This window comes from Lynx rufus, unplaced genomic scaffold (genome assembly GCF_022079265.1).
Source record: "Lynx rufus isolate CCGP_SWC_20201006 ecotype Redwood Valley unplaced genomic scaffold, mLynRuf1.p SCAF_7, whole genome shotgun sequence".
NCBI lineage: Eukaryota > Metazoa > Chordata > Mammalia > Carnivora > Felidae > Lynx > Lynx rufus.
Window position 1 is genome coordinate 50,639,125 of NW_025814889.1, and position 144,179 is coordinate 50,783,303.

Sequence of the window (144,179 nt, forward strand, 5' to 3'; positions counted from 1 at the left end):
ATCAAGGGAGATTCATTCCTGGGCTGCAGGGCTGGTTCAACATTTTCAAATCAATCAATGTGATACATCACATTAATAAAAGAAAAGATAAGAAGCATATGATTCTGTCAATTGATGCAGAAAAAGCATTTGAAAAAATTCAGCATCCTTTCTTAATAAAAACCCTGGAGAAAGTCAGGATAGAAGGAACATACTTAAACATCATAAAAGCCATTTATGAAAAGCCTACAGCTAATATCATCCTCAATGGGGAAAAACTGAGAGCTTTCCCCCTGAAATCAGGAACACGACAGAGAGGTCCCCTCTCACTGCTGTTGTTTAATATAGTGTTGGAAGTTCTAGCATCAGCAATCAGAAAACAAAAGGAAATCAATGGCATCAAAACTGGCAAAGATGAAGTCAAGCTTTCACTTTTTGCACATGACATGATATTATACATGGAAAATCTGATAGACTCCACCAAAAGTCTGCTAGAACTGATACATGAATTCAGCAAAGATTCAGGATACAAAATTAATGTACAGAAATCAGCTGGATTCTTATACACTAATAATGAAGCAACAGAAAGACAAATAAATTGATCCCATTCACAATTACACCAAGAATCATAAAATACCTAGGAATCAACCTAACCAAAGATGTAAAAGATCTGTATGCTGAAAACTATAGAACACTTATGAAGGAAATTGAAGAAGATATAAATAAATGGAAAAACATTCCATGCTCATGGATTGGAAGAATAAATATTGTTAAAATGTCAATACTACCCAAAGCAATCTACACATTCAATGCAGTCCCAATCAAAATTGCACCAGCATTCTTCTCAAAGCTAGAACAAGCAATCCTAAATTCTGTATGGAACCACAAAAGACCCCGAATAGCCAAAGTAATATTGAAGAAGAAGACCAAAGCCGGAGGCATCACAATCCCAGACTTTAGCCTCTACTACAAAGCTGTAATCATCAAGACAGCATGGTATTGGCACAAAAACAGACACACAGACCAATGGAATAGAATAGAGACTCCAGATTTGGACCCACAAAAGAATGGCCAACTCATCTTTGACAAAGCAGGAAAGAATATCCAATGGAAAAAAGACAGTCTCTTTAACAAATGGTGCTGGGAGAACTGGACAGCAACATGCAGAAGAATGAAACTAGACCACTTTCCTACACCATTCACAAAAATCAACTCAAAATGGTTAAAGGACCTGAATGTGAGACAGGAAACCATCAAAACCGTAGAGGAGAAAGCAGGAAAAACCTCTCTGACCTCAGCCACAGCAATTTCTTACTTGACACATCCCCAAAGGCAAGGGAATTAAAAGCAAAAATGAACTATTGGGACCTCATGAAGATATAAAGCTTCTGCACTGTAAAGGAAACAACAAAACTAAAAGGCAACCAACAGAATGGGAAAAAAATATTTGCAAATGACATATCGGACAAAGGGCTAGTATCCAAAATCTATAAAGAACTCACCAAACTCCACACTCAAAAAACAAATAATCCAGTGAAGAAAAGGGCAGAAGACATGAATAGACACTTTTCTAAAGAAGACATCCAGATGGCCAACAGGCACATGAAAAGATGCTCAACGTCGCTCCTCATCTGGGAAATACAAAGCAAAACCACACTCAGATACCACCTCATGCTAGTCAGAGTGGCTAAAATGAACAAATCAGGAGACTATCGATTATGGCGAGGATGTGGAGAAACAGGAACCCTCTTGCACTGTTGGTGGGAATGCAAAGTGGTGCAGCCACTCTGGAAAACAGTGTGGAGGTTCCTCAAAAAATTAAAAATAGATCTACCCTATGACCCAGCAACAGCACTGCTAGGAATTTACCCAAGGGATACAGGAGTGCTGATGCATAGGGGCACTTGTACCCCTAAGTTTTTAGCAGCACTTTCAACAATAGCCAAATTATGGAAAGAGCCTAAATGTCCATCAACTGATGAATGGATAAAGAAATTGTGGTTTATATACACAATGGAGTGCTACGTGGCAATGAGAGAGAATGAAATATGGCCTTTTGTAGCAACGTGGATGGAACTGGAGAGTGTGATGCTAAGTGAAATAAGTCATACAGAGAAAGACAGATACCATATGTTTTCATTCTTATGTGGATCCTGAGAAACTTAAGGATGGACCATGGGGGAGGGGAAGGAAAAAAGATAGGGAGGGAGGCAAACCATAAGAGTCTCTTAAAAACTGAAAATAAACTGAGGGTTGATGAGGGTTGGGAGGGAAGGGAAAGTGGGTGATGGGCAGTGAGGAGGGCACCTGTTGGGATGAACACTGGGTGTTGTATGGAAACCAAATTGACAATAAATTTCATATAAAAAAATAAGGACTTGAAATTATTCATCAGATTGAGGGATAGTGTATTATTTTTGACCCTGTCAGGCATAGGTTGGTGGAGAGGTGATGATGTTTATAGGAAGTTGATAAGTAAGAGAAGAGAATATCAATAATTAGAGTGGATTGAGAAATGAGAGATAAGAAAATGAAAAATGAAACCCATATTCTGATATAAATCATACACATTAAAAATATATACTTTAGGACAAATAATTTAACTAGGCATAACTAAGGTCAAGTTACTGAACTCGTTCTGGTCTTGGCTCAGATAATACCTTCCTTTTGTTGTTCCTATATCTAAAAACATAGCTTATGCTTCTGCCTTCCACGCTAGCCCACACTCTGGAAGTAATGTTAATCATACAAATTACTTCTTTTTCCAATTGCAGTTTTTAGCACTTTACCAGTAGACTTTCTTGCTTTTACCTAATTGCATTGTTAACATATACTTTTCTCTTGTTCTTCTTATGTCTATTTATGTTCCTAATTACTATTGCACAAATCCCAGAAAATGAGAACTGAAAATGGAAGCTGTTCCTTCTTATATGGATTATTTTAAGCACAAACACTCTCTTCTACATGGCGAAAGAAGGTTCCTACAAGGTGGGGAAAGATTCTATAGTTCTGTAAACTTAGGTGAGGAAAATAAAAACAACAACTTCTGTATGGAGTACAATCTGAAAAACTTATTTCTGCCAAACCCAAATGCCCTTTTTTATGGCACTTCTATGAATCACACCCACAAATATTTTCCCTGCAAAGGAATAATCTCTATTTAAGAATATGAAATTTTTCTGAAAACTTTGAATCCTTGCTTTTGTTTTGTTTTAGCTATGGAGAGCAATTACTTTAGTATTTAAAGTTAACTTTTTTTTTTAATGAGATATAAGTGGATATGCATCATATTCATTTCAGGTATACAATATAATAATTTGATATATTTGTATATATTGCAAAAATGTTCACCAGAATAAGTTAACATTCATCACCACACATAGTTAAAAATTATTTTTTTCTTGTGATGAGAATTTTGAAGATCTACACTTTAAGCAACTTTTAAATACACAATGCATGCTATTAACTACAGTCACCATGCTGTACATTATATCCCCATGACTTATCTACTTTATAACTGGAAGACTGTACCTTTTGACTCCCTCTACCCATTTAGCCCTTGCTTTTTAACTATACAATGTCCTTAAAAGATTACATTTATGAGTTTAAATATATTTCTGTTGAGTGGTGGGCTGGCCATCTTGTGGCTAGCATTTAGGACAAAGTGGGAAAGAAACACTATTGGCAGGAAGCAAGTCTCACATGCAATGGTTCAATTCAAAACCAGCACTGAACTTACAAAAGTTGAGATAGAAAGATAGAGTCAGAGGGAATCTCAGTAATTACCATTAATATCCACTATCCCCAAAACAACAAATAGAAATAAAAGGGAATTTTATTAATATAAGAGCTTTTTAAGCCATTCTTTTACACATAAGAAATGACACTGATGAGGGATTCTTTAGTTACAAAAAGATGACATTTTTTAAGCCGACATATTTTTGTGGGGAGGGGGCCTCCACCCCTTATCCTCTGTAGTATATAGTTTAGTAGCATCCCCCTCCTTTTTTTTCTTCTTTTTCTCTCTGCTTTCTTCAGTCCCTCCCTCACCCCTCTTTCTCTCTTTCTCCCTTTATTTTTTTTTTCAACATTATCTTCTTCATTATTGAGATCAACTAATTTCTTAGTATCTTTATATTATTTAAGGTCCCTAACCTGAGCTTCTTTATATACAATCATGACAATTCCTATGGACCTACCAGCCATTGCCTAGCTGAGTAAAGTTGTTTTTTTTTTTTTCCTAAAAACAATGTACTGGCAATAGTGATAAAATCATAATATAGTAATATTATAAAGATAGTGTTTTTTATGCTATCATGACAAATTGAAACAACGTTACAAGTACCATTATAGTCCTGACTTTTCCGACTATTGGGTAGGTAGTAATGTTGATGGAGATCAAAAGCTATTTGGCTATTATCTATTGCTTCATGTAGGAAATAAAGATAAATTTCCCTTTGGTGAAACATATTAAGTATTTTGGGCCAGTACATTGAGAATTTTTTGTTAGTTTATTTTCTTCTTTCTAGAAACAAAATTTGTTACATGATAATAATAATAAAGATTAACATAGTCTACAATTATTAAGCATTTTCTATGTGTCAATGATTATTCTAAAAGTTTTTCTTTTTAAAAAAAATTGTGACGTTTATTTATTTTTGAGACACAAACACAAAGGGGGAAGAGGCAGAGAGGGAGACACAGAATCTGAAGCAGGCTCCAGGTTCTGAGCTTTCAGCACAAAGCCCGATGCGGGGCTTGAACCCATAAACTGTGAGATCATGACCTGAGCCGAAGCCAGCCACCTAACCAACTGAGCCACCCAGGTGCCCCTAAAAGTTTTTTCTTTTTTTAATGTTTATTTATTTTGAGAGAGAGAGAGAGAGAGCACGTGCGCACAAGTAGGGGAGGAGCAGAAAGAGAGGGAGAGAGAAAATTCCAAGCAGGTTCCACACCGTCAGCCCAGAACCTGACTTGGCGCTCAATCTCACAAACTGTGAGATCATGACCTGAGCCGAAATCAAGAGTGAGATGTCTAACTGACTGAGTCACCAGGTGCCTTATTTTTTCATAAATGTTCTTATCAAGTATAAAAACTTCCCACAAATGCTAATTCAAAGATATAGTTTTTCTTAAAATTATAAGCATATATTAAAATTTATTCTAAGTAGAAAATGGGTATGTTTACAGATTTTTAGTATCTATAATCATTATCCAAGAGAGCCTTAAGAGAAAATAAAATTCCTTGATCAGGTTCAAGGCCTTGTTTTTCTATTTTAAAAGGCCCATTATAACTCTACTTAAGTTCCATTGTGGCAGGCTACAGGACTAATTTAAGGATCAGGTGTTTGTGTACTCACTTATTTGATACAACAGAGGAAAGATGACCTTTTATATTGATAGTAGGGACCGATCCATTAACTCTATTCTTGTATTTAACTCTGGAACTATATGTAACCCAAGTTAATCTGATGTGATCATCTTTAGGACAGAAATATTTCTAGGAATGAGTTTCACAGAACACTGTTAGGAAGTAACACAAAGATTGCTTAAATAGTAATATGAAAGTTAAGGATTTCAACCATGTTTTGTTTGGACTACATGTTACTATGAGATTATTTATCTCTGGCATATGAAAGTATAAGTCTTCTAAAAGAATAAAATGAAATAAAATAAACTTTAGTTTTCTTAGTGCTTTAGCATAAAATATTCCCATTTCTTGTGTACTGTATTTTAAATTATTTTAAAAAATAATTATTTTATTATATTTAAATTATTGTCTTAAAAAGACTGAATGAATAGTTATTTTCAAGGAACAGTTACCAGTGACCACTATAGCAACATTAAAATTAAGCTTTAGAAACATAGAGATTCTTTCAAAGATCACCCAGGTAAAAGCAGATTTTGACATCTTCAGGTAGAAAATATTAGTCTGAGTATCTAGTACCTGCTGATCTGGTTTCTGTATCCATTACCTCTTGTTCTAACACCAGAACCAAAGTTTTCTTTTGGGAAACAATTTTTCTCTACTCTGTAGAGAAATATATTTTGGAGAGGATTTACTTATTTATTCACTCATTGAAAAATTATTGAACGACATATATGAGCCAGGCACTATTCTACAATCACAAAATATGGAAATAAACATCAGACCAAAAAAAAAAAAAAGCCAATCCCTTAACCTACGGATGATAAAAGTTGACAAAGTAAAAAGGTACTGCTTATCGGGATTTATGGGTTAAGAGAAACTCTTCATTGAATTTGAAAGTATGAAGATGTGGACTCTGGATCTTGTAGCAGCCATCTCCCCACCATGTAGGAGGTCAGCTTAGTAATAAAGCCAACGTAGAAGAAGACAGAGCTAAAGATTCAGATGAAAACAGAGAAACAAACAAACAAAAAATGTTATGGCATTTTTGAGATTTGGGATTAACCCATACTTGAAGTTAAAACTATTCCTGAAGTAATGTGAGCCAATAAATTTCACTTTTAGAACATTATAAATTAGGTTTTCTAATAGTTGCAATGGAAAGAATCTTAACCGATGCACTGAAATTTTCAAAATTCTAAGATAAAGATGAAAATATTGGTCACTATTTCCTGATTAATGTTTAAGAGTTCCTGATGAAAACCAATCCACATTAACATTATTTACATTAGCGTCATTGATAATTTTAAAAATTTTATGCACATAACAATGACCTATTCAAAAGTCTACTATATTTCCTTTCCATTTTTCACATGTCAAATTGTGTGAAAAGCATTCTTCTTGACTCTTTATAAGCAACAGGAATAGTTAGTAAAACTAGAACTTAACCTCTCAAAATTATAATAGACTTGTGTGTTTAAAGTCCTACTGGACTGCACAATTTCTGAGTTTTTATTATAAATCTGTGGTTTGGTCTGGCAAAATTTAAAGCTCTTAGAACTTTAAAAATCATCAATCTTTCCAGGTCTTTATACCTAGAATAGAACTAGATTCAAAGTACACCTCTTATATTGATGTCTAAATTGTTCTCAATAAATGTGAATTTGTTAAACCCTTAATTTAATGTTAATTTCTACAATTCTCTGGATTGTCTATAGTTTAAAGCTCCCTTACACTTTAGTACCTCATCAAATCCTATTCAGATTCAAACCAAATTTACCAAATATTCAAGAGTATAGTCTGTCTGATATACCTAATAAGTTGACTATGACCTACTTAAAATTAAACATTGTACAATCTCTTCAAGCTCTAGCTTTCACTATTTCTTTCCTGCTAAAATGGAATCATGTATTACTTTATATTTAAAACTCTGCTGACCTTCGTGTCTCTAATTGAAAATTGTAGATTTTGGAAACTGAATTACACATAAAATGGGACCAGTGGTGAAATCGTGGTTACGAAATTTTCTGACATACTGTTGTTTCCATTTACAACATAAGGTTCATTGAATAAACGTTCTGAATGCTTACCATAATATTTGCATCTTGCTTATAACAAATTGCTAACCGGTAAGTTTATGGGGTAACATATGGGTCTCAGTTCTTTAGTTGGCGGCAGTTAAACAAATCCTACATTTTTGCACACAAATAAATGCTTGAGAAAGAAACTACCCATTTTATGTAATCATATGTCCATTTGGATGTAGGTCAGGAAGGACTTGCTAGTATGCTAGCAGCCATAAAAAACCTGCCCCATGCTAATTACTATTTAGTTGCAGGGGTTGGTTCAGCTAGCTATGCATATGTTATGGCCCATATGTACAAACCTTTCCATTTGTAGAGAGGCCAGATGGGCCCTCCCTAAGTATGAACCTTCCCTGCTACATGGATTAACTATGAAAGGTTTAAATTGCTTGCTTTTGTTTTTTATGAAATGATTCACTCTAGTGTCCATATTTTTTACAGTTATTAGGGACTTTTTAATTCAGAAAGAGTAGCACACCCTATTTGTTCGTGCATATTTCTGCAAATGGCCCATCACTTTCATTTTGAAGTATACATGAAACCATCATTCTTATTATTTCACAGATTTTTTTTCTTTTTCACGTGGATTGTAGTTCAGTTTGTTCAAACTGGGTACCGCATAAGGGTGTCATATACACTGATTATTTGTATTTACTGAATCAAACATAATATGTGCATATAGGAGTCTGTCCCCTTCAAAACACAGTAATTTGTAATTGAAGTTAATTTCTGTGGAAGAGCAAAATATCAAAATTTCTATAAAAACAAAATTTATAAACTGTTGTTAGAGGTGACTTATGTGGGAAAACATTTCAGATACTCAAATAATTTTTCTTTGTTTTTTGAAGCAATAATTATGTTCACTATAAATTATTCTGTGGCAAATAAATATGAGGAATATAACTGCTTGACTTAATCCTTGCCATTACATTTGAATATAGTAACTTTTATATAAAATATTCTGATTTAATGTTTTCAAAAATTTGTATCAAACTCTATTATTTTTAATTAGTGTTTAATGAATGCTAAATTTAATATTGTTCTTACAGTCATTTGGCTTATTATTGACAATATCTGAAAGCCTATACTTAAATTTCAAGGGTGTGCTATACTATGTAATTATTGAAATGTCAGTGTCCTTGGAATCTTTCACATTGTATACCCAAGTTTAGTAGAAACTTGATATAATTTAAAACATTTCTATAGGGAGTTAAGCAAGTCAACTATCTTATCCAAAGTATTTCACCAAGCTAAAGAAATACAGCCCTAAATGTAAAACTCTAGTTACAATTTGTATGTTTATCAAAATTCTGCCAGCAGGTTTCTGAATTGTTAGATATGATACCTCACTATTACTTACTATATTTTTTCATATTTGGTTCAAAACATGCAAATCAAAATTCATTAATTTTTATTGTTACAGAAACTTACTGAATATAAGATATATAGATACATGCAGAACAAGAATATAAAATTTATAGATTTTCAAAAAACATGTGAAAATAGGGACACTAGAGAAATTTAAAATAAAAAAGGAGAGGGAGCTACAAAATTAATGAGATAAATTTAGAAACTTTAATAATTGTGTAGCAATTTGTTATGAGAGTGGAAGCGCCTTATCTTTAATGAACCATTTAACTTTTTGACATTATTTTCTATCCTTTAGCCTGTAAGGTTAGTATTTGTATTTTTTTAATTATTATTTTAGAGGATAGGTTAGTGAAATAACCACAAACTTCTGTAACTAAATAAGTTGTGCTGTAAGAAGGGGGAGAAAAAAGCAACAAGTGGTTCATCAATCAGTTATAGAAAATTCTGAGTGTTTAAAAGAACACCTCCTTTTCCTAATATTATGAATGTTCCCTTCTTGAGAATTATATCTATAAATTAGCTAAGCATGATTATGAAATTGTCATTGTAAATTCTATACTTATATATTCTTTTGATGAATAAAATTTTCAGTTTCTTACATAATACATAATAGTTTTAATTGAATAAGTTTAATTTTTAAAAAAATTCTTTTTAACGTTTATTTATTTGTGAGACAGAGAGAGACAGAGCATGAATAGGGGAAGGACAGAGAGAGAGGGAGACACAGAATCTGAAGCAGGCTCCAGGCTCTGAGCTGTCAGAGATCACGACCTGAGCCGAAGTCGGACGCTTAACCGACTGAGACACCCAGGCGCCCCTGAATAAGTTTAATTTTATCAATACTTTAATAACTCGTTATTAAAACTTGAAAAATAATTTAGTTTTCCAATAATTTTATTACCCCATATGAACCAGGAGGGGCATTTTACACAAATAATTTTTGAATCATCATATTATATTATCTTGGAGTTAATAATAGCCAGAATTCATCTAACAAAATGCTTCTCAACCTCAGTACTGTTCACATTTGTTAATCTGTTGTTGTAGGGGGCTGTCCTGCACATTATAGGATGTTTAGTAGTATCCTGGTCTCTAACCACTAGATGCCAGTAGCACTTCCCCAGTTATCACACCTAAACTATCTCCACACATTGCCAAGTATCCCCTGGAGAGCAAAATCATTCCCGGTTAAGGACCACTGACCTACCAATACCTATTGATAAACAAAATTTTGTCTGTTTTATGTTAAAAGAGAGAAGTCAGTAATAGCAACAAAATCTTTAAAAGTTTTCATTTTTTATAAAATATAAATATCCAGTATGCCTTTTATTTTTATAATTACACAGAAAGTAATGTGAGAATTTCTGTTTATAATACTTTCTCAAGTATACAAAGTTCTAAAATCATCAAAAAAGTAAGAATAAGTTGCATTCATCAGACTGTACTAAAACAAAAAAAGAGAAAATTTTAAAAAAGCACAAATTGACAGTGACAGAAATTGAAATTGATGCAGATAATATTCAAATTATAATATATGGGCTCTTTTACCTTAATATTTTACTGTGATTTAAATCACATAAGCTTATCCTATAAAACAAGTAATGGAATGAAGACAGTGAAAACAAGTAAGAAAACATAAAATCTCTCACTTTTTTTTTTTTAAAGTTTTTGATTACAAGCCAGTTTTACTTGGTTGCAGAAATTAGAAAATATGATTACCAAAGAAGTTTTTCCCAAGATCTGGTGCAAGTGCACCCTACCACTGGTAAAAAAGTACAACCTAACTAGAAGAAATATTTACATAAAGTATATGTATCATTCCTATTTACCACCAAGCGTATTTCAAATGATACTATAGCAGTATTTGATTTGCAAGTGTGATTTGGAATATAAAACAAGAGGTAGAGATATTTTCTAATTTTTAAGACTGTTTTGATCCCTCTCAACTTTTCTATTAATTTCTAGAAAACTCCCCATAATAAATTTACAGTACCTTCAAGACAGATACCAAAGCTCAATATAACTTTTACTATTTTGTGTCTTTGGATTGGTGGCCATAGGTTGATAATGTAAAAACCAAATAAATAATTTTATATTAACATTTCCATATTAGAAACTTTTCATATTTTGACTTTTGATTTTCATTATCTAGACAAATATTTTCTTTCAAAACCTCCCTCTTGATTTCCATTTAAAGTAATAACAGAAGTCATTATCAGATGACTAACCTGCAGAGAACTGTGAAATTAGAATATAATATGAAAGCAACTACCAGAAATACTGGAATTAAGTTAGAAATCAATAACAATAATATAAGTATAAAACCAAAATATTTTGAAACTGAACAGCATACTTGTAAATAATCCCACAGTCAAGAAAGAATTAATATGAGGATTTAAAAATATGTGAACACAATAATAATAAAAATACAACGCACAAGAATTTGGGACATGGCTAAAGGAGTGCCAGGAGGGCAAAACATGGCCTTATATTGGGGCAGGTGAGAGGGAGATTTAAATTATTAAGACTTCTAAAGAAATCAGAAAAAGTCCAAATTATGCAGAAGAAAATAATAAAGAACAAAACTCAATTAATATAGAAGATTAAAACAAAATAAAGAGGAAATCAGTGAATCCAAAATAGGTTCTTTGGAAAAAAAATCAAGAAAATTCGTAAGTTTCTAGGTAGATTAGTCAAGAGTAAAAGAGAAAAAAAACAACAAATTACCAACATTAGGAGAAAAAGAATGGCCATCACTACAGATTCTACTAATGTATGTATATATATTATACAGCACAGAGCCCAATGTGGGGCTTGATCCCATGAACTGTGAGATCATGACCTGAGCTAAAACCAAGAGCTGGACACTTAACCAGCTGAACCACCCAGGCATCCGCAGACTCTACTAATATTAAAATCAAAACAAGGAAATATTAAGACCAACTTTAGTTCAATAAATTCAACAGCTAGGATGAAAGGGACAAACTCCCTTAAAGACACAAATTACCAAAAGTGACGAAAGAAAAATTTTAAAAACTTTAAAAACCCTTTCCAATTAAAAAAAATGAAATTATAAATATTTTCCTACAAAGAAAATTCTAGATGGATTAACTGGTGAATTCCCTCAAACATTTAAGAAAGAATTATTACCAACTCAATGCCAACACTTCCAGAAAAACAGAAGAGGAAGAAACCCTTTTCAATTACTTTTTCTGTAAGGCCAGTATTATCCTCATAACAAAATTAGACAGATACTTTATAAGAAAAATATATAAGAATCCCTCACAACCATACATGCAAAATTATATTAAAAATTAGCAAATTTAAACAAATTTAACATATTGCTTAAATGTATATATATATATACACACATACATATGTACATATATGTATGTGTGTGTGTGTATATGTATATATATATATATATATATATATATATATATAAAGAGAATATGTAATATCTACTCTGGTAATGCAAGTTTGCTTTAGTCCAAGAAATCAATGTGATGCATCATATTAATACAAAAAAAAAAAAACTGTAAGAACATTTTTTAAATGCAAACAAAAGCACTTAAAACCTTCTCTACCCATTTTTGGTTAGTAATACAAAGAAAAAGAAAAAGAAGAAGAAAAAAACTCCCAGTGAATAAGGAATATAGGAACAGAAAGAAAACACCTTAATCTGATTAAGAATGGTTATGGAAAAACTCTACCTCCCTTACCTTTTACTGGTTCACGTATTTTAGCAATGCAGTTGGGTCACTGAATGTGGATGTTTCCAAAAATGGATCATCTCCAAGCGGTTGCTTGCTGTGTAAAAATCCAGACAAAATAGAAAGTTTTATGTATTTAGTTTTAAAAGTAGGAATTCTACTCTGATCTGTGCTGGAAATGATGCAGCTTTCTTTCCAGGCCAGCCTAGTTAGTATATGTTCCAAAAGGGAGTGTGGGGGGTTCAAATATAATTCTGGTTCAGCTAAGTTGGTTCTCTTATTGTATTGACAGAATCCTAAATTATAAGGATAATGACCATGTGGTTGAGAACTGCTTACTGGGTCCCACAGTGGCTCTTGTGGGCTGAAGTCAGCGATGTAATGGGTCTCTGCAAGTTTTATAAAAATGCTCTTCTCATTCGTGCATCAGATCTTTTCGGAAGAAAATTCTGGGTGTAAGTAGGAGATGATTAGGAAAATACAACGCTAAATAACAAGCATATCTTGGAGATATTGTTGGTTCAATTCCAGACTACCACAATAAAGTGAAGAATACAATAAAGCGAGTCAATTTTTCAGTTTCCCAGTGTAAAATTTACGTTTACAGTGTATTGTAGTCTATTAAGTGTGCCAAACATTGTCTAAAAAAAAAAAAAAAAACCCACAATGTACATACCTTAATTAAAAAGCATGTTATTGACAAAAAAAAAATGCTATCATCTGAGCTTTCAGTCAATCATAATCACTGATCACCATAACGAATATCATAATGAAAAAGTTTAAAATATTCCAAGAATTACGAAATGTGACACAGAGACATGAAGTGAGCAAATGCCGTTGGAAAAATAGTGCCAACTGACTTGCTTAATGCAGGATTGCCACAAACTTAATTTATAAAATATTGAGGTGTCTGTGAAGCGCAATAAACAAGCTCACTAATATTAGGTATGCCTGTATGCAAATGAGATTCACCAGAAGCTTGCAAGGACCTCGACCAGGGCAAATGTCTGAAGAGGCTGGGTCATAGGAGAGGGCCTTTGCGGGTCCAAAACGACAGGCTAAGGTTGCAGTGCCTACATCCCTTTGTGGAACATTCCTGCCTAATGCAGAGCTGGAGGGTTTTCAACTCTCTTGTGAGGAGGGGCCAGGGTGGCAGGACCGGGTATCCCTGCATTAAGAGACATCTGGGAATTCTGGGTCTTTGTGAAGCCCAGGACCCCAGGAGGCAACTAATCCATGGGGGCTGAATACTGCCCATATTACCTTACTTCACATATTACCTTAGAAGGGGAGCTCCCTTCACGCTGGAAACTCTGCAGGCGGTTGGGGTCTGACACATATTCCACTGGCTTGGAGGGCGGAGTCTTCCGGGAGCCAGTTTACGAGAGCGCGCTGTGCATGCGCACTGTGCACGCAGCGCAGATCAGGGTAACCTAGGACGTGAAAAGCGGAGCCTCTGGAGAAGCCGCGTCTGAGGAGCAAGGCTCCTGGAGTTAAAAGGCATCTCCCCGATTCCAAACCCTAACCTACAAGTATGAACACATTTCTCCTGAAGTCTGGGCTGCCTTGCCAGGTCTGGATTATGTGGACTGGCTGCCGCATCTTCAAGTAAGAGACACCTGGTAGCCTTGATTGCTGCAGAAGCCTGGGACCCCGGCAGACAGTAAGTTCATGTGGGCACTCTCACCCATTTCAGCAAAGCGTCACGGTGATGTCCAGGGGGTGGGCTCCCTCCATCCTGGAGGCTACGCTGGTGGATGGATGGGCTGTTGCTCCACCGGCATGAAGGACCTGGCTGCCCGAGGGTGGCTTATGAATGCAAAGTGCGCATGCCCCGGTTGTCAGTTTAGTGTCGCTAGGGACCTGGGACAGGCCAAGCATGGCTAGAACCTGAATAACAAGAGCAGGTTATTGGAAGTACCTGGTGTCTGCCTAATTCCTTTTTTTTTTTTTAATTTTATTTTTTTTATTTTTGAGAGGGGGGCGTACAGGGCAGAGAGGGAGGGAGACACGGAATCTTAAGCAGGGTTCAGGCGCCGAGCTGCAGCGCAGAACAGGTGTGCGAGAGGGCTCGAACTCACAGACCCAGAGATCATGCCCTGAGCTGAACTCTCTCCAACCAGTAAGGTTGGACTCTCAACCTTACTGAACCACCCAGGTGTACGGTGTCTGCCTAATTCTAAACCTAAACCTCTGCTGAAGGCAGAGCTGGAGGAATCTTGACTGCCTTCCATAGGCAGGTCATATGATTGACCTGGGTATCATTCAGGACCTCAAGACTGGGACCATTCCAAATAGAGACTGACTGCCCACAGTTTGAAGGTGCCACCTCACAAAGAGTTTCTGGTGGTGGGCTGTATTCAAGTGGTTGGGTTCCCACCTGTGCTCCAGAAGTCTGGAGGGCCCCGAAGCCAACAGCTGGCTACAGAGGGCAGACTATGCATGTGCAGGCAGTTCAGGTCAGGATAACCATGACCAGGGACTTGGAGCATGACAATATGGAAAGAGGCACTGGGGCTATGGGGTACCTGGCATCCGCTTGATTCCAAACCTTAATCTACATAAGTGCACGTATTTCCCCTGAAGGCAGAGCTGGAGGAATCTGGACCACCTTACCAGGGCTAGATTGGGTGGACTGGCCACGGTATCTTCCAGTAAGAGACACCTGGGAGCCTTTATCACAGCAGAAAAATAAAGAAAAGAAAGACAAGAAAAGAAAAAGATTTTGTAGAGATGTGCCAACCAGGCACCTAGTGAAGTGAGACTGGTATTTCTGATCTTAGTCATTTAGAATCATCCTGCAGCCTTACTCATGAAGGAAAATCACCTTGGGTAGCACCCCAGCTGTGACAAGCTTAAATTTAACTGATTTATTGGGTTGCTATTCATCACCAGAAAGCTTTGACTAAAACCAGATAACATTCCCGTTAAACTTACTGAGGAATCTGTTGGAAACAAGAGAAATGGTCTCACTCCCACAACTTCCCTAAATTGTAGGAAAATACCAATACATATTTATGGGTATTTTCCTTGTCTACACTGAAGTCTCTTTTTGAGGAGATAAAAGCTACCTGGCTGGTGGTATAGATAAACAGCATGGATTAGACTGACTTCCTCTCTGTCCAGCCTTCAAAGACTATGACCAGACAATTATTTGAACTAAATTGATAATTTTAAGACTTACCAGCCAGCCAGCAGGCCATATCAGAAGTAGGGTCAAGCTGTGCCTTCCAACTCTTATGAGTCTCACTTTGAAGGGCCCCAATAATATTTTCTTATGTCCCTGGGATTAATGTCTCTTACTTAGTATCTAGGCATGAACTTGCTTTCATGTGAAAACACAGTGATTAACCCTAGGAATGGTTATAAAATAGCTTCAGGTGTTTAAGAAATCACCACTAGTAAATCATATAGCTTTCAGATGACTATGGAGCTCTCTCCAAAACTGGGTCAGCCTTATTTACTTGAGATAGGATTGAGGTTGGGAGGAGTTTCTCAGACGATAACAAAAAAGGCTTTATTTATGAATATCTTCTGGGGAGTTTTCCCTACCACTAACAGGAGGCATAGAATTAGAATAGATGGCAGTGCCTAGGTGACTCAGTCGGTTAAGCATCCGACTTTGGTTCAGGCCATGATCTCTCAATCCATGTGTTCGAGCCCTACATTGGGCTCTGTGCTAACAGCCCAGAGCCTGGAGACTGCTTCAGATTCTGTGTCTCCCTCTCTTTCTCCACCTCGCCTGTTCACACTCCTGTCTCTCTCTCAAAAAATAAACATTAAAAAAAAAGATGGTATAAAATTTGTCTCTGATTTTAGTTGAAGTGATTGATGATACCACCTTGATTGTGGAAGGCATGTAGATCATACTTACTAGCAAGAGTTGTAGACTACAGAATGTTCCTAGGTCTCCTGCTTTCAGGCCAAGGCGAAATCTATGCAATCCCTCATACATCGTACTAAACTTGGATTAATGCCTTAAACCGAGTGGAAAGGTCAATGAAGAAACATAGTAGAAAGCCATCTACCTTTCCAAGGTAGACACTGAAATTTTATGGAATATAGGTTGGGTTCAGGATCCTAGGATTGTACTGCAATACTCATCCTCATCCCATTGCTTGTAGTCTGTTTGAAGTAGCCTTAATTAGATGAAACAAATACACTAAGTAGCTTTGGCCCATCTCCTGGGGAAATTTTTCAGAAGCTAAGATGATGTAGAATTGATGGCTGAATATGATTGGTAAGCAATTCTCCACACATCTTTCATGTTTCTGTACCTTTTGTGCATAGAGGCACTGATAACCTTCGTTCTTTTCAACGATGCCTGTATAGTGAATGGCCGCAAAAGATAGTATCTCCCTCCAGAGCAGAGCAGATATGCTTACTTCAGTGGGAAATACAAGAGAGATATCCAGTACAGTAGAGATAATCTCTCTTTGGAGCAACTGTTTGTCAGGTTGGTTATAGCTTCTTGTAAAATATTAGAAATCTTAATCTTGGGGTTCGTTAGCTATGATGCAAATCCATTGTATATGCAACATTCACCTTTACTACCCCTGCATTTGGCTGCATGGGATTGGGGGGGTCATGGGGAATTGATGTGAATAGGAAACTCATGCTGCTTGTTCTGCTTTGAGAACTAAAGTTCTTTGTCTCTGATCCAGGAGTCTCATGATTTCTGCCTTCATTCATAAAATTCTGAAAGCTTGTTAGCTTTCAAGTAGGGTAAAATCTCAGACCTTCAGTTTTTGACATTGAGTTGGATATAAATGCTTCAAGTGAACATTTTTTCTTTGTTACTCATCTTGGGGAAAAGCATTGGTATTTCACCATAAAGTATGATGTTAGCTGTAGTTTTTTTTTTTCCTTAAATGACCTTTTAAAAATTTCCTTTTTATTCTGAATTTGTTGAGTTTTTATGAGGCATGTCTGCTGGATTTTGCCAAATGCTTTTGCTATGTTTATCAAGATGATCACATAATTATAATTTTTTAGTCTTTTAATATGGTGAATTATATTCATTTTTGAATGTTATACAACTTTGCATTTATAATTCTTCACTTATAGTATCCTTTTTATACATTGAGTTTAATTTGTTAAAAGTTGGTTAAGCATTATTTTGCAGCTAGGTTTATGAGGGATATTGCTATGCATTTTGTTTTTGTTTTATTATGGTATTGTCTGATTTTGGTGTCAGGGTAATCATGGCCTTATAGAATTAATTGGGAAATATTTTTTTCTGTCTGAAAGAGTTTGTGTAGAACTGGTATTATTTATTCTTTAAGTATTTGGTAGAGGGGCGCCTGGGTGGCTCAGTCAGTTAAGCTTCCGACTTCGGCTTAGGTCACAATCTCATGGTTTGTGAGTTTGAGCCCCATGTCAGACTCTGTGCTGACAGCTCTGAGCCTGGAGCCTGCTTCAGATTCTGTCTGTCAGTCTGTCTCTCTCTCTCTCTGCCCCTCCCCTGCTTGTGCTCTGTCTCTCTTTCTCTTTATCAAAAATAAATAAATATTTTAAAAAAAGAATATTAAATATTTGGTAGAAAATTCATTGATTTTTTTTAAAGCTTTTTAAGTTCTCTCACATATCAAATCAAAGCCATGAATTTCTCCTAACTTGCTTTAGCCACATCCTATGTCTAAAGTTGTGTCTATGTTTTCTTTATCATTTAATACAAAATATTTTTTACTTTCCCTTGTGATTTCTTCTTTCACCATGGATTATTTAGATTGTGTATATTGTGAAATGTCCATAAATTTGTTATTTTCTACATATGTTCTTATTGTTTTCTCATTTAACTCTATTGTGGTCAGTAAATACACCCTAGAGTGTTTCAGTTTTTCTAAGTTGTTTGAGACTTGTTTTACGGCCTATTGTATACTCTGTTTTAGTGAATATATCCTGCGCGTTTGAAAAAAATGTGTATTCAACTCCTTATACATGTATTCTTTTTTAAAATTTTAGATTTTTTTTAAAGTTTATTTATTTTGAGAGAGAGAGAAAGTGTGCACTCACGAGTAGGGGGAGGGACAGAGAGAATGCCAAGCAGGCTCCACACTGTCAGCACAGAGCCCTACTCAGGACTCAATTTCATGAACCATGAGATCATGACCTGAGTGAGAATCAAAAATTGGAGGATTAACCTATTGAGCCACCCGGGTGCCCTTGTAGTATTCTTTATGTATCTATTAGATTATGTGATAGTGTTGTTCAGGGTTTCTACAACCTTACTGATTTTCTTTCTACTCTCTTATATTAATTCCTAAGAGAGAAATGTTTCAAATCTCCCACTCAAATTGTGGATTTCTCTATTTCTCCTTTCATTTCTCTGTTTTTTCTTTCTTTTTTTGTTTTTGTTTTAAAGCTCACCTGTTGGGTGTATATATGTTTAGAACTGTTCTATCTTTTAAAGCATTGACGTTTTATCATTACAAAATGTTTTTCTTATCCCTTACAGTATCCCTTTCCTTCAAGTATATTTTGATATTAATATAATCATTTCTGCTTTCTTAAGAGTAAGAGTTACATAGTAGAATATTTTCCATTCTTTTAACCTACTCATATCCTTAATATGCAAAGTTTCTTGTAGACAGTATATTAGATCTTGACTTTATTCAGTCCAATATTTGTCCTTTAATTTACATATCTAGACCTTTATTTAATGTAATTATCAATACTTTTCATTTCAGTATATCATCTTATTAACTATTCATCTTATCTATTTTTTGTACCCTTTTTTTGCTTTTTTATTACTTCCTGTAGATTTTTATTATTTTTAAGTATATCTTTTGTCTCTATTGACTAATTTGCTGTATCTCTGTTGTATTTTTGTTTACTTTATAAACAATAAATAAATATTTAATTATATTACAAATACTTTTTAAGTGAATTAAAATATGCTATATTCATCCCATCTTTAAGATTTCTAATATTCATTTTTTTTGTAGAGATTAAAGTTTTTACTAGTATTATTTTCCTGGTGCTTTCTACTCTACCATCCTCCCAGAATCTTTTCTCATTCTCATTTTCAACTGGATATTGTATATCATAAATGTTATATTCAGATTTTATTGTCTTCCTTTCAAGAATATTGAAGTTTGCTTTAGAAAAGAGTTAAGTTACTTTTTTGGCCAACTTACTCCTTTAGATATTTGTTTTTAAGCAGTATTAGCTTATGTTTATAATAGTATTTACTCTAGTTCTACCACTAAGACATGGCTCTTCATTGAGCTCTCCAAATTTTCCTGTTAACTCAAAGACATTTCTTCACTTGGCTGTCAGATAAAGGACATGGAAGACATAATTTTACCAATATATTTTCATAAGGATTACTGGAGACATTGTGGTAAAGATACTCTTGAAAAAAATTGTCTACACAACAGTGAAAGTGTATTACACTAAAAGGAAACAAAATCTTAAAAGTTAATTTCCTATCTTTTAGCAACTTCTTTTCATATTGTCTATGTCTTATCCTCTTGTGATGTACTGTTGATGACTTATTCAGATTTATCTTTTAAGTCATAAATCCTTTGAATATGTTTGTTTTTAATTTTAAGAACTGTTATCAACTGAAGGGCGTTTGGGTGGCTCAGCTGGTTAAGTGTCTGACTTCAGCTCAGGTCATGATCTCACAGCTTGTGGGTTCAAGCCCTGCGTCAGGCTCTGTGCTGAAGGCTCAGAGCCTGGAGCCTGCCTGGATTCTGCTCCCTCTCTCTGCCCCTCCCCTCCTCATGCTCTGTCTCTTTCTCTCTCTCTCTCTCTGTCAAAAATAAATAAACATTAAAAAAAAAAAAACCTGTTATGAACTGAATAGTGTTTCTCCAAAATTCATACACTGAAGCCTTAACCTCCAATGTCACTATATTTGGAGATATGGCCTTTAAGGAGGTAATTAAGGTTAAATGAGGTGATGAGGGTGGAGCCTTTATCTGATGTGACTCGTGTCCTTTTAAGAACAAGAGAAACCAAAGCACCTATCTTCATGTGTACACACAGAGAAAAGGCCATGTGAGAACATAGTAACAAGGCTCTGTTAGCAATTTGGGGAGAGAAATTTCACCAGAAATCAACCCTACTGACACCTTAATCTTGGACTTCCAACTTCTAGAGCTGTGAGAAAACATTTTTTTGATGTTTAAGCCTCCTAGTCTGTGGAATTTTGTTATGATAGCCCACGGAGACTAATAAAATATGTCTTTAGATTTTTACAGAAAAAAAATTTGGTACTTTTTCAAACCATTGTATTCTGATTTGACATTGTCCTATCTTTCACTCATAATTTCCAATTTAAAAAGATTTCTATGAATATACTAATCATTGTCTTAGCTCAGGCCATTATGACAAAAACCGTAGACTGGGTAGCCTGATAACAAATACTTATTTCTCACAGTTTTGGAGGCTGGAAAGTCCAAGATGAGGGCTCTGGGTGAAAGCCCACTTCCTGGCTTTCAGACAACCACCTTCCTTTTGTGTTCTCATGTGGGAGGGGAGAGGACACTAATCCCTTCATGGGTTCTCATCCTTATGACCTCATTTAAACTTAATTACCTCCCCAAGGTCCCATTTCCAAATGTCATAATATTGAAAGTTAGGGCTTCAACACATGAATTTTTAAGTGACACAAACATTCAGTCCATAATAACCACCCTCATTTTTATGGCCATTAGGATTTTTCCATTATTTCTGTTTCTTGATGTGAGATACGGTTCCTTTATCATCTTACTTTCTCTGATAATGTTTCTTTTCTTTGTTTAGTTTATTTTTATGAGTTAAACCTGTGAAAGTTCAGGGTTTTTTTTGGGGGGGGTTGGTTAGGGAAGTTGTGTCTTGGGTTAGGAAGCATCTGTCCTGGGAGGTTTCACATTTCATTTTGTTTTGTGTCTGGGCAGTATATGTCTATTGTGAATTTGGATCCCACAGAAGGATATATAGACAAACCATGAGGATTCTCTCTTTTTTCTCATGTCTGTTTATATTCTTATGGAGACAAGAAGTTGAAAGGTATTTTTGTTTTTAATTGTTCTAGTTTTTGTCTCATGGATATGGTAGTTTTTCATAACTACCTGCTTGATATAACTAAATTGAAGCTCCTATAGTTTGTTAGACATTTGGAATAAACCTCTCAGGTCTATATCTGGCTCTAGTACTCCATTGAACCATTTTGACTTCAGCTTTGAGTCACTACATTATTAAGATTTTGAGTTCAGTTTCTGAAAATTTGGGATTTACCTTTCTTTTGTGGTTGGTTACTTATTTAAATAGCTTTTGCTCTATTTTTTCCAATATTTCTAACTGTTTATTGGAGAGAATAGCCTTCCGTGTTAGCTCAGTCTCTGGCTCATAAATCTATTTAACCTCTTTAGGTCTATGGTTCTAGATCTGTAAAATGGAGATAATTACTCTTAACTTACTGGGTGTTTGTGAAAACAAATTAAATTAATGCATGTTAATGAGTTAGCATATTGCCTAGTAAATCATAAATATTCAGTATATATACTTCATTAGTATTATAATTCTAAGCAACATGCATTTAAATTATGACATAAGAAGGTACCAAAACTCAGCATTTGAAGCAATTTGAAACTGCTCATTTCTTAAATTTTTCTAGTGAAAGATTGCTTAAGTAATTTTTCTTCATATCCAAAATGTAGAGAAAATTATGAGATAGATTAGTCTCTCTATTATTTATTTTTGATGAATTTCCTAATATATGTTAAATTTCCTACAAGTGCTATTATGTTTTGGGGTTACTGTTTGAGCTTTGCAATTTTTTTTTTTTTTAAATTTTTTTTTTCAACGTTTATTTATTTTTGGGACAGAGAGAGGCAGAGCATGAACGGGGGAGGGGCAGAGAGAGAAGGAGTCACAGAGTCGGAAACAGGCTCCAGGCTCTGAGCCATCAGCCCAGAGCCCGACGCGGGGCTCGAACTCACGGACCGCGAGATCGTGACCTGGCTGAAGTCGGACGCTTAACCGACTGCGCCACCCAGGCGCCCCGAGCTTTGCAATTTTGTACAAAGATTTCATGCATAAAAGACTTTGGTATTCTGTATTCTGCTAGAAGACTTTTTGAGCAGATGTATTTTTCATTCTCTTTATACAACATTGATGTCTAATGAATGGATTTTAAAATCTTATAATTGTAAAAGAGAGGTTGTTAGGACTGAGGGCAGAGGATTTGTAATTCAGAACTTCTGATATTTTTTAATGATCCAGTTTAATGGTTCTAAAAATCTATATATACATATTATATTTCTTTTATTGATTAAAACAGTTCCAAATCATTTGAAGGATGAACACGGAAGCTCTGTGGAATCTTTATCCTTAGGGAAGTGTGGTCGGGTGCGAGAAGGTGAATGTATTGAGTTAAATTAGTAAATAATTAAGAGTGGTTAAAACAACAATGTTCACACATTTTTAATTTAAACCCTGTTCAATCCTTTTAAAATGTATTTGAATCTGCAATTATTTAAGCGGTGAGGTATGCACTGAAGAGAAAGTAAAACTATAGATTTTAAGAATGTAGCTGGAGGTAATATATAAATCCAATTGATCAGTCTGGCAGAGAATTGATGCCACAATTTGTACCCACTGGCATTTTCTCTCTCTTACTCAACTGGCTTGAGAACATTATCAGAAAGTCAATATAATACGCCAATATAGTGATATACTTTCAGTCATAAGTCCCTTGTTCAGATTAAAACTTAGTTGCTCACATTGTGGATAATAATGGACAGAGAGCCTGACTCCATCTCACTATGTGTCATCTAGAAAGGACTTGACTCAACTTCACTACAAGTTTCCATGTAGTTATCAATGATCTTAAGAGCCAGCCAAACCAGTAACAGAGGATGTCTGTCTCTTCAGAACAACAACAACAACAAAAAAAGACAGAGAGGGAAAGATCTTATGTACCCAGCACTGAAGTCTGGCTTCAGACCTCTCTCAAGCAGCCTTCTGTCTCCGACTGCCTTTCCTGATGTTCTGATTAAGTTACCTTTAAAATTCACTCTTGATTTCAATGCTTGATTCTTTTTCTCTTTTAATTTATTAATGTGTTTACCACCTCAGCATTATCTTTACAGCTCATTCCTTTCCAAGCTTGCTCATTCCTGAAAAACTATTAGGAGACTTTTACTTTCTTTCATTTGTTGTAGAAGAATTTAATTTTGAAAGTTTTTATGTCACATAGCTTTCTATTCTCTAACAGCACAAAACTATGAGAAGGCCTCTACAGCATATTTTTTGTCCTCAGTAAATGTGTTCGAGTTATTGGCAGCTTTAACAGAGTAAGCATATGTTGATCATTATATCATCAGAACTTTTGATTCCATATATTGTTGTACAGCACATTCCATGTCCCATCTAAGCTTGGCTAAGACAATATCCTACAATCTGTACTGCTTACCATATCTGCCTAAAGTGAGGATGACGATCATTTCTGCAATAGACTGTTACTGTTGAGGCACAACTAGTCCAGATATTTATCAGTAATCATTCTTACAAGATTTCTTTAATTTGGGGCATGAGAAAGGCCAGACAGCTTAATTATAGAATGGAAATTCTATACTGCATATTTTGCAGTTAAGTCATTTGCATAGTCATTCATTCATTTGTACACTTCATTTGAAAATATGTGCTGAATGTCTACTATGGACCTAGGCACTACACTAGGTGCTGGCATATAGTTGGGGGTTGGATACAAAGTTGGTATTCCAACATGAGATCTATATCCTAGCATGGAATACAATCAATTAGCAAGCATACATCAGTATATGTCAGATGAAGGTGAATGCTGGGGAGAATAAGATGGTAAGGGGGAAAGATCTTGTATGTTCTGAGAAGGGCTAAGGATATGGGATGGTCATGAAAGGCTTCCCTAATTAGGTGATATTTGAGCAAAGACCTGAAGGAAGTAAAAAAGCAAACTGTGTTAACATGTGGGAAAACAGCATTAACAGCAGAAAGAAAAGCAGCTACAAGTCTCTGACACTGAGGCATGCTGGCAAGAAGCATGGACATTAGCATGCCTGGAGCAGAGTGAACAAAGGGAAAGGTCTTAGGTTGCATTCCTCCGAGCTGCAGATTGATGTGCCAGTGATTTGTAAAGAAATTGATGAGGGAGGGGAAAGTAAAAAAGCTAAAGATGAATGCAATCTCAAGTGAAATCCTCACCTCAACAAATTCCTCTGGGTGTTCTGGAGTATAAGTTACCTTCACAGAATTGTACCACCTTGAGGTAAGAGAACTGGGCTTTTATGTGTCTACACTAGTCAGTTGTTGGCTGTGGGCAGCCCTCGGCAGACTTATCAGTGCCGCTGGGCAAGACAGGTTCTACTGCTCAAGATAGTCTCCTGAAAAAGGCTGCAGGTGCCAGGCATGCAGAAGTTATGGGAATGGGTACATAGAACCAGAAATATTATCCCAGGACATCAAAGAGAACATGGGATCAGAACACTTACCAATATTCAGCCTCCCCTGCATTGTGATACAGCCCTGTAACTGAAATGTAGCAAATGAAATACAGAACTCGAGTCCTTAAATGACCGTGGGAAGAATTCAACCTATATATTTTCAAAACCAGTTTTCACTGTGACATTAATGATAAATAACATAATATTTATATATTTATAATATAGAATTATAATTTATAATATTTATAAATAATTCTTTATAAAACTTTTATTATTTTGGACGTTATACCTATTGGCAAGGGTTAGTCTGCCATATCAGTTAGCAAGTTTTTCTTTAAGATATTTATGTTTTAAATAGATTTTTCTGCCTGTGATGAAAATAAAAGACCTTAGGGGGATAAGTGATAAGTCAGTGACACCAGTTAGGAGGGTACTGCAATGGTTTTGGAAAGCCAGCAGGCCTTGCTTAGTATGGATTTCAAAATTCTCTATTTTTGTTCAGTCTAAGTGTGCCTCTCTTTGTCTCTCTCCCTCTTCCTCTCTTTCCCTCTCTCCCTCTCTCTCCCTTCCCTGAGTGCCTCTTCCCATCTTTGTTAATCCTCTTATGAAACATAATTATTCAAATTAGGTAATTTTTTATTATCTGTCTACATCTTAATGTCCATATCTTATATGAGTATTTATTAACTGTTGAAAGACATTGTTTCTGGTTACTGTGCCTTTTTTCCCTCATCTCTCCCCTTGTTAATATTTTCCACATATGCAAGATGGTGGGATACATTTTGGGTTGCTCCTTTTTGGGGAAAGTTGACTTCTGTCTTTGGTCCAAGCAAAAGATCTTTTTTTTTTTTTTCTAATTTATTGATTTATTTTGAGAGAGATGGAGAGAGAGATGAAGAGGGAGAGATAGAGAGAGATGGAGAGGGAGAGATGGGGAGAGAGAGAGAGACAGAGAGAAAGAGAGAAAGAAGGAGAGAATGAGAATCTCAAGTAGTTTCTGCACTGTCAGTGCAGTGCCTGATGTGGGGCTTGAACTCACAAACCACGAGATTATGACCTGAGCCAAAATCAAGAGGTGAATGCTTAACTGACTGAGCCACCCGGGTGCCCCCAAAAGATTTCTTCCTTAGCAGCACATGTTCACTACAGTCCAAAATAAAAAAGCACTGACTTGGATAAACAAGAAAAACATGTACCCATACACATCAATATAAACATAGAATAAATAGAAAAAATATGTTTAGAAAATATTTATTTTGCCTGTCTATATCAAGAATAAAAAATCAAGATAACTTTTATCATTATGATTTCTGCTGATTCCTTACTGAAGCAATGTACTATATCTTTTTTTACTACCTTTGTGTAAATTATCTTACTGAAAGAGTAGAAGACAAACATTCCTTTTTTATTTTGGTTTTCCATTTTTTTCTTCTCTGATTTTCTATTGGAAAGTAAATGTAAGAGTGAAATACATGTATGCCTCTGAGTATATATGTGAGATGTTTAGCCATTAAATCTGTAGCAAATGGTGTGTAACCTCTAGCGGTGAATATGCTGTGTGTAATTGTCAGTGTATCAGATTTATTTCTTATGGAATAAGCAAACTTCATACTTTGCCTTTATAAATTTTAAGGAAGAAAAAACAGATTTTGTGTAAAAATCCAAGAGTATAAACTGAACATACATCTGCAGGTTTGTACATAAGTATTTAAATATTTGTATTTGAGGGGCGCCTGGGTGGCGCAGTCGGTTAAGCGTCCGACTTCAGCCAGGTCGCGATCTCGCGGTCCGTGAGTTCGAGCCCCGCGTCAGGCTCTGGGCTGATGGCTCGGAGCCTGGAGCCTGTTTCCGATTCTGTGTCTCCCTCTCTCTCTGCCCCTCTCCCGTTCATGCTCTGTCTCTCTCTGTCCCAAAAAATAAATAAAAAATGTTGAAAAAAAATTAAAAAAAAATTTGTATTTGTGTTTGTACATAAGGTTTTGTACATAAGTTTGTACATAAGTATTTAATAAGGATCTTTCTAGATATTCCTGTTGAAACCCAGTCTCTCTGCACAAAGAGATATGCTACATTATTAGAGATGTATATTCCTGTTTACTTTATTGGGTTTTGAGTGACATGATGTATGCAGAGTTGACTCAATACCTTATACATGGAAAAGGAAAATAGTTATAAAGAGCTGCCAATATTTCAGTGGGTTGTAGTGGTACGTACAATATTTTTCAAAAAGTGAACACATGTGTAAGAAAGCATCAATGAGAGAGAACATACTTCTAGGTCACAAGAAAATTAATTCTGCCAGTGTTTCTATAGAAAAGCAAATGGATTACCACTAAAAAATATTTTGTAGCTTTCTACAGTTATATTATATCTCAGTTCTGCTTCTGGGATCATTTTAGTTTCCAGAGTAAACGACTGGGTAAATTTTACTAGATTTATATTATAGTTTCCACTATGAGGATTGTTGCTCTGTGTTTGACGTTAAGAAAGGGGCATTGCTCTCAGAAAGGGGCACCTGGGTGGCTCAGTCAGTTGAGTGTCTGACTCTTGATCTCAGCTCAGGTCATGATCTCACGGTTCATGAGTTTGAGCCCCAAGTCAGGCTCTGTGCTGACAGTGTGGAGTCTCCTTGGGATTTTCTGTCTCTCCCTCTCTCCCTCTGCCCCTCACCTGCTCATAAGCACACACTCTCTCAAAATAAAGAAATGAACTTAAAAAAAAAAAGTAACTCTAAACATACACTATGACTGTACCAGTGGTTCAGTTTTCTCTCCCATTGTCCTACCACTTTATCTAGATTCTATCCTACACAAAGAACATTTCTAGGACCAGGACTCAGACTTGGAAAACTTGAATGGGGAGAGTAGTCAGAAAAGCCCTGAAAGATGAGTGTATCTTTAACAGGGCACTTTGAGATGGCTGCATGTATGGAGGAATGGGCAGACTGAGGACAGTATAATGGCAGCTAAAGTCTATGTAGTTAGTGAAAAAGAGAAATGGAGCATAGTAATAAAATGAGTGTTTTTTTTTTATGCCCCTGTTGGAGAGGGAGTATACAAAAAGAAATTTTGTTATAGAGAAACCTGGTTTAACAAATACCTGTGTGATGATTTGATTGTGTTTTAGCTTAAGTTCTCTGTAAGCAGAGTATGATTTATTTCCAGGTAGTATTTGGAAGGTAATTACAAACAACAGGGTAGATGTAAGAAGAGAGAAAGGGAAGAAAAGATGGGCCATTGAGACCTTGCTAAGAAGATTATAGAATATCTTTTAGAATTGTCCGTCCAAAAGCCAGAATGGAGAGATGATTATTAATCAACTTAAGTTTGCCATTCTTTTAAGAGTCATCTTTTAATACTCCTTCCACTTCTAAGCTACTCATGTGTAGATAAAGAGACTTGGGTGCAGAAAGCTAAGATGCCAACAGTTGAGGCAAAACATTGTCAGTGAAAAGTGAATTAAAAACTGCACAGGAATGTCCAGGCTTAGCTGGAATCAGAGGTGAAACCAAGATGTGGGCCAGAGCACTAGATACATCTAATACAGATGCTGATGACAGTGACTTATTGGTGATGGGTGCCTAGGGTTCAAGAAACTTGAGGCTGTTATTCAACTTCTCAGAACCTGTGGCAAATTTCTTATATATCTTCTGGGACTTTACACAAGGTAACTCTTTGGTGGCAGATGAATGAATCTGACCACGAATTTGCTTCTGTATAAATTCTATCAGGGGTTAGAAATAGGCAAATGATTGCTTTGTGAAAATGACTCACTTAATGTTTTCTTTCAAGTTAATCTTGAAGGGAAGTTTGTTTATTTTTGAAGGATGTTTTCTTAAATACTCCTATCTCAAGTTTCCTAAGTTTAAGGCCTGTGAATAAAGCTGCTGACATTTTGTGAGAATGAAATGACTGACTTCTGAACATTTTATAAAGCAACTATTTTCACCATCTTTTTGATATATTGCTATTTAACTATAAGATTGAAAATCTCAGAATAATCTCACGCCTGGGAGATTCCCATAAGAAGTTACATATTCGCTATGTTTTCAGTAGGCTACCTTGACCTTTCATGTTTCAAACTGCAGCCCTTTTCTATCATTAGATTTTACAGTTTTCGAAAATCTAGAGAGAAGGGGTTTCCTTTCCCATCCTCCCTTATGTTGCCTCTGGGCTGAGGAAGAAAGTAAGTAAAACAAAAGATTTTTGTCTGCCTTGAACCCAAAAGAAGTTCAAATGAAAGCCTCAAGTGCAATGACCTTAATGACTGTTGCTCTTTTAAAATAACTGTATGTTTAATAGTTCATAGAATATTTAGTTCACCTGGGAAAATTGGAAACTTCAGACAGAAGACCTATGTCTGTAGGGAAGCAGCATTCCAGAGGGGATCACTCTTTTGTGCCTAAGGTTTAAGTAGATAGCAAGGGTGAAACGCAGTGTTCAACAATAAAGTCTACTTCCTCTTACTTGTCCATGTCAACCTGAAGAAAACGAATAACTGACAATGAATAGTTTTCTCATGAATTAGTATGTCCAAGTTATTGCAAACATAGTTAGCAAATATATTAAAACTAATAAAAGATGGTTATTTATACAACATTTTAGACAAACTGAGACAATGAATATTGACCATGTTATTATATTAGCACAATGTTCTGTGTGTGTGTTTGTGTGTATACACATGTAGGAGTCAACTAATGCCAGCTCCAAAAGCCTATGGGTAAATTCTCAGGAATTTTGTGAACTGATTGTTAAGCACAGTCATAATTAAAAATTAAATTATATCAGGTTATAATTAAATGAATTATATTAAAAACAGAGGTGATTACAAATATTCAAAACTCATGCCTCCTAATTATTTTTCTACATTTTACTATAATCTATGCTCTGAAAGTTATTTTATTTTATCTGTATGTAGGGAAAACTGTGTACATAATGGTATCTCCCCTCCTAATTCCACTGTCAGTAATGTCAAGTTGGTGGCTTAAACTGTACATGGTGAGTGTACCTTTACATGAAAATGGACAAATGTTGCAAATCAAAGCTCGTTTCTGTTTTATTGATGGATTAATCTGAAGAAAGTGTCAGAGAAAATGTTAATAATGCAGATTAAACTTAAAAATGTTTTGTGTCTGTTGCCATTACTTTGTCAACAACACAAAAATTTGAGGAAGTAATCTTCCAGCAGTTGAAACTATTATTTGGTTTAACAAACAAGTTGTTCCAACCATTGACAAAAAGTTGAGTTCTCCTTATGTCTTTGTTGTTTCATTTTTGTCTTGTTCACTATTGTAAATGATGAAATCAACCAACATTCATCAATCCAACTATAGGTTAGTTGGGGACACAGAAATTTAAAAAAAAATTGATGAAAGCATTCTTTGAGGATCAATTGGCTGTATGGAATTTAATATAAAATATTGTATATTTTATTGCTATTTATAATTGCTTAATACCAGTAAAATTTATAATAAACATACCACATATATGTACATATAGATATATAGGGATAGATACAGGTAGGTATATAGATGTAAATGCATTTATTTTTTTCTGGAAAGTTGGTTGTTAAACATTCACCAGAACAGTTTTGTATAAATGTATGGTTTTAATAACCAAATACATTTTACATAATTCTTAAAAATAACCAGTTTCTTCAGAACCTTGGGAAAAATTTTTTTCTTTATACATTAAAACTAGGACATAAAAAAAAGTTTACAAATATTTATTGAGATGAAGCTCATAATTTGAACAGTGACAGAATAATACTATGTGCAAGATTTGTAGCGCCCACACCAGCATAGCTACATAGATCTTTACCTGAAAAGATCTCCTTTTATTAAATTTATAGATAATATGGGATTGATGTTTATTTTCTTTCTTTTTAAGTATTGTAATGTTACAAAGTGTTACAATATAAAGGAAAAAAATGCCACAAACAGAATATAAAGTTATAAATGAATAACTACATAGTAATTCATAGTACCAAAGAAGAGTGTATTTTCATACTGAGATATGCTAATTACATATAAGCAAGTTCTTTAATTTATTCTACAGTATACAGAATAACAAATACTTTTCAATATTAGTTTCCTTGGCAATAGGATTTGAACTGTTTAAAATTTTCTAGTAAAGAGGAAAATAGAGTTGACCACTGAATGGCATGTGGGTAAGGGGTGCCAACTTCCCCACATAGTCAAAAATCCACCTGTAGCTTTTGATTCCCCCGAACTTAACTACTCATAGCCTACTGTTGACCAGAAGCCTTACCAATAACACAAAAAGTCAATTAACACATATTTTGTGTATATATGTATATATATATATATATATATATATATATACTGTATTCTTACAAGTAAATGCGCATCAGAAAAAAAGTTATTGAGCATATTATAAGAGATGAACAGATAAAGAATATGTGGTATATATACAAAACATAATATTATTCAGACATAAAAAGGAATGAAATCTTGCGATTTGCAACAACATGGATGGAGCTAGAGAACATAATGCTAAGCAAAATAAGTCAGTCAGAGAAAGTCAAATTCCATATGATTTCATTCATGTGGAGTTTAAGAAACAAAACAAATGACCAAAGGGAAAAAAAGACAGAAAGGGAGGTAAATCAAGAAACAGACTCTTGATTATAGAGAATAAACAGATAGTTACCAGAAGGGAGGCGGATGGGGTGATGCGTGGAATAAGTGAAGGAGATTAAGGGTATATTTATCATGATGAGCACTGAGTAATCTATAAATAACGGTTGAATCACTCACTATATTGTATACCTGAAACTAATATAATACCATATTAAAATAAAAAGACTTAATAAAAAAGGAAATACTTAAAGAATATCATAAGAGAAAATGCATAAACAGTACTGTTCTGTATTTATATAAAAAAAAAATCTATGTGTAATTGGACCCATGCAGTTCAAACCTGTGTTGTTCAAGGGTCAACTATATCTGAATATTTTCTAAGTTACATTTTCTGGCACATTTTATTTATCAATACTTATAAATTATAATAAAATTAAGGCCCTATTTATAATGAGTGTCAGTTCATTTATAATCGCTTTTCCAAGCTAGACATTTTGACCAGAATATTCACTGGACACTCATTTCTTTCCACACCAACTTCAGTTTTCTCACTTCTTTAAAAGCTAGAGAAAAGCCTATGCTTTCCTTGCTCTTTCCTGGATGATCCTGAACCACTCTCCAGGCCTCCAATATAAATCCTCATCCTTTGAAGACTTGTGGGTTATTAAATATACTTCCACATGTATCTATTATTTATTGTACCATTGATTTCACACTCTTAGTATTTGAACATGGTGAAGACAGGATTTACATATAATACTTTTAAGCTAATGATATACTTCAAAAGTGTAGAAAATACTACATCCATTTTTGTGTCTACAACACAAATCCTTTTCTTTCACTTCGTTTTTCTCGCCCATTGTCCTTTTTCCACCTTACCAAACGAAACACAATAGGTAAGATTAAACCATATATTTATCCCCACCCCATCCTATTTTCCAATACTTCTTTTTTCTCCCTCTCTTTTGAGTAGAAGCCACTACCTTAGTTTCATATTGTTACCACCTGTGTTTTAAAATTATGTAAATAGTACATAGTTCTGCATCTGATTTTTTTTTTTTTTTAATTTTTTTTCAACGTTTATTTATTTTTGGGACAGAGAGAGACAGAGCATGAACGGGGGAGGGGCAGAGAGAGAGGGAGACACAGAATCCGAAACAGGCTCCAGGCTCTGAGCCATCAGCCCAGAGCCTGACGCGGGGCTCGAACTCACGCACCGCAAGATCGTGACCTGGCTGAAGTCGGACGCTTAACCGACTGCGCCACCCAGGCGCCCCTGCATCTGATTTTTTACTCATCATTTTGTCTTCAAAATTCATCTTGTTAACTAAAGTATACCTAATTCATTCATTTTTTGCTGAATACATTGTACTCAATCATATGATATAGTATTCCTCTATGTTTCTACATTGTCAGTTTTATTTTTTCACTCTTAAAAACAGTGAATATTCTTACACATGATAAGATTTTTTAATAGACTACATATCTAGCAACGTGCTTTCTGAGGTTTAGGTTTTTTATGTGTTCTTAATTTTAATAAATATCACAATAAAAAGATCTCCAGGACATATCAACTCACTTTAGTAAGAGGTTTCCAGTTTTCTCTCATCTCTACAGTCACTTGATAACAAGAAACTTTTAAATTTGCCAATCAAATGTATGTTTAGTCTTTATTGTTTCAATTTGCATTTTCTTGATAAATAGTAAATCTGCCAATATCTTCATATTTTTATGAACCACTCATGTTCACCCACAATAACGAATTGCCACACCAAACCTATTGATCGTGAGGCAATTGTGTACTTTTTCCTTTCTTACTAGTTCACACTGGGTACTAGTCTTTTGCGAATTATGTGCTTTATAAATACATCCAGGGTGTGGTTATATACTGTGGTTCACAGTATCTTTTGTTATATAGAAATTTTAAATTTTATATATTGACTCTTCCCTTTGTGAATTAACCAACAAAAACAGAGGATGAGCAATCCCAATGCCAAAAATATATTTTTCTTTAAAATTTTTTCTATTCTTTGTTTTGCATTCCACATTCAGATCTCTAATATATTTGCAATTTATTTTTCAATTGCTTGAATTAGGAAATCTAATTTATTTGTTTATTTTTCATAGAGACAGCAATTTGTTCAAGAGTCTTTTTCTCTTTCTTGATAGCACCCTCTAAATTACACCAGTTTCTATATATTTATGTAACTATCTTTAAGGACTCTCTTAGTTTTCATGAGTCTGTCTATTCTTTCCCCTTATTCTGGTCATTATTTTAAATTTCTTTAGAATTATAATAACTTTTGATATCAACTAAAGTTATTTTTCACTTCTTTTTCTTATTTTTCAAGATGCTCTTTACTATTCACTCAGGTGAATTTCATAAGTTTTCATGTTATGGAAATCCTTGCTGGAATTTTGACTGTATTTTTATTTGAGTTTAAAGATAAATTTTGTGAGAATTGATATTTTCTGATATCAAACCCTCTTTATACATTATACTGTAGTGTAGTATAACTCCTCATTTATTTAGCTATTGTTGTTATAATAGCTGTCTATAATATTGAATAACATTTGTGTTTTTCTTCATACAATTCTTGAACTTCATTTGTCAGATTTATTCTTTGATAACATTTAAATTCTTTGGATGGGACCGTTTTTTAAATTATGATTGCATTCACTACTTTATCAATGCTTTCTGTGTAATGGTGTTATTGATTCATTCATTTCCATTTCACATCTTGCAGTCTTGCTGAACTCTCTTACTAGTTCTAATTATGTCTTTAACTTTTCTTTAATTTTCTACAGAAACAACTTTATTTGACAAATAACTGTTTTTCTTCCTTTTCAAGTCTTATGCCTCATTTTATTTTCTTGTCTTATGGCATTGAATAAATCTTCCATTGAACATCAGAAGTAAAGGTCTTTCATTTTTTTCATATATTTATTCTTCACATTTCATACATCACTGAATACAAAATTAACTTTTTCCGTGTACAAGGGCTATGGGTATGTCATAACAGCTTTGAAAGGAAGCAGGTATGAAAAACTTTTCTTTCTCTGCAATCTTTCTACAAAGGAAAGCATTTAGTATATTTAGATTAGATTGTTTAAAACTGTAAATTATTGATTCATGTCTTTATTTTACATCATTCTGAGTTTTCTGGTAGAAGGAATTTTAAAACTTTTCTTTGTTATATTCTTTCTGGGCAATCCCACTGTAGTAGTTGACTTCCTTTCATGTATCATGTATGTTTGAATAGCCGTAGCCTGATCATCAAGTTCGTGCTGTCCCTCCAAAGGTACTTAATAGGAAATACCACTCTTTGTGGTAACTGCACTGTAACATAGGCATCAGTGAAAGTAGCAACTATTGCTTCTGCCAACTTATTTCTTTTGTTGTATTTAGTGATGGGTTTAATTGAGCCTACTCAGTGACCTATGTCTGCAATGCCCACTACATGCAGTTTATTAACAAATCATGCAATCATAATAAAATGATGTTATTTTTACTTAGCATGTTTGCATTTTAATCTGGAATTAATTTAATTCAAGTAAGAGTAAGTATATTTAAATAATGTAGAGATATTATCTAGAGTTACAGAAATAGCCCATAGATTTTTGCAGTTTACCTGAAATATTAGATAAAAAACCAAAGATCACATGCTTTTATTATATTAATAGAGATTTGAAGATACACAATTTGACTTGGTTTGAGATTGGGGTTATTTCAGAAGAAAGGAAAACCATTATTCCGTTTCTTTATGTGGTGATGTAGACTCCTCTATAGTACTTTTTCCTTCTTCTTCATCCTCACTTCTTCTGCCTTTGTTGTCTGAAAAACAATTCTCTTTTGGACTCTCCTTGATAGAGTATAAGTTTGAATATAGTAGCTGAGTACAGGAGCCCACAAAGGTAAAAGTGCCTAGAGTCCACAAGTTGTATTGTGGCCCTAGTTATGGATGAGTACATTGCTATGGGTGAGATATTTTCATTTCTGCTACTAAGCACACTAAATTTGGTGCTGCTGATTAGGAAAAACTGATTAAGCTGCAGACATTTCATAGAATCTGTTTCTCAAGATCAATAGACGCCTTCCTCTTAAGTTTTTTTTTAATTGAAATGAATGTACTCCTGCCATCAGGTGCATAGTAACAGTATTTAATACCTCTGAATCAGGATTTGGCAAACTATGGTCTGTAGGCCAAATCTGTTTTTTATTTGTTTGATTGTTTTTATTAAAGTATAATTAACGTACAGTGTTATATTAGTTTTCAGCTGTATAACATTGATTCAACAATTCCACGCATTACCCAGTACTCACCATGGTAAGTGTAATCACCATCTGTCATATGTTACTGCAGTATTATTAACTATATTCCTTATGCTGTACTTTTCATCTCCATGACTTGTCTATTTTATAACTGGAAGTTTGTACCTTTTAACCTCCTTCACCTATTTAACTATCTCCCCACCACCACCTCTCTGGCAACTACTAATGTGTTCTCTGTATTTAAGAGTCTATTTTCTGTTTGGTTGTTTTGTGTTTTAGATTCCACATATGAGTGATATTACATGGTATTTGTCTTTCTCAGTGTGACTTATTTCACCTAGCATGATACCCTCTAGGTCTACCTAGCATAATACCCTCTAAGTCCATCTGTGTTGTTGCAAATGGTAAGATCTTATGCTTTTTTATGGCAGAGTAATATTCTCCTGTGTGTGTGTGTGTGTGTGTGTGTGTGTGTGTGTGTGTGTGTGTATACATGCCGCATCTTTTTCTAAAAAAAATGTTTATTTATTTTGAGAGAGGGAGAGAGGAACAGAGTGCAGGCACATGGGCAGGGAAGGGGCAGAGAAACGGGGAGAGAGAGAATCCAAAACACGCTCTGCACTGTCAGCGTGAAGCCTGATGGGGGCTCAAGGTCATGAACTGTGAGATCATGACCTGAGCCCAAATCAAGAGTTGGCTGCTTAACTGACTGAGCCACCCAGGTGCCCCCATATCGCATCCTTTGTTATCCATCCATCATTGGAACTTGGGTTGTTTCCATGGCTTGACTATTGTAAATAACACTGCAATACACATAGGGACGCATGTATCTTTTCAACTTAAGTGTTTTTATTTTCTTTGGGTAAATACCCACCAGTGGAATTATTGGATCATATGGTGTTTCTATTTTTAATTTTTTGACGATCCTCCATACTATAGAAAACAGTGACTGTACCAATTTGCATTCCCATCAAGATTGTACAAGTATTTCTTTTTCTCTACATCCTTGCCAACACTTGTTATTTCTTGTGTTTTTGATTGTAGGCATTCTAGCAGCTGTTAGGTGATATCTCATTGTGGTTTTGATTTTATTTCCCTGATGATTAGTGAGGTTGAGCATTTTTTCAGGTGTCTGTTGGCCATTTATATGTCTTCTTTGGAAAAATGCCTATTCAGGTCCTCTGCCCATTTTTTAATTAGATCTTTTTTTGGGTGTTGAGCTGTATAAGTTCTTTATATATTTTGAATATAAGCCCCTTATTGCATGTATCATTTACAGTATCTTCCTTTATTCTGTAGGTTGCTTTGCCATTTTGTTGATGGATTCCTTCACTGTGCAAAAGCTTTTTTTTGGTTTAGTCCCAGTAGTTTATTTTTGCTTTTATTTCCCTTGCCTCAGGAGACATCTAGACAAAATGGTGCTGTGGCTGATGTCACAGAAATTATTGCCTATGCTGTCTTCTAGAATATTTATGGTTTCAGGTCTCACATTAGGTCTTTAATCCATTTTGAGTTTATTTACATGTATATTGTATGAAAATGGCCAAATTTCATTCTTTTGCATGTTCCTGTCTAGTTTTCCCAGCCACATTTATTGAAAAGATTGTCTCTTCTCCATTATATAATCTTATATCCTTATTGTATATTAATTGACCATATACATCAATACATGTCATATATGGCTTTATTTCTAGGCTTGCTGTTCTCTTCTTTTGATCTTTATGTCTGTTTTTTTGTGACAGTACCATACTGTTTTGATTACTACAGCTTTGTAGTGTATCTTGAAATCTGGGATTGTAATACCATCACCTTTGTTTTTCTTTCTCAAGATTACTTTGGCTATATGGGATCTTTTGTGGTTTCTTACAAATTGTGGTATTATTTGTTCTATTTCTGTTAAAAGTGCTATGGGTATTTTGATAGGGATTATATTAAATCCGTAGTAGCTTTTGGTGGTGTGGACATTTGAACAATATAATTTTTTCAAATTTATGAGCATGGAATATACATTTATTTATGGTTTCTTAATTTTCTTTCATCGTGTTTATAGTTTTCAGAGTACTGGTCTTTTCACTTCCCTTGGTTAAATTTATTCCTATATATTTTATTCTTTTTGCAATTATAAGTAGATTTATTTTAAATTTATCTTTCTGCTTTGTTGTTAATGTATAGAAATGCAATAGATTGCTACATGTTAATTTTGAAGACTGCAACTTCACTGAATTCATTTATTAGTTCTAACAGGTTTTTCATGGAGTCTATGGTGTTCTGTATACAGTATCATGTCATTTGCAAGTAGTGATAGTTTTACTTCTTCCTTACCAACTTAGGTGCCTTTTATTTCTTTTTGTTATCTAATTGCTGAATCTAGGACTTCCAGTACTATGTTGAATAAAAGTGGTGAGAGTAGAAATCCTTGTCTTCTTCTTGATCTTAGAAGAAAAACTCTCATTTTTTTCCCCTTTGAGTATGACATTAGCTGTGGGTTTTTCATATATGGCCTTTATTATGTTGACGTATGGTCCTTCTAAACCCACTGTGGTGAGAGTTTTTACCATGAATGGATGTTGTATCTTGTCAAATGCTTTTTTGCATCTATTGAGATGATCATATGGTTTTTATTCTTTCTCTTGTTAATGTGATGTGTCCAAATCTGTTTTAGTAAATGAGTTTTATTGGAATAGAGTGGCAATTACCCTTTTATATGTTGTCTATGGCCGCTTTGGAGCTACAACAGCCGAGCTGAGTAGATGAAACAGAGATCTTATGGTCTACGATGCCCAAAATACCTACTGTCTGACTCTTTAGAGAAATTGTTTACTGACAGCTGGTCCAAAGCAGGGATGACAAGCTAACAAAAAATCAATTGACTATCTCTAATACAGTGAGTAATTATTAATGTCTGTGATGGGTGAAACACTAGGAAGTAGGTACATTTATACAGATATTTGTCACGTTTAGCCTAAAAAAACAAACAAAAAAACCAAAAAAACAAACAACAAAAAAATAGCCTTTCCTTAATAATCATTAATGGAATCAATGAGGCTAAATTATTTTTCATTTCTTTAAATCTTTTTAAATAGCGAGGCATAATCACAAATTTTAATATAATATGATCAAAACAAAAATTGTCACCATAAACAGATTCAATTTGTTGCCTTTCTCATGATTTTTCAACTATAATGAGGCATAGAATTTTTCTTTTTTATTCTTCTAAACTTTAAGGAAAACATCTTTCTAGTTAATCTTTATAAAGATAGGGCTTTATGAGTTGAAAAGTGAAATGTTTCTTTCCCTATTGTGTCTGTTAGCTATCTTAATCTCTTTACCTCCTCCTCCCATCCCAGAGGTAGACCTCAGTAGAAAAGTGACAAACATGAAACAGTGAGATCTATAATACATTTAAACATCTTACTTTGACTCTTTAAAAGCAGCTAGCACACCCAGATAATCCTGTACTCAGAATGTACACAAAAACCTGGCAGCATTAGACCAGAACAGAAACCCTCATTCCTCTGTTAAAGATCTCCTGATAGTTTCTTTCAACTTTTTTTTTCCCTCCATGTCATTGGTTCTATAGGTCTCCTTTAGCATTTCTTACCTATTGACTTATGGGAGGTAGGTACCCTATCTTAGTACAGTTTTGATACTTGCTTTCTAGTCCCCTAAAGGTAGACTACAGTTGAAAGGCACTTCTGTTCCTTTTCTAACCCAATAAACTAACCTGGACAGATTTCCATTTGTTCTTCCCATCTGTAAACTGTTCATAAACAGACTGGCAGTCAGGAAACCTGGATTTGAGAACAGGCTGTAGCTGTATTATTAATTCTTCATGTGATCCTGACAGTTCTCTGAAATTAAGTTTTCTTTCTTTAACAATGAGATTGCTTAGGTAATGCAGTTCTTTTAGCCCTAAGTCTACCCTTGCTTTGAATAATTCTCTTTAGACCTCTGTTTTTATAAACAAGCAGCTCTTGATGGAGATGCCAACCCACAGAAGTGTGTGCTGTTGCCAAAGGCACACACTTCATGTCTTTAGGGCTCACCGCCCCTGTCAACCTTGGTTTTCACTTTAACCTCACTTCCATCTCCCTCCCTCCCTTCCTTCTTTTTTCCCTTTCTTACTTATGTCCTTCTTCCTATGAAACACACTTTCCATCAGATGTTACTTGAGAGCTGCATCTCACTGGATACTTTATTAATCACTTCTAACTCAGATTCGTAAACCTTGCATTTTAAGGGGTTTAGATTATAGAACTGACAAGCTATATAAGGACATAACTTTTGACAATACTCTTAAACAAAAGAATAAAAAATATTTTTGAATAAAATTGAAACATTTGTTAGATTACTTATTCATTATAAAAAGCATTATATTGCCAGATATGTCTGCATAAATGGAGGCTTTGTATTTTTAGAGACACTCTGTTTTTTTCTATTTACTGGTCAGTTATTAGAGTAGGGTTAGTACATGGGTTTAGGTGTGATTCCACACCGCTTTGCAGTCTATCAGAAAAGGCTTTGTGGTACATTGGAAATATGTTCAAGGAATGTCATCTCAACACTTCAAGGGGTTTTTCTTTAATAAAAAGGGCAATAGGGATCAAACCAATCCACTGAATTTGCATGTTTTCCCCTCACACTGCTGAAAACATCTTTTCAAACCAGCTTCAAACTAGAGCAATTAGGTGGGTAATTGCCCTAGTGTGAACTTAGCCTTAAAAGCTTATTCTATGAAACTAGAGTAATTAGACTTACTTCTTCAGTCTTTTTTTCTTCACCTCATTGTTCTCATGCATTAGGCTAATGTTGCTGTGCTTGGGTTCACTTCAATGCAAAGGAATGGAGGCTGGGGATGGAGAAATAGAAAAGCTTAAATGGATAGGAAACCCAGCAAACAAAACCAAAACCCAGCCTGTGACAGCAATCATGAAAAACGTTTGCATTCTAATAAGGCTTGTTAAACAGCATTTTAATTAATCTGAAATTTGCAACATACCTGCTTGTCACTATCCTTTGTAATGACTAGTTTATGTTCCTAAAATAGATATACAAAATACCTCATGTTTTGCCAGATTATTTAGCAATGCTTTGCTATATCAAATTAATCTTAGTTGCTAACAGGATAACAGTTTTAGTTGTTTTTTCTTCGCTTTATCATGTTACAATCATTATCCAAAGGGAACATACCAGGTCAAGTGTTAACAATATGTGCATTGCAAAAATAAAAGTTAAGATTTGCCATCTGTTCAAACTGATACTGTTACATTAGATATACTTTTTAAAAAGTCCCTTTAATCCTAATACATTTTGATTTGTTTCAATTTTTAAAAGCTACAGATACATTTTTGTGAAACAAAAGTAAAATACACAATTAAGTGGTGATCAGAATTAAAATATTATAGGGCAGTACAGTGTACCTTTATGTCAGTATTTGAAATACGTACATTTAAGTGTAATTTCTTTTGATGTGTTTCATGGATGTAAATTTAGAATTGTGGTTTGCATGTGTAATGTAATACTTACTAAATATTTGTTTAGTTCAGTAGATTGTAAGATTAAATCCTGCAATATTGTTTTCACATTTATATTCAAAGTGTTGATTAGAAATGCAGATTGGGCTCCAAGTCTCAGGCAATTACCCCATAGCCTTCCACCCTCTTCCATATTCTAGGTGACATGTAGTGACTTCTTGAGATTTTGTGATTTGCTGCCCCAATTGCCTAACGTATGGGTAAATGTAACTAGGTCATCTACCTAGTATATGTATAACTGGGCTCACCTTTTCTGCTCAGGTCTACACATTGCCCTTTGGTTGTCCACTCCTTTTGCAGTATTGCCTTTGTTGTTCACCTGCATAAATTTTCCCCTTAGCAACTGTAGTGATCATGTCGCGTGGGTAATTTCAGGTTCTACTCCTTCAAACAATGACCATGACATGCAAACAAAATGCCAAACAAATATAACATTAACCTCTATTTTCAGAGGTGACTTTTTAGCTTCTTAAAAATTGGTAAGGAAAGTTTTGAGAGGAGACCATACTCAATTTATAATTAGAGTGAAAGAGAATGTTTCAGTTCCTTTACTTTCAGCTCTATGTCCTGAACTAAATCGGCTATACTGTCAGGGGAGACCACTCCCATGCCTGCATGTGCAGGGTTAGCATTCACAGGATGAACATATGCATTATCTGTAACAAAATTTTCCTATTTAATAAGTAAAGCTAGGAGGTAGATACATACTAAATTTTAGACCTCTTTTTTACCAGTCCCCAATGGGAGATGGCATGGGAAAGAGAAAGAGTTTGAACTATGAGGTACGACAGATTCAAAATTTCCTCTACCACTTATTGGCTAAACAGGTTTAAATCTCATTTTTCTCATTTACATAATGTGGTCAATAATTCCTGTTCCATAAGATTGCAGTGGAGATTAAATGAGATGTTATACAAAGCCTGATATATAGCATTATCATAAAGGGAGGTAAGTAATCACCCCCTCCCCACAATATACTAGGACCAATCTCTAGTTGTGAAATCTCTGAAGGCAGGGACACAGCAGTTCAAAATTTTGGGGGCTCACCACTGTTCCTGGAATACAGCAAGAGCTCATACATTTTACTGAGAAAATGCATAAATGGATGAGAAAATGGTTGCATGAATATGTGCTTAGAAAGCAGAAGTATGTAGAAACAGTACTGTAGAGCAATAAGTATATAAACAGTTTACAGTCTTCAATGTCCATTATCTACCTGATGTTTGGTAAGATAGCTACTGTCATATGGAGGAAGAGTACAAGTCAAAGATTCTTGGAACAGAACCCAAGAAACCTGACTCTGTACCTCTAACTAGCTGAGAGAACTTGGAACAAACCCAAGTCGGTCTAGGATTTAAATACCTCATCTATAAAATGAGTACTTTGCATGAAATGATATCTAGCATGCCACCTACCCTTTCTCTCTAGAGTTTCATGAAGTCCATCCCTTGCAACGTGTCATAGTTTTCAGTGAGGGAAGGGTATCAGGGACTTCGGGGGGAAATTAGTCCTGATTCTCCTCCTTCTGACTCTTGGATCTCCAGTCTCAACCTCTCTCATGAACAGATTTCAGCAAACAGGTTCACAAGATAAATAAACAAACATGTAGGAAGATAGAGACATTTTGCATATGGATTCAGTTTTAAAAGAAACTGGAAAAAATATAGTGGAATACTCTTAATTAGCACAGATCCTGAAAAAAAAATAAATGTGTTAATTAATCTCTCATCTTGATTATCAAAAGATTATACCCATATATACAACAACATGTAAACCAGAAATTAGAAAGAGATATTTTGCCACCTAGCTCCTCTTCTGAAAAACTATTCCAAGTTTCTGATATAATTTGAAGATGTATCCACTGGGATATAAGTGCCCTGGTGTTCTTTCCTTATTAGAAGCCTGAGAATTACTATGATATTGTTGTGTTTTGAGCTTTTTAAAAAAAGATGTCGACTGCATTTCATTTCTCTCTTTCAGCATTTTAATTACTCAATTACTCTTTCCCCAAATACTTACTTTTTGCTTTTAGTATTGGTGTATTGCTCATGCACACATGTTACTGAGGAATCAGAGCTTCAAGGACTTTAACTTTCTCATCTGAAGTAAGATAACCTAATTTAGCAGCTGTGGTAGAACAGGAAAGCAGCATGATGCCAAAAAAAGGTTACACAGTGGGAAGTTCGTGCTGGCAAATACCAATTCACACCTGTTTTAGGCCTACAGACAACATCAGGGGTGCTATTTAAATGGACTCTGTGTGCAATTTATCCATTGTTTGGAGTCATTGAAATGAACTACATTGATTCTTCTCCTTGGCAATTATTCCAATTAAGTGGATGCACCATTTATCAGGGTGCTGATTAAGTGCATTTTGTAGCAGGCACCAAAGAAAGACTGTGAGGAAATCTATGAAAGTGATATTCACACTTCGTAAGGTTCCCCTCATACTCACGAATGACTTACGTTATATGGTTAGCAATACAAAACATTATGCAGAAAAATACTACTGAAACCAGGGTTAAGGAGATGATTATGTTCCACATGAGTACAGAGATTTCAAATACCAACATGAAGAGAAAGAATTTTAGGTTGAAACTACCTGCTGCCTTTGGAACTGGATATATAAATTTGTAATTTTTTTTTATTTAAAAAAAATTTTTTAATGTTTATTTATTTTTGAGACAGAGAGAGACAGAGCATGAACAGGGGAGGGGCAGAGAGAGAGGGAGACACAGAATGGGAAGCAGGCTCCAGGCTCTGAGCTCTCAGCACAGAGCCTGACGCAGGGCTCGAACTCACAGACCGTGAGATCATGACCTGAGCCGAAGTCAGACGCTTAACTGACCGAGCCACCCAGGCACCCCTGTAATTTTTTTTTTAATTCTAACAAGCATTTTCTTTGAAAAAGGGGTCAACTTTTCTCCAGACAACTAAATTTATTTAGAAAGTGCATAAAGACAGCCTACCACAGATCAATTAACATCATATGTTAATGATTTAAAGAAAGACAATGCATTTGTTGCTACCCAATCTGACATTCTAGATTATTAGACTACCTATTTGATTCTGTTCCATGTTAATAAAGTTTTAAATAATGCAAATTCAATTTGTATTACAAATTATATTTTATAGGCTAATAATATTCCATTGTATATCTGATTTCCCAGGACATTTCTATTGAAAATTGAGTGTGTAATGACACAGTTTTATAAATAAACCAATGAATATTTAAAAACAACTGAGAAAAAAATAGTGAATTCAAATACATGGAAAGTGAACTGAATTGTGAAATATATAATGATGAGAATATTATCAGATAAGGAGTTTATTTTTACTAACTATTGAAAAGGAGTTTAATTTTTTTACTAAATATTTAAAAGGAGTTTTAATTTATTTTTTACTAAATAATGATTTATAATACTGATTTTGACAAAAATTCTGAATTTTTATTGCCTTCTACTGGACATGAGATATAGTCTTCGGTAAACAGATTAAAAAAACTAATAAAGGGGCGCCTGGGTGGCGCAGTCGGTTAAGCGTCCGACTTCAGCCAGGTCACGATCTCGCGCTCCGTGAGTTCGAGCCCCGCGTCAGGCTCTGGGCTGATGGCTCAGAGCCTGGAGCCTGTTTCCGATTCTGTGTCTCCCTCTCTCTCTGCCCCTCCCCCGTTCATGCTCTGTCTCTCTCTGTCCCAAAAATAAAAAAAAAAAAAAAAAAACATTGAAAAAAAAGAAAAAAAAAAACTAATAAAAATTTAGTAAAATAAAACATACTGAAGGAACATTTTTTAAAAAGAAATTAGGCTTACTCGCAAAATTTACCTCTAAAATAGTAAACAAAAAGAGGATTGAAGTACAAATAACAGAATGTTAAAAAATGAATCGCTTTTATGTCAACCTTTAGACCAAGTAAGTTGAAATAAGTTTAGGTTCAGAGAGATCTAAACCTAAGCAATCCTATAAAAAGATTTTAAGCTTATCCCTTTTCCAAACTGCTTCCACTGTCAAGTGCCCACTGCTATTTTCTAGAATTATTTTAGTAGTGGTTTTTCTGTGTACTGTCTATAGCTGTCAAGTGACAAGTGTTTACCCTACTTACAAACTAGCATGTTCGACTTCCACGGTTTCATGGATGTTGGCTCTCTTGAGTCAGTCAGAGGACTGCTTACTATTCGTAGTAATAACAATAGCCAGATGACCATATTTTCATTCTGGTTCTCTGAGTTTTAATTCCTACAGGGGAACATGAAGAGGGCCAGGTAATACATGCAGTCACCAATGAGGTTCCAGAGAGTGGGACCCTGTTTCTATACTAGACAGAAAACATGCTTATCTTTTGCTCCTGAGGGAGATGCTGTTTCAGTCTTCCATGGCTGTTCACTATACAGGTATACCTGAAAGATAGTTAAGAAAAAAAGGCAATTCAGTGTCCACTCATAACATGTGCAGAAACCTAAGAAACTCAAAGAATTGTCTCTCAACATTCACTAGTACAAATGAAAGCAAATGACTCTGTTACAGGCATAGTATTTAAACTTCTATAATATGTTACTTTTAAAAAAAACATAGACAGTTTCTAGGATTCTCATTGTCTGCATTATTTGTTGTATATCTTAGAATAAATGCTCACATAGAGTGTGTCAGAGTCTAAGGATCTGAAATTGCTGTCTTTGGACATGTGCACCTTTTTTTAAGTGAACTGTTTTGCATGCAAAGTTGACTCCCATACCTGGAGATTGAGTAAATTGTAACACGTAAGAATCCTTAAGCTTGATACCATATTTAGATAGCAATCATTTCCTTTTTAACAAGAATTGATTTCATTAGTTTTATCACAACTGCCTATCAGTTCCAACCACTAGCCAATTAGGTAGCAACCAGTATACCCAAATCAAAAGAAAATAATGATCAACTTGATTTGACTAACTTGATTTTATTCTCTTCACTTTCATTGAAAATGTTTTGGGTATCATAATTAGCAAGTAACTAACTTCATCATATTTCCTTCTATGGAAATGATTAGGGGCCACTGTGAAAGGGTGATGAACTAAAAAGAACATGAAATTTTAGAGAGAGACAGATCTGAATTTCATTCCCAGCTTAACAAGTACTTGTATGATATTTGATACTATATTGTGGACTTTTATGAAATCATTTTTCCTCAATAATGACTGCTTGAAAGTGCTATAAAAATATGTAATTAAAATAATATTTGCAAAGTGCCCAATACAGTAGTTAACAGCTAAGATTCTCTATTTTCTACTTCTTTTTTTTTTTTGTCCATGAGATGTTCTATACTATTAGCTGACATGCGATCTTCCTGTTTTCTAGCTAATTTTTTAAGTATCCAGTTTGTTTAGTTTTATTTTTAACTTTCTGTAAAGCTGGCTAATGCTACTTTGGTATTTCATATGCATGGAACCAATTTGCTTCTTAATAGTCTTTAAGTGTATTTGTCATACAACAAGCATGGGACTGTGAATAAATGTAATTGATGACTGGAAAAGTCAAGAAGGAAAAGGAAAAAGATCTTTGGAGCCAGGGAATAGAACTAGAATTACATAGGAGGAACAAAGAAAGAGCAAAAAGGTGAGAATAGAAATTAGAACAATGAGGGGTGCCGGAGTGGTTCAGTTAGTTAAGCACCTGACTCTTTTTTTTTTTTTTTTTTTTTTTTTTTATGAAGTTTATTGACAAATTGGTTTCCATACAACACCCAGTGCTCATCCCAAAAGGTGCCCTCCTCAATACCCATCACCCACCCGCCCCTCCCTCCCACCCCCCATCAACCCTCAGTTTGTTCTCAGTTTTTAACAGTCTCTTATGCTTTGGCTCTCTCCCACTCTAACGTCTTTTTTTTTTTTTTTCTCCCTTCCCCTCCCCCATGGGTTCCTGTTGAGTTTCTCAGGATCCACATAAGAGTGAAACCATATGGTATCTGTCTTTCTCTGTATGGCTTATTTCACTTAGCATCACACTCTCCAGTTCCATCCACGTTGCTACAAAAGGCCATATTTCATTTTTTCTCATTGCCACGTAGTATTCCATTGTGTATATAAACCACAATTTCTTTATCCATTCGTCAGTTGATGGACATTTAGGCTCTTTCCATAATTTGGCTATTGTTGAGAGTGCTGCTATGAACATTGGGGTACAAGTGCCCCTATGCATCAGTACTCCTGTATCCCTTGGGTAGATTCCTAGCAGTGCTATTGCTGGGTCATAGGGTAGGTCTATTTTTAATTTTCTGAGGAACCTCCACACTGCTTTCCAGAGCGGCTGCACCAATTTGCATTCCCACCAACAGTGCAAGAGGGTTCCCGTTTCTCCACATCCTCTCCAGCATCTATAGTCTCCTGATTTGTTCATTTTGGCCACTCTGACTGGCGTGAGGTGATACCTGAGTGTGGTTTTGATTTGTATTTCCCTGATAAGGAGCGACGCTGAACATCTTTTCATGTGCCTGTTGGCCATCTGGATGTCTTCTTTAGAGAAGTGTCTATTCATGTTTTCTGCCCATTTCTTCACTGGGTTATTTGTTTTTCGGGTGTGGAGTTTGGTGAGCTCTTTATAGATTTTAGATACTAGCCCTTTGTCCGATATGTCATTTGCAAATATCTTTTCCCATTCCGTTGGTTGTCTTTTAGTTTTGTTGGTTGTTTCCTTTGCTGTGCAGAAGCTTTTTATCTTCATAAGGTCCCAGTAATTCACTTTTGCTTTTAATTCCCTTGCCTTTGGGGATGTGTCGAGTAAGAGATTGCTACGGCTGAGGTCAGAGAGGTCTTTTCCTGCTTTCTCCTCTAAGGTTCTGATGGTTTCCTGTCTCACATTTAGGTCCTTTATCCATTTTGAGTTTATTTTTGTAAATGGTGTGAGAAAGTGGTCTAGTTTCAACCTTCTGCATGTTGCTGTCCAGTTCTCCCAGCACCATTTGTTAAAGAGGCTGTCTTTTTTCCATTGGATGTTCTTTCCTGCTTTGTCAAAGATGAGTTGGCCATATGTTTGTGGGTCTAGTTCTGGGGTTTCTATTCTATTCCATTGGTCTGTGTGTCTGTTTTTGTGCCAATACCATGCTGTCTTGATGATGACAGCTTTGTAGTAGAGGCTGAAGTCTGGGATTGTGATGCCTCCTGCTTTGGTCTTCTTCTTCAAAATTCCTTTGGCTATTCGGGGCCTTTTGTGGTTCCATATGAATTTTAGGATTGCTTGTTCTAGTTTCGAGAAGAATGCTGGTGCAATTTTGATTGGGATTGCATTGAATGTGTAGATAGCTTTGGGTAGTATTGACATTTTGACAATATTTATTTTTCCAATCCATGAGCAGGGAATGTCTTTCCATTTCTTTAAATCTTCTTCAATTACCTTCATAAGCTTTCTATAGTTTTCAGCATACAGATCCTTTACATCTTTGGTTAGATTTATTCCTAGGTATTTTATGCTTTTTGGTGCAATTGTGAATGGGATCAGTTTCTTTATTTGTCTTTCTGTTGCTTCATTGTTAGTGTATAAGAATGCAACTGATTTCTGTACATTGATTTTGTATCCTGCAACTTTGCTGAATTCATGTATCAGTTCTAGCAGACTTTTGGTGGAGTCTATCGGATTTTCCATGTATAATATCATGTCATCTGCAAAAAGCGAAAGCTTGACTTCCTCTTTGCCAATTTTGATGCCTTTGATTTCCTTTTGTTGTCTGATTGCTGATGCTAGAACTTCCAGCACTATGTTAAATAACAACGGTGAGAGTGGGCATCCCTGTCGTGTTCCTGATCTCAGGGAAAAAGCTCTCAGTTTTTCCCCGTTGAGGATGATGTTAGCTGTGGGCTTTTCATAAATGGCTTTTATGATCTTTAAGTATGTTCCTTCTATCCCGACTTTCTCAAGGGTTTTTATTAAGAAAGGGTGCTGGATTTTATCAAAGGCCTTTTCTGCATCGATTGACAGGATCATATGGTTCTTCTCTTTTTTTTTGTTAATGTGATGTATCACGTTGATTGATTTGCGAATGTTGAACCAGCCCTGCATCCCAGGAATGAATCCCACTTGATCATGGTGAATAATTCTTTTTATATGCTGTTGAATTCGATTTGCTAGTATCTTATTGAGAATTTTGGCATCCATATTCATCAGGGATATTGGCCTGTAGTTCTCTTTTTTGACTGGGTCTCTGTCTGGTTTAGGAATCAAAGTAATACTGGCTTCATAGAATGAGTCTGGAAGTTTTCCTTCCCTTTCTATTTCTTGGAATAGCTTGAGAAGGATAGGTATTATCTCTGCTTTAAACGTCTGGTAGAACTCCCCTGGGAAGCCATCTGGTCCTGGACTCTTATTTGTTGGGAGATTTTTGATAACCGATTCAATTTCTTCGCTGGTTATGGGTCTGTTCAAGCTTTCTATTTCCTCCTGATTGAGTTTTGGAAGAGTGTGGGTGTTCAGGAATTTGTCCATTTCTTCCAGGTTGTCCAATTTGTTGGCATATAATTTTTCATAGTATTCCCTGATAATTGTTTGTATCTCTGAGGGATTGGTTGTAATAATTCCATTTTCATTCATGATTTTATCTATTTGGGTCATCTCCCTTTTCTTTTTGAGAAGCCTGGCTAGAGGTTTGTCGATTTTGTTTATTTTTTCAAAAAACCAACTCTTGGTTTCGTTGATCTGCTCTACAGTTTTTTTAGATTCTATATTGTTTATTTCTGCTCTGATCTTTATTATTTCTCTTCTTCTGCTGGGTTTAGGCTGCCTTTGCTGTTCTGCTTCTATTTCTTTTAGGTGTGCTGTTAGATTTTGTATTTGGGATTTTTCTTGTTTCTTGAGATAGGCCTGGATTGCGATGTATTTTCCTCTCAGGACTGCCTTCGCTGCGTCCCAAAGCGTTTGGATTGTTGTATTTTCATTTTCGTTTGTTTCCATATATTTTTTGATTTCTTCTCTAATTGCCTGGTTGACCCACTCATTCGTTAGTAGGGTGTTCTTTAACCTCCATGCTTTTGGAGGTTTTCCAGACTTTTTCCTGTGGTTGACTTCAAGCTTCATAGCATTGTGGTCTGAAAGTATGCATGGTATAATTTCAATTCTTGTAAACTTATGAAGGGCTGATTTGTGACCCAGTATATGATCTATCTTGGAGAATGTTCCATGTGCACTCGAGAAGAAAGTATATTCTGTTGCTTTGGGATGCAGAGTTCTAAATATATCTGTCAAGTCCATCTGATCCAGTGTCTCATTCAGGGCCCTTGTTTCTTTATTGACCGTGTGTCTAGATGATCTATCCATTTCTGTAAGTGGGGTGTTAAAGTCCCCAGCAATTACCACATTCTTATCAATAAGGTTGCTTCTGTTTATGAGTAATTGTTTTATATATTTGGGGGCTCCGGTATTCGGCGCATAGACATTTATAATTGTTAGCTCTTCCTGATGGATAGACCCTGTAACTATTATATAATGTCCTTCTTCATCTCTTGTTACAGCCTTTAATTTAAAGTCTAGTTTGTCTGATATAAGTATGGCTACTCCAGCTTTCTTCTGGCTTCCAGTAGCATGATAAATAGTTCTCCATCCCCTCACTCTCAATCTAAAGGTGTCCTCAGGTCTAAAATGAGTCTCTTGTAGACAGCAAATAGATGGGTCTTGTTTTTTTATCCATTCTGATACCCTATGTCTTTTGGTTGGCGCATTTAATCCATTTACATTCAGTGTTATTATAGAAAGATACGGGTTTAGAGTCATTGTGATGTCTGTATGTTTTATGCTTGTAGTGATGTCTCTGGTACTTTGTCTCACAGGGTCCCCCTTAGGATCTCTTGTAGGGCTGGTTTAGTGGTAAGCACCTGACTCTTGATCTCAGCTCAAATCTTAATCTCAGGGTCATGAGTTCAAGCCCTGCATTGGGTTCCACACTGGGTGTGAAGCCTACTTTAAAAAAAAATAGAAAAGGGAAAAGTACGAAAAATGTGAATCTCCTCAAAGAACAGAGTACATCCAGCATATAGAGGAAATGACACTTAACTAAAATTACATCTTGGATTCTCGTTATTCCCCAGATGACCTTGCAAGGAGTTTCATCATCCAAAAGAAAAAAGAGAGGGTGAGATTAGAGGACCTCCTAAAATAATTGTGAAAACTAAACAATTGCATTATTTTTAAGAGTGTGTACAACCACTAGAATCTGTAATACTTAGAGCAAAATTTGAAACATAATGGAAGGAAAGGTTTACACCTTTTGAGCACCCATAAACTATATCATTGCTGGAATCAGTACTTTAATTAAGAAGTTTGTCAGTGATGATGCTAATAAGTCTGGCATATTTTCAATTTAAAGTGACGCTACTGAAAGCATATCTAATCAGCTATAATATGAATCATCAGAGCACCTATGAGAACTTAGCAGATAGCTAGAGCAAACATCATGTCAAGTACTTGGTAGAATACATGTGCAAGTCCATTGCAGCCGTTGCAGAAGTTCTTATATCAAAGCATAGCTAAATGGAGATTTATGTTGGATAGTTAGTTGAGAAAGGGATATATGTGATTTTTCAGTAGGTTTACATATATGACTACATACAGAAAAGAAACTTCAAACCCTTTGGAAATGAGGTGGAGAATAAAGAGATCAGTAAGTAAAATCACGTGGTAAAGATCATATACAGTACAGGTTTCTTGTCTGAAGGCTAACAGTTATAGAATTAAAATCAGATCAAGAAATGCTACCTCACTCTTGTAGATTTGCATTTTTCTGACAAATTTCAACAAATAGGGGATTTAATATTTATTACACTAAAAGCGAGATTTAATTTTTTAATTTTTAAAATGCAAATCTGAGTGCTTAGATATATTACCATTACTGGAATACTGAGAAACAGATTTGTGTCTGTTTAACTCTATATTACTAGAATATAATACATGCTACATTCCCAGTGCCTGGAATTATATTAAAATTTGCTAAATGAGTATCTTTATAAAAACCTTATAAAATGTATATCATTACCCTTTTTTATAATAGAGGAAACTGAGAAAATAGAAAGCTTAAGTAATTCGTTGAAGATTATAATGTAAATAATTGAAAATTGGAATTTGGATTTAGCTTTTTCTTGCTCCAAAATATTTTATCTTTCTACTTTATACATGAGAATTTTAATTTAATGTTTATTTATTTATTTTGAGAGACAGAGAAAGCTAGAGCAAGTAGGGAAGGGGCAGACAGCGAAGGAGAGACAGAATCCCAAGCAGGCTCTGCCCTGTCAGCACAGAGCCCAATGCAGTGCTCCATCTTCTGAACTGTGATATCATGACCTGAGCTGAAATCAAGAGTTGGATATTTAACCAGCTGAGCCACCCAGGCACCCCTACATGGGAATTTTTGCTTGTGAAACTTAGCTTGTGAAAGTACTGACAGCAAAAATAAAATTCACATTATTTATTAAATATCTTTTATGCACTGGGTATAACGTTAAATACTTTGTACAGATTATTAAATATGAGATAAAATGTGAGATTATATGTCTTAGTGAGATATAATGTGAGATATAATGTGAGATATAATGTCTTAGTTAAGAATTCAGGATCTGAAAACTGTAAAACACTAGTGAAAGAAATTAAAGATGACACAAAGATATGGAAAAGCATTCCATGCTCATGGATTGAAGAACAAATATTGTTAAAATGTCTATATTTCCCAATGCAATCTGTACATTTAATGCAATCCCTATTAAAATACTGCCAGCATTTCTCATAGAGCTAGAACAAACAACCCTAAAATTTGTATGGAAACACAAAAGACCGAAAATAGTCAAAGAATCCTTGAAAAAGAAAAGCAAACTGGAAGCATCACAATTCTGGACTTCATGTTATTACAGAACTGTAGTGATCATGGCAGTATAGTACTGGCACAAAAATAGACCCATAGATCAGTGAAACAAAATACAAAACCCAGAAATGAGCCCACAATTATATGGTCAATTAATCTTCCACAAAGCAGGAAAGAATATCCAATGGGAAAAAGACAGTCTCTTCAACAAATGGTGCTGGGGAAACTGCACAGCAACATGCAAAAGAATGAAACTGGGCCACTTTCTTACACCATACACAAAAGTAAATTCAAAATTGATGAAAGACCTAAATGTGAGACAGGAAACCATTGAAATCCTAGAGGAGAACACAAGAAGTAACTTCTTTGACATCCACCATAGCAAGGGAAGGGAAACAAAAGTAAAAATAGAGCTTCATCAAGATTAAAAGCTTCTGCACAGTGAAGGAAGCAATCAACAAAACTAAAAGGCAACCTATGGAATGGGAGAATATGGGAGAAGATATTTGAAAGTGACATATTGACAAAGGGTAAATATGCAAAATCTATAAGGAACTTATCAAACTTAACACCCAGAAAAAAAAATAATCTGGTTTAGAGATGGGCAGAAGACATAAATAGATATTTTTCCAAAAAAGACCCACAGATGGCCGACACACCCATGAAAAAATGCTGAACATTACTCATCATCAGAGAAATAGAAATAAAACTACAAGGAGATATCATGTCACACCAGTTAGAATGCTAAAATTAACAACACAGGAAGAAACGGGTGTTGGCGAGGATATGGAGAAAGGAGAAGCTGTTGGTGGGAATGTGAACTGGTGCAGCCACTATGGAAAAGAGTACGGAGGTTCCTCAGAAAGTTAAAAACAGGAATACCCTACAATCCAGCAATTGCACTACTAAGTATTTGCCCAAAGGAGACAAAAATACTCTTTGTAAAGGGATGCATGCTCCACTATGTGTATAGCAGCGCTATCAACAATAGAAAGTATATAAAGAGCCCATATGTCCATTGACAGATGAATGGATAAAGAAGAAGTGGCATATGTGTATACGCACACATACACTGGAATATTACACGACCATAAACAAGAATGAAATCTTGCCATTTGCAACAATGTGGATGGAGCTAGAGAATATTATGCTAAGTGAAATAAGTCAGACAGAGGAAGACAAATTCCATATTATTTCACTGAGAAGTGGAATTGAAGAAACAAAACAAATAATCATATTGGGGGGAAAAGAGAGAGGCAAACCAGAAACAGACTCTTAATTATAGAGAACAAACTGATGGTTACCAGAGGGGAGGTTGATGGGAGGGAATGGGTTAAATAGGTGATGGGGATTAAGGAGTGCACTTGTTACAATGAACACTGGACTTTGGATATAAGTGTTGAATCGCTAAACTGTATACCTGAAACTAATATTACACTGTATGTTGACTAACTAGAATTTAAATGAAAACTTAAAAATAGTTCAGGATCTGGATCCACAGCCTAGATTCAAATATCAGCTTTTCTCCCTACTAGGCATGTGACTTTTGGTAAGTTACTTAAATTCTTCATGCTTTAGTTACCTAATAGTGATGCAATGAAGGATTGTATTAGTCAAAATATGTTGAAAGCATGATACAGTACCTGATACTTGGTAATAATTTTAGTTTATGCATAAGGATATTGAGGTACAGATGAACTACTTACCCTTGGTTAAAGTTTTGGGATATAGCTAATAAAGACCCAATGAATAATGTTTTTCTCTGCTGAAATTTGGATATAATTGAGAAATAACATTAAAGAGTATGGAGTAATTTGGTGGATTTAGATACAAATTAGTATTAAGATTCATGCCAATTTCAGTGATGTTTTCAAGATGGCTGTATAAGTTGTTCCCAACTTCAGTTTCCCTCACAAGAAGACCAGCTAGCATCCATTCATAGACAAGACACCATTGTGTAAATCCCAGAACAAAGGGGTGAGGCTGAAGCCCCTCTCTGGACCACAGAGACTGAGAATGACCTCATAGAAGGAAATGCTGTTACACCTCTAACTACATGGCTCTTGTTTCCTATGCTGGCACAGTGCCTGCACCGAGAAGACCCTCCTGAACCTGTAGTTCTTCATCTGGGGAAAGAAAAGAGCTCAAGATGGACATCCAGCTCCCCCAGCTTTGTAGGATGTTTCCCAGGGGACCCACTGGCATCAGGCCTCACGAAGATCATTGTGGAAATCTGCTAGTCGTGACCACTGAGAATCAAATAGAAACAGAGAAAGCAGGCAGGACTTATAGTAACCAGCGCTTGGGTCTTGGCGGACTGTATTCCTCCTCATAGCTGCATACCAGTGGAGATCCCAGCCAGAAGTTCTTCCCATCAGCTGGTGGCCTTGTCTAGCCAGGGAGCTCATTGGGCAGTTCTGCCTGACATTGGTTCCTCAGCCAAAGAGCTTTAATGACTGAGGAGCCTGATCTACAGCCCTGCCCTGGCATAGAAATAAATTTACAGCCCTGCCCATCTGCTGAGGATAGTGGGCAGACTCGCCCATTCAGGAGGACTGATCTGCCAGTCTGCAGCCACATATCCCATCTTTTAGCTGCACTTGTGCAGAGAACCAAGCCACAGTCCTATCTGTTTGGTATAACCTCTGACCCTGCATTGCTAGGGAGGCTTACGAGTGACCCTAGACAATCTCAGAACCCAGCATATGGTGATTTCCCACAACAGAACCCAGCCTATGGTCTTACCTGATTGCTGAGCCCAGTGTCTAGCCTTGTCTAGCAGAGAGCAGCCAGTGACCCTATCCAATAATATAGCACAGCCTATGGTCCTGTTCCATGAGGGAGACCAGATAATGACCCCACCCAATTGGGGAGCACAGTCTGCAGTCCCACCCAACTGCAAGAAATAGAGGTCCTTCATCACTAAAGAGCCCAGCCAATGACTTTGCCCAACAATGTAGCCATTCCAGTGGTGTACCTGATAACAAAGCCCAGCCTGAAGTTGCATCCCTGTTAAGACCACAGAGTCACCACAATTGATACCACAGAAATGCAAGGGGTCAGAAGAGAGTACTATACACAAATATACAGCAACAAATTGGATAAACTAGAAGACATAGGTAAATATCTAGAAACATATATCTTACAGTAAATCTAAACAGACCAATAATGAATAAAGAGATTTTATCAGTTATCAAAAGCCTTCAAAAACAGAAAAGCCAAGAATTAGATGTGTTCACTAGTGAATCCTATAAAATATTTAAAGAAGAATTAAAACCAATCCTTCTCAAACTCTTCCAAAAATTTGAAGAGAGACCACTTCCAAATGCATTTTATGAGACCATCATAATCTTCATATCAAAGCTTGATAAGGACAATACAAGAAAACTGTATCCCAATATTGCTAATGAATATAGATGCAAAAATTCTCAAAAAAATACAAAACGAACTCAACAGCACATTAAAAGCACATATACCATAATCAAATAGGATTTGTCCCTGGGATGCAAGTATAGTTCAACGTACACAGAGCAATAAATGTGATACATCACATCAACAGAGTGAAGGATAAAAATTATGTGATTTTCTCAATAAATTCAGAAAAAAGCATTTGAAAAATTGAGCATCATTTTATGATAAAACTCTCAACAAATTGGATATAGAAGTATACGTAAACATAGTAAAGGCCATGTATAAGAAGCCCACAGCTAACATCATAGTCAATGGTGAAAGGTTGAATGCTTTCCTCCTAAGATCAGGAACAAGACAGGGGTGCCCAGTCTTACTGTCTTATTCAACATAACACTAAATGCCCTAGCCAGGGCAGTCAAGCAAGAAGAAGAAAAGGGATCTTAACAAAGAAACATGTAAAATTATCTCTGTTTGCAGATGACATGCTCATATATAGAAAATTCTAAGGATGCTTTCCAAAAACTTAGAACTAAAAAATGAATTCAGTAAACTTGTAGGATACAAGATCAACACACAAAAATAAGTTATGTTTCTTTTTTTTAATTACTTTTTTCTCTTTTATTTAAATCCAAGTTAGCTAACATAAGGTGTAATAATGGTTTCAGGAGTAGAATTTAGTGATTCATCACTTACATAGAATGCCCAGTGCTCATCAAAACAAGTGCCCTCCTTAACTGCCCATCATCCATTTCGTCCATCCCCCCACCCACCTCGCATCCAGCAACCCTCCATTTGTTCTCTTCATTTAAGAGTCTCTTATGGTTTGCCTCCTTCTCTGTTTTTATCTTATTTTTCCTTCATTCCCATATGTTCATGTCTTTTGTTTCTTAAATTCCACATATGAGTGAAATCATATATTTGTCTTCCTCTGACTGACTTATTTTGCTTAGCAAATACATTCTAGTTCCATCCATATTATTGCAAATGGAAAGATTTCATTCTTTTTGAATTATGAGCAATATTCCATTGCATGTATATATACCACCTTTTCTTCATCCATTCATCAGTTGATCGGCATTTGGACTCCTTTCATAATTTGTTTTTTTTTTTTATTGTTGATAGTGCTGCTATAAACATTGGGGTGCATTCACCCCTTCAAATCAGCATTTTTGTATCCTTTGCATGAATATCTAGTAGTACAATTCCTGGGTCATAGGGTAGCTCTATTTTTAGTTTTTTTGAGGAACCTCCATTGTGTTTTCCAGAGTAGCTGAACCAGTTTGCATTCCCACTTAACATTGCAAAAGTGTTCCTCTTTTTCCACATCCTCATCAACATCCATTGTTTCCTGAGTTGTTTATTTTAGCCACTCTGGCAGGTATGAGGTATTATCTCAGTGTGGTTTTGATTTGTATCTCCCTGATGATGAGTGATGTTGAGCATCTTTTCTTGTGTCTGTTAGCCATCTGAATGTCTTCTTTGGAAAAGTGCCTGTTCATGTCTTTTGCCGATTTCTTCACTGGATTATTTACTCTTTGGGTGTTGAGTTTTAGAAAATCTTTATAGATTTTGGATACTAACCCTTTATCTGATATGTCATTTGTGAATATCTTCTCCCATTCTGTCAGTTGCCTTTTAGTTTTATTGATTGTTTCCTTCATTGTGCAGAAGCTTTATGTATTTATTTTTTGAAAGACAGAGCATAAGTGGGGGAGGGGCAGAGAGAGAGGGAGTCACAGAATCCAAAGCAGGCTCCAGGCTTGAGCTGTCTGCACAGAGCCTGACACAGGGCTCAAACTCACAAGCCTTGAGATCATGACCTGAGCTGAAGTTGGATGCTTAACTGACTGAGCCACCCAGGCACCCCATGAATATATTTAATATTACTGAACTGTATATTTAAAAATGGTTACAATAGTAATTTCATGTATATTTTACCACAATAAAAAAATGAGAAAAAATGAAAGAAGGAAATGTTGATTTTTCTAGAAATAACAAACAAGTGGTGCAATGAATAACAATTCTTGACAAAATGGCACAATAGATTATTTTTTAAAGTTTATTTGAGAGGGAGAGTGCAAGAATGGAAGGGGCAGAGAGGGAGAAAGAGAGAGGAAGAGAGAATCTCAGGTAGGCTCCGTGCTATCAGAGCATAGAACCTGATGTGGGGCTTGGGCTTTAGCTCATAAACCGTGAGATCAAGACCTGAACTGAGACCAAGAGTCAGATGCTCAACCCACTGAGCCAGTCAGGTGCCCCAGTACAGCAGGTTATTAGCTGGTTATATGTGAATTCTTGAGAAGGAGAGAAGTGACCACTTGCAGCCATTTTGGGTTTCATGAGAACAAATTTTTTACAATCTCCTCTGTGAGCAATATGAAAAATCGTGGTAATTTCCCTTAATCATTCTCATTACTGTCAACACAGTTATCTCCTAGTCAGTAGTACCTCTCTCTCATTCACTGAGAACTTTTTCTCTTGATTCTCAAGATTTTTTCTCAACTCCCATGTAGTGTGTGACTGTGGCAACCATGAAAAAGTATCATGTAGGTCTCCTGATGGGGGAAGAAGAGTGGACTGCAAGCCCCAGATCCTGCCTCTTCGATCCACCACTGCTTTTACACTACAGCCATGCTTTCTCCTGTCTACTTACAAGCAAAGAGTTAATATGTCCAAGTATTAATGAAGGCCCTGTATCTGTGAGGGTTCAGACCTATCCAGGCAACTTTGACTCGAAAACTTCCCATTAGTATTTCCATGACTTTTTTTTAAATGTTTATTCATTTTTGACAGAGAGAGAGAGAGAGAGAGAGAGAGAGAGAGAATGGGGGTGGGGGAGAGAGAGAGAGAGAGAGAGAGAGAGAATGGGGGTGGGGGAGAGAGAAGGGGAGACACAGAATCTTAAGCAGGCTCTAGGCTCTGAGCTGTCAGCACAGAGCCTGACATGGAGCTCGAACCCACAAAATGTGAGGTCATGACCTGAGCTGAAGTCAGAAGCTGAACTGACTGAACTACCCAGGCGCCCCTCCATGACTTCCTTAAAACTACAGTGTAATCTGAGATTCTTTGATTCAGTGCTGCTTCATTTTTCCTCTCCTGCCAAAGGATCAGACCTACACTGTGGTGTGAACATTCTTCTTGCTTGCCCCTGCTTACTTCCTTTTCCCTTGTACAAGAATTTCCTCCAGTCCTTCCATGTCTAACATAGTGATCTTGACAGCATAAGGGTTACACATATGTAATAGAGTGAATCATTATTTGAACATTTAAAAAATGCTTTCCCTAGTAAAATGACACACTCATGTCCTTTTTCTTTTGTCTTTGCAAACTTTCCAATGAAGATAGGATATATTTCTTTATTTCATTAATATTAGAATTTTGTGGGGTGCCTGGGTAGCTCAGTTGGTTGAATGTCTGACTTCGGCTCAGGTCATGATCTCACAGTTCGTGGCTTCGAGCCCTGCATTGGGCTCTGTGCTGACAGCTTAGAGCCTGGAGCCTGTTTCAAATTCTGTGTCTCCCTCTCTTTCTGCTCCTTCCCCCACACCCCACTCATGTTCTGTCTCTCTCTCTTCAAAAATAAATAAAAACATTAAAAAAAATTTTTTTTTAAATATTAGAATTTTGTGTCACTTACTTGGACCAGTGGATTATGGGCAGAAATGATAATGTGCTAGCTTGGGGCAGGGTTCATAAAGCATTGAGATTTTCAGCTTGCTCTATTGTGTTGTCATTCTCCATAAGAATATGCCTTGGAGAGCTATTGGACCAATGAGAACAAAAAGACACATCAGGCACTCCTGATTCAAAATCACAATCTTCAGCCAAATGCAGCCAATGCACAGTCCAAAGCAGAGCCTCATAAATGACCTACAAAGATATGAAAGAGAAAAATAAATGCTTACTGTGCAAGCAACTGAATTTTAGGGTAACTTTTTCTTTATGCAGCATTATCTAATATATCAAATACCCTAGTCAATGAAGTCTCAAATATTACTGCAATTATAAGCATTTATTTCCATTTAATTTTATCAATTCAGTTTCCTGGCCAAACATTGAATGTTGCCATTACCTTGAATTATACCACTTCTGAGATCTTAAATTTCAATATGTTTAAATACAAATTTTCAATAACAAGCTCTTATTGCTCTGGCTTGTGCCCATGTTCTGGAGCTTCAGCTCCAGAAACAAATATCCGCTCTGTTTGGCCTCAATGAGTCCTCCAAGACTGCCTCCTGTCACTTTTTGTCCTAGTTTTTCACCCAGTCTGACTTCAAAACTTCACTTGTTTCCCTACTCAACCTTAATTCAAGTCTCTATCCTTTCAATCCCTATCAGCACACTGACCATCCTAGACCTCCTTAATTTCCAAAAAATATGCTCTTAAAACTCTCAAATTTAGATCAATCTAATTATAAGTATTTTTTCCTTTCACAAAGCTTGATTACTAAGTAAAACAAGTACATAAACTTCAACATTGGAGTATTATAAACTTATTGTCTCCACTATCATGCAGTCATAAAGTGTTGTTAGTTTTCGAGTTCTTTCATTCTCCTCAATCACTATTATATATGAAGGCACTTAGTAATCTGTATTAAACACATTTGAAACATTGTTGATACCACTGTCATTATTATTCTCCTTTGATAATTGGCTTACAATTGCCTTTGAAAATGTTTAGCTCAGTTGCTATAGAGCAGAGAGAACCCAACTTAATTTTAGGTCACGTATTCTCTACTTTGGCATTATTGAAATTTTAGGCCAGATAATTCCTTATTGAGGGTGGAAGGTGGGGTAGTGTCTGTCCTGTGCATTGAAGGAAGTTTAGCTGCCTTCTTAGCCTCTATTCAATAGATGCCAGTAGCAGTTCAAAGTGTCATCATCTCCAGAGAGTGACAAATTTCTCCTGGACAGAAGGGAAAAATCACTCACAGTTGAGAACCACTATTTTAGGCTGTATCCATTGCTAGATATGTTTGTTAATGTTTTATGAAATTACGTAGGGAGTTATTAAAACTTTGTTTTCCTAGTTCTGTGGAGACTCTTACAATAACATTTACCTGAGGAAGAGGGAATAAGAAAGTCAAATCTGATTCAATAATGATGTCTTAATAGTAAGGATACCTAAAAAAAAAAACAATAGCACATTATTCCCTGGTTGTTTACTCTGTGAGTGAATACCTATGGGTATTAGAAAGAAAGCTCCTTTTATTAAAGAGATGATAGTGTCTGAGACAGCATCTCTCTACCAAAGTATAACTCAGAAAAGAATGAGACAAATTCTTCTGCATCTTGTTATATGTCTCCTTAAGAGTTCTCGTACATCAGTGTTTGCTCTTAGTGGTAGCAGCAATGCTACCTAGGAGATGCGATGGTCCCATCAAGAGGGTAACATTCCTGTAGCCCCAGTAGTAGTCATCCTCAAAGGACATAGTAGTACCCAGAAGAGTGAGGGCCATGGGTAGGAATGAAGGTGGAGAGAAAAGAAAACAAAAGAAGAAAAACTATTATATTTGGCTCTATGGAGTAGCATTAATCAGACTAATTCTCTTGTCAAAACCCACTTTAAATCTGGATTTAAAAAAAGCAGTGGAAAAAATTTAGGGCGTTCAGGGTTCAAAAAGCCAACATTCTAATGGAAAACAAAATACATTAAGGCCAGTCAAGTATTTGTCCTTCATTTATCCTCTCTGGATATTTGCTGATTCACAATATGGAGAACAGAGGCCTAACAGAAATGAGTGGACTAGAATTTGTATAGTCTCATTAGTCTGGGTAAGCAAACTGAAATTTAAGATCCTCAAGATACGTAGGATTTGAGACACCGAGATCCCAGAGAGAAAACAGAGAATACATAACAATTTTCAAGGAACAACAGTATGACAGAGAGCAGATGTTTCAAGAGAAATAGAATACAATAAAATTAGAATTTTTAAATTCTGGTAAAATAACTGCTAACAAAAGCCTCCCTTTGGGCTTTTAGCTTCAAAAGAGAAAGGTGAAAAATGCTCTTGTACAAATAAAAACTGGGGAGCACCTGGGTGGTTCAGTTGGTTAAGCTGTCCAACTTTTGGTTTCAGCTTAGGTCATGATCTTGTGGTTTCATGGGTTCAAGCCCCGCATCTAGCTCTGTGCTGGAAATATGGAGCCTGCTAGGGATTCTCCCTCTTTCCCTCTCTCTGCCCGTCCCTCACTCATATTGTCTCTGTCTCAAAATAAATAAATAAACTTTTAAAAAAATAATAAGAAATAAAAACTGGTTGCCAGCAGGCCCGGAGTAAAAGAAATTCTAAAAAAAAAAAAAAAAAAAAAAGAAAAAAGATTCAGGGAAAATGAAAATGCTGGATGGATACATAGAAGTCCAAGAAGGAATGAAGACTACTAGAATCTAAAATCTATTAACTAAACCTTTAAGATACTGTGGTTTTTACAACATATGTAGATTCAAAATACAACAGTAACACAAAAGAGTTTTAAGGACATTATCTAGAAGGTGATACAAGTTCTAGTCTAAGGTAAACACAAATATGTGTTGTGAGGTAGCTATTAAAAGAAAATACTAGAGAAATAGATTTTAACAAATGAAATAATAAAAGGCAGGAGAAGTAAAAAGGAAATTCAGCAAATAGAAAGAAAATAGTAAAACATGAGATTTAAAAACACATATATCAGTAGACAGATTAAATGGAAATAAACTTAATCCAAAAAAACTGAATTATCCAAATAGACATTTGTCAGACAAAACAAAACAAAACAAAACAAAATCCCAAAACCACAATATTTGCTGTTTAAAAAAGATAAAAGCATTGATATAAAGACACAAAGGTTGAACTACATAATGGGGGAAAAACTAATCAAAAGTATGTATGAATTGTCTCTCTTCAACTAGACATGAATTTAGAGAGTATATAAAATATTTCAAAAACATATTAAAATTTCCCTCATGGGCATATACTCAACAAGTTCAGAAATGCTATGAAAAATGTCTAAATAACTTTCAAAGAACTGAAATAATATATAGCATATTTTCTAATCACAATTGTATTTATTTAGAAATCAATAGCAGAAAAAATATATGGATATGTTTCAGATATTTCAAGAAATCACTTACAAATAATTCAAAAGAAACAAAATTATAAAATATTTTAAACTGAATGAAAAAACACAATATATTAAAATGTAGCTAAAATAGCACTGAGAGGCGAAATTAATTACATTAATGTTTCTATTTGAAAAAAATAATATAAAATCAATTATTTCAATTTCTACCTGAAGAATATAGAAAACAAAGTACAAATTAAGCCTAAAGTAAGTTAAATAAAGAAAAATAAAGTAGAAATTGAAGAAACATAAGTTAATACATTTAAGATTTGGTCCTTTGAAGAGATTAATAAAATTGATAAACTGCTAGTAAAACTGAACAAGAAGAGACTGATGATATAAAATAATAATAAAATGGTAGAGAAGACACTACTACAGATCCTATAGATACCACAAGAATAAATGGATACTATGAATAAAATTAGGTCAATACTTTTGATAAATTAGAAAACATAGGTTCTTTTAAAAACACAATTAGCCAAACTAACACCAGAAGAAGTACAAATTTAAAAATATAATTAGTCCTTTATCTATTTATAAAGTTGAAACCATATTAAGAAACCTCAACAAATAGAACTCCAGGTCAAATCACTTTCTTGATGACTTCCATCAGTAAGAAGAAAAAATACTTTCAGAATAAAGAATAAAAGAGAAAAGAAATTAGATCAAATAGGTGACCAGCATCATCCCCATACTAAACTGTCATAAGTATGACAAGAAAATATTTTATATCAATATTATTTATGAACATAGATAGAAATATCCTTACTAAAATATAGCCTATCCTCATTATTCGTAGTTCCCATATTTGTAAATGTACCTACTGACTAAAACTTATTTGTAGCTCCAAATCAATATGCAAGGTGTTTTCTAGGTCATTTGTAGGTATGCATACATACAGAGCAACCAAAAATTTGAGTCACTGGATTTGTGTGTTCCCAACTGATGAAAAAGGTGGCACTGTGATTTCTTGTTTCAGCCTTCATTCTGTAAACAAGTATCTTTTCATATTTCATTAAGTGTCACATTTTTCATATTTCTGTGATTTTTGTTGGTAACTTTGCCATTTAAAATGGCTCCCAAGCATAGTGTCAGTTGTCTAGTGTTTTCAACATATAAGCAGGCTGTGATGTGCCCTCAGGAGAAAAATCAAGTGTTAGATAAGTTTTGTTCAAGCATGAGTTATAGTACTGTTAGCCATGATTTCTGTGTTAATGAATTAATAATGTATACTAAATAAGGTATCTTTGAACAGAAAAATAAACAAAACAAGGTTAAATATTGTTTGGTTGAGGAAAACATTGTAAATAGAGGCTTGCAAGAACCTAACTCTGTACTTCCCTAAATGTAATGGTTTTATATTCAGTAATTGTGTATTTGTGGTGACTTTGTAGAACATAAATATCACAAATAATGAGAATGAGCTGTATTAACAAATCAAAGCCAAAAATGTAATAAAAAGATAGTATGACATGAATAGGAAGAGTTTTTACCAGGAAAGCAAAGTTTGTTTAATGCTGGAAAAATCAATGTGATTTATGACATTAACAGATTGATAAAAAAAAAAATCTATGATCCTCTAAATAAGAATAAGCATTTGAAAAATTTGAAATATAATTAAAACTCAGCAAACTAGGAATAGAAAATATATTTAAAAATAAATACAACAGGGATGCCTGGGTGGCTTAGTCGGCTGAGCATCCGACTCTTTATTTTAGCTCAGATCATGATCCCAGGGTCATGGGATCAAGCCCTACATCTGACTCCATGCTGAGTGTGGGGCCTGTATGGGATTCTCTCTCTGTATCCTTCTGCCCCTCTCCTCCACTCCTGCTCTCTCTCTCTCTCTCTCTCTCTCTCAAATTAAAAAAAAAAAATTAAAGAGAAAAAATGAATATGAGAAACATTTAGAAAAATCAATTTCTTGAAAACTACAAAGCATTTCTGAAGGCAAGTAAAGAAAGTTTATATAGAGCTATACCATGATGATTAACTGACAAGCAATATTCTTCCCATATAGAAATTTAACAACATACCAAACAAAATCCTGACAGGCTCTTTTGTTTGTTTTGTTTTTTTTTTGTAGAAATTCACAAGTTGATTCTAAAATGTATATGGAAATATAAGGGATCTAGATTAGACACAGAATTTTTGAAAAAGAACAAGATTGGAAAATGTGAACTGTATTATTTCAAGCATTTCAAGAGTTGATATTAAGGCATGGTGATTAAAACAATGTGGTACTGGCATAAGTATAAATATGCTATAGAATAAATAGTCCATAAATAGGCCCAAGCATCTATGTTCGATTGATTATTTAAACAAAGGCATTGAGCCACCTTAATAGGGAAAAGAATGTGTTTTGTTGTTGTTGTTGTTTTAATAAATGGATGAGATAACAATCTGAAAACAATAACCAGCCTCAAAATTAAACTTTATACACAAGAATTAACTTGAGATGGCCTACAGACTACAGATCTAAATATAAGTGCTACAATCATAAGCCTTTTAGAATGAAAAAAAGGTCCAAATCTTTCTAACTTTGTGGTAGTCAAAGATTTCTTAGGACAAAGAGCCATGTATGAGTTGCACACCTTCTAGAATTAAAAATTTCTGCTAATCAAAAATATTTTCAATAAGTAGACAAACTACAAAGGAAATGAATACACAAACCACATACTAGGAAATAATATTCATGTTACTCTATTTACCAAAGGATCTATATCTATAATATATAACAGTAAAAGGTCAAGAAACCCAGCAAAATAAGAGGTAAAAACATAACTAAATACTTTCTAAAGGGAGAAACATGGATGGTCAATAAGCACATGGAAGTTGCTTAACATCATAAATCATCACTTAAATTAACTAAAACCATATGTTATAGCATTTCACAAACACAAGAATGCCTAATTAAAGATCTGATGTCAGTTTTAGAGAAGATTTAGTACATGTGGAACCCTCCAAAGTCTCTCTTTCCGCTTCTCAGTTATTACAATCTCCAAAGCTAATTGTCAAAACAGTTAATGTTTGAAAAACTGATAAATATCAAATGTTGGCAAAGATGTGGAACATCTGAAACTCTTGTATGCTGCTGTTGGCCATGAGAATTGCTTAAAGAAATTTGGAAAATTGTCCATATATTCATTCATTCATTCATTTATTTTCATTTCTACATGATTTATTTGATTCTTTAAAAAGTATATTATTTTGTGGGAATGCAAGCTGGTGCAGCCACTCTGGAAAACAGTATGGAGGTTCCTCAAAAAACTAAAAATAGAACTACCCTATGACCTAGCAACTGCGCTACTAGGTATTTATCCAAAGGATACAGGTGTGCTGTTTCGAAGGGACACATGCACCCCCATGTTTATTGCAGCACTATCAACAAAAGCCAAAGTATGGAAAAAGCCCAAATTTCCATCAGTGGATGAATGGGTAAAGAATATGTGGTGTGTGTGTGTGTGTGTGTGTGTGTGTGTGTGTGTGTATACATATACATATATATATATATATATATATATATATATATATATATATATATAATGGAGTATTACTCGGCAATCAAAAAGAATGAAATCTTGCCACTTGCACCTATGTGGATGGAACTGGAGGGTATTATGCTAAGTGAAATTAGTTAGTCAGAGAAAGACAAAAATCATATGACTTCACTCCTATGAGGACTTAAAGAGACAAAACAGATGAACATAAGGGAAGGGAAACAAAAATAATACAAAAACAGGGAGGGGGACAAAACAGAAGAGACTCATAAATATGGAGAACAAACTGAGGGTTACAGGAGGGGTTGTGGGAGGGGGATGGGCTAAATGGGTAAGGGGCACTGAGGAATCTACTCTTGAAATCATTGTTGCACTATATGCTAACTAATGTGGATGTAAATTAAAAAATAAAATGAAAAATAATTTAAAAAAAGTATATTATTTTGATATTATCTTGTTCTCTGTCATGTCTTTGATTCCATGCTGTAGTTCTTTACCATTAAGCATATTTGTTTTTATGACATGGTTAGCCAAGTAATTATTTTATTTATTTATTTATTTATTTTATTTTATTTTATTTTATTTTATTTTATTTTATTTATTTTTTAATATAATTTATTATTGGCTAACATACAGTGTGCTCTTTGTTTTGAGGTTAGATTCCTGTGATTCATCGCTTACATACAATACCCAGTACTCATTCCAGCAAGTGCTCTTCTCAATACCCATCACTCATTTTCCCCTCTCCCCCACCCTGTCAGTATCTTTTGAAGCTGAACATAGGAATATATTTTGACCCAACAGCCCCACCTGTACTCAACAGTACATGCAAATATGCACCAAAATATATTCACAATACTTTTCTTAGCAGCATTATTTATAATAGCCCCAAACTGGAAATAATCCAAATATCCTTCAATATTAGAATGAATAAATGAATTATGTTATATTCACAGAATAGAATAGTATACAAAATTTAAAAGAACTATTTCAACAATGTTGAGAGCAAAATATAGAGAGAGCAAAAGAAGCAGACATAGTATAATGCACTCTATACACTTGTATTTGCATATTTATAGTGATAAAAGTCAGAATAATTAGTTCTGGGGCTGAAAATGACTGAAGTGGATGAGAGGGTATCTTTGCATTGTAGAAATTTATCAAACTGTAATTTAGAACTTATGCAATTTATATGTGCCATAAATCAAAAATACTTACAAAATAGTAAAAAGGAAGAGAGGAAAATGTTAGGTCATAAGTAATAGGTGCTGTTTTGGAACACACAGTCTTGGGACCCACAGATGCCCCAGTCTGTTCCTTTATCTTCCATTACCAATCCATCATCTATCATTTAATCATGCTCAGTTTGATGCACTATTCAGCATGTGCCTGCATCTTTCCTTAAATCTTCTTCGTGCTACTTACTTTATCTATTTTATGTGGTTTGGGGATCCTGCAAATAGCTCTCTAGATCTTTCTCCTCGGATCTTCTATACATTAACAAACCAACAGCCTAGACTCAGGGTCTTAGGGAGGATTCACAAAATTTGGAAGATTAGATAGGTTTTTTTTTAAACATTTTCAATTTTGGCTGGAATTTGATGTTCAACCTGGTATTTGCTGTCATCTCAAAGGATTGAGTCACAGTCATGATTTTTTTGTGTTTCAAATAGCATTTTCAAGAGAAAATCTGATAATTAGTGTATTAGGGTGGGCTAACTACTCTAATAAACATACTTTAAAATGTATATTGACTTAAGGACAAGGAGTTTATATTTCTGTATAAATTTCATATTTATATAAATTTTATACTATTCTTCAAAAATCCAGGATGATTGAGATCTTGACAACTTCTGCGTGCGGTTTACAAGGTCACTTAGAATTGAAATTCATAGGGGCGCCTGGGTGGCGCAGTCGGTTAAGCGTCCGACTTCAGCCAGGTCACGATCTCGCGGTCCGTGAGTTCGAGCCCCGCGTCGGGCTCTGGGCTGATGGCTCGGAGCCTGGAGCCTGTTTCCGATTCTGTGTCTCCCTCTCTCTCTGCCCCTCCCCCGTTCATGCTCTGTCTCTCTCTGTCCCAAAAATAAATAAAAATAAACGTTGAAAACAAAAAAATTAAAAAAAAAAAAAAGAATTGAAATTCATAGAATGAGTTCTATGCAATTCAGAGAGTGGAAAAGTAGATGTGGATGGTTACATAGACAAACCCCAGAAGTGCTGAACATCAATTCTACGGACAGTCCATTGGCAAGAACTCTGTTACATAGCCACCCTGAAGGAAGATGCAGTCAAGGTTGGTGTCCAGGAAGAGGGGAAAGCAAAGATTTTAGTAAATAGTCATTTTCATCAGACCTACATAGCATAATGCTGTTCAGAATTTCAAAATGAGTAGCCAGTAACATTTAATATATGTTACTGTGAACTTTGGTCAGAATGGCATGATCCTTTGGACCTTTTTAGGCTTATCAGTCTATGGTAGAAGCAAAAGCATTTTGTAAAGAAGAGGCCAAAAGCAAGAGAAATTTCAGAGTTGATAGAACCAGTGATTTGTTTCAGAAACTACCAATATAATTAGAATCAAGAGATAACCATTTTCATGAAATCATCAGAGCACAAATTATGGTAACTGGGAGATTGTTTTAGAATTGGTAAGAATTGTAGATATGGGGTTCATTATTTGTAAACCCCTCTATCTGTAGAAATGGATAATGACATATGTGCTATTATAGGCATGGGCAGTGCTGCCACACAGTCAGTTTAACCTCCAGTTATCAGCTGGATTCCCTTTAAAATTGGAGACTGCTGATGCTTCATATAATGACTCTTTACTTTTTTTTACTTGTTTCCATTTCAGCAGTTACCATTTTTGTCCTGGCCCTCATAACTTCACACATGGATTATTTCAACAGACTCCTAGCTGTTCTCCTTCAATTCAGTTTCATGCCAATCCATTCTTCATAGTGCTTACAAAATTAATCTTCCTGAAACACTGTTTCATCACATCTCTTTCCTGTTCCAGAATGATGTGGTTACTGGTTTCTTACTGAATCAAACAGAAGGCTCTCCACTTATCTCCTTTTAAGTCCTGCTCTTATCAGGCTAATGCATCTTTATGGATCCTTAACACACTCACGTAATATGGCTCTCCATCTGATGTGCTCACTTCCATGTCTGTACCTTTCACTTTTCCATTCTCTCTTTCTACAGGGCTCCCTGCTGCTTTTAACCATGTCTCACTTATTTCTCAGGGTCACCACATGTTCGTCTTTCCTAAATCCTCTCTTTACTAACTTCCCATTTGATACCTCCTAGCAGATGTTCATTCTTAATTTATACTTAAATTTTACAAATGGTTTCATATTTGTAAACTAAACCTCACTGTTTCACATGAGGAAGGATGATTAGAAAGATAGATGGATAATACATAGATCTATATATGTAACTATGATTCTTGTGAATAGTAACCTGTATCGCAATTTTCTTGCGTGCCTTCGGTTCATAACACAACTCACCATGTGCAGAAAATATTTGGCCAATGTAATACTTCACTTTTACAAGAATATTTTAATTTTTATTCCACCTTTTTTTAGAAGAATACATAGCTTATATTATGTATATAATATAGTAAAAAGCATAAATTATATGTACCTAAGAAAAATGGAGTGAAGAAAGAAGTTCTGGCCAAAAAAAAATGTACTGCTGAAGTCCTATAGACTTGATGAGAACAGATCCCAGATTTGGCTGCAAGTTTTCTGAGTCATCCAGGAGAAGGAATCCTATACAGAAACAAACTGTTTTCTCAGGATTGGCATACCTAACTAGTATTTCCTGTACTATAACCAGCCATATTCATAAGTTTATAACTAATTTTTAGACCAAGAAACATAGGCATTTTTACTCTTTAACTTCTGAACCATGAAAAGGAAACATCTAGGACAGAGGAATATGAAAAGAATTGGAAAATGTATTGGAACAGAGCTCCCTAATCTTCCAGGCATTCACACTGGAAGCAATCTGACCAATTGCTTGTAATCAAACTGAGCAAAATTGTCCAACATTGAATTTTCTCCAAGGAAGAATAATCCAATAAACACTTGTCTTTGTAATTTTAAAGTTTTTTTTTTTAATTTTTTTTTTCCAACGTTTTTATTTATTTTTGGGACAGAGAGAGACAGAGCATGAATGGGGGAGGGGCAGAGAGAGAGGGAGACACAGAATCGGAAACAGGCTCCAGGCTCCGAGCCATCAGCCCAGAGCCTGACGCGGGGCTCGAACTCCCGGACTGCGAGATCGTGACCTGGCTGAAGTCGGACGCTTAACCGACTGCGCCACCCAGGCACCCCTGTAATTTTAAAGTTTTAAGAGACTTGTACGAAAAGAGGAACTTACTATTAATAACTATTAATACTCATCCAACTTGTGTGACCTTTCTTGTAGCTTATGAAACAAGCCCAGTGTTCTTTGCTAGACATGGCAGAAACAGGCTGTCTACACTTCATGCATTATTCTTTTTCCCTTACCAAGAGAGTCCTGCTTATGTTCAGAGAGCCAATGTAATAGATAAAAATGCTTGCTTCCCAGACTTCCTTGCAGTGGGGATAAGATGTATGCCATAGTTCCAATGAAAGGTAGGATGAGGATTTCTAGGACAGTTTTCATTTTACTGATACAGGTACTGCTCCTTGCATTCCTGTTTTCTTCTTTATGCCTGGAATATCTGGAATATTGCCAGGATATCTGAAGGATAAGCAAACACTCGACAGTCTCAAGACTACAATAATAAAAATAAAGGCTGCATCTAACACTGGAGAATAAAGACAGAAAGGCCATGTCCCTATGACAGTTACTGAGTCACTCATTGCACGAGTCCTGGACTGCCTACTTCTGGACTTTAATTTCTTTAAGAATTAGGTTTGAATTGTGAAAGTCCCTTAGCCAACTATACAAATGGTTGAAAGTGAGGTAAGGTTGAGTAGAAGTCAGATTAAGTAGCATGAGGCCAATGTCTTGACCTAACGGTAGGGCTGACATTTGACATGTAAGCCAGTGATCCAACATCTAATGCCTAAAGTGTCATAGTCAACTCAGATTTAGTTGGTGCCCAAGAAAGCACATGACAAATAAGGCATAAAAATTTGCATCACAACCAGGTATGGGGTTGCAGTGTTTCTGAAATTAGGATTCAAGAAAGAAATCGAATATGTGTGCAGTAGCAGTTCCTATTGCAGGAAAAGATTCATACCGTCAAGTGAACTCTTTAAGTTTATATTCCCACCTCAATCTCCCAAAGCTGGGATTCAGAGCAGGACTTGCTATTGGAGAAATGGACTAGTATAAGTAAGATGAGGCACACATCTTCAACAGAATCTGTCTATACAGTGAATATTGAAAGACAAAACTAATTATATTCTACATATAATTTGAAGATAGAGTCCACTATTCCTGAGAAGTTGGATCTGAGGCATGAGAGAAAGAGAAAAGTCAGGCATGTTCTAAGGCTTTTGGCTGAGCCACTGAAGGATGGAAATACGACCATCAAGTGTGCTGAGGAAGGTCAAGAAGGAGAGGTTTTGAAAGGAAGAAAAGGAGTTCAAATTTGACATATCTAATTTAAAATGTTCATCAGTTATCCATATAGAGATATCAAGTAGATAATTGAATGTGTGAAGATAGCATTTAGGAGACAATTCTAGGCAGGAGATATAGATGAGAGATTGGTCAGCAAATAGATAATAGTTAAAGACGTGGACTAACCAGATACAGCTAATAAATGGTGAAGCCTGGATTAGGATTTGGTTAAATCTAAGCAAAGATATGAAGGCAGTGGATCTGAAAGCACAGCTAATATTTAATAATAAAGCCATTTCAACTTCTTGCCTAGAAGGTGTGTCAGGGATGATGTGTGGATAATTCTGAAGTGAGAAGTTTGCTGCCATAAGGGAAATGGAAGAGTCATTTCTTACTTAAAATGCAGGTTCTCCAGGGCAATGATTGGGGTTAAGTGTGAAGTTAGACTGGCTGAGGACAGTAGATCAGAAAACAATATTTCAGTAGACTTCAGGGACAACAGGACAACAGATGCATAAATACCAAACTAGTGAGTGAGAGCCCAGGAAAGCAGTGTGAATGAGTAAACAACTGAAAAAAAGAGTGTTATCTGAATTCGTTATATTTTTATGTATAGTGAACACAATTACTGTTACGTATCTGATCACTTGGAAATTTTTGTGTGTTTGATTATGTTGCTTGTATTTCTGCTGGTTCTTGCTCAAGGTGCTGTGTTGTCTTGTAAATTCTATTATTTGTGAATGTGACCTATCATCTCTGGACTTTTTTTTTTTAATTTTGGGGTCTGAGTGAAAGGTGAGTTTCTCCCACACAGATATGTATTTACTTCTGCTAGGTACTGGAAGCACTGCCATTCCTAAAACAAGACCAACATATAGCTTAAGGGATCTTTGGAATCACAAAAGAAAGCATGAATTGGTGTTAGAATCTCTTGTGACGGTTGGTGTGTAGTGATGCATTCTCAGGGAAGATTCCCCCTTTCCTCCAGTTGGTTCCAAAGTCAGGACAAGAAAATTTCCTTGTTCTTTCCTGTGAGGGAAAATTCACCCTGTCACTACCCATCATGCCATTTTCAATCTCTATGTTCTGGGACTGCACCCATGTTAGGGGAAGTCTCTAGTCTTTGCTTTGGAAGTTGCATGAATATCTGTATATGCATTTACATTTATATTTATACATACTTATATATATTTATACATATTTATATATACATTATACATTATGTGTTGTTTTATAAAAGACTTGTCAGAAGCCTGTAGACTTTTTATCAGGCCTTTTATTTGTTTTCTAAAGAATACATTGCTGTGCTGTATCTTTATAAGGCTAGACACTGGTCATATAATTAAATTACTTGTCCATACAATTAAAATACGCTTTTAGGGGCGCCTGGGTGGCGCAGTCGGTTAAGCGTCCGACTTCAGCCAGGTCACGATCTCGCGGTCCGTGAGTTCGAGCCCCGCGTCGGGCTCTGGGCTGATGGCTCGGAGCCTGGAGCCTGTTTCCGATTCTGTGTCTCCCTCTCTCTCTGCCCCTCCCCCGTTCATGCTCTGTCTCTCTCTGTCCCAAAAATAAAAATAAAAAACGTTGAAAAAAAAATTAAAAAAAAAAAAATACGCTTTTATAGTACAGACTTCAAAATTCTGACTCATGTAATAGACACTAACTTAAATAATGGATGTGAAATTGTTAAGTTCTAGTGTATTCATTATGGGGTATATTCAGAGTAACTGGGGTTTAATCTTGAGTGTACTATTCATCACATTCCCAAAGTTAAGAGGAGAGTGCTCTATAACTCATCCATGTCTCAGCAAAGTATTATGGTTTTAATAAGGGCAATTTCATCATTAAATATAAAGTTGGCATGAAATGGCAGAGTAGTCTTTGTAACTTGCTTCTGTGATAAAAACAGACATGCACTCTGGGACTGTCCATCTGGCAACTTTAGTGATAAATTAAAATTTGATTTTTAATTATCTCAATACTCATCATTAACAATTATTTTTGGGCTAAAAGAATGTAACATTTTTTGCAAATTTAGAGTTTTCTTCCTCAACTTCTGAGTAAATATCTTTCTGTCCCATTAATTTGTCTCATGTATCTACATATGAGGAACGATTACCTAAATATTTGTATCTTGTGTTTTCTGTATCTTTCTGTAGATTAGTACTTGAATGACCTAAGATGTACAGAAATACAGAAAGTTAGAAAATAAATGTTATGATTGTTTTTCTTGCAGGTGTTTTTGTTTTTGTTTTTGTTTTGCCTTCCCAGATCATCAAAATGATTGGTCGTGTAGCTGGTGGTTCAATGCAGACAACTGTTACTCCATCCGTTATCACCAAAGCTGATATGGACTGCCATCAGACCATGTTCTTTTTAATATCTATTCTTATTTTCATTTTATACGTAGAATCCCTTTTTTAGGAAAATGAACTGATCTTTGGTTACAGTCCATGTTTGTAGAGAATATTATTTTCTGTGCAAAGCTGATTATCAAGACTGTTTTTGTTTTTTGTTTTGTTTTTTGTTTTGCTATGGCTGCAGTCCAGCATGCCTGCCTAGACAACATTAAGTATTGAACAACAGTTAAAAAAAATAAATGGGAATATAATGTATTGACCAACGCCGAGCTAAGCCAAGAGCAGTTTTTTTTCTTTGCATTGATCTGACAGATTTAACATTTGGATTATGATGTAGCCTTTGACTTTGGCTCTAAACTCACAGAGGAAATTCATCTTTTATTGGAGGAGTATTCAGACAAGAGTTTGACCCACTTTAGTGCTGGCCACCAGGTGGCAGATGTAATAGTTCTCATGTTAATAACTGAAAAAATTGGAGCTGTTTTCTTTAATCATGTGTTGACACTAGAGGTACTGAGTGTTAAAATCTTGGAATGTTATTTAGTTTTATTTTTGGCTTTTGTATGTGGAGATGAATAAAACCAGATATGTGGAACACCGGTGCCATCTGCACACTTCATATTGCCACCTCAGTGCACATACTCAGGTTGTGAAAGGAGACTTTTTTTTTTTAACCATTCCAGATTCCTGATTTGTTGATTGAGTGAAAGCAAAACCAAGCACGGATATGGAAAGGTTGACTACCGGGTAAACCAGAAATGTTAAGAGTAAAGGGAGTCTCAAATGAAGAGGACTTTAAAAGCATTGCTGAGGGAGAGATAAAGGCTGACAAAATTTTCCATAAATTGGTTCTACCATCCTTAGTAACAGCCAGTTTTTTCAAACATGAAAATTATTTCCAAGAATCATCTTTATTGCTTTTCCTTACAATTAGAGAAAAGGAGGCAGTGGTGTTCAAATGATGCTTGACAGTCTGGGTAACAAGCACCAGCCATCTGTGCTATTGCAGCCCTGTTTGTATTTTTAATGTTTACACATACAGCAAAGATAATTAAAAATAACTATAATTAAAAATGATTACAACAAATTACTTTTCCCTCAACAATAATATGTGTCTGTAACTTATAAGTTACTTACTAAAGTAACCTTTATGGAGTCTAACAAGAAAACAATACAATTCCTGCCTTGTTTCTGAAAGTTTATAGATTTGGAGGAGGGGAGATTTCCCTAACCATAAAATCATTTGGCTTCACAAACTATTGATATTATAGGAATTATTTCTGTATCAACAATATAGAGTAGTTTTTTTTTTTTCTGAAGAAAAAATTAAATGTAGTTTCTTTCCCTAAAAAAATAAAGTAAAATCATCAGGGCCAGGGATTAAAACAATTAACTTTTTCAAAATGTCACATAAAATATGGAGAGACTATTCCATCAGAAAGAGTACACGTTCTTGCCTCATCTAGAATTTTGGAGCCTTTGAATATTTTCAGATTGCCTTCTTTAAAAAAATGCTGGTTAATAACTGAAGCTGTCTTTCTAGGGAAAGAATAGTGATATTGACATAATTTTTGTGGAAGGGCTTGAAATTTAGCCAGGAAGCAGAGGTTAAGGACATGACCCTGGGAGCTAGACTGCTTGGATTCTAATTCCACATCCTGCATTTTCTAGGGGTGGGTTAATGTCACACATACCTCAGTTTCCTCATTATACCATGAGGTTTATAATAACCTATCTTAAATTGTGGTGGTGAAGACTGAATTAATACACATAAATGCTTGGAACAATTGCATGCACATGTTTAATAGAAATATCTATTCATTACTAATATATACACCTGGTCACCTGTAAGAGGTTTCAGTTTTTTTACTTTTGCTAAATTTCCTCCATCCTACTTATGTTTGATAAAGGAAACTCTGTAGCTATAGCCTAGTGTTTTATTTATTTTTAAGTTTTTATTTATTTTTGAGAAAGAGAGACAGACAGAATGTGAGCAGCAGAGGGGCAGAGAGAGAGGGAGACACAGAATCTGAAGCAGGCTCCAGGCTCTCAGCTGTCAGCATAAAGCCTAATGCGGGACTCGAACTCACGATCCACAAGATCATGACCCAAGCTGAAGTTAGACACACTTAACTGACTGGCTATGGCCTAGTTTCAAGTCAAGGTAGAGTGTATCCATGCCTATTGGATTCTATTCTGAGGATTTCAAGGGGAGCCTGAATGAAGTTGGGAGACAAATTAACATTCGTCATGGGATATTTAATGTTATTTTTTATTTGTTCAACTTTACTGAGTTATGTTTGACAAATAAAATTTGCATATATTTAAGGTATTCATTGTGATGTTTTGATATATGTATACCTTGTGAAATGATTAGCACAATCAAGTTACTTACATATCCAACACTTCACGTAGTTACTATGTTGTGTGTGTGTGTGTGTGAAAGACACTTAAAATCTACTCTAATAAATTTCAACTATACAATATATTGTTATTATTATTCAGTATAGTTACCATGCTATATATTAGGTTTCTAGAATCTTATAACTGACAGTTTATACCTTTTGACTAACATATCCTCAGCCCCAGTACCATCATTCTACCCTCTGTTTCTGTGAGTTTTACTTTTTTAGATTCTACATATAAGTGAGATCCTATAGTATTTGTCTTTCTGTGTCTGGTTTATTTCTCTTAGCACAATGTCCTCCAGGTTCATCCATGTTTTACAAATGGAAAGATTTCTCTTTTCTTCACATCCTAATATATATTATCTTTTTCTTTTTTGATCATAGCCATTCTAACAGGTGGAATTGATATCTCATTGTGGTTTGATTTGTATTTCCCTGATGGCTAATGAAATTGAACACCTTTTTATATACCTATAGGCCATTTATATGCCTTCTTTTGTGAAATGTCTATTCACGTTCCTTCCCTACTTTTTAATCAGATCATTTGTTTTCTTACTATTGACTTGTTTGAATTCCTTATATATTTTGGAAATTACCCTCTTACTGGATACAGACATACCTCAGAGATACTGTGGATTGGGTTCCAGACCACCATAATAAACAAATATCACAATGAAGTGAGTCAAATTTTTTTTTGGTTTTCTAGTACATATAAAGGTTATGTTTACACTATATTGTATTATAGTGAGTGTGCAAAAGGACTATGTCTAAAAAAATGTACATACTTTAATTATAAAATACTTTGTTGCCAAAAATGCTAACCATTATCTGAGCTTTTGGCAAGTTGTAATTACTGATTACAGATTACCGTAACAAATATAGTCATGAAAAAGTTTGAAATATTGCAAGAATTGCCAAAATGTGAACAAATGCTGTTTGATAAAAATGTCACTGTTAGACTTTCTTGACCCAGGGTTGCCACAAACCTTCAGTTTGTAAAAAAAAAATAAATAAATAATGAAAAATTACGATATCTGTGAAGTGCCATAAAGTGAATCACAATAGAATGATGTATGCCTGTATATGGTTTGCAAGTATTTTCTCCCATTCCATAGACTGTCTCTTCACTCTGTTCATTGTTTCCTATGCTATGCAGTAGCTTTTCATTTACTTACTTATTATTTATTTATTTTAATTGTTTTAATGTGTATTTATTTTTGAGAGAGAGAGGGGGGGGGAGAGGAGAGAGGCAGAGAGAGAGGGAGACACTGAATCTGAAGCAGGCTCCAGGCTCTGAGCTGTCAGCACAGAGCTTGATGTAGGGATTGAACTCATGAACCACAAGACCATGACCTGAGCTGAAGTCAGACTCTCAACTAACTGAGCCATCCAGGCACCCCTGAAATAGCTTTTTAGATTTGTGCAATCCTATTTATCTTTTTTTTTTTAATAACTGTTTCTGGGATTATATTTAAAAAAATCATCTCTAAGACTAATGTCAAGAAGCTGTTTCCCTATGTTTTCTTCTAATATTTTTACAGTTTCAGGTGTTACATTTAAGTCTGCTGCATTTTAGGTTTGTTTTTTCATATGGTGTAAAACAAGGGTTCTATTTCATTCTTATTCATGTGGATATACAGTTTTCTCAGTGTCATTTTTTGAAGAGAATGTCCTTTCCCCATTATATATTCTTGACACCTTTGTCAAAAGTCAGTTGATTGTGAATGTGTTGTCTGTTTCTGGGATCTCTTTTCTGTTCTACTGATCTATGTGTCTGTTCTTATGCCAGTTTTTTTTGGATACAGTTTTGATTACTATAACTTTGTCATATATTTTGAAATTAGGCAATGTGATGCTTCCAACTTTATTTTTCTTATTGTCCCTCTGGGACCTTTGTGGTTCCATATGAATTTTATATATTTTTTTCTATTTCTGTGGAAAATTCTCTTGGAGTTTTGATAAGGATTACATTGAACTTATTGATTTCTTTGGGCATTTTAACAATATTAGTTCTTCTAGTCCATTAACACAGAATATCTTTCCATTTATTTGTTCTTCTTCAATTTCTCTCATCACTATTTTATAGCTTTTATTATAAAGAGCCTGCTTAATTTTATCCCTAAGTGTTTAATCTTTTTGGTGATATTACAAATGGGATTATTTTCTTAATTTATTTTCAGGAGTTTATTAGTGTACACAAACACAACTGATTTTTGTATATTTATTTTATATACTGCAACTTTACTGAACATATTTATTAGCTCTAATAAATTTTTGGTGGAGTTTTCAGGGTATTCTATATGTAAGATCATGCAATTGCCAACAAACACATTTTTTCCTTTTTTTTTCTGATTCGTGTGCATTTAATTTCTTTTTCTTGCCTAATTACTCTGGCTAAGACTTCCAGTATTATGTTGAGTAAAACTGACAAGAGTAGACATTCTTGTATATTCCTGACCTTAGAGGAAAAGCTTTCAGTTTTTCACCATTGAGTATGTTGTGAACTGTGGGTTTATTTTTTAAAAAAAATGAGTTCTTCATTTGGTTGATCTTTTCTATTGTTTATCTAGTTTCTATTTCATTTATTTCTGCTCTGATATTTATTATTTTCCTCCTCTTAACTTTGGTCGTTTGTTCTTTTTCTAGTTCCTTGACATATGAAATTACGTTATTTTTTTGGGATCTTTCTTTTATTTTAATATAAGCATTTGTTGTTGTAAAATTCCTGTTAGAACTGTTTTTGCTGCATCCACAAGTTTTAGTATATGGTGTTTCCATTTTTATTTCTCTTAAAATAAATTTTGATTTCCTTTTTGGTTCCTTTTTTGACCTGGTTGTTCAGTAGTGTGTTTTTTAAAATTTTTACATATTTGTGAATTTTCCAATTTTCTTCCTTTTATTGATTTCTAGTTTCATAGTACTATGTTCAGAAAAGACACTTCATATGATTTCAGTCCTCAATTTGTTAAGACTTGTTTGTAGCCTAACTTACTATGTATCCTGGGGAATGTTTTGTGTTTATTTGAAAAGGTATGTGCTGCTGCTGTTGGTTAGAATGTTTTATGTATGTCTGTTAAGTCCGTTTAGTCTAAAGTGTAGTCAAGTCCAATGTTGCATTATTGATTTTCTGTCTGGATGATAGTCCATAGTTGAATGAAAACATAGCTACTCTTGCTCTCTCTAGGTACTCATTTACATAGAATATCTTTCTAAATCCTTCCCATTCATCTATGTGTGTCTTTAAAGCTGAAGTGTCTTGTAGGCAACTTATACTTGCATTTTGTTTTTATCCATTTATCCATTCTATATCTATTGATTATAAAATTTAAACCATTTATATTTATTTATTTTAATGTTTATTTATTTTGAGAGAGAGAGAACTCATGAGCAGCAGAGGGGTAGAGAGCAGGATAGAGAAAAAATCCCAAGCAGGCTCTATGCTGACAGAGTCTCAACACAGGGCTTGAATTCACCAACTGTGAGATCATGACCTGATCCGAAATCAAGAGTTGGGTGCTTAACCAACTGAGCCACATAGGTTTCTATAATCCATGTATATTTAAAGTAATTATTGATATGTAAGGACTATTGTCATTTTCATAATTGTTTTCTATTTAGTAGTTTTTTAAATTTCTTTCACTGTCTTCCTTTGTGATTTGATGATTTTCCATAGTGAATTTTTTCCATTTGATTTTTTTTCTCTTTATCTTTTGTGTATTTGCTATAGGATTTTCTTTTTGTTTACCACAATACTTATAAAATATTATAGTCTATTTCTGTTGATAACAACTTGCATACAAAAACTCTACACTTTTCCACATTTTGTTTCTGATGTCACACTTTACATCTTTTTTATATTGTATATCCATTAACAAAATAATTGTGATTATATTTTTAGTTCTTTTGTCATTTAACCTTTGCATTAGAATTAAAAGTGATTTACATGCCACCATTACAGTATTAGAGTATTCTGAATTTGACTACTTGCTTGACTTTATCAATGAGTTTTATACTTTCTTATATTTTTATGTTGCTAACTAGCATCTTTTCATCTTAGCTTGAAGAACTCTTTTTAGCTATTTTTTTTTTCTTAAGACAATTGTGATGGTAATGAAATTCTTTAGCTTTTGTTTGTCTGGGAAAGTCTGTATGTCTCTTTCGTTTCTAAAGGATGCTTTGGCAGGTAAAACTTTTGCGGTTGGTAGTTTTATTCTTTTACATCTATCATGATTTACAAAGTTGCTGCTTAGAAATCTGCTGATAGACTCATAGAGGCTCCCTTGGATATAATGAATGTTTTTTCTCTTACTGCTTTCACATTTCTCTCTTTGTCTTTTTGTTTGTTTGTTTGTTTGTTTAGCAGTTTGATTATAATGTGTCCCACTGAAGTCCTTTTTAGTGTGCCTGTTTGGGGAATTTCAAGGTTCATATGAATGGATGGATGTCCATATCGCTCCCAAGATTTGGGAGATTTCAACTATTATTTTTTTTTAAATAAACTCTTTCCCTTCTTCTCTTCTTCTTCTGGGACTTCCACAATGTGTGTATTAATTCTCTTAGTGATATCCCTGTAGATTTTCTTCATTCATTTTTTTTTGTTTGCTTTGTTTTGTTTTTAACTTTTTTAATGTTTATTTCTTTTTGAGAGAGAGAGAGAGAAAAATAGAGAGAGAGCATACACTGGGAAAGGGCAGAGTGGGAGAGAGACTCCCAAACAGAGCCTAACATGGGGCTCAGTCTCACAAACCATGAGATCATGACTTGAGCTGAAATTAAAGAGTTGGATGCTTAACCGAATGAGCCACCCAGGCGCCCCCTTTAAAAAAATGTTTCTTTTAACTTTCATTTCTTTTAATTCTTTTGTTTTTTTTTTTCTTTTTTTATTCCCTGGATAATTTCAAGTGACTGTCTTCAAGTTCACATATTTTTTTCTTCTGTTTGATTAAGTCTGATCTCACTGTGCTCTATTTTCATTCATTCATTGTATACTCAGCTCTAGATTTTTTTTTTTTAATTTCTAGCTCTGCTGAATTTTTTGTTTGTTCTTGTACTATTTCCTGAATTTGTTGAGTTCTCTTGTATTTCACTGTTGAGTTCCTGATTTTGCTTATATTCTCTTGTATTTCACTGAGCTTTCTTAAGACTATTATTTTAGGGGCGCCTGGGTGGCTCAGTCGGTTGGGCATCCGACTTCGGCCCAGGTCATGATCTCACAGTTCGTGAGTTCGAGCCCCACGTCGGGCTCTGTGCTGACAGCTCAGAGCCTGGAGCCTGCTTCAGATTCTGTGTTTCCCTCTCTCTCTGACCCTCCCCCGTTCATGCTCTGTCTCTCTCTGTCTCAAAAATAAATAAACATTAAAAAAAATTAAAAAAAAAGACTATTATTTTAAATCTTTCGTCAGGGCAATTCATAGATGTATATTTGGGGGGGTCAGTTACTAGAAAATTATTGTGTTCCTTTGGTGGTCATGGGTCCTTGATTTTTTATTTTCCTTGAAGTCTTGCTGTTCTGTCTTTGCCTTTGAAGAAGAAAACACTTCTTCCAGCCTTTACTGACTGGCTTCAGGAGAGAAACATTCAGAATCCTGGCTAGGGATTAGAGGCTCTCCCAGATTGTATCTAGGGATATACTAACTCACACCTCTTATTCCCAAATGGGGGAATTCTTAAGATTTTATGCTATCTCTCAATCTTGCAAAGTCTAGCCAGACACTGAGAGCCTTTCATTTGTTTTCCCTAGGGTAGTACCCTAAAGTGCTCTAGTTTGTGTAAATTTGTCCAATCCTGCAGAGTCAAACTGGCTGTCTGTGCATACTTGCAAGCCATGTGCAAATGCTCACATTTGACTACCATGGGTGTGTGCATAGGAAGCTGGTCAAAGTGGGGGTGAGGTGTGCAGAGCACTGGGGGTGCATGATGAGCTGGTTAGAAGAGTGTGTAGGTAAGGTATCCCAAGTGGTTTGTGGGAAGGCCTCCAGATAGAGTCCATGAAGCAAGTATTAGAATTAGTGGCCTGTGATTGAGTTCCAAGCCCTGATACCTAATTCTTCACCTTTACCTTGCTCTCACCCTCCTCCAAACACTTAGCTGTCCTGGTACTTACAAGTCTGAGTACCAAATCCATGGTTACTCTGGATGAGGTGAGAAAAAAGCAGCTCTTTAGGGCTATGTGCCAGATAGTTGGGAAAACTGGGCATTCACTCACTACAGTGTCACTTTTCCCTGTGTGAGAAATTGTGAGCCGAAAGGGTTCCATCTTGACACTGAATTGTGCTGCCTTGGGGTAGGGGTGACACAGGTAGACTGATACTGTTATTCTTGTCCTTTATGATGCATTTATTCTCAAAATTTTTATTCCAATGGTATATTGAAACTTCTCTGCTGTACTTCTGGACTCCCACAGAGTTGCTTTTGTCCCTGACTGGTTGTCAAAATCAATGTTCCTGTGGGATAATAATGGGTGAAAACTTTTTTCTGCCATCTTACAGATGTCACTCCAACATATTTTAAAATTATTGTTATATTAAGGAACTAATTGGCCTGGAAATTTTGTAGATGGGTAGACTTAAACCTCTTCATGTTTTAGAAAATATCATACTGCGTTAAGATTAGCCTGGCTCAAGTTCTCTCCAGATAGATCACCTGTACTCCCTTAAGTATTTCTTGGAGTTTCAGAGAGAATCTCCTATATGCTCAGGTAAACATCTATTTATGTGGTATTCATACTGTGGTGACTGACAGTGGCCACTGAACTCCTATCAGATCATAGTCTCCACCAGGTACAACAATTTGCTATTGGAAGCAGATCTGACCCTCCAGGATACCAAAATCGTATTTGAATTATGCTGTACTCCAGCCTAAAACCAAGGCATGATCTAGGGACTGAGAACAGATTCTAGTGATAACAACTCCATTTTTTCTAAGAGTTCTAATTCTTTGCAACAGCTAAAGCTTTCTTATCTACTTGTTCAAATTAAGCAGGACAAATCTTTTTTTTTTTTTTTTTAAGGATGTAGCCTTTGCAAATAGTCTTCTGCCAGACTGTCCCTCTGTTTGCAAATCATGCTCATATATGTCTGAACCCCAATAAGTCATACTTAAATGTATTTCCAGAAGTCTTCTTAATCCCTAAAAATTAGTTTCCTTTAGATCAGACACATTAGTCCATGCAAGATGCCTAGTTATGCTATTTAAATATATTACCAGTTGTAAGAAATTTTAAAACATATTTTGGTCATAGATAACTCTGTCTTTAATATTTTTTTAATACCACAGATTTCAGCAACTTCACAAAATTATTCTAGTTTAATTAAATTTAGGTAATTCTTGATATTCTTCTTTTTATTTTTATTTTCTTTTACTGAGCACTTCTTTCTCTTTTCTTTTCCATATCTCCATTCAGTATTCATTTTTGCTGTTGAGCATGGCTATTTATATGGGACAAAAATGTTAGAATACTATTCCAGAATGTTTTTCTTCAGAATTATGTAAGTTAGAATAGCACTTGTAGCTTCATTTTTAACAAACTGTAGTGCCTACTTAAAAAAAAAGGATGTGCATGGGCATACCGTATCTATATATGAATGATTTCTCACTAAATTATAGAGTAAATATACTATATGTATTTTTGTCAGATGATTTTCAATTGCTTGTGCTTAACATCCTCCGAATTCTCTTGGGTTGAACATGAGCTCAGATGCTTTCATATTTGATACCACTGGTGAAATAATGGGATAGATCAAGGACACAGTAAAATAGTGGATTTACTATCTATTAGTGTGTAATGCTATGAGCTAAGTGAAAAACATTTAAGGCTCTTTTCATACTTTCTGCAAGGGACTAAGTTGGGAAGGAATGGTGGGAGGAGCCAGTTCTGACTCATTCACAGGTACCTAAGCATTATGACTTTCATTTTAATAGCAGATATGGGGAAACAAAGACATGAATTGCCACAAAAATATGGAAGACTTGTAGATGACATTTCATTTTACAAGAAAATAAAAACAATAAAGCAATTATACATATTATATGTTTATAATAGTTACCCATAATAATCAAATCTTCCTTGTTAAAACATTAATAATTCAACAATAATAAAATGAAATATCTAGCATCAGCATGTTATTTAATATTTATATTATTGGAGAGATATTATGGGGAGAAAGTTTAGTGTATTACAGAAATAGAAAATAAAATTAGAAGAGCACTGCTGTCATGTCATGTCATGGACACAAAACCTTATCAGATATTTATACTGTGAATTTCCTGTCCACAAGGCTAAGGTAAACTCAAGTATAACCAAGTTCTGGACCAAGAGCAGAAATATATGCCGTGCCATTTCTCAGAATACTTCAAAGTGGGAAAGTCTAAATGACAATTTGCAAACCCAAGCTGAGGAGAGCCAAGGTCAGTACCCAAGAACAGAAGTCCCATATCAAGGCCAAGAGGCTTGAATTTTGATGTAACATGAGTTGAGTGAACATGAAGCAACAGTCACTGAAGAGTGTAGGATGATGAACAAGGTTGACATTCCAGGAATTTGCTGATACACTGGTACGGAAACTGGCTTCAAAGATCAACATGAGGCTGGAAAGCTATGGATGATTAGATACTACTTTCAGGGTAAAATTGGTTGGCAAACACTTTTTAGTGAGAATTGATTCAATAGAGTATTTATTATCAACTGTGTACCAAGAATTGTAGGGTGAATTGGAAATACAACAGTGACTAAGACATAGTCCTTGCTCACACCTGGAAATGAGAACTTGTAATGCCCTTTTGTGTGTTACAGTGACGATTAGTAGAAGGTACTGTGGGGACACAAGGAGCATTATTGCACTTGGTCTCAGATGGCCAGGGGAGAATTTCCAGGCGAATAGTATTAAGACAGACATTAATACTGAGGAAAAATAAGCTAGATAATGGGAAAAGTAAGGATAGAGCCTGTGCAAAAACTCACACTTTATCATACCTATAGGATGAATCATATGGGGCTAAAGCAAGTGTGGAAAGATAGGTTCTGGGATCTTGAGTCTTCTTTTCATGTATTGTGGTGGGAGTTTAATAATGCTGCTGAATTTATAAGACATACAAAGTTCCTTCTATTAACCTATTATTTTATGGATAAAGAGCAGCATTTTTCATTAGTTGCCGATATATTACATAATTACAATAAGAAACACATACACAACGTCCTTAGAAACCTGTGTTAAGTGCACATGGGAAAAGCTTTTTCTACTAAAGGATGGAGCTCACCTTGAAGAATCACTGATCATTTGTTCTGTTGACCTACATTATATATTATCCAGCCAGGATCCTTTAAATCGATATTTGCCATAAACTTTTAGGAAATTTGCCACAGAGTTTGTAGTCCAATAATTATTATTATAAGACTTTGCTACCTTTAGTAGAAAGTAAAAATCTGAATTCAGTAAAATTATGACATACATTACTACCAACTTATCCACAGCTATTTAAAAATTTTCCTCCAGAAAATGATCACATATCTATGGTTGATCATGACAGGATGTTGACTTAGTATTCACAATAATATTAAAGCAAAATCCAAATAAAAAATCTGCAATTTTTTCCCCTTGAATAGATTTCAAGTGCAGTATGATAACAAATCATTTAAAAAAAATAACAAACAAAAAATGCTATTTAAAAGATTTGTGTTTAGGGGTGCCTGGGTGGCTCACTAGGTTGAGCATCTGACTCTTGATTTTGGCTCAGGTCATGATCCCAGGGTCATGGGATCAAGCCCCATGTCTGGCTCCATGCTGAGTATGGAGCCTGCTTGGGATTCTCTTTCCCTACTCATTCTCTCTCTCTCTCTCTCTCTCTGTCTCTCTCTCTCTCTCTCTCTCAAAAAAAATAAAAAAATAAAAAAGACTTGTGTTTAGTGTGGAAAAAGAACAGTATGGTAGAATGTTGGGTGTAAAATATATTTATATTAATAAATAAAGGGTAAAAGAATGTAAATAATCATGTGACGGGGGAGGAAGTACAATTTGAGAATAGAAGTAACTCAGCTGTATTTTTTATTTTGTAAATACTTTTCTTAGAAATTAAAAAAAGATGTTTTCACATGGGAAATCTATAGATTTTAACAATAGCAATCTATGTGTTTTGTTTTAACAAGAAAATGTGCATGGGTTTTAGAAGTTGTAGGATTTGATGTCATTTGTGATCTGTAAGGAAAAATAGTAGTTGAAACACTATATTGTGTAAGAAACACAAATTATGACTTAATAAAGATACATCTTCTCTAGTAATGTCTTGTGCCAAAACATTTATGAAATGGAAAAAATCCAGATAAATGATAATATTTGCCTCTCTTTCCAAATGTGGCTTTGCTTTCAAGAAAAGTGTAGTTTTCAAGAAAAGTGTGGTGAAGAGATTGCCATGGTATTGACAAGAAGGGAGAGGCCTAGTATTCTGGCCCTTGGAATAAGTTTCCATTATGTAGGTACTCTTACACAAAGCTCAAAGATAGCTCTGCTCTGGAAGCTTCCAAATTTGACTTTAATCATTTACTTATTTATCCTGGAAATTGAGGATTAAGGTGGTTTAAGATAAAAAGTGATGGAAGAAATAGGAATTCTAAAGCCAGCGAATTATATCATATATATGTATATACGTGTATATAGTCTCTTTTGAACACAAATTTTATGTTTATTATAAATATGTATATAGAGTAATGGAACTGATTTTTTAAACAAACTAGAGTAGAACTCACATAATCAGAGAAATGTTAAACTTCAGAGTATTCTCCCTGGGAATTCATTCATTTATTCTAAATATGCTGTTATTTTTCAAACCACATTTAGAATCAGTCTTTTGAGATGTTTTTAATTACTATTTTACTAGTCACACAAGGAAATTCATCTTTGTATGTTATAATTAAATCACACATTTTAGAAACCAAATGCTGTATTATCCAAGTTTATCGCTCTGTCTTCATGTCCAATCCTAGCTATGAAATATTTCTCAATGTTACTAAAAAAGAAAAATAAAAAAACACTGTCAAAAGATTAAAATTTACATTTAAGGAAGATATATTTGATAAGTGAATGAATGCATGAAATATTAAGTGATGCAAACATACGTATTTTAGTTTGAAAAATAATTTTAAGAGTTTCTTTTTTTTTAAGTTTATTTATTTAGTTAGTTAATCTCTATACCCAATATGGGACTATACCCATGAGCCCAAGATCAAGAGTTGCATGCTCTTATGACTGAGCCAGCAAGGTGCCCCAGTTTAAGAGTTTCAAACAGCTAAATCTCAGGATCAGTAGAAGTCTGCAACCTCTGGACTTAGCCACCTAAGATGGGACTAGACTCATTGGGAAGAGTGAGTGCTTTTATGCTTATTCTAAAAACATCACATGGCTTTATAGGCACTCTGTGTAAATAGAAAACAGGGCTATGCACATAAAAATGAGTATAATGAGCATGTCCTTTTACCAAAAGGAAGCAATTATACTCAGTAGCAAGTAATTATTTTAGTGAAAAGTAAATTTGCTTTCCAATTTTATTCCATGCTAGAATTTGAGCTGTAAGTTATCTTGGAGACCATTTAGTCCAACCCAGTCATTACTTCATAGGAGAGGAAAATGTGGCACAGAGAAACCGGAGGTTAGAGGATTTGTTCCCAAATACATACATAGTCAGTCCTAAGTCTTGGGCTGGAATTTTGGTCTTTGAACATTGATGCAAGATTCCTCCCATGACATCTTGGTGCATCCCTATTGGGATTTATTTTGTATGAGACTTACATAATGTGAGGTGATTTTTAAAAGTTAAATTACAGAATATGCTAATGTGTCTTTTGTGGACTTTAAAAAGATAAAGTGGTGCTGTTCACTTTGTTTCACATGCTAAAAACACTACATTTTAAAAGTCACAAGTGGGTGATTCAGAAATGTGGATCACTTATGGGAAAATCTAGTTTCTTCTTCATAAGTCACGCTGCTTCTTTTATTATTTCACTTAGACCGAACAGTGAAATTAGAGTGTTCATTTCCTATTCTATTCAGTTTTTTTCACTCTGACACTAATACTTGTTGTGGGCTTTTGATTTATTTTTTCATAGACAGTACTTTGTTTCCTCGGGGGACTTTTCCAAAATCTTCAGAAAAACTTTTGTTTTCTTTGCATTTTCTAGTTGACTACCTTTTACAAATGTGTATTTAGAACACTCAAGCTCATAACTAGAAAAATAGTTTGTATATTCTTTGTGCAAAACATGTTAAGAGACTTTTAGTAATAAAGTATATTTACTGTTTGTATTAAATTGCTATTTTTTTGAATTTTGATTAGTTAATAGATTGAATGTTCCACGATTTTCCCTTTTCATCACAGTCTTCACAGTAAAATTTCCAAAGCTCAAACTTGTGCAAGAGTACCTTTAAATACCTTTTTGTGTTGAGTGTATTGTCTTTCTACATAAATGGACCTTGAGGTATGGAGAGGAAGAAGGTTGGTGGGAATATAGGAAATTCACTTTATTGAGACTCAACCATAGTCTTTAAAAATATGTCTTCCTGGGGCGCCTGCATGGCTCAGTTGGTTAAGCATCCGACTTCGGCTCAGGTCATGATCTCCCAGCTCACAGCTTGTGAGTTCGAGCCCCGCGTCAGGCTCTGGGCTGATGGCTCAGAGCCTGGAGCCTGTTTCCGATTCTGTGTCTCCCTCTCTCTCTGCCCCTCCCCCGTTCATGCTCTGTGTCTCTCTGTCCCAAAAATAAATAAACTTTGAAAAAAAAATTAAAAAAAAAAAAAAAAAGAAAATTGTGGTATGTACATACAACGATACTCAACCATAAGAAGCACCAAAGCTACAATGTGTCTGAACTTCCAAAATATGCCAAGTGTAAGAAGCCAGAGTACCACAAATTATATGGTTCTATTTGACACATGAAATATCCAGGATGAATAAATACATAAAGACAGAATGCAAACTGGTGGTTGCTAGGGCCTGAGAGGAAGATGGAAATGGGGAGAAACTGTTTAATGGGTAAGGGATTTTGCTTTGAAGAGCTAGAAATATTTTAGGGCTAAATAGAGGTAGTATCTGTACCATAATGTGAATGAGCAGCTGCCACTGAATTGTTTATTTTACAATGGTTAATTTTATGTTTTGTGAATTTCGCCTCAATAAATTATTAAAAAAAAAAAGAAGAAGAAAAGGAAGGTAAATGACAAAAACAAAAGCCACTGTGAGATCAAAGAAGTTAAGGTAGGAAGATTTCCATCTGTTTTAAAGAGCCCTTATTGGTGACGTAGTGGGAAGAGGCCAGTATGCACTGGGTTGAAGAATGAGTAAGAGGTTAAGAAGTGAAAATATTAAGTGTTGAATCTGAGAAGAAATTGGACTGTGAAAGGGAGGAGGAAAGGTTCATTTATTAACTGTCATAGGAATGGTGTAGTGGAAAGTGAAAGGCTGGAGGTCAGAGTTAGCTTTCCTGCCATAGGAGAAATTGTGAACATATTGGTAAGCCTAGTGGTGGTAGATTGTAAGATTTCCCAGCCAAATCTTTGTGTTTTCTAAATAGTACATGAGGGGAGAAGTCATCTGTTGAAAGTGAGGGAAGAAAATATAAGGTAGAAATTTGGGGAGTGCAGGAAGCTTCAGTGTCTTTGTGGTGAATTGGAATAAAAGTTGAGAAGCAGAGTGTGTTTAGCCCCGTGGTTTTCAAGAGCTTGAATTTAGAGTGTCAAGATCTTCTGGGTTGTCTGCTTTCTCCTGAAGTGGCCATCTTTTTGGATGTAGGTTCAGAGAATGTGGCTGATGTAATTTATGCCTTTGAAATAAGTTCCACTTCTGTGTGGGACAGCAGACAATGAGAATAGCTGATGGAAAATCACCCCTCTTTCTTATGACACAGTCTTTGGCTAACTTTTTATAATGCAGAACTAACTGGCATTTGCACACTTCTTTACAGTTTACACTTTCATATGCATCTCATTTGATTGCCAGTTATCAAAATGCTTTGTTACTAAAATTTCTATGTGATAGCTGACAAAATGTAGAGTAAGAGAGGTTGAAATATGTTAAAGATTTCACAGAGGCTTTCTGACTATAAGGGTTAAGCTTTGGACCATGTGCACAAAGTATGCAGAACTATATTTTATTAAGTGACTGAAGGTGGAATTGACCAGAATGTAAGCTGGAGAGACAAAGACAACTCCTCACCTCTGCAGAAGGCTGCCTAGAACACACACAAATGAGAAAATGGAGGTTTCTATAAAATCTGACAAATAGCAAGGCTAGATGCAGTACATAAAATATATATTGTATCTTAAATCAACTCTTGGTTCATAGCTCAAAATAGCATTTTTTTTTCTGGTGCAGCAGAGTTTCTCTGGTATTATACCAAGCCACAACTAGTGAGCAAAAGTAACTGAATGCAGTATATTTACTGACAATAGTACTGGAACTTTTTAAGGCACTGTTTAAGATTCCAAGACCCACCTACTTGTTGAAAGGTCCCTATCCTAGCCTCATCCTAGATTTTCAGTCAGAATCTTTAGAGTTGTAGCACTGAAATCTGCAAGTTTAACAAGATCATTGGGTGACTTTTAAAACATTATATCCGTTTTAAAAAGTGCATATTTTGCAATAGTACAGTGTGCTGAATTTTGAGACTCTAAACATACTTGTGCACCCAGCACTTTGATCAAGAAAGAGAATATGATCCATACTTCTTGATGTTGACCAGAATGCCTCTTGATTGTAGCCAGAAAATTTTTTTTTTAATTTTTATTTTTTATTTTTTAGAGAGACCTAGTGTGAGTGGGGTAGGGGCAGAGCGAGAGGGAGACACAGAATCCGACGCAGGTTCCAGGCTCTGAGCTGTTAGCTCAGAGCCCGACGCGGGGCTCGAACTCATGAACTGTGAGATCATGACCTGAGCCGAAGTCGGATGCTTAACCGACTGGGCCACCCAGGTACCCCAGTAGCCAGAAAATTCTTGAGCAACTCTCCCTGTCACTGCCCCTACCAAGGATAATCAACACTCTATTTCTGAAGCATAGATAAGCTTATTCTGTTTTTGTAATTTATATGAATTGAATTAAATAGGGTGTATTCTTTTCTTTTTTTACTTGGCATTATGTTTGTAAAACTGATCCATAGTTTGCCTGTATTTGTAGTGCATTTTTTCTCATTGTTGAATAGAATTATATTGTGAATATACCATAATTTTGATATTCATTCAACTGCTGATGGACAGTTGGCTGTCCTGTTTGGGTAGTTTCCTGTTTGGGGCTATTTTGAATAATGCTGCTATGAACATTCTAGTGTGTTTTTTGTTTGTTTGGGTTTTTTTTTTTTTTTTGTACATACATTTGCATTTCTGATGAGAACACCAAAGCAAAAATTGACTGGACGAAGGAAGGTAAGAAAGACTATTCAAGGCTATTACAATAGAGGCCAGAATGGGATCTAAGCTCAACTCCACTGAAAAAAACCAGTATTATTAAAAGCTGGGATAGGCTGGGGTGCCTGGGTGGCTCACTTGGTTAAGTGTCCGACTTTGGCTCAGGTCATGATCTCGCGGTCCGTGAGTTTGAGCCCAGTGTGGGGCTCTGTGCTAACAGCTTGGAGCCTGCTTCTGTTTCTGTGTCTCCCTCTCTCTCTCTCCCTCTTCCTCCCCCATTCACACTCTGTCTCTCTCTGCCTTTCAAAAATGAATAAATGATTAAAAAAATTTTTTTTAAAGCTGGAGTAGGGGATGATAGACCCTCTGTGTTTGCTAATTGGCCATACCCTATTACTTGTGTGCATGATAGGAGATAGTCTTACAGCTTGGAGCTAGGCACCCATTGAAGCTGTGTCTACCCTCCTGTAGAGACTGGGCGATAGGGGAGCTATCTTTGTTGTTGGTTACATTTCAAAGAGAGAGCTCCCCAGATCCTTCAGACAAACAGTCTTGGGTTACAAACCTGGCAAGAGGTGTTTTGAAAAGTTTATAATTCAAAAGTTTGTAATTCAAAGAGGCAAAGAATTTACAGTAATAAATTTTCTACAGTAAATGCTCTAGGAAAGGGAAATCTGTTCAGAGTAAAAAAAGGAAAAGAAGCAGCAGCAGCAGCAGCCGCCGCCGCCGCCGCCTGCCTAGCATTTGGTGAAAAGTAGAGGGAAATATTAAGCCCATCTTGGTCAGTAATATATCTAAAAGTAAAATTGGTGGGTCATAGGTTATATAACTATTCATCTTTAGCAGATATTGCTATACTGTTTTCCAAAGTTGTACTAATTTATACTCTCCAACAGTGTAGGAAAGTTCTGTTTACTCCATATCTTTAACAAAATTGGGTGTTTTCCCTCTTTTTCATTTTAGCCATTCTGCGTGGGTATCAGTGGTATTTCATTGTATACATAATTACTATTTTTCTAAGTGATATTTAGCAGCTATATGCTTTGAAATTTTATCAGGCCTTATCCTCATCTCCAGAGACATGCATTTTCTCCTTAGATAAATTAATGTGGTGATACTAATAGAATATCTAATAGTGAACCATCCTTGCATTCCTAAATTGTTTATATTAAAATATTTTTATTTAGGTATTGAACTATGTTTGATGATGTGTTATTGAAAATTATTTCATCAATATTCATGAGTGAGATTAGTCTGTAGATTTCTTTTTAATGATATCTTTCTCAGGTTTAGGTATTGATGCTAAAAATTATATAGAAATATTTACAAATTTGCATGCCATCTGTGACAAGAAGATAGCCCAATCTTCTCTATATTGTTCCCATTTAGTATGCATATATGTGTGTGTGTGTGTGTGTGTGTGTGTGTGTGTGTGTGTGTATATATATATGTATATATTAAACACATGTCTGCTACGTTCTTAATTTCAGGGAGGAAATTGTTCCAAGTTGTTCCTTTTGCTCTTTATGGTTTTGGCTATATTTTATTTTTTATCCTGGTTTTTACTCTGCTTTATTTACCTTCCTTTATACCTTCATCCCTTTGTTTTCTATTCATTTCTGTACATGCAGTGCTTTGAAGACTTTCTGGCTTATAGTGGACATCTCATTGATATTTAGCGAGTGAATGGAGAGTTGGAAGAATAAATGTCTTCTGTCATATTCAGCATATTGATTTTACGTGGGTTTATTTCTTTGGAGGTTTGTAATTTTTTCCTGTGACTGGCAGAGGTTCTGGGGAAATTTAATATAAACTATGATGGTAAAATGTTTGCTTTTCTCAGGGATCTAGGGTTTTCAGTATCCTTAAACAGTGTTATGTTAACTTTCTAGAATTTGTCTCTATCTGTAGATAGTATATATTTAGAATCCATACTTGAACATACAATAGACCTACATGCTCTATTTTAAAAATTCATTTATTTTGAGAGAGAGAGTGTGCAAGTGGGTGAGGGACAAGAGAGAGGGAGAGAGAGAGAACCCCACTGACTCTGTCAATGCAGAGTCCAATGGAGGGCTAAACCTATGAACTGTGAAATCATGACCTGAGCCCAAATCAAGAATTGGATGCTTAGTCAACTGAGCCACCCAGGTGCCCCAACATGCTCTATTTTTATTTCTTATAGTGGTCCTTCCTTCCTTCCTTCCTTCCTTCCTTCCTTCCTTCCTTCCTCTCTTCTTTCTTTCTCTTCCTTCCTTCCTTCCTTCCTTCCTTCCTTCCTTCCTTCCTTCCTCTCTTCTTTCTTTCTCTTTCTTTCTTTCTTTCTTTCCTTTTCTTTCTTTCCTTCTTTCTTTCTTTCTTTCTTTCTTTCTTTCTTTCTTTCTTTCCTTTTCTTTCTTTCTTTCTTTCTTTCTTTCCTTTTCTTTCTTTCTTTCTTTCTTTCTTTCTTTCTTTCTTCTTTCTTTCTTTCCTTTTCTTTCTTTCTTTCCTTTTCTTTTCTTTCTTTTCTTTCTTTCTTTCTTTCTTTCTTTCCTTTTCTTTCCTTCTTTCCTTTTCTTTCTTTCCTTTCCTTCCTTCCTTCCTTCCTTCCTTCCTTCCTTCCTTCCTTCCTTCTTTCCTTTCTTTTCCTTTCCTTTCCTTTCCTTTCCTTTCCTTTCCTTTCCTTTCCTTTCCTTTCCCAGATATATGACAAGTTTTTTTTTTTAACACTTCTGTAAGATGATACACAGATTCCCTTTATTTATTTATTAGGTTTCATTTTTTAATGGCTAATGCAGTACTTCTAGGAGCTGAGCTTTATCCACATGACTTTCTTTAAACTTTCCATTTTCTAGGGGTGGGAGGCCACAACTTTTTATATAAGGGTGTTAGATTTTAGTCCTCAAAAATTAGTGAAATACGCATGAGCCACAAATGAATCACTCGAGGTTGTTGGTCTAGCTTTGAGTTTTTTCTTTGTTGCTGGTACCTGAGGAGGCCCTTTCTTTTATTTTTATGCTTGACTCATATTTAACAACCTTCTAAATTACATTTTTTCAGCCCTTCTGTATGTAATGGAATAAGGTTTCTCTTTATCAGCTTGGTCTTTCATATTTCTGGTAACTTATTTTCAGGTGATTCTCATGTTCACCTAAAATTTACACCCATTGATGGGGTAATTTAATGGTTTAACAAAGTCAGTCTTGTATTTATAACATAATGACGTGATATATGGCATTTCTTTGAATTTCTGTACATTCCTTAATGCAGAGAATTTTTATCATATTGGTATCCTGCATCAATAGAGTAGGTGCACAAATAGAAGACATAAATCATTTAAATGAACAGGATGTGTCCAGAAAGGTATGAAAAAGCCCAAGGAAGCTCTAACTTTAGCAAGAGGAAGTAGAAAACATAGTGAAATGATTCACAGAACTCAGGTTTTATAAAGATGGAAAATTATCTGGTGCGGTAGAAATATGAAGACCACTTGCCAGTGTTTACATCAGGAGGAGGTGCAGTTGTGGCAGCAGGGGTAGACTTATTCATGTGAGAAAGCAAAGGGGGAGGAAATGAGCAGAGACAATGAGTAAAGATTATACTTTAGAAATCTTGGCCGCGGAGAGAAGGAGAGAAGTCGCCAGGTACCTAGAATTGATCATTGGAATGAGGAGAGATTTATTTATTTTTATTATGGGAGATATCAGATTATGTTTATAATTCCAATAGTGAAGAGGAAGTAGAAGAATATTGTTTACTAAGGAGAGAGATAGAATCATTTATGAAGTGAGTTGCCCCAGGATGCAGTGGACATCAGGAATAACCTTTAAGTTGCACAAGATTTAGCCATCTAAAGGTCACAATTTGGATGGTTACATAGCTGTGATAGAACCGATTATTTGCTTACCCAGAATACATTCTTCCACTCTTTACTTATTATATTATCATTATTTATTATTATACAAACCTTGATTCTATTAGAGTAGCAATGTGCTCTATCATATCAGGTCAGTCTAACCATTTTTTAAATTTAGACTAGTTATAGGAACATCTCCTTTCCAAGGTAATTATTTTCCTGAATTTTCTTGCAGTTCTGGTCAAGAAAGCAAAAATTAGGCCTTCTAGAGAGCGTCTATGTAAGTTTTCCCTTTACTGATAAAAAGAAGAAACTTGAGTAAAAGATTCTTTTTGCTATCATTCTGGTTCATTACATTGAACATGACTGTTTTATTACCCATGGAAACTCTGCACTCTTTAACAACCTTAAAAAATCCCAGATTTCACCTTCATATTTCCATTTTAGTCAAGTAATAAAATTATTTCAAAATTAATAATTTAACTCTCACTTAAGAAAGATACAGTAATTGTTTTACTTCATATTAGCTAACTTCCCATTATTTGTATGGATGAGATTCACTAAATACTAGTTCAATAAATCAGTCAAATGTAGTCCATTGAGTTCATTTTACAAGAGGTATGCTCTAAAATGCTTTACTTAAATCCTCAAGATGAATTAATTCTTCCTGCTCACCTACTTTAAGATACTGTTTTTATATTAATATGAAAAGTATTTTTTCCTTATATTGTAGTTATCAATGTATGTGCTCTGCCTCCTCTGTTAGTATGATCCATGAATCTATTACATATGAGCAGAATAATGTGTACAACTTTAAGGTCATATCTGTGTGTGGGGGGGTGCAAACATGTATACCCCCTCCCCATCCCCTTTAGAACTTGGCTCTCTTCCCCCCGCCAAAGCTCATGGGATCCCTCCCTTTCTCCCTTCTCCCCATACCAGTCTGAGGGGGCAAGGCAGAGAGGTCAGGGAGGCTTGGTGCTGGGGCCAGAGTATAGCCAGAGTGGAGTGGGTAACCCCATGGACAGTTCAGCCATCATTACTCAGATTACCAAGAAGGAGGCATAGCAGTGCTGCAGAGCAAAGGTCCTGGGGCATGTGCCAGGTGATATCTTTAAAAAGGAAAATTAATACCCTTCACTTCCTCTCATCCTCCTTTCTTACACTCTGGAACACGAATGGAGTCCTGGTGAGTTAGCTTTGACCCTGTGGAGAGTAGAAAAATACTCTAAGGGACCTGAATCCTAGATAACCTCATGGAACATTACAGCCTATTTTCCCTGTGTTTTCCACCTGTCACTTTCAATGCTCAGCTATTATGCAAGCCTCTTCTAAACTCAGATATCATCTAATGAAAGAGGAAGAGTAGGGAGTTTGTAGAGAAATCCTGAAAGCCTGAGTATTTCCTCCACAGAAACCATATTAACCTGGAAGTGACTAGGGTATCTTGAATCTCAAGATAACAACTGGTGGTGTTATTTATCCACTTCCTTGCAGAAATGGTAGTGTCTGATAGAATTAAGTATGAGTATGAAGAAAAAAATTTTCTGCATATCCGAATTGTTACTGTGGACTTTCAACCAGATTGCCATACAATACATGATGTACTAAATTCCTGGAATGTTTCAGCACTATGTTTTAAACTTGGGCACAGAGAGGAAGGAGACAAGAACTAAGCTCCATAGGGAGTGCTAGTAAAAGAGAAAATAGAATATAAATGGATAATTGACATTCAGTTTGGAAGTGTTCATCATACAAATGTGAATAAAGGATTTAGGAGGCACACAATAAGAAATCAATTGTATCTAGGAGAATTAGAAACATCTTTTAAATATGATTATTTCAAATAGTTCTGATAACATTGTCACTGGTTGGGAAAAAGATACTTAAATCTTAGGTCTCATCCTCTTATTAGACTAGCAGTCAATAGAAGGAAGTTGGAGGAGTCTCAAAATTTAGAGGTTATCTTGGAACTACTTGAGAGAAATGATTTGATTATGATTTTGACATTCACATATATTTCAGTTGTTTGTGTGCATGGGAGGGTGTTTTACAGGAAATAATTGTGTTTTAATACAATAAATAAGTATTGGGTCAGATATAAACTTTCTTGGAAATGAGACTAAACACATTTCTATAAACAAGCTCCTTTAATATCTATTTTTGGAGTCTGTTGACAGCTGTGTTAAAATGGAGATTCCTTTGAAGGGTGATCATGACAGAGACCAGATTCAGGAATTTTAAAACAGAACATAGCCAGAAAATTTTCCCCCTGCTTATTTGCGCTTGGAACTCTGATTAAGATTTTCCTGGGCATAGCAGAAGATACATTACTTTGATATCATATGCCAAATTCAAACCAATAACCACCATTCAAACATTATGGTCTCTTAGCTATTGTATAAAGTTTATAAAGGATTGAGAGGTGATTATATACACTTAATTTTTCCCCTGTTTATGTTAAATAGGAGATGGATAAAGGAGGAAAGGGAATCTGAATGTTGCATAAATGTAACGATAAGGGAAATAACATGCACAGATTGTGACAATCCACTTGGAAAAAAATCCAAACTAATTTTGTTCTATTTCTTCTAAGCCATCTGAGAGCCTTTCTACATTTACCAATACAGACTAAATTACACTGTGATTGAGTTTATGGAAAGATAGCAGCACATATGTAGATGAAAGCACAGACAGATATTTATGAGAAACTGGGTTTCTATAAAAAAAAAAGGGGGAAAGTTGGCTGTTATTTTGAGGTATATTTGTTAATGTTTAAAAATGGAAACTTTAAAGAATATGTCACTTATTCAAACATGCCACTTTTCCTCAAAAAGAGAGAAACAAGTTTTCCATGATAGGCCGTTTTTAAATGTTGGCTTTGGCTGGTGCAGCCTTTTGTCTCCCCAGCCGTATGAATCACCTCTACAATATGTCTCTTTTGTTTGCATACTGGATTTCAGTGCCTATCTGGGGGTGGGGAATGTGTGGAGAAAAACCTGTTACTTTGTTACCCTAGGACCAGATTGTTTCAAGTCTGTGTGTGCATATTTTATTTCAGAGTCTTTCCTTAAATCTTGGCTTTCTTTCTTTCTTTCTCACACATTTCTACCCATCCTAAAAGAATAAACCTAGTTTTGAACCAAAAATAAAATATATGTTATTAATAAATCAAATTCTGTAAATCCCTTCTGTTTATTCTTAAAATTGCCTATGCAAGATAGAAAATACACTGGCCTTTTATGTTCCACTTGCACACAGAGCTCTTCTGCTCTTTATAAAAGTGTAGCTTCCATAATGCACTTCCATTTGTCAGTAGGCGATTATAAGTCTCCATTTTTATGGGCATACAATCTGTGTCTCTATTTACATATAGAACGTTTATGTTCATTATAATTTATACATGTACGGTGTGTATACATTAATTAAGATAAATGTGTTCTAGGCATTTTTATGAGCATTATTTTGTTAAATTCTTTTCAAGTTGGCACCCTTCACTACTTCAGATATGGAAACTGAGACTCAAAGAAGTTAAAGGGGATTTATCTTGCGGACAGCCGTGGTGCCCCACTATTTGTCCACATAAAGACATTCTGGTACATAGAGGGCCCTGGTGAGAAGCGGAGACATATTTGAATCCAGGACTGTACAAAAGTCAAACTCCTGTTCTTCAGATGACACCGAATGCCAACACATCTTGTCTGCAATGTTCTCTCTGCTCTTTCCAAGTAGAAAAGAAATACTTTCAAACATTATTTTATAGGACCAAATCTCGTGATAGAAATCATATGTTTTAATCCTTTTTTTGCTTTGTTTTGTTGTTTTGCCCGTTTAGAATCAGGGTTATACCTGATATTTTAGCCAGTCCTTTATTGTTTAGGACTTTATGTTTAATGGGGAAAATAGATAATGGTCGTTGCTCCTTCTAACATGGCACTGTTTGTGTCCCTTTGCACACATTCATGAGTATTGGATATTATAATTATAAAGTGTTTCACAGTTTAGGTGGACAAAACGGTATTTCATTTTGGTTTTAACTTGTGTGTGATTACTTACTATTATAAATAATTTTTTTAAAACTTGCTTGACTTTTTTTCTCTTGGTTGATTCAATCATCTGCCTTTATTTTTTAAAATGTTTATTTATTTTTGAGAGAGAGAGAGAGAAAGAGAGAGAGACAGAGCACAAGCGAGGGAGGGGCGGAGAGAGAGGGAGACACAGAATCCAAAACAGGCTCCAGGCTCTGAGGGGTCAGCACAGAGCCCGACACGGGGCTTGAACTCACCAGCTGTGAGATCGTGACCTGAGCTGAAGTCAGATGCTTACAACCAACTGAGCCACCCAGGCACCCCTCATCTGTCTTTTACTAACTGTATTATGCTCATTCATTCCTGCAAAATGTTCACATTTAGAGTCTGCTTGTAGACCAGGTTCTACACAGTGGGGACCATACCTGGCTCTATCCCATATGAAGCTTACAACCTCCCAAGCCTGATAAACAATAAACATGAAAACGAATTTATTTCTTATTATAATGTTTTATTCTCTGAAAGAAGAGAATGAGATGCTGAGACAGAAAAGAAGGAAGCATCTATTAAAAACAATGATATTTATATTTGAATCAATAAAATATGTGCATGCACAAAATGTAAAATATATAAAAGCATATACTCTGAAAAGTATCTCTCCCAAGTGTCTTCCAAATTCTATCTTCAAAGGAAATCAATATTCAATTATTCCTTCTACATCTTTTGAGAGATATTCTGTGTATGTGTGTGATTTAAAAAAATATATGAACTCACCTTTTTTCATTTTGTAATTTTTACTTGAAGACTATTCTCATCAGTAATACAGAGTTGCCTCGTTCTTTTTAGACTACATCTCTATTATATATATTTCATTATATGGCTGCAACTTAATTTATATAGCTAATACTCTATTAAAAATGTTTTCTTTGATTTGACAGAAATGTTTTATTTGAGTTCTGTTGTCACAGTTAGTTATATTTTCTGTTATTAATTCATTCTTATTTTGTTACATTGTATTTCTTTGTTTTGCTTATTGTGATAATTTACATGGTTGTATTTTGTTTTAGTAAATACATACATAACTAAAACTTATTGCTTTTAGTATGTATAAAGCTCTATTTTTAAAATAGTATCCATTGGGGCGCCTGGGTGGCTCAGTCGGTTGGGCGGCAAACTTCGGCTCAGGTCATGATCTCGTGGTCCGTGAGTTCGAGCCCCGCGTCGGGCTTTGTGCTGACAGCTCAGAGCCTGGAGCCTGTTTCAGATTCTGTGTCTCCCTCTCGCTGACCCTCCCCTGTTCATGCTCTGTCTCTCTCTGTCTCAAAAATAAATAAAACGTTAAAAAAAATTAAAAAAAATAAAATAGTATCCATTATCTTACTTGCAAAAACAAATGAAAGTGATATATTTATATTGAATTTCTTGCCTTTACAATTCATTTTTTTCTGATTATAATTTTTTTAAGTTTTGCTTTTATAATGGGATATATTTATACTTCTATTATTTGATTATTACCTGTAAGTTATATATTTTTATGTCTAGCTATAAAATAGATTTCTTCTCAACTATTATTTATCATATAACATTTTTGAAGTTGACTATGTTCTACCATATAATTTCACTCAAGATTTTAATCCTTTTTTCCTTTTGAAATTTAGCACTACATTTAAATATGATCTATGTCTTCTGTCAGACTTCATATTTTCTCATTTTCAATAACAATAATAATAGTAAACACAAAAATATCACAGGAATTTTGATTAGGCCTGCTTTGAATGTGTAGATCAATTGGAGAAGAATTAACAACTTAATGATATTGAGTCTTCTGATCCATGAGCACAGTACATTTCCTCCATTGATTTAGATCTATTAAATTTTTTTCCAGAAACATTTTACAGTTTTTGGTGTATAGGTCTTACACATAGTTTATAAATTTATCCCTAAGCACTTTGTGATTTTTCAATTCAAATGTTTTTTATGTCTGTTTCTATGTAATATACATTTTTGTGTATATTTCCATAATATATACCTCTCTATTATATATATATATATATATATATATATAAATAATGTATATATATAATACATTTAATTTTTAAATTTTTTTTTCAACGTTTATTTATTTTTGGGACAGAGAGAGACAGAGCATGAACGGGGGAGGGGCAGAGAGAGAGGGAGACACAGAATCGGAAACAGGCTCCAGGCTCTGAGCCATCAGCCCAGAGCCTGACGCGGGGCTCGAACTCACGGACCGCGAGATCGTGACCTGGCTGAAGTCGGACACTTAACCGACTGCGCCACCCAGGCGCCCCAATACATTTGATTTTTAATTTGATTTTTAATTTGATTTTTAATATTGACCTTATTTCCCATGACCTTGCTAAACACAGTTATTGATACCAGTATTATTTATTATTCCCTTTGAAATTTTTTAGTCATAGCATATGCAAATATATAGTCTTATTTTAATATAAAATAAATTTTAATAAAAAATATGCTTTTCATTTTTCTTGCCTTGTTTGATAGCATAGATGTAATGGAAAAATTCTTTAAAAGACATCCTACCAAACTCACTCAAATGAACAGGATCACCTAAATGAGTTTTATATTTATTCCAAAGTTAAATTTGTAGATAATATTTTTTGGTTAGACCCTTTGTACAATGTTAATGGAAGTAAGAGCCATCTTACCCTTCTTCTGGATTTTAGAAAGACAGCATTCAGTCTTTTAGCAGTAAGTATCATATCCCTGTTAGGTTCGTTTCTAATGTCCCTTTATCAGAACAAGGAAATTTTCTTCTATTCCTAGTATGCATAGAGGTTTTCTTATGAATGAATGTTGAATTTTGACAAATGCTTTTTCTGAGATTATTAAGCCTTTTTTCCCCCCCAAATTGTATGGTGAACTAATTGATTTATTTTCAATTGCCTTGCATTCCTGGATTAAATCTCATTAGTTTATGATGTATAATGTTTTTATATGTTTCTAGATTTGATTTAATGTATTGTTAAAGTTGTATTGAGGGATATTGTTCTGATTTTTGTTGTTGGCATTGCCTTTATCCAGTTATAATAGGTTAAGTTTCCCTTCTCTACAGCATGGTAGTTTCCTTCATTTTAAGTCCACCAGGAGAATGTCTTTCTGATGTCTCACCTTTTTAAAAGGACTTATCAGCTTGGGTCAGACCCTTCGAAACTAATGTTCCTTTGGCTAACTGAAAATCAATTAATTAGTAATTTAATCATAGGAACAATATTCCATCATATTGCCATGCCCCACATATACTCAAGGAGAAGAGATTAGGCAAGTTGTACACATGCAGAGCAGATCTTGAGAGGGTGTTATAGAACTCTGTCCACAGCATAGATATTCCCATCTACTATAGAAGACAAAATGTATTTTATTTTCGCATTGATCATGTTATGAGGGGAAGACAGCACATCCTTTATTTTAAAGCTAGAAATAGGGAATATCTTTTAGACATAAAGTTTATGGAGGATGACTCTATAAAGTTTATGCATAATTGGAAAATAGAAGAACAATAAGGATCCAGGTATTTAAAGTGAGAGAGATAAAGAACTTAAGGAATATTTAGCAGCATATGCTAAGATCCTGGGATGAGAAAAAACTTGGTGAATTTAAGCAGAGACCAGAAATTAACTTAGGAAGTGAGTCATGAACCATTGCCAGGGAAGACATTTCCAAAATGAAGGAATAAGTCTAAGATGGGGACAAACTTGGAGTGTTAAATGAATATATTCATATTCATTGAACACAGATATATATATATCTGATATTACTAGAACAAAGCTGGCTAGGGGAAAGATAGAGTGGCAGGGAGATCAATCAGAGTGGTCTATAGAAACAAACTCATGAAAGATTCTTTAACCATGGGTTAGAATTATCAATTATTTCTAAGGTGAGTGGTAAGTAATTTAAAAAATTAAGCTGGGAGAAGGAGCATGATCAAGTTGATGTTCTACTAAGATTAGTTTGGTTAATATGTGGGTGGTGGATTGACCAGAAAGGCCAGAGTGGAAGCTACTAGAAGAGTTAACAGGCTATTTTTATAGTACAGGAAAGAGAAAAATCATGATGATTAGGACCAGGGTGGAAATTGAGGGATGAAGACAATTTTGGTATGTGATTTTGTCTTTAAAACTCTTTTCAGTTCTTCTGTTTTTTTTTTATTTATAACAATATAAAATATTTTAAATAATTTTTTTTTAATTCTGACTGGTAAGCTCTTTTTACATATTAAAGTATATATATATAGGGGCGCCTGGGTGGCTCAGTCAGTTAAGCATCCAACTTCCATTCAGTCCATGATCTCACAGTTTTTGAGTTCGAGCCCTGTGTTGGGCTCTGTGCTGACAGCACAGTACAATTTGTATATTGCAGATACTTTTGTTTGCTATTTGACTTTGGGTTTTGTTCATAGTATTTTTGATTGTCAAAGCAACACTCTTTTTTGCCTGATGATATTTTATTGTTTAGTACATGTGTCACCACCTGTGTAGTCTGTGGTGTGAATTAAAACATCTCCATGTACTTAAAGGTAATATAATATAATTATACAATATACTACATAATATACTCTGTATCTAAGTGAATTATAAACAAGAATATATGATACAGTATTATGCTGTTATCTGGGATTTTCAATGAAAGAAAAGCAAAGAAATCATTTTTTCCACCCAATGATATTTTACTGAAACAAGATCTCACTTGAGTGTTTTTTTCAAATTTAATTTAAGTTCATTTTTGTTCATGAGAATAGAAGTTAAATTTTTCAGGAATGATTTCATTGAATTATGCAAAACATATATACATACTTCCTTTTAAATTTAAATATATGTAAATTTGAAAGTGTAAACTTTATTGAATAACACTAGGTGTGAAACAAAGAAAAATTTCAGTTTATATTACATGGGTGTTTCTGGTGCTTTGGGACTCACAAAATAAAGGTTACTATGATCTTCAGAATGGTGACCTTTAGAAAGAACTGAAAAGACTCATCTTTTCATTTAAGGCTTCACTTTGCAAATCCGTAAAGAGTGGCCTAAGGTCAGGCTCAGATTCTTCATTCCAGAAAGGAAGCAAATGTATTTCCAATATTAACCATGGTATTCTTTAAAAGTGATGAACGAATCTGGGTATTATAACAAATATGCCTGGACAATTTTGTCTTGAGAAAGTTATTAACTTTATATGCTAGCATCCGAGGGCATTGTAAGTAGAGATGTTACTCTTCCAAAATTTTGGGCCCCTGGACAGGAAGCTGTCCTTCAAACTGGGGGGCGGGGGTTATTTAAAGAAACATTTCCAAGATCTCTGTCCACTTCCACCTCATTCTCTTTCCCGGAGGAATAGTAACTAATCTATTTATAGAAAGTTTACCATCCTTTGGAATACTGCAGTAGAGGCAGTTAGTTAATCTCTCACGTATTATCTCTATCAATGATAGGAAGAAAGGAATAATTGTTTCTCTTTCATTTTTAGAGATTTTACTTGATAAAATCACTTTGGGACAGAGTCTACTGTCTAGCTAGAGAAAGGGGAAATGTGTTTGATAATTCCTGTTTCTTCCTTCAGGTTAATTTTCGATCCTTCTCTGTCCTGCTCACTATCCCAGGTTACATCATGTTTCTCACACCCTCTGTCTTACTGTTGAGTGTGGCATATAGGAGAGCATCTCTGCAGGGTACTAGGACTGAGAAGAGTGAACTCAGAACACTTATTTTCCTAGTCCCTTCTCTACAAGTTTTCATTCCTATTCTTACACCGAAGTTTATAATTCCTCTCAATGTTTCTTAATCTATGTGACTCTGTTCCAATGGGTTCTAATAGCTCTGCCTTTCTTTTGCCCCTTGGGACTGGGATGGTGATAGAAAGTGCTACATCCTAGGGCTAGTTCATCATGCACCTAAATCAATAACTTTGTAAAGAGTCTCTTTTAAAATAAAACCTCTTTGAATTAGTATATTTTGGATGTGACATCTGACACAACAGGGCTGCCATTTCTAATGACTTCCTGAAAGGAAAGAAAAGTGATCGCCTTTTGATCCTAACCTCTGTCAGCCCTGACATTCTCTTTTGCTTACTTACATGCAGGATCCAGATTTTGTTTTATGATAAGAGCTGGGCTATTGATATATTTAAGAACAACATTTGAAGGAGGCCTCACCCTCCCGAAGTTATCATAAAATAGTTAATAACAGTGGAAACTCCTTCCAGTTGGACATTCTGCTTCCCCACTTTCACCTCTGTTTAATGTTCTGTTTATCAAAGCCAGAGCTAAATGGACAATTGAAGACTAAAAGCCAGAATTATGAAGTTGGAAAAAAGGCTGTACATGGTAAGAAAACATGCTATCTCTTTAATAAAATAAAATTCAGACCCTCTGTTGGTAAAATAAGAATTTCCATGTCGATAGGTAACCCTGGTCCTCAAGCTTCTCCTTGTATTCCCCTAATAATTGGTTTTACCTCCTTACTACCCTAGGCTTGGGGGCAAAGTGGTGGCTCTGAAGCTGAGTAGTTCCTTGGAATAAGGTCCAAGTTGGAGCTCACACCACTTCTCCCAATTCCCTAGTGCTACTGAGACTAGGTTAGTCCACCTCAGTTCTAGAGAATTTACATTGGATTAATAAAAAAAAAAAAAGTAGTGGCATGCAACTATATAAATATAGCATGAGACATTTGTTTCATCTTTCACTTGGGGAAACTTTTAGGAATTTTTCTTAATGAGCTATCAACATGTAGGTTTTATTTTTGTTTTATAAATGTTGAGATGACTTCCAAAAATATACAGAAATTCCAAAATGTATACTCTGGAAAGGTAGTCTCAGAAAGACTAAGGCATTTATTGTCCTTAGTTTAACTTCTGCCTTTGACCCAATATAGGAATCCCCTTCTGGATTAAATATCAGGCTACTCCATCCACTGCATTCTAGCTTAACTTTTCTCAAACACACCAAGTATTCTCTCACCATGAGAACTTGGCCCTTTTTATTTCCTCAGTCTGGAATTCTTTTTTATAAAAGTGTCCTCATCTCTTGAATCTTCAAGAGATACTCTCCTGACACACTCTCTGATTTCAGTTTTTCTCGAGCTCTTTTGCTTTTTCCCTGTAAGACTTTCACCATTTTATGTATGTATGTATGTATGTATGTATGTATGTATGTATGTATGTATTTGTGTCTTCCACCAGAATAAATCTTCAGTAAATATTTGTAGCAGTTCAGATATGTACTGTCAGTAGTAAAATGGTGATTTACAATGGTACTAAACACTGAGAAGTAGCAGGGTAGATGTATGCATCAGAGATCTCTAGAGAAACAGAACCAACATGTGTGTGTGGTGACAGAGAGAAATAATGGGGTGGGGGGAGAGAAAGTGAGATTCCATTTTTAAGAAATTAGCTCACAAGATTGTAAAGGCTTGGTGAGTCCAAAATCTGATGGACTATGCTGACAGGGCTGGAGACTTTGGGAATAATTACAGCATGTCCAAAGACAGTTTGCTGGAAGAATTCCTTATTGCTCAGGAGAGGTCAGTCTTTGATCTATTAATACCTTCAACTTATTGGATGAGGCCCACCTACATTATGGAGGCCTGCTTTACTCAAAATCTGCCAATTTAAATGTTAATTTCAGCCAAGAGAACACTATACCAGCAGCATCCACAATAATGTTTGACCAGCATGGTTGACACATAAAATTAACCATCACAGTAGGCATGGGAAGGAGCCATAATAGAGCTGCTAAGGAACAACCAAAAATATGAAATCAAATGACCTTCTAACACGGAAGGTTTATGGTTTGGCAAAACACAAGCACTAGATAAATGTAGTTTGGTAATATAATGATACTGTTGCAGGTTAAAGTATAAATCAAGCTGCTGTAACAAATATACCCTTAAAATGTAGTAGCTTACATAAAATGAGAGTACATTCTTCCCCATAATAGTTCAGGGAAAGTTGGCAGATTATACTCTAAAAATTTTCTTCAGGAACTAATCAGAGGTAAGCCGGTAGGTTGATATTACTCAACTTTCATTGTCAACATGTGGTTTCCATTTCTGGACTTTAGTTTGCTGATTGATCTGTACTCATCACCATGATAAACAAAAGTTCATCAACATCATGTTCTTGTTCCATCACATGCAAAGTGGGCAGGAAGAAATCTAGGACAAGAAGCTTCATATTTAAGATAAATAAACTGGAAATTGAATACATAACTTCCATTCAGATCCCCTTTTCTTGAACTTAAGTCACATGAGTACACCTATCTTTAAGAAGGCTGAGAAATACAGTCTCAGTTTGAGCAGATAAGTGCTCAGCTAAAAGTAAGTTAAGAGGGATAATTACTAAAAGTATGGGTGGGGAAATGGATCATGGGGGATAGTTTACAATTTCTACTCTCTGGTCTTGTCTTAAGGGTGTCCATGTTCACTGTTCCCAAGAGATCACTATCACTAAGGGCCATACTACATATAAAGACAAAAACATCTTTCCATTTGGAAAAGGGAAAAGTAGACATGAGAGTTACCAGTTCGTATCAATGATGAAATCTTCCTGAACAGAAATTGCACAAATTCTCTGCCCTGGCAGTGGAATAAGTTTCTTTATTAGACATTGGTTCTGTTCTTTGGAAAGAGAAAACTTGATCCGTTGTTCTCCATGAGCCCAGATTTGGTCTTTTTTTTTTTTTTTTTTAATTTTTTTTTCAACGTTTATTTATTTTTGGGACAGAGAGAGACAGAGCATGAATGGGGGAAGGGCAGAGAGAGAGGGAGACACAGAATCGGAAACAGGCTCCAGGCTCTGAGCCATCAGCCCAGAGCCCGACGCGGGGCTCGAACTCACAGACCGCGAGATCGTGACCTGGCTGAAGTCGGACGCTTAACCGACTGCGCCCCCCAGGCGCCCCCCAGATTTGGTCTTTTTGATCAGCCTTCCATGTTCATTATCTTCTGTGACTGTATTGGAGTGGGCATTAAAGGAATGTCCGGATTTTACAGCTTCTTCCTGTAAGTGTAGGTTTAAAAGTTTAGGAATGATTTTAAGATTCAAACAGTCACATGGGTTTTCAAGCCTTGGCTGGATGTTTCTTTGACGATACAATTCTTTAAAAACTTACTTGACTAGGGGCACCTGGGTGGTTCTGATGGTTGAGCGTCTGACTTTGGCTCAGGTCATGATCTCACAGTTCGTGAGTTCGAGCCCCATATCCAGTTCACTGCTGTCAGCCTGTCAGCGCAGAGTCTGCTTTAGGTCCTCTGTCCCTGTCTCTCTGCCCCTCTTCCACTTGCGTTCTCCCCCAAAACAAATAAATATTAAAAAAAAACTTCAGATTAATATAGTTTCAATAACTTTCATGTACCACCGAACATACAAAGTTAATTTTTGGACATAGCTCTCTAAACGGGTATTAAATACTGGCTTCTATTTCAGGATCATTCCCTTTCTTGCTCATCTCAGTAGTTACAATTTTAAAAAAGCTAATAGGGTAAGATATGCTGCTTAATCATATATTTACCATTAGGCTAGCTTCCATTTTTCTAGTTGAAAAGTCATAATGAGAGCTATCTGAGAAATGTCTGAAGCATTATCTTCTACTGTTTGAGTTAAAGAAGTAGTTGACTTTTCCAAACCTGCCTACTAAAAATTATTACACTGAGGCTAAAGGTATATAAAATCTTCCTTATAGAATTGTAGTCTATTCCATCTCTGCATACAGATTTGTTATTTTGTTACTGGGCTAATCTATTTCTCATAATACTTTGCTAAAAGCTTTAAGGAACACTCAAAACTGCAACATTCTCTTTTCTTCCCCAAGCCCCAGAATCACATTCTCTTTAAAGCATGTGATCTGCTCTCTAAGTTATTGCAGTTGATAGTTTAAAATATTTGGCCATGACATAACTAGGCTCATAGCTTTCCAGTTTGCAATATAGGTTCTCTTACTATCTACTGAGGCAAAGCCTTATATTTTAGTTGTTGTTTGTTTGTTTAACTGGTAGCATTTCCATTGCCTATTTTGGTATTATTTGGTGTGTAGGTTAAATTATTATATCAACAAGACCCCACAATACTGTGGCTTAAGTAAGTCAGCAATTGTTGTTGTCCTGGTTGTTTTCTCTTTGTCTCCAAAAATAGTCCAGGAAGTGTGGGTAAGACCTTGTCCAAGAGGTCATCCAAAAATTTTGTTTGCCAGAGTGGCTCTTCATCCTCAACCTGTGGTTTCCATCTCTGATTTTAAGATCTCATGTTTCTAATTTGTTTGGACAAAGTATATCACTAGTACCCCTCCTGAATTTTAGCCAATGGGGGGGAAAAATGAAGAGATAAAATCTAGGCAGGAGGTTTTGACACAGAAGATGTCACAGAAATTGCCTGTGCGACTTCTGCTCAATTTCATTGGATCAAAACTTTGTCATAAAGTAAACATAAATGCAAAAGTGGATGGACTTAGTTAAAATTTGGAAGGCATTTCTATTAGTGGAAGAAGATATGGAGAATCAATACTGTGGATCATTTTTGCAGTCTAAGGGCATTGGATTTTTCAGTCTGAACCTGGCATGGAGAAGATATTCTCAAAATGGACTAGAGACAAAATAAATTATTAAAAAGTAAGGTGTATAGTGAAAATTTTCTTACTCTCAGACAAGTTAGAGAGACAGGAAGTGCTACTGAGATCTAAAGATACAAAATGGAAAATCTGAATAAACTGGGAGAATTTTCTTACCTTAATAAAAATGACCTTCTCACATTTCAAACGTTAGACTAAGTGGTATGACACTTCCCATCATTCAGAAATCCTTTAATATTGGCTGACAACACATACTTTGTTCAGACTATAAACAGGACCAATACTTCAAAAGTTGACATTTCATTGAAGGAGGATAGATTAAAAACCCATGTTTTAAAAATTTCATAGAAATTTATTTCCAGAACTTTTTCTTTTCCCTCAACCTAAGTGTCAATCTCCTTTTCTTTTTGCAATTGCCTACATAGCCTAAGAAAAATCATTAAAAGAGCTCATCTGAACCAGTAAGTTATGTATTTTTTTCCTACCATTTCTACTCATTAATTATTCCGTATCAGTTATTCTGGTGCACTCTTACAAAGAAAATGCTCCCAAGTTGTTTTGGGATTCAATGTAAAGACAGGAGTCCCATAAATGATGGGAGACTTCAGGAAAATTCTTTACTTCCTTAGAAAACAAGCAACTTCTATTGAAAAGCCATTATTGGGTTTATATTCTGCTATTCCCCTCTCACCTCAAGTGACCAACACATCATTTAGAAAATAATGTCAAAACCACATTCAAATTACTTTAGATGCACAAATGGATCAAAACAACATTTATTCTATCACATACATTATTTTCTGTTCGTTCCTGTTTCCAATTGACCAGAATTCTTACTTCCCATTACCGTGTAAAGAAACAAAACATTTCCTGTTATACCCTGTGTAGAATCTGTGGTTAGTATTTATTACATCTTTACTATTATGTGAAAATAAAGATGTATGTCTGTGAATGTATCCGTGTGTATAGGTGTGTGTGTTCTCTTATGCCCATGGAAGTTTACACATACATAGAAATTTTTTGAGAAAATAAAAACATAAGAAAATGTTGAGTTGAAAATATACAGTTTGTTCTATTTCTTTTAAGGTTATTTATTTTGAGAGAGAGTGCACATGTGTGCATGCACAAGTGGGAGAAGGGCAGAGAGAGGGTGTGAGAGCCCAGAGCCTGATGCAGAGCTGGAGCTCACAAACCCTTACATCATGACCTGAGCCGAGATCAAGAGTTGGCCACTTGGGGGCCTGGGTGGCTCAGTGGATTAACCTCTGACTCTTGGTTTTGATTCAGGTCATGATCTTATCGGTTCCTGAGTTCAAGCCCCATGCCAAGTTTGGGATTCTCTCTTTCTCCCTCTCTCTTTGACCCTTACCCCCACACTTGTGTGCGTTCTCTCTCTCTCTCTCTCTCTCTCTCTCTCTCTCTCAAAATAAATAAATAAAATAAAAAAGAAAAGAGGCAGGTGCTTAACTGACTGAACCACCAGGTGCCCCTCCTTTTGTTCTATTTTAATTTTAATCATGTACCTGTATTTATCATTTTAAATCTAGTGATAAAATAAATTTGAAAATAAAGTTACAATAAAACCTATAAAAGAAAATGAATGTGTATTTTGTTTAACTAATCTTTTTTTAGTATAACCAACTCATGATTTAAAGAAAAATATATAATTTAGTGAACCTGTTTAGTTCATATTATAGCATAAGGTTTCTATGTCTATGCAGTTTGACTATAACATAGCAGTTTTGATGACATCAGGTTTGATAAAATAGTGCTCTCCCATGTTCTATTTCTGAGTGATGACAAAGTAACTAGATATTTGGCTTTCCACCTATTGTTATGTAGAAAATGAATAATATGGATTCTCAATATCTGAGGAACATGCCAACTTTTATTATGAAATTTTATTTTATTTTATTTTTAAAGTTTATTTTTGGGGGGGAGGGGCAGAGAGAGAGGGAGAGAAAGAGAATCCCAAGCAGGCTCTGCACTGTTAGTGCAGAGCCCCAATGCAGGGCTCAAACCCACAAACTGACTGAGCCACTCAGGCACCCCTATTAGGTAATTTAATTTCATTGCATATGTTGAATGACCACTATGCTCTAGGTTTTATGTAGGATACACAAAAACAAACAAATCATAGGGTCTTTCTGTAAGTAGATTATCATATATTATGATATGTATATGGTTATTAAACAGAGAAACACCACTGCCTGTGTGGCTCAGTCAGTTGACCGTTCTACTGCAGCTCTGGTCATGATCTCATGATTCCTGTGCTCAAGCCCTGCTTCAGGCTCTGGGCTGGCAGTGTGAAGCCTCATTTGGATCCTCTGTGTCCCTTTCTCTCTACCCCTCCCCTCTCTTAAAAATAAATAAACATTAAAAAAAAGTTTAAACAGAACAACACCACTGATGCTGTAATTTATATAGAAAACAGAGGAGAGAATAAATTTACCTTGGGGATCTGGGAATTTATAAACCATGTTCATTTGATTTGGACTTTGAAGAGTAGAGACAATTTAACAATTAGAAACGGAAGAGAAGTAATGTCAGCATCATGGCAGCATAAGAAGTTTCTTATTTTCACCCCTCCTCCTCTCCAACTAAAATTTGGCATCTATCTATAAATAAAAGTGCCTCTGTAGGAGTTGTGGGATCCAGTATCATATGCCAAGGGACTCAGAAGAAGTCTCACCCACCTGTTCATTGGGTAATAGGCAGACAGACCTTGGGTCAGGCTGTGGATCTGACAGGTACCTGTGAACTGTTTTTAGCCCCTCTGGGCATCAGTCTGGGAGCACCTGAAAAGCACTGACTTTGGAAGACACCCAGAGATGAGAGACTCTTTGTAAAAGTCAAGATTTCCAGAGGAAAAATTTCAGCACTCAGTTGGAAAAGGAAAAAAAATTGTTTTTGGAGACATTGGAATGGATAAAGGAACTCTCACAGCATCACCCTTCCCCACAAGATTGTATAGCTTAGAGATAGAGGAAGCCCACAATCTCTCTCATGGAAAAAGGGAGAATAGTGAATCAGTACCCACATTTCCCAACTGTGTGGGATGCTACTAAGGAAACCCATTTCTGTTCCATACAACCAGAGTATTAAAGTGGGAGCTCCATGATTGAGGGGAGGGAGGACAACAGAAAGACGCAGCTAAGAATATCAGAGGAAATTAAAGGGTCAGATTTCCTGCTGTATTCTGGATTCCAGCAGTAAGCCCATTCACAATCTGCTTGGCAAAATGTCACCTAAAGATTCTGATAATTCACTCACAGTCACCTCCAGTCTCCAGGTGCCAAACCCACATCTCTTACACTCCAGCTAGTTCCTTGTGCACAATCTCAAGGGTGGCCATGAGATCAAGTTCAGGTAGACAAGGAACCTATGCAGACAATAGGCCAGGGTCTGTGGATAAGGAAGAAATCACAATCTTAAGCTGTAATGATACCTTCAGGGGTGGTGGGAGAAGAGGTTTTTGGCAGGAAGTCTGGCGAATTATGAGAACTGGAGAAGATACACAAGCTTAAGAAATTTGCCACAAAGGGTGCAAGAAGTGTGGAGCAGGCATATCTAATAAAAGGCCAAAGAAATCTCAAAATTTATGGCAGGACCAACAAAAAATATCTACCTGAGGGCAGCTAGTAAAGATTGGAGGAGGTGACTGTTTTTTTTCAAATGCAAAAAACAAATAAACAAAGAAAAAACTCCAAGGAACATGAAGAATCAAGGACACATGACATCACCAAAAAGATCACAATATTCTTCTAATAACTGAACCCAATATCATGGAAATCTGCAATTTACTGGTAAAAAATCCAAAGTAACTGTTTTGAGGAATCTCAATAAAACAAGAATACACAGATAATTCAATGAAATCTGGAAAACAATGCATGAAAAATGTGAGTAAAAAAGAGATACAAATGATAAATAATAACCAAACTGAAATTCTGGAGCTGAACAAGTCAATGAAAGAAGTGAAGAATGCAATGCAGAGCATCAATAGCAGAACAAATTATGTTGAGGAAAGAATTAGTGAGTTAGAGGATAGGAATTTTGAAATAACACGGAAGAGAACAAAAGAAAAAGAATGAAACTGAGCAAAGAAAGTGTACATGGTCTATGGACCACCATAAAAAAAAATGAATATCAGAACGTAGGAATTCTAGAAGAGGGCAGAAAGTCTTTTTAAAGATAATGGTTGAGATCTTACCAAATGTGGGGAGAGACTGGGACATTCATTTTCACAAAGCTAATAGATTAACTTATTATTTCAATACAAAACAGTTTTCTCAAAGACACATTATAATGAAGTGGTAAAGGGGTACCTGGGTGGCTCAGTCAGGTAAGCATCTGACTCTTGGTTTTGGTCAGGTCAATATCTCACAGTTCATGGGACAGAGGCCTGCGCTGGTCTCTGTGCTGACAGCATGGAGCATGCTTGGGATTCTCTCTCTCCCTCACTCTCACTCTGCCCTTCCTGCCCCCCTCCCACCTTGCTTTGTCTAAAATAAATAAACTTTAAAAATAACAAGGTGGTAAAAAATAAGAGACAAAAAGAGAGTCCTAAAAAACATCAAGAGAAAAAAGATTGCAAACTACAAAGGAATTCCCATTAGGCTATTAGCAGATTTGTTAGCAGAAATCTTATGGGCCAGGAAAGAGTGGGATGAAATATTCAAAATGCAGAAAGAAAAATATTCCAGCCAAGAATACTCTGTCAGGCATAGTTATCTTTCAGAAATAAAGAGATTTTAAGACTCCTAGACAAACAAAAGCTGTGGGAGTTCATCACCACTAGACCTGTGTAACAAGAAATGCTGAAATTTTTCGAAGCTGAAACAGAAGCTGATTAATAACATGAAAACATACAAAAATAGACAACACACAATAAAGGTAAATATATAGTCATATGTAGAATATTCTAATTTTGTAATATGTTGGTGTGTTACCTTCTTACTAATAGTATAAAGATTAAATAAAAGGATTATTTAGAAAAACCATAGTTACCATAATTTGGTAATGAATACACAATATAAAAGGAGGTAAACTGTGACATCAAAAACATAAACTGGGGGAGTAAATTTTTCTGTGATTGATGTTAAGTAGCTTTCAGTGTAAAACATACTTATATTTATAAGATGTTATTTGTTAACCTCATGGTAACTACAAAGGAAAAACCTATAGAAGATATAGAAAATATAAAGAGAAGAGAATCAGAGCATATCACCATGGAAAAAATTACCAGTCCACAAAGGTAGGCAGTGAGAGAAGAAAAAGGCAACAGTGGAACAACAAAACAGGGAACAATTAATAAGATGGCATCAGTGAATCTGTATCAATAATAGAAATATGAACAGATTGAATTCTCAAAAGACACAGAGTGGCTAGATGGATAAAAAGAGAGAGAGAGACCAATTGTATGCAGCTTGCAGGAGATTCACTTTAGCTTCAAGGGCACACATAGGCTCAAAGGGAAGAAATGGAAAAATATATTCCATACAAGTGGAAACAAAAAGAGAGCAGTGGTAGGGATACTTGTAACAGATAAAATACACTTTAAGCCAAAAATGGTAATAAGAGACAAAGAGGTCATTATATAATCATTATATAATCATAAAGATGTTGAATTATCAAGAATATATAACAATTATAAATATATACTCACCCAACATTAAAATACCTAAACTAAGCAAATTCTAACAGATTTGAAGAGAAAAACCAGCAACACAATAATAGTAGGGGACTTTAATAATCCATTTTCAGCAATGGATAGATCATCCAGACAGAAAATTAACAAGGAACCATTGGATTAGTTCCATACTTTAGACCAAATGGTCTAATAGACTAATACAGAACATTCCGTCCAACAGCAGCAGAATACACATTTTTCTCAAGTACATACAGAACATTTTCCAGGATAGGTCATATGATCATCTACAAACAAGTCTTGGAAAATGTATTAAGATTGAAATCATATCAAGTATCTATGTGATCATAGTGTTATGAAACAAAATCACCTGGAGAAAAGCTGGAACATTTACAGATTTGTGGGAATTAAGCAGCACTGAATAAGTATAGAGTCAATGAAGAAATCAGAAAAAAAAACCCTCAAAAGAAATGAAAATGTAAATACAACATACCAAAGTCTATGGGATGCTGCAAAAGCAGTTCTTAGAGGGAAATATATAGCAATTAATGCATACATTGAGAAAAAAGATCTCAAATCAACCACCTATGTTTACACTTCAAGGTGAACTAGAGGGAGAAAAGGACAAAATAGGCCCAGAGTTAGCAGAAGGAAGGAAATAATAAGGTCAGAGTGCAAATGATGAAACAGAGACCAGAAAAACATTAGAAAAAACACAAATAACAATAGCAACAACAACAAAAACCTAAGAGCTGGTTTTGAAAAAATAAACAAAATTGACAAACCTTTAGCCTGATTAAGAAAAATAGAGGAATCAAATAAATGATATGAGAAATTAAAAGGAGATACTGCAGCTAGTGTCACAGAAGAACCTAGGATCATAAGAGAGTACTATGAACATTTATATATCAAAAAATTAGATAACGTGGAAGAAATGGACAAATTCCTAGAAACATACAATATACCAAGACTGAATTGTGGAGAAATAAAAAAAAAAAAAAAAGTCAAAAAAGACCAACAATGAGTAAGGAGATTGAATTGTAATCAAAAGCTTCCTAACCCACATAAGCCCAGTACCAGATGGTTTTACTAGTGAACCCTACCAAGCATTTAAAGAAGAATTACAGCGAATTTCTCAAAATCTTTCACATTATTGAAGAAGAGGAGCAGTCACAAACTTATTTTACAAAGCCAGCATTACCCTCATATCAAAGCCACATAAGAATACTATGGGAGAAGATAGTCTAATATTCCTGATGAATACAGATATAAAAATTCTTTAAAAAGTTTGCAAACTAAATTCAATAGCACATTAAAAGGACTAGATACCCTGATCAAGTGGGATTTAATTCTGAGATTCAAGGGATACACCTTGTATAATGTACACAAATCAATAAATATGATATGCCAAATTAATAGAATGAGAGATAAAAATTACATAAGTATCCATGGGACACCTGGATGGTTCAGTCGGTTGAGCATCCAAACTCTTGATTTCAGCTCTGGTCATCATCTCACAGTTGTGGGATTGAGCCCTGTGTTGGGCTCCCCACCATGGAGCCTAATTAAGATTCTTTCCTTTTCCCTCCCCTTCTCCCTCTCCCTCTGCCCCTTCCCTACTCCCGTGTGTGTGTTTGTGTGTGCTTTCTCTCAAAAAAAAATTATGAGTATCTCAACAGATACAGAAAAAGCATTTTACACTGTACAACATCCTCTCGGGATGAAAGTCCTCAATAAATTGGATATAGAAGAAACAAACATAATTATGATCACATACAACAAACCCACTGCTAACACAGTACTCACTGATGAAAAGTTGAAACCTTTTCTGGTGAGATCGGTGACAAGACAAAGATGCCCACTTCCATTAATCTTATTCAGTCTAGTACTAAAAGTTCTATCTAGAGCAGGCAAAATAAAGAAATTAAAGGCATGCAAATTATAAAGGAAGAAGTAAGATTGTCTTTATTTTCAGATGATATGATCTTATGTATAGAAAATCCTAAAGACTCGACCAAAAAACTGTTGGAACTAATCAATGATTTAGTAAAACCCCAGGATATAAAATCAACATAAAGAAATCAGTTGTGCTTCTATAAACTAGCAAAATAATACCTGAAAAACAACTAACAGAAACAATCCATTCACAATAACAACAAAAAATACTTAGAAATAAATTTAAACAAGACAGTGTAAGATTTGTACACTGAAAACTACATGACTTTGCTGAAAGAAACTAAAGAAAACACAGAGGAATATCCATGTTCTGGGAAGCATCATACTTCCTATTTCAAACTATATTACAAAGCTATAGTAATCAAAACAACATGACACTGGCATAAAAAAAAAAACAGATGAATGGAATAGTGTCAAGAGTTCAGAAATAAACTCTTACATATGAGGCAAACAAATATTTGAAAAAGACAAGAATACTCAATCGGGAAAGGATAGTCTTTTCTGTAAATGGTATTGGGAAGTCTGGATAATCATACACATTGGACCACTATCTTACACTATTCTCAAAAATAACTAAAAATAGATGAACAATTTAAATATAAGACCTGAAACCATTAAATTCCTAGAAGAAAACAGAAGAAACCTCCTTGACATTGGTTTTGGTAATGGTATTTTGGATATGACGCCAAAAGCACAGGTAGCAGAATTAAAAATAAACTAGGAGAACTACATCAAACTAAAAACCTACTGCATAGCAAAAGAAGCAATACAAAAATGAAAAGGCAGTCTATGGAATGGGAGAAAATAGTCATAAACCATATATCACATAAGGTGTTAATATCCAAATTATATAAGGAACTTGTATAATTTGGTAACAATAAAATAAAATTAGGGGCACCTGGGTGGCTCAGTTGGTTAAGCTTCCGACTTCAGTTTATGTCATGATTCATGGTTCGTGGGTTTGAGCCCCATGTCAGGCTCTGTGCTGACAGCTCAGAGCCTGGCACCTGCTTCAGATTCTGTGTCTCCCTCTCTCTCTGCCCCTTCCCCACTCACTCTCTCTCTCCCTCAAATAAATAAATAAACATTTTAAAAAAAGTAAAATTACATTAACAGTCCAATTTATAAAAGTGGGCAGAAGATCTGAATTTTTTTTCCAAAGAAGAAACTAATGGCCAACAAGTGCCAGAAAAAATTCTCAGCATCACTAATCATCAGGGAAGTGCAAATCAAACTACAATGAGATACTAAAACTACTGCATGTTAGAATGGCTGTTATCAAAAAGACCAGAGATTACAAGTATTGGTCAGGCTGTGGAGAAAAGAGAGCTTTTTTGCACTGTTGTTGAGAATGTAAATTGGTTCAACTACTGTGGAAAACAGTAGGAAGTTTACTTAAAACATTAGCTTTAATTTTGGGGTCATACATAAGAATGAAACGAAAACAGGATATTGAAAAGATATCTGCACTTCCATGTTCATTACAGTGTTATGCACAATAGCCAAGATAGGGAAACACCCTATGTGACCATCAATGAATGAATGGATAAAGAAAGTAGTGTGTGTGTGTTTATAATGGAGTATTATTCAGCCACATGAAAGGAAGAAATCTTGCTATTTGCAACAACATGGATGAAACCTTAAAGACATAATGCTAAGTTAGATAATTCAGACACTGTAAGACAAATACTGTGTGGTACTATGATATCATTTATATGTGGAATGTAAAAAAGCTGAGCTCAAATCATGATCTCACAGTTTGTGAGATTGAGTCCTGCTGTCAGTGCAGAGCCTGCTTGGGACTTTATCTTCTTTCTAACCCCTCCTTCTCAAAATAAATAAATACATTTGGGGCGCCCAAGTGACGCAGTCAGTTAAGCGTCCAGCTCCGGGTTTCAGCTCAGGTCCTGATCTTGCAGTTCGTGAGTTTGAGCCCCGGATTGGGCTCTGCACTCACAGTGTGGAGACTGCTTGGGATTCTCTCTCTCCCTCTCACTCTCTGCCCCTCCTCTACTTGTGCTGTCTCTGTCTCTCTCTCAGAATAAATAAACTTTAAAAGATAAATAAATAAACTTAAAAAAATTAAAAAGCTGAGCTCATATAAACAGAAAGCAACAGTGGTTACTTAGGGATGAAGGAATTGGGAAGGTGTTAGTCAAAGGTTACAAACTTGCAGTTGGAAGATAAATATGTTTTGGAGATCCAATTCACAGCACTGTGACTATGGTTAACAATAGCATATTATATACTTGAATGTTGCTAAGAGACTAGATCTTTAATGTTCTCACACATAAAAATGATAATTATGTGACATGATGGAGGTGTTAGCTAACGCTATGTTGTTAATCATATTGTAATATATGTTTATCAAATCACATTGCACATCTTAAAGTTAAACAATGCTGTATGCCAGTTACACTTAAAAATGAAGAAATGAAAAAATGGCTGCTTAGATTTAGAGTGGCAAACAGGGATCAGTAAAAATCTGGTGCAATATTCTAATTGTACAACGTGCAAGTTCAAGGGATATATTTGGACACAGGAGTTACGATTTTAGAAAGATTGGAAAGACAAACCACTGAGGATGAAAAGTGCCAGGTTTAAGAATTTAGATATGATTTCAAAGATTACTACAGAATTTGTATTTGACAAGCATCTCAAGTAGCATATTTGAAAATAAATTGATGGTAGTTCAGTTGGTAATAGGAAGACAGGAATTAATTCCAAATAGATAAAGAATGTGAAACTAAGAGTAAAAATGTTCCTAAGTTTCTATCCTAAATAGAGGTCATGTGATAAATTGGCATGTGGAAACGATGCTAATTATATTTGAGGAGAGGACACTTGGTTTGGGACTCCTAATGGACCTGTATCACAGAGAGGTTCAGCAGGCAGTTAATGACTCAGCCTATGGACCTCTGGAGACTGGGATTATGGCTGTATGTAGAGGAAATAAAGTCATGGAATTAGATGAGTTCTCTATGCCTAGAATGCAGAGATGTCTTTATGCAATACATATTTAACATTCTATGTGACAGGAAGTGGTGTAGGTGGTGAGGATACAGGAATGAGCAAAGCAGATATAGTTGCCTTAGTGGAACTACCAACTGGGTAGAGTGCAGTAGTAAAAATATAATACAAATATTCAGATATATGTGCTGTGATAGGGTCCATCAATATCCAGGATTTACAGTAGTGTAAAGCATTGTTTGTGTCTGTCCTGAAAGCTAAATAAAGACTTCCTTGAAGGAATGACTTTTGCACTGAGACTTACAGGACATGAGGGATCGACCAGGGAAAAGAATGGTTTCCAGTGAAACATTAAAAAATTTAAGCAATTTCCCTCTATTTTTTCCTTCTCTAAATACTTATCAACTTAGTTATTTTATCAGAGTGAGACGTTTTGAAAAATATCACGGAAAGAGTTATACTTTGAGACAGTTGTTGAACATTGTAGCTCCCTACAGAGTTGGATAAAAGTTTGGGCAAACAGGAAGCCAAGCAAAAAGCTTAGGAGGAAAATCTGGGGGATGAGATGTCCACAAGAACTTGGAAAACCTCACACGTATCCCTGGAAATCTAGAAGGCAGTGCATATATGTGTGTGCAGGTGTGTGCATGGCCAGGACTGTGTATGTGTTCAGAAATGAACCAAGGCCATGTGATTTTATGATTTTACCTCTGGCTACTCTTGAGGTTCTGCACCAGAAGGAAGTAAAGGCAAACACACCATTGTAAACTGCCTGGCTGCATGTTAAAACTATGCTTCAATAGCTATATAGATCATCTCCACAAAGACTGAGAGACTTATTGGTTCCAGGTACATAAGGAAACCTCTGTCTAATAATTAGGTGACCACTACATCACAAAACAGAGACTTCAGTGGCCACACATGACAAAGGACACAGATCTAAAAGAATTTAGAAAAATCATTAAACAAACAAGAGTTGTTTTGTTGTTGCTTTCCCTACCCCTTACCCCGGGCACTGCCTTATCTCAACATTATCCGATTCCAGTTTCCCTTATTTGTGTTTTATTTTTAGCTCTTTATTTCATAATTAAGGCTTTCCTCAGATTTCTTATGACCAATTGCTATCCATCATATTAAAGGTTAAGACACTGAAAGCTGACCAGAAGCTGTATGCATATGTGTGAGAAAAGATTTTTGACTGACCAGTCAGCTTGGAAGGAGAATGCCAAGAAGTCAGAGAAGCTGGAGGACCAGATAGCCATGGGACTTTTTCACAAGACCAGGAGGGAAGAGAGTTACTAGAAGAAATGATATAGAATGGAAAATGATGGGAAACGCAGCAAAATAAAATGAGAACTAAGCAGAGGCCATTGGATTTGACAAAGAAGAGTCTACAGATGGCCGTTGAGTAGGGAATTTCAACAAAATAATAGAGGCATAAGCAGAATGTCACAGAAAAAAAAGTGAGAAGGTCTGTGGGTGGAGGGAGATTTTTTGGGAATCTGATTTTAAAAACAAGGAAAGTAAAGATGGATCATAGTTTGAAGAGGAGCTAGCTTTAGTGTATTTGTTTTGGGCTGTCTCCATTAAAATCAAGCAAACCCAAATGGAACAAGGCAGTAGTCATTTAAAATCTTTCACTGACCAAAGCTCCTGCCAGAGTTATGCACAAAATAAATTTATAGTTTTTAATTTCATCTCTTGAGTTTTCTAAGACCTTGATTTATGTGCTGATCTATAACATTATCCAGAGAGAGAGACACAGAAAGAAGGAAGAAAATTCAAAGTTCTAAGTCATTCACATTTTGGAGTATTAGTTCCTCCAAAACTGTATCCATGGTTTAAGATCTTCAAAAGGAATTGAGGCTGTCTTCTCTTCAGAGTGAAGTTACACAAAATAAAGTTATACAGTGTTGGGCCTACGTATCTGTACATGATAAATATATCTTTCCTTCCTTCCTTCCTTCCTTCCTTCCTTCCTTCCTTCCTTCCTTCCTTCCTTCCTTCCTTCCTTCCCTCCCTCCCTCCCTCCCTCCCTCCCTCCCTCCTTATCTCTCTCTCTCCCTCTCTTCCTTCCCCTGCTCTTCCCATCTCCCCTCTTTTAGTGATATAATCAATAGATTCAAAACAAGTATGCTGAATTGGCTGATAACATTATCTACCTAATTACCTACATGATATTTGTAGGTGTGTGTGTGTGTGTGTGTGTGTGTGTGTGTGTGTGTGTGTAAGTACAGAAAGAGAGGTGGGGACAGACTTTTATGACTATCACCATATTTTAAAGTTTGTATTCAACTTCTGACTGACAGAATAATAGCAGGAAAGTATAAGAAGACATATAGAAAAGTATTTTACTGAATGTGTCTGATGAAGATACCATAAAAGTGTCAATCATTCTAATATTGCAGTGTTACTTTTTTGGCATTACTTCAGATTGGAAAGGCTACTTGAAACCTAGGATCAGCATAAAAATGGTAAATTATGAACATTTTTCTGAGACAATGAAAACTTGGTGTCACCACTCGTTTTGGTGAATAGAGAGATGATCGGGCTATTTGGGGCTAATTGGTGATCTCATAAGAGCACTTAGGACAGGATGGGACATGGCAAATTGAACATTTATTATACTTTATTTAAGTGGCATTTCTAAGTGTATGTTGGGCTATGACAATGACCCAATTTAATACATCATCAAGAATTTTTTTGCTGTCAAATCAACATCTTTCCAAAGTATTTTATCATTTATTTTGTCAAAGAGGACCCAGAAGTTATAAATTCTTAGAGAACAGATTTTTTTTTGTTTTATATATCTTTGTTTTCTTCTAAATTGTCCAGCTCAGAGTTTTGGCCACATGAGTTGCATAACAGAAGTTTATTTAGAGATGAATGGATGCATGGATGGATGGATGGATGGATGGATGGATAAGTCAGTAAGTAGAAATACCCTCCAATAAAATCTCCAATAAAATATAGATAACAGTACAATTTAAAATCTTAAGAAAGCTAATGATTAAATTTCCATAACTTCTTTGGCTAGCACCATTTATATCTTTTTAATTTATGGATAGAAAATGTTATATATTTACTTAAAATGTCTTACACCGAGTTACTAATTAAACAGCAAATAAGAAACATCACTTGTCTAAATTTTTACCCAGCCATTGTCTTTTTACCAGTTATACTAGAGAAAGGCTTTAGCTATCATATTAACACCTGGGGACTTTCAGAAATCTTTAATAGCATTGGTTTCTGAATTTCTTTTTTTTAATTTTTTTATATGTTTATTTCTGAGACAGAGAGACAGAATGTAAGCGGCAGGGGGGTGGGGTGGGGGTACAAAGAGAGAGGGAGACACAGAATCTGAAGCAGGCTCCAGGATCTGAGCTGTCAGCACAGAGCCTGATGCAAGGCTTGAACTCACAGACCACGAGATCATGACCTGAGCTGAAGTTGGATGCCCAAGAAATTGAGCCACCCAGGTGCCCTGGTTTCTGAATTTCTAAAGGTACTTATTGCATCAACATTTGTGAAATAGTTACACGTTTTCCCACAAGTCACTATAAAACTACCTGAGGACAGGAAAATGTCTGATTCTTTTTGACATCCTCTGTGGCAACCTCCAATGAACAAAATATTTATTCATTTACCCCATCCATTCAGTTTGTGTCAGCTATAGATGATTTACAGCTCCCCACTTTTTCATTGAGTGCTAGATTTAGATAGGTTACATGATACAGTCTCTGTTACTGAAAGTTCAGCATTTTATCTAGCCTGGTCTCAAGACCTTCTCACCATAAAATGCAATGCAGAATTTTCTCTTTTTTAAGTTTTTTTTGGGGGGGTCGGGGGGGGGAGACAGAGAGAGAGTGCGTGCATGCGTGTGTGTGTGTGTGCACATGCACGCATGCACACACAAGCAGGAAAGGGGCAGAGAGAGAAAGAGAGAGAATCCCAAGATGTCTGTGCTGACAGCACAGAGCCTGACACGGGGCTCAAACTTATGAACCGTTGAGATCATGACCTGAGCTGAAATCCAGTCAGACTCTTAACTGGCTGAGCCCCCCTGGTGCCCCAGCAGCATTTTCTTTTAAATAGAAGATCTTAAAACCTCACTTTAAGAAGTTTTTAGAAAATGTCTTTACTCCACTTGAGGTAATTGGGGATACCCTGTGGTGTCCACAGAATTGGGGTTGACATTGACTCATGTAGAATATTTCTATTCTAGTCTTTTCTGTTGAGAAAGGGCTAGATTCAAGCAGTAATTTTTCAGCAGGGGTGCTACTAGTATTTTTGTTGGGACAATTCATGATTTTATTACAGAATTTTAAATGCCCCCATCCTTTCAGCTACTCCTAATGAGTTGAATTTCCTGAGGCTGGAAATCACTCAGATAAGGTTTGATTATGGGGCAATTTTGACAATGAAATGGGGATTGATGGTTTGGATATGTTTGACAGAACTACATTTTAAACAGTTGGTGATGGATTATGGTTGTGCTTCAAATTCTCTGTTCAATCTTTGTGCTGCTCAAATGCCTTCAGGGTAAAAGACTTTAAAAATCATAACACAATTTCAACATATTAAAGTTATTGCTAATATAACTTTATTTCCTTCTCACAATATCAGTATGCAGTAGGGGGTTGCAACATGAGTCTAGGTACGGGTTCCATTGGAGATATATTCATTTAATTGATAGGAATAAATACTTTAATAATATCCAAATCCAGAGAGTATGTCAGGAGAAATTCACAGAACATTTTAGAACATTTGAATGATTTTTAGAAAATGTTAGGGAACATTCAAGGCCCCAGGATGTCCAATATCAAATAAAAAATATATATACATTTTTAAAATTATGGTTGTTTTCTTTTCGTTTATAAGCCTATTTTGGCTTACAAAATAATTTTTATTTATCTAATATACCTTTTTGAGTACTTGCATATTATGGGCTTTCTTTTCATCAGAAGTTTTCCACTTTATTTCTCCCTCAGTAAAAATGAGTCACTGTTTTCCTTGTTGTTTACCACCTTTTATCTGTGTCTGTAGACTGTGAGCGCTGAAGTTGACTTCTGTCTCTCTCCTATGGGTACAAGGCAGTCAATAACTTTAATGAGAAGATTTGATGCATAAATATTACAAATCTGGGATCTAAGCGATGAGATGGTAGAAAGAGAAATAGTGTTATTGAAACAAGTGGGATGTTAATGCAACTGTGGGAACAGTACTTTGTGCTGAAAGTTTAGTTTTCCTGAACAGAATGGAAGCTTTTTAAGGACAGAAACTGTTTCCTGTAGCACATAAAGAAAGGAAAGTCATTGTTTGATAAATACTCCTTGGTTGGATTATTTTTATATTTCCAATTCAGAATAAAAGTAGCCAGAAAGAGGTATTAAAAAGTAAAGAGCCATCAAAAATTTTAAATAATTGTAAAATAGAAACCAGAATAAGCCTTCTACAGTTATCTTGACTGGCTTTTTGAACAATGTGTGGACCAAAAAAAAAAAAATAGAGCTTCCAACTGTGTTGGAACAGATTTGATCCACGTTTCGCCTTTAGTGAAGTACAAAATATGGAAACTAATATGCGTAGACTTTCTTGGAAGTAAGCCCTATTCTACGACATTATGTGTAATGTTTTTGCACCTGTTTTTTGCTGCAATTTTACCAACAAGGGGTCTAGGGAAGCACTGCTTTGTACTTGGCCTACAGCCAAACCAATAAACAAAAATGTCATTAATCACTGTCACTTGTCAATTCTCCATTTAAGAAATTGTCTCTTTTCATTGTTGCTACTAAAAACACAAGGGAGATTGATAAATTTTGTTTTGAAGAACTGAGGCTAAGTTTCCAAAAGTGAAAATGTTTTTTTTTTCCCAAAGGGAAATGCGGTATTTAAAAGTAGATTACAGTTGCAATTGAAAGTATATCTGTGAGAGCAAAGCCATGCATGTATATATGACTGGTCATCCACAAGACTGCTAAAATGAATCTGTATTTAAGCACAGTGCTAGTTTTGCAGACCATTTCTTCCAAGTGTGAGTTAAAAGATCAGATGTGGTGTAAGACAGCAATGTATAGATGCTTCCCTGCCCTGCCTCCCACATTTAACAATGTAAAGGGATCACAAGCTAAGAACAGAATGATCACAAAGTCGTCACAGTCCCTGCCACCTGAGTTCAGATCAACAGTCCCTGTCTCCCCTTTGGAGAGAACAGTCACATATATACCATAGTTGCATATATGCAAATATCTGAATTCATTTAAAGAACAAAAGCATAGACCTAGCAAGGAATATTTTCTCCATATTATCATCTTGTTGATCTGATAGGAACTAGGTGACTTCAGAAAATGATAATGGGAAATAGTCAAGTCTTATCCTGCATTGCATTGTACAGGATTCAAATAACTTTGTAATGATTTTTTAGAACTGTGGTCCAGTGGTGATGGAAGTGAAATGAAAATTGAGGAGAGAAATAGGCATATAATATGTTTGTGGGCAGTATGATGAAATTGCTGACAGTGTGGGTTCTAAAATCAAACTTGTCTAAGTTTGAATCCTAGTTCCACCACTTTAACAGCTTTTTCATATTGGGTGGGATATTAAATCTCTGTTTTAACAACTACATAACATCTACCTTGCAACACACACACACACACACACACACACACACTCAAAACATATAGTGAAATGTCTGGTCAATAACAAGTGTTCATATCAAAACAGTCTAAATATGTAATTTATTTATTTATTAGTGTCTCTAAACATCAGTTTTTGCAACTCTAAAATAGTGATAATGACAAAACATTTAGGAATTTTTGTAAGGATAAAGTTAAATGGGTAATTTCTATGGCACAACCTAGCATAGTATCACAAATTTTGCTCAGTTTTAGACTGAGTTTGAATTTGATAGTCCATGAAAGCATTTTTACCATGTGCATCACAAATTCTGGGCACTTTGGTACACAAAAGCCAATATGTTGAAAATAATTTGATTACAGATTACTTTGTTCTAGTGTCGTCTTATAAGATTTCAGTGCTTGAATCCTGTGCAACATTCAGCTTATCACAGTTGACATTCTTGTCAGTTTGGAATCTGAAAATGCTGGTGTGTGCATGCCAATGTAGCAGCCTAGAGCTGACATTCTCCTTAAAGATCATCAAGTATGATCAAAGTACCGTCCAAAGAGCTAATACAACATTTCAAAGATGGCACAGTTTTTGAACTTCTCAGGGTACTGGAAATGATGTCCGCCATGGGTCTGGGACTTTTTTTACGAAGTGATGAGTAGCAATCATGTGGATAGCCAGATGAGCCAATGAAACACATTGAAAGAGAAAGCCTATGAGGCTGTAGCAGGAAGTGGCTCAGTAAGACCAGATATTTTATTTTTTAATAACCAGCCACTACTAGAAACGTAAAATTCCATTTTTATGCTGAGGTCATATAAGTCTGTGAAAAGATAGAACAATGGTAAAAAAAATACGTTTTTTTTTACTTTAAAGTATATTTTGAATATTAAGTGTTTCAAATTAGAATATGCATTTTTCCCTGTGTTCCCTAAGACAATGTTATGTGTACTTAGTTGTTCCTGAAGTGCCTTCATAAAATGAGTTATTTGGAACATAGTTCATTGATCTTTCAAGAATAGAAGGTGGAATTGCTACTGGGATTTGGATTTGAATGCCTTTCTGAGAAAATTAGGTACTCTACTCCTGATCATTAAGCCACCCCCGGTAGCTCTTGGCCCCATTTCTATTGCACTATCATGATATTTTATCATTTAAGTCATCAGCTAAGCTGTGCTGCTATAGGAGTTGGGGAGGATGAATAAACTGGCGGAATACCAAGAATAGTTTGTTACATTAAACTCATTTTTAATGAAGTATGTACACATGACAATTTATGCCCAAGAAACTGCAATTGACTATATTTTCATGGTATTTGTCTTGAAGTGAAATGTTTCCTTTGACTTATTTCAATCTCTTTCCAGTACTTCTATTTTGGTGCCAGGATATTGATGTCCATTAACTAGTGAGGTAAATCACCAGTATAAATATGTTAGAGATATTCCCAAAGGCAGTACCCTGATTTTTTTTTCCACATGTAAAGATGACGATCAGTTCTTTGGAGAAGCCAGCTATTAACTACCTGCTGAGTTTATTTGCACATGTCCTTCTCTGTTATATTCAGGCATCTAGAAATTAATTTGTTGCTAGATTACTTTTTTTGTATATATGATTATATTGAATAATATGAGATTTTGCCAAAAAAAAAGCAGGGCAATTCTAAAGCATTATTTTAGGTCATTCAGTCTCTAATCTTTTCTAGGGCTCTTTTGCATGTAAAGTGTCTTTTTATTAAGTTATGGAAATTGGAACCCATCTCCTAGTTTCTAAAAACAATTATTATTTTTGTGTGTGTACTAGAGGTGTTTATGCTTTCTCCCTTTTCTATTATGATGCCTTTTCTTATTATATTGAATGTTCTGCTTCCTGACTGAAAATATCTGTTTTTCAGATCTTGCTTTTATTTTTGTATTCTTTCATTTTCTCAGGTGCTTATGCTTTAATAAGGTTCCCCTGATTTGTGCTGCCTCTGTCAAAAGATTTTTTCTGCTTACTTCTTTGAGAATGGTTCTTTCTCTAAAGATAATATATGGTACATTAATATATGCACTTTGACCTCATTCTAAATACCTTTATTTTTCAAGTCTTCAAATATATACCATTTTACAATTTTGCATTATAAAACACTTTTTAGAAAATGCTGAATGTTGGTAAATGCATTAAATGACAATTGGAATTTTCTTCATCTTCCCATGTTATGATATATACAAACACTTTTATTTATTTATTTATTTTTGCTAGACTAAGAGGTAAGATCTCCTGTGTTTGAGATCTGAGACTATGAAATCAAGAGGATAATTTTCCTTGTTTGTGTGATAATAGTGCCTCTGATAGAACTAAGGGAGCAATATGACTATAATGTCTGTCCTTTGATTTTATTTCTTCCCTTTACCCTGAAATAAGTGTTCACCCTTTTGCTACTTAACTATTGAACCACATTTCTCAATACTCTTTACCTTCTTCAAATTCAGTCCATTCCATATACTGCTATTTAATTAATTATCTTAAAACACCCTTTTGTACAAGCTCATCCTCTGGTTGAATCTTCATTAACACCACATTGCTTGGAGAAAATATTCAAAATGTTTGGCCTGACACTCGGAAGCCTGCAAAATGTAGCTCCAGCATCCCCCATCCCTAAATGGTACATGTATACACCTGCAGGATTTATCAATGTTAAAAGCACTGGCTCTAGATACTATCTGCTTCAAAGCCTGCATGAACATGGGCAAGTTATTTCACTCTCTAAACCTCACTCAGTCTCCTGAGAGCTGTAATGGAGATTATGAGATTGTTTACCTCATAAGATTGTTGAGTATTAAACGCATTAATACATGTCAAGTTTCTTGAGCAGAATAGGCACAAATGCTTAATATGTTAGTTTTTAATTTTTTTTAATATTTATTGGTTCAAAACTTCTTTAACACATCGTATGTCTCTTATTGTCAAATTATCCTACTCCAGATCTTAGCCAAGTAAAAACATTTTTGTTGTGTAGGATAGCAATCTTTTTCTCCTTTGAACTAGAACGATTATAAATTTGTGCTATTGATTTGTTTTTTAATGCTATACTGCCTTTAACTGCTAGTACAACATTCAGATATGTATGTTTTTCTGCTCCCCAAGCCATCCTTATTATCACAGTATCTACTAGGGTGCCTTGCATGCAGTAGATACTCAAATAATACATGTTATTGATGATAACCATTATAAGAGTAGCCAAAAAAGCTACAATAGTTATTATGTAATAAAAACATACCTTAACCCTATTACTTTCATTCCTATGATTATTCCTCTGTGTGGAGCTAAGTATCTTAAAAGAATAAACCAATATATAAAACATGATTAATTTTTTTTATTTGAATTTTAGTTAACATACAGTGCAATATTGGTTTCAGGAGTAGAATTCAGTGATTCATCACTTACATACAACACACATACATCACTTACATACAACAGTGCTCATCACAACAAGCGCCCTCCTAAATACCCATCACCCATCTAGCCCATCTCCTACCCACCTCACTCCATCAACCCTCAGTTTGTTCTCTATTTTTAAGGGAGTCTCTTGTGGCTTGTTTCCCTCTCTTATCTTCCCATATGTTCATATGTTTTGTCTCTTAAATTCCACATATGAATGAAATCATATGGTATTTGTCTTTCTCTTATTGACTTATTTTGCTTAGCATGATACATTCTAGCTCCATCCACGTCTTTGCAAATGACAAGATTTGATTCTTTTTGATCACTAATATTCCAGTGTGTGTGTGTGTGTGTGTGTGTATACAAATACCACCTCTTCTTTATCTGTTCATCAGTCGATGGACATTTGGGCTCACTCCATAGGTTGGCTTTTGTTGATAATGCTGCTATAAACATTGGGGTGCATGTACGCCTTCAGATCTGTATTTTTGTATTCTTTGGGTAAATACCATCATGCAACTGCTGGATGATAGGATAGTTCTATTTTTAGTTTTTTTTTTAGGAACCTCCACACTGTTGTCCAGAGTGGCTGTACCAGTTTGCATTCCCACCAACAGTGCAAGAGGGTTCTCCTTTCTCCGCATCCTTGCCAATACCTGTTGTTTCTTGTGTTGTTAATTTTAGCCATTCTGACAGGTGTGAGGTTATCTCATTGTGGTTTTGATTTATATTTCCCTGATTATGAGTGATGCTGAGCATCTTTTCATGTGTCTGTTAGCCATCTGCATGTCTTCTTTGGAAAAGTGTCTACTCATGTCTTCTGCCCACTTCTTCACTGGATTATTTGTGTTTTGGGTGTTGAGTTAGATAAGTTCTTTATAGATTTTGGATACCAACCCTTTTTCAGATATTTTGTTTGCAACAGTCTTCCACTATTATGTAGGCTGCCTTTTAGTTTTGTTGATTGTTTCCTTCACTGTGCAGAAGCTTTTCATCTTGATGACATGAAGTCCTGATAGTTCACGTTTGCTTTTATTCCCCTTGCCTTCAGCAATGTGTCTAGTAAGAAATTACTGTGACCAAGTGCAAAGAGGTTGCTACCTGTGTTCTCCTCTAGGATTTTGATGATTTCCTGTCACACATTTAGTTCTTTAATCCATCTTGAATTTATTTTTGTGTATGTCGTAAGAAAGTGGTTCAGTTTCATTTTTTTGCATGTTGCCCTCCAGTTTTCCCAACATCATTTGTTGAAGACACTGTCTTTGTTCCATTGGATATTCTTTCCTGCTTTGTTGAAGATTAGATGGCCATATAGTTGTGGGTCCATTTCTGGGTTTTTTATTCTGTATGTTTGATCTGTGTGTTTGTTTTTGCTCCAGTACCATACCGTCTTGGTGACTAGAGCTTTGTAGTGTAGCTTGAAATCTGAAACCCTGATGCCTCCAGGTTTTCTTTTTCAGGATTGCTTTGGCCATTGGGGCCTTTTTTGATTCCATACAAATTTTAGAATTGTTGGTTCTAGGTCTTCAAAAAATGCTGGTGGTATTTTGATAGTGATTGCATTAAATGTGTAGATTGCTTTGGGTAGTCTAGACACTTTAACAATATTTTTTCTTCCAATCCATGAACATGATTGTTTAAGAAGTTTAAAAGTTTGTGTGGGCATCTTTTTACCTTTAGGTAAAAGTCATAAAAGATACACAACTGATAGAATATAAAAATTAGCCCTGAGTGAATTGGAAAGCCAGTGGATTGGATAGATAGAAACACTCCATTCTTCTTTCATATAAATCAGATGAAAAATGGATGGGATTATGGTTGAATTGAACTTTTATATTCTACAAAATTTTAAAATAAAAAGTACAAATGTGAATGGATGTATGAAAAGAATTGTTCATTAAAAATAACACTTTAGTTTCAGTTCCAACATGTAAAGAGCTTTAGAATCATTATTTCTACTTTCAGAGTACCAAGAATGCTGAAAAAGCTGAAAACCAATGACTTCAATTTGTTGGAGAATTAAGGTCATAGGACAAATCAACACCCTAAAAACTAGAGATACAGGTGAAACAGAGCTATAGGCAAAATAAGCTGACTAGACACATATATATTGGAGCCAGAAATAGGTAGCAATGCTTGTTTAAATGTTCCTATTACCAAATATATTATGTCATCACCAGCTTTCAACAAAAAATTACAAGGCATCCTAAAGACACAATATGAAGAGACCAAGCAAGTGCCTAGACCACATTCAGATATGATACAGATTATAGAATTATTAAATAGGGAATTTAAAATAACTATGGCTAATATATGAAGTCATAAATGTAATTAGTAAACAATATAAAAGGACAGATGGATGACATAGGCAGAAAGATGAAAACTATTAAGAATAATCAAAAAGAAATGCTATTAAAAAAAGGATAACTGAATGGAGAGTGTGTCTCATCAGTAGGCTGCACGTGACCAAGGAAAAAATCTGTGGACTTGAAGATCTGCGAATATACTTTTTTGAATTGAATGAAAAGAGAAAAAAGAATGAACAAAATGGAACAGAATATTCAAGAATAGACAACTATGAAAGGTATGAAGTACATATCATGGGGATACTGGAAGGAAAGGAATGAGAGAATTCTGTACTTAAAACCTAATGAAATTATCCTTTAAAAGTGAAGGAGACACACCCACTATGGTGGCTACTATCAAAAACAAAAGCAAAACAATAAGTAACAAATATTTGTGAATATGGGGAGAAACTGAAACATTTGTGCACTTTTGGTGGGATTGTAAAATGGTACAACAACTATGGAAAACAGTATGGAGTTTCCCTAAAAATTACTAACAGAACTACCGTATAATCCAGCAGTTCTACTTCTGTGTGTTCATCCAGAAGAATTGAAAGTCTCACATACATTTGCGCATCCATGTTCACAGCAGCACTATTCACAATAGCCAAGAGATGGAAGCAATGCAAATGTCCACTAATGAGTAAATGGATAAAAGGGGCAGTATATGCATACAACAGAACAAAATTCAGTTTTAAAAAGGAAGGAGATCTTGTCCCATATTACAGCATGCATAAGCCTTGAAGTCATTATGCTAAGTGAAATGGGCCCGTCACAAAAAGATAAGTACTGTGCTGTGTGATTCCACTTGTCTGAGGTATCTAAAGTAACCGAATTCATAGATAGAGTGATGGTTACAAGGAACTGGAAGGAGTGGGGGAAATCTATTTTTTAATGGGTATAAAGCTTTGGATATGCAGGATGAAAACGTTCTGGAGATCTATTTCACAATTATGTGAAAATGTTTAACACTACTAAATTGCACACTTAAAAATGGTTAACCATTTGGTTGCTTTAGATAAATGGTGAGAGATAACTTTAGGTGAGAGAAAATAGAATAATGTAAAATCCTCCATTAAAACCAGAGAAGGCAGAAAAAGAGGGGAAAATTAAAAAAAGAAACTAAGATCAAATGCACTGAATAGAATTTACAAGCATGGTAGATACTAATGAACTTTATTTGTAATTACTTTAAATGTAAATGTCAATGGTCTAGACACACAAATTAAAAAAAAAATCTTTTTAACGTGATTCCATCTAGACTTAAAAAAGACAAATATTTTGAATTATAAAAGGGCAACATGAGGGATCTTTGTAGCGATAGAACTGTTCTGCTGTGGTAGATACAGCAAACTGTGAAATAGAATTATATAAAAGTAAGTTGTACACACACACACACACACACACACACACATACACGGTTACAAGTAAAACTGGATAATTCTGAATAAGATCAGTGGTTGAATCAATTAGAAGTGTCTAAAGTTTTACTTATGATAGTCCATGATCCAAAAGGTTGCTGAATCTCCAAAAGGTTGCTGTATTGCGCTTTTTCACAATTTTTAAGGCTCAAAGATTTTTATTAAAATAAATTTAAAAAACCACTTTTAAAAGGAGAAGTATCAAAGAATTTGCAAGCATGTTTTAAAACCTCCACAGAAAACTCTTTAAAAAAAAAGAGTTCCCCTTTTTCACATCCTTGCCAACATCTGTTGTTTCCTGAGTTGTTAATTTTAGCCATTCTGACAGGAGTGAGGTGGTATCTCATTGTGGTTTTGATTTGTATTTCTCTTCCATTGAGTGTTTTGAGAGATAGGGGCCTGCAAATTGCTTTCTTGTGATATTTTCATATAGTAGGAACAAGGTTTTGCTAGCTTCAAAGAAAGTTTAATCCATCCTTTTTTGTACCTTTCTGAAGAATTATGGGAGTTGTGTAACTTCTTCCTTTAATATAAACCACTTGCGCTAGGAGTTTTCTTTGTAATAAGAGATTCAAGTTCTTTAATAGATGTTGGATTATTTATGTGTTCTATCAACTTCATTAAGTAGTATTTTTTAAAGAATAACTTGTATAATTAAATTGTTGAATTTATTGATACAATATTGTTCATAATATCATCTTATTATTATTTTATGTGTCTAGGATTTGTAGTGACCCCCTCTTTTTTTAATGTTTATTTATTTTTGAGAGAGAGAGACAGTGTGTGAGTGGGGGAGGGACAGAGAGAGAGGGAGACACAGAATCCAAAGTAGGCTCCAGGTTCTGAGCTGTCAGCACAAAGCCCGATGTGGAACTCGAGCTCACAGACCTTGAGATCACAACCTGAGCGGAAGTCAGACACTTAACCGACTGAGCCACCCAGGTGCTCCTTGATCCCCCCTTTTTAATTCCTGAGACTTATAATTATATTCCTTCTTTTCTCTTGATCAGTATACCTAAGAGTTTATCAATTTTAACACTCAGATAACCAACTTTACACTTTAATTTTATGTGTGTGTATTTTCCAATTTGTTACTTTCTTTTCTTATTTTTACTATTTATTTTTCTTATTCCTTAGTTTCCATTTGCAGTTATTTTTTCTAAGTTCTTGAGATGGAAGCTTAATTGTTGATTTTCATCCTTTCTTTGGTAGTATACTCACTTAATGTATAAATCCCTACCAAACACTTTTTAATCTATATCCCACAAGTTTTGATATGCAATTTTTTCTTTTCTCTCATTTCAAAATATTATCAAATTTCTGTTTTCATTTATTCTATTACATATAGATCATTTTAAAGTATACCATTTAATCCAATAGTGTTAAATTTGACTCACTGGCTTTTTGTTACTGATTATTAGCTGGTATCCAACTTGGGGAGAGAACAAACTGCTTTTTAGATCTAGATATGCTTCATGTGCTCTTGAAGTTAATATAAATTCTGTGTTGGTGGTAGTGTTCTATAAATCCCAATTAGGCAAAGTTTATTAATTCTCTTATCAGATTATTTATATCTTACAGTTATTGAAAGAGTGTGTTAAAATCTTCTGGTTTGATTGAGATTTGTCTGATTATCCATTTAGTTCTATCAATCCTCATTTTATATTGGAAATTATGTTAACATGCATATAAATTTGTAATTGGTACATTTTCCTGTTGATCGACCTCTTTTATCATATGTAATATCTATCTGCATCAAATCAGCTCACTTTATAGACATCTTGCTTAATAATAATATAGATAAAACAGCTCTACTATGCTTAGTTTTTCTTGTGTCTTTTTTCTCATCAGTTTTTTAACCTTTCTGTGTCCTTATATTTAGGATATATCTCTTACAAGGGCACATATTTTAGGGGTCTTTTTTGTTTTCTGCTAACATTCTTGGACTTTTATGTGCAGTATGTAGTCTAGTATAATACTTGATGTACTTAGGAGAATGTGTTATATACCTATATAAAAGGATGTCTATATAAAATAACATATGTATTCTAATGTTTTATTTATTTCTGTTTTTTTCTCTTTTGATTTTAAAAAATTAAGGAAGTACTTATATTATCCCATTTTTTCTCCCTTTATCCTGTTTCCCTTCTTCTTTTTTATGTTTATTTTTCAGAGAGAGAGAGAGAATGAGTGAGTGTGCTGGGCGGGGGGAGGGGCAGAGAGAGAGGGAGACACAGAATCTGAAGCAGGCTCCCAGGCTCTGAGCTGTCAGCACAGAGCCTCATGCAGGGCTTGAATTCAAGAAAAACCGGATCACAAACTGAGCTAAAGTCCAACGCTTAACTGACTGAGCCACCCAGGCACTCCTTCCTTCTATTTGTACATTGCTTTAATCTTCTTTTAATGGTTACCCTAGATGTTACAACAGGCATTCTTATCAACTTATGGTCCAATACAAATTATTATTTCACCATTTTCTTGATGCTGAGAGAAACTGAAAACCTTGCAACCTCTCTTAACCTTAAGCTGCCCAGTGTTATATTATTGTTATTAATTTAATTCTATATATAAACAAAGTTCTAGAAGACATTACAGGGGCACCTGGGTGCCTTAGTCGGTTAAGTGTCCGACTTCAGCTCAGGTCATGATCTCACAGTTCATGAGTTTGAGCCCTTTGTCAAGTTCTGTGCTGACAGCTCAGAGCCTGGTGCCTGCTTCGGATTCTGTGTCTCCCTCTCTCTATGGCCCTCCCCTGCTCATGCTCTGTCTTTCTCTTTCTCAAAATAAATAAACATTAGAAGACATTATAATGATTGCATTGTAGGTCTTTATATTTACTCACATTTTTACCATTTCTGGTGTTAATTACTCTTTCTTGAATTTTCTCGTTTCCCTTAGGATCATTTCTTTCTCTGGTTTTCTCTTTCTATCCCTCTATCATTCATGTACATATCTATCCATGCATCTGTGGCTATGCCTAAAAATTTACCTCAATCCTTGCCTAAAAATAATCTGAGTTTCATCCTTATTTCTGAAGCATATTAATGATGAGTATAGAATTTTATTGTTCATGGTTATTGATGGATGTGGAATTCAGACCCATCTCTTCCCCCGACTCCAGTATTTTTAGACCAGTTCACTGTGTCTTCTGATTTTCTTCACTTCTGCAGTTTGATTATCATACCTTTGCGGGTAATACTTGTAACACTCCCCCCACTCCTTAGGGCTATTTTATATTTTTTCGTTTTGCTTTTCCTTTGGTTTTTAGCGGTTTTGCTATTATGTATTTTATGTGATTTTGTTTACTTTCCTCTTTCATTTTTTCTTGCTCTCTCTCTTTCTTTCTGTTTGTATGTATTTTTCATGCTTTGTTTTCCTGAGATCTTAAATATGTGGATTGATGTCTTTTAGGAGTTTTAGAAATTCCCCAGCCATTCTCTCTTCAAATATTTCTTATACCTCATTTTTTCCCTATCTTCTCCTTATTGGACTTCAATTAAGTATATGCTAAATTTGAATTTTGCTCAGATATTCCTTGTACTATGTCTTGTTTTAGCCATTCTTTTTAATCTTTGTACTTCAGTTTGTATATTTTCTATTGACCTATACATGAGTTTAATAATCTTATTCTGTTCAATGCAATCTGTAATTTAATCCGAAGATTGAATTCTTTAATATCAGATTTTGCAAGGTTTAATTTTAGAATGTCCGTTTGATTCTGTTTTACATATTCTAGTCCTTTGGAGATGTTCTCCATATTTTCATCCATTTATCCATTTAAAATTTTTTTCTTTGACATATTAATTATAGTTATTTTCTGTTAAGTCCAATATGTGGAAAAACTGTGGATATCCGTCTATTATCTACTGTTTCTGCTAATTACCAGCCATATATTATTGCCATGTTGCCTGTCTAGTAATTGTTGGGTTTTTGATGGATAATGTGTCAAGATGTTATTTTTCACACACAAAAAGATTTTCCTCTCACTTTTAGGCAGCTAATAAGGGATTGATCATTTTAATCCAATTAGAATTTAAACTTGGTAGGGACTTAGCTGAATTATGATTTAGTCTCCCTTTGCTTAGCCCCTGTCAAGGACATAATTCTCTATGTCCTCTGATTGTGTATTGGTTCTCCATTTTTTCAGCCCTAAAATACTATATTTCAAAGTTTGTACTTCAGATGTTTCAGCCCATTTCCCCAACATCCTGCCGCATGTACTTAAAAATATGTCAGTTTTTTGATAAAGGACACTGGTGATGGATTTGACACATATCTTTGCTTTGTATCCTTTACAAGAGTACAGGATAATTTTCTGTAACTTCTAGAAGCTTTTTTCCTGTCACTCTAGTTTCTGGTAGAGGCCAACATTCAGCAACATCTAGCAGGAAAATCTAGCAGGAAAACTAGGCTTTGCATTTGAATTCTCTTAAGTTTCCTGTTTGCCCATCAACATTGCGTAAGGGGTAAAGTTCTGTTGGTTATTTTTTCACCCAACAGATTCTTTCTTAAAAAAATAAGCCTGATCTTCTGTTCACATACAGCATTAGCAAATAAACAAAAACAAAACAAAAGCCGACAAATAAAAAATGCAAACACCAAAACTGCAGCAGATTCTTATCTTACCTCAGAAAGTCCCTCCTTTCTATAAAGTTTGAGTTTCAAGCAATTCTTCATTGCTTGAAAACATTTTAGGTGTCTTTAAAATTATGTTGAAAATTTTATCCAACCTCTTCTAGTTGTTGAAGGCTGAGCTTTGGCCTACTATTATTTATTTAACTTTTTGTCAACAGAAAATCCTTTTCTTGGTTTCAGTGTTAGGCAAAATTTTGTTTTTTTTTTTTATATTGGAAATAATGGAAACTGTAATGGCGTATAGTGTCATTTTGTTTCTCATATTCTATAAAATATGGTCTTTAAAAAATTTTTAATATGTATTTTTGACAGAGAGAGAGAGAGAGAGAGAGAGAGAGAGAGAGCATGAGCATGAGCAGGGGACAGGCAGAGAGAGGGAGACATAGAAATCAAAGCAGTCTCCAGGCTCTGAGCTGTCAGCACAGAACCTGATGCAGGGCTCAATCATGACCTGAGCTGAAGTCAGATGATTAAATGACTGAGCCACTCAGGTTCCCCTAAAGTATGGCCTTTCAAAATGTTTTTTCTCAAATAGACATGTTATACTGAAAAAAAAAGCAAGAAGTTTTAAAAAAGTGAATTTTTGCAAAGTATGCAAAACTAGGTCTAAATATTTGTATATTTATGGAACTTCACCACCAATTAAAATTTCTGGAATTGGTGTTTCATTTTTAGATTTGGGTATATTTCTTTTAATGCATGTTAATGTTGTCCCTAAATCCACTAATACGCATCATCATTTTATGGAAAAATCAATAAAAAATTAATTAACACATTTTTATATATGTGTTTTAATAGAGTACAGTTTATTGAGATATTTAATTTATTTCCAACAGATATAAATATTTATATTGCAATACTGTGTTTTATATTAACCATTATGTGCTTCAGAAAAACCTCCCACCTTTCTGTTATTTTGTAATAATTAAAAAGCATTTTTTAAAATAAATGTTATATATATAAATTAAATAATGAAACAATAATAGTAGGAGAATTAGGAAACTCAAGGAAGTCTATTAGGGTATAAGTTCTATCCTTTTTGGCTATATGGTTAATTAACATAGTTAACTTTTGCATAACACTTAAAATATGCCAGGAACTATACCATTTGTTCTATGTAAATCGTGATATTTAATCTTTACAACAATTGAATGTGGTAGCAATAATCATTATAATTGTTTTAAATATGAATAAAATAAGGCCTAACAAAAGTCAATAACAATTCCAAGATATATAGCTAATAAGGTGAGGTGTCTTTTTTAATCTTTTGAAATTATTCTCAAAATATGTAGTCAGTTTCTTTTTTTTTATCACTTTCATTATGGATCAGTACACTAAAGTCTCCAACTGTTAAGATTGTATTATTCTGATAGCTGATGATGCATTTCACAGAATAATTTTCAACAATATGGATTGAGCTGATTTTCTCTTTGTAAGCAAGTGGGACAAAATTGGAAATTGAAAACTGGTTACTTGAAATTCTGAGTCCTTGTTGGGAGACTGGAAATGTGGGCTGGACCTAGACACCATATACCATTTTGATTTGTTTTACAAGGATGATCAAAAGTATCAGACAATGTTAGAAATCTAGCTTGGCAGTCAAAGCACAATTCTGCTTTTAGCTATATGTATAAATAATATCTTATGCTAGTTTACAAGTGAAATCATGCATATAAATTATTTCTCTATACTCTTCCAAAACTACAAGGTAGGTAAGTGTTATCCCTATTATACGGATGGAGTCATAATTGAAGCTTGAGAAACCTGTTAACTACTTTGTGAGAAATTATGAGGAACATTTCACTTAAGTCCAAACCTTACCATAAGTTGGTTATAAGAAAAAAATAATTGAAGGGTTAAAAGTAATCTAAGTAAAAGGAAGAGAGAAAGCAACAAGTTGACTATATCTACCTGGTAGAGTTCTATATCCTATATTTTTTATTACTCTGGAGGAAGAGAGTATCTTCCATGAATTGTATATTTTAGTGGCACACCTGAAACCTTATTTAATGTGACCAGTGTTTCTTTCTCTTGCGAAGGAAAGGCTAGGGAAGCAGAGAGGACAGAGACCCCTCTCCATTCATTCTTTCAGAGTCCAACAAAATTAGTATGAATTACTGTCTGGAAATCAGGTTCACCTCCTGAACATACATACACACACACACACACACACACACACTTAACATTATTTATGTGTATATAAATATTAAATGTTTTATTAAACGTTAATATTTATATACATAGACAAGCAAATATCAAAATACTTATGTATACATATTTAGCATTTAATACAAATGTGTGTATATATATATACACACACATATGGATAAACAAACAAATTTAAAAGTACATATATACATATATACATGGCAAAAAAATACTCAAGCACCATCCTGAAGCAAAAAGTGGAGGTTCAGAGGTAGAGGGATAGATTTGGGGAATGATTATTTTATAAAAGTTCTCCAGATGATTCTTATAATCTGACATGTTTGGGAACACCAGTTCATATTTCACAGTGCAATAAGTAACTGACAGTAATGCCCCGAGTATATAGATCAACTGGTATCAGTCAATCACTTTCTCCTAGCTTTCATTCCAGTACCAGCTATCTCTAGCTCCCCTCTCTCTGCACCTCTGATCCTCCTTCTGTGACTCTCTCTTGAAGTACTTCTCTTCCTAATGCCAATTACTGTCTACTCTTCTTGTGGCTGCCACTCCCAGAATAATCTCTTATATTTACTCTTTTCATATAAGATGGTAGTTTTCCTCTAGACTTGATGATGTTCAGAAACCATTTTTAATTTTTCTAACCAGGCTATGGTGATATATAATAGCCAACTGAAGCTTATTCATAAAAACCGAGTGGGAACCTCATATTAATGCATATATAGTTTTTGGAGCATTGTACACCTTTTCATCTCCTCTTCCCTCAGATTTATTTTGCTGAGATGTCGTCCCTCCTGACTCTCCTTATATCTGTAGAACTCATTTACAGGTTTATGAACTAAGTGAACTTCCGAGGTAGTTATTTCTTTTGAGAGAGGGAGAGGGAGACAGAGAGACAGAGAGACGTAAAATGCATTGGCTAAGCAGGCATCTCTCTTATTCTTTAAATTTCTAGTGAATTATATTGTTGCAGGGGCAGTAGGAATATTTTCTCTTGGTGCTGCATATATATTATTTGATCTGGTAATAAATGTAAAATATAGTCTTACATAAACATACATATAAGCTAACAGTTGAAGGTGGCAAATGAATTATAGAATACAAAGCTAGTCCCTAGTAGCCTGACTGTCCTGTGTGTATGAAATTGCGTACTATGTGAACAGAGCTTCTTTAAAAGACTTTTCCTGAATAATATTTCTAACAGTGTAAGGAACCAGGACCTTGAAGTAAACCTTTTCATTTTTGAAAGTGCATTTACTACTTTAAGATTCTGTCTGGAATCCTCTGTGCATTTATACGCTGCTTCCTACTTCTTGCCCTGTGTACCTGAGTTCTGACACAGTGGAACATGAGAAACCAGCTTATCCTCCAAAGCTCATTTCTGACTGCTGATAGGGTACAGGTCAGTGCTAGTGTAGACTGCTGAATCTTCTTTCTTTGTTACCTGTGCGCTGTGTATTGAAACTCAAGTGAAATGCAGTATTTTAAACCAATCAATCAACAAATGCTGATTGATCACTCATGATATGTTAGTCAGAGTGGGATATTAAAGTTGTTTTAGGCAAGACCCATACCCTCAGGGAACATAAAATTTAGTTAGCTGGTAATTTTTTTTTAATGTGAAGAATTACTTTATAATAACACCATAAACAGTGTTA